The sequence below is a fragment of the Pieris rapae genome, chromosome 6, assembly GCF_905147795.1.
Source record: "Pieris rapae chromosome 6, ilPieRapa1.1, whole genome shotgun sequence".
Taxonomy (NCBI): domain Eukaryota; kingdom Metazoa; phylum Arthropoda; class Insecta; order Lepidoptera; family Pieridae; genus Pieris; species Pieris rapae.
Window position 1 is genome coordinate 199,147 of NC_059514.1, and position 144,179 is coordinate 343,325.

At 33.7% G+C, this 144,179-nt stretch overlaps 1 protein-coding gene and 1 non-coding gene across 6 annotated transcripts; one reads left to right on the forward strand and one right to left on the reverse strand.

Moving 5' to 3' along the window:
• Positions 1-18,267: 18,267 nt before the first annotated feature.
• Positions 18,268-90,876, reverse strand: LOC110999840 (brain tumor protein). Of its 5 annotated transcripts, XM_022269082.2 has the most exons (6): positions 90,719-90,876; positions 90,511-90,592; positions 61,351-61,425; positions 46,989-47,029; positions 29,735-29,789; positions 18,268-23,184 (listed from the first exon to the last, which is right to left on the reverse strand). In XM_022269082.2, the coding sequence occupies exons 5-6, from the start codon at positions 29,743-29,745 to the stop codon at positions 20,628-20,630; spliced, it is 2,568 nt and encodes an 855-aa protein (XP_022124774.1). In that variant the 5' UTR covers positions 29,746-29,789; positions 46,989-47,029; positions 61,351-61,425; positions 90,511-90,592; positions 90,719-90,876; the 3' UTR covers positions 18,268-20,627. The 5 variants fall into 5 exon arrangements, with proteins under 5 accessions (XP_022124774.1, XP_022124773.1, XP_022124776.1 ...); XM_022269081.2 differs by lacking the exon at positions 46,989-47,029; XM_022269084.2 differs by lacking the exons at positions 29,735-29,789; positions 46,989-47,029.
• Positions 90,877-100,584: 9,708 nt separating this feature from the next.
• Positions 100,585-100,656, forward strand: Trnae-cuc. Its single transcript has one exon. It is a non-coding gene; the product is annotated as a tRNA-Glu (tRNA).
• Positions 100,657-144,179: the final 43,523 nt, after the last annotated feature.

Genomic DNA, 144,179 nt, shown 5'->3' on the forward strand with positions numbered 1-144,179 from the left:
ACCAACGTATAGGTTAGGTCAATTTAATAAACAGGGCGTATAACCATCGAGCCTAGCTGGTAATTTATGATATTTAAAGTTGACAAAATACAAGCCGAGTAAGTAAAACAATTCAATTGAAGGGTTATTTATTAAAATTCTCATTTAAATTACTTTTATTGCAATATTAACGGTAATACGTACATATTTGAATATAGTTAAACATATAAGGAACTTAATATTTTACACGGTTAGTCTGTATTTCAGTTAAATAAATATAAAACGATTCGAAAAGTCGCCTCGAGCAGATCTTCCTTTGCGTGTATCTTTCCTTCAGTTTCTAATTAAAAATCTTGAAAGTCAATTAAACTTGTACCCTGACTCTACTTGCTTTCAGCTAATGAATTGTTGAAGATCAAAGTTCTATGGGCATCTAAAGTTTGAATTGGAAATTATTCTTTAACATTTTCGTATCTTATAGAGATTCCCTTGAGAAGATGATATTGATTAAACATCTTTATCGAGACTAAAGACTAACATCTTTGCAAACTTTGGCCACAAAGAACAGAAAAAAGTGTTTTGTGCTCTTAAACATTTTTGTGAACAAATTCATTAACCCGTTGTCAATAATTATGCGTAATCCAAATAAGAAAAGCTAATTATTTCAAACCTATTTTTTTAATTCTTTTGAAATGAAAAAAATAATAATTCTTATTTTTAAGGGTCTCTTAACTGCCCTTTGAAATACAATGATGTAGAGTACAATCGCTAGTCGGTGCAGTTCCGTGTGATATTGTGCGGTTTCGTCGCGTCGCATCGATCGACACCTGTAGCCTTTGTGACTGCTAGACTTCCGCCATACTCTATATTCTATGCTATATGCTCTATGGAAATATGCACGAGTTGCAATGATAGTTTTGTTTATGGTACAAGAGCTTTGCAAAAACACAAAAGGCCTTCAAACCCTCAATTCAATTGTCGATTAAATTGAAATTTTCGCGACTGTTTATGTTTGAAAACTATCGTTGTCTGTAAAATAAGTGAATGATTTGTGAATGTACGAGTCTGTTTGTAACAAATTACTAGTAAATAGTTCGTTTTGTTGCGTTAAGTGTAATAATGGGTTTAGTTTTATAATCGTTTTGATATTTGCTAAAGTATATATGTACAATATCATCAGTCTATTATTTCCTAGTATTTCTGTATTTTGTATTTTTGTTTCCTTACCTTCGATTATATTGTCTGTCGTAGATCCCTACGACTAACAATTATAGTATAATCTTCACGTAACGTCCTTCGATTTAACCACACACTTCGGCTAAAACGTCGAAATCACTGAGCTTTGGTTAATTTAGGTTGTCATCCATACAATGATACACTCTACCTAGCATAACACCAACTCTCATTAATCCTAACAATTAAATAATAAAAGGTACTTTTTAAGTTGCCGTAATTAGTTTAAACTGCGGAGCTGTGGATGTTCTTTATTCGCTTTGCTGTCCTGGCCTAATAAACTCAACATACGTACCGAACTTTCTAAGAAATTCGTCCTTTTGTTTACTAATTAGCATTGCTTGCCCGTGCTTCATGACGAAAATGCATCAATATCGGAAAATATGAAATATTTACTGGTAAAAACAAAAGACGCCAGGGGAATATATTAGACTAAACTAAATTTAATAAACGCAATTCACATAAGATCCTTTTATGTAGTTACTAACCTTAGTCTGAAATTAACTGTTTCTTTCTTTTCATTTAATGGCATCTCTTTATTACCTCAAAATATGCAGTCTCTTTTTCACGTTTCTTTTACTTGAAAGATGTATAGACTGTCGTAGTACTGTAAACTGTGTTACGTTTACTGTAAAAATGGTGTATGAACAACCATCGAACCGTTCATTGTGGCATAGCAGTATTGGTACCTTATATGTAGTACACACATGTTCTATATTATATAGCTGTAGTACTTTCTTGAAATTTACATATGCAAATAGTATAGTTTCCATTCTTCATTACTGTAAATGGTAGACAAGCTTAGCAATAAAGTCAGACGCATAAATAAAGCTCGAAGCTTCCACGCTTTCAACCTAGAATAATGAGTGTTGAACGCAATTAATGCTTTCAACTAATTACTTGTGGGAAAGAAAGGTTCAATTTGGTTTTTACGTACTGCATCACTAAACAGCCAGTCCAATGGAAGAATTTAGCAGCCAGTCTAGGATTCTACTTGACCTCAGCAGTTATCAGATCAAAGCTCAAGGCAAAACCTCAGTTTTAGGTTGTTAATAGGCTCGCAATAAGTAGTCATTAGGCTCCAGGTACTTACTTCCTTCCTTTACTTTACTTCCTCGAACCACACTTGCCTAGAAGAAAACTTGTTAAACATCATTGTAGAATATATAACCCGCTTATTTTCTTTGCAATCAGATTTTAAATTCATTTCGAAAAACAAAGGTCTTATTTTGGATTTCTTAATTTGTTAAAAAAACATCTTAAGAGATTTATCTCGTACGCTAGGTACGAAACGAATCACATTAAAATTTCAACCGCCAAGGATTTTGTAAATACATCAATTTGCGAATACGAGAATTTATGTAGAAATACAAATGTTTACTCGATTATGTGTAGATGTCGACGGCAACACGACGATTTATTTTTAACTTATGGAGATGTAGGAAACCCGTTTAAGTATACAAAAAGAAAACGATTATCTGAAATTGCGAACAATTTTTAATATAAGCAGATTCTACTTTTCAATTTGAAAAAGTAATTAATTTTATAATTAATCAACAACAATTTACAATTTATTCCTTATATTATATATTTTATTAACATTGAAATCAATAAAAGTGTGAATCAAATATTCTAACACTAAATTGTATGAGAAAATTGTACTTTATTATAATTATAATTGTATGTTTTATAAGTACTTTTGAACATTATACATGTACTAAAAAGTTTTCCTGTTAAATTTATTTAAAATCCGTCGGAAGTTAATTATATATTTAGAAATATCCTTACTATGGTACATTTTGTTTGTTAAATATGAAAGACCCATTTTAGCTCTATACATTTAAAAGTAACATATATACCTAATGATACTTAACATATATAGACCGGAACTGATATGCGGCCTATGATTTATTAACCTAGACTGTGTCTTTGTTAAGCATATTGTAATAACTATACGCCATAGGAAATTATTTGTTTAACTTAAAAACTATTACAAAGAAAAAAATCAATAAACTAATTTACGATACTTTAAAGTATTAGGTATTATAAACTACGGCTATAAAATTATTTGCTTGCAACTTGGTAACTCGAACGATGCATGCTGTGTGTATAATGTGCTGCTACTGCAGGAATATACTGTTTAATGGCCCATACAATAACGCATAGTTTTATACGCATTTTATGTAATTATTTATGTAAACACTTTAGGTTAGTGTAAGGTTTTGTCCTATGGTAAGTATAACAAACCTACATATGAATATAGTATATTAACATATAACCATAGATAATAGAAATAATAATAATACAGGTAATAGATTATCGTCATGCATTTTATTGACTGCTGCGGTTCCGTGACCAACTGTTACGAGACATGATGACCTACCTTAGCATATATATGCTATGCTATTCGTAGCAAATATATATTTCGTAGCTAATATATATTTGCTACGAAACTCGTAGCGTTCAAAAGCTAATGTGAAGGTGTGAAGTGAATAATATAGCCTCAGCTATGCAGAGAAAATGCTGCATTCTTATGGTGATTTTTTAAAATCCATGCAAACTGTCTTCTTTATAATGTTAGTATAGAATAAGGAAAAAAGCTTGCCGAAGTTGTTCATTGTTTATTATTTTGGGAAAACATTCGAATGCAGACTTAACGGATTGAATTTTATTAATTCAAGGCATTCACTTCTAAACGTGTCACATGCCAGAGTGAAGTGATTTACGACTATGCTCGTGTGCACTTATGTTGGATTGCTTACGCTTCGTATTCGAGTATTATGAATTATGATTCAAACGTTTTAAATCGCACCTAATGCTAAGAATATTTAACGTTTCTTTTGTTATAAAAAGTTCACTTGGTTTAGTACAGACTTCTTCATGTAAGTAAACACTATCTCCGCAACTACCGAATGGATTATTTTACAAGTTTCACTAATAAGCTTTTCTCGGAGCAACATTTAGGCTGTATTTCATTAAAAGTAACTAAACTTTCATTCATATTTTCATATTTAATATTAAGGATTGTGTAAAATAAAAATTAGATTCTAAGCAGAGATCGTTAATTCTCAACCGAACGGCGAATCTGGGCAATAAGAAATAAAATAATAGCAATCGGGATAAAATATAGATGTATAAAATGCTATTTATGGAGTTTTGGCGCGTGGTAGCGCTGAAATTTATCTCAAATGAAAATAATTTAATTAAATGAGGTGAATTTTTGGTTCTAAATTGTTTGTCTCGAATGAATGGGTAATGTAAAAATCTTATTTCAAAAGATTATTCTTTATCAAGTCTCAAACGGACAAACTAAATACAAAAACCTTCAAATGATTGAATAATAAGAATATGTAATTTATAACATCAAAAATGTAAAACATCATTAAGCAAACAGTAAAATAAGCAACATTTTATGTAAATTTTCAATCATTTGAAAATTACTTAACTTTCGAAGGCGTAAAGTTTATAGTGAGTTCTGTTTAAACTTCTATTGTAAGTTAAGAATAAATCGAAAATTGAATCCAAACAAGGTTTCTTCGGCGTGTACATAACAGGGATTAATTGGAACAGTTGCAATGGCTGTGCAGACATAAATTAAAAACTGGCACTTACTTAATCTTAATAGAAAGATATACTTTTTGTAGACAATCAATCAAGTCTTGATCAATAAATTCTACAAATAACAACACAGTTAATTACCGTTTTTTTTAATACTGAGATAATAATATTCAATTATGTTTTTGATATTATTTTCCAAGCAATGAACGTAGCCTACTGCTTTTTTTAACTGTGCCGATAGCACACGCTAGCTTTCAAGTTAAACCCATTTATATGCTAATGCCTAGAATAGATGCTGTTACCCCCAAGATGCAGATTTGCTAGTCAAGAGATATATATCATTTTCAATTATTAATTGTAATAACAAAAATATTTTGTAGATTTTAAGTCAATCAATTTTTTAACCAGTTCTCTAAATTCAGGATATGTATATGAATTATAGATTTCAGGTACATACCGTAAACTCTTAATTTTGCTACATTTGATACTTTGTACTTGACTGACTTATCAGTATTTATGTCAGTTTATTTACAGAAAATTCTCGAGACAGTTGATTGACAATTGACGAGCCAAATCATTAAGGGCTCATTTTTTAATTGCTAGTTACATGACGTTTGACAAATTGTCAATATGTATATTTGTTTATGTACCCAGCTGATGATAAGTAGAATACTTATACACTATGCTTCTAGTATGTATTTAATAATTTAAAAAGTAAATAGGAACTTATATCGTTTTAGAAATTTTAACATAAAGAAAGTCATTTAGACAAATTTTTAATACTTATTTGTTTGAGAATCCTTTATCTTTTCGTTCTTTGTGTTACTTTCCTTCTTCTCAAAATTGCCATTGCACCAAGGAACTGTCTAAATATGAAAACGCATTCGTAATGCAGAAGTTTGGCGGGATGCACACTACATGGGGTTTTGAGGGCCTCCCAGACAGGAGTATTGATTTTGTGTCACCCTAGTTGAGGGTTGTTATTAAATATAAATGGCGTCGAGATGGCGATGCGTTTTTACGAGGGTCCTGCTCAAATGAGTTTTTCTAAGCTTCTTGCCGGTATTAGAGTATGTTGAATGCCCTGTTCGACGATTAATACTTGCAATAACTTTTCTATCATAGCTGTGCGAGTGTCAATTTTGTCTGGTCTGGTCTCTTCAATAAGCCTAATCCTAAACCAGTACCGGGTTTACTATTTCCTGTACGCAATCTAAGAACAGAGTTTGGGAATTAATTGCTTATTGCTGAATAGTCTACGGTACGCGTAATACTTCGAAACTAATCACAGCGACCATAATAATTAATAACTATCACTATACTATCATCGTTGTTCTAACAAAGTTGAAGCGATTCTCTTCCCTATTACGAGCCCATAAAGCTTTCAATCGTCCGTAATAATTGTAAGTGGGAAATTTAACTTGGCAAAGATGTCTTTGGTCGCAATTCCCGCTGCACTTAACAAAGTTGAAGCTATTGTGAAACAGATATTAGCCATTCAATAATAGGCTTTGTTAAGTTTACATTAAAGCTGTTTTTATTTGTTTTTAACATAAATATATGACGCGACTTGGTATAAAGGTGTGTTCAGGTACACGCGAATAATATGATATATAATACGAAATGTTTTACAACATATGGAACGCCATCAAAGGCCACATACGTTGTGAGGACGTCCACACCCGTCGTTTCTCGAATGGTTTCATTGTGAATACGATCGCCAAGAGAGACACCCAGCACCGCTCTTCCACTATGTATAACCGCATCTAATTATTATTATATAAATTTAATCAAAATATGTATTCTTCGAAAATTATATAACTGATATTATATGTTCGTCGTCAAACGTATCGAGTCCACTCCAAAAATCGAGTTATAGCCTGATATGAATATTTAGTCGGTCATAAATCGATTCTGAAATAATTTGACGCAAAACATGATCGAATTTGGTTGTAACACGAATATTTTCAAACGTCTGCCAAAGTCGTTTATCTACAACTTGTATGTATTTATTATTAGTAGGTACGAAAGTCGAGCCACTGTATATTTCATATTTTCGCAACAATATCGAAAAATACTAAGTTTCCAATTAACTAAGGTGCTTTAAGATCAAACGAATATTACTCAAGCTATTAAAAACCTTTAAAGTCTATTATCTTCTTCACAGAATAAGTTCAGCAAGACATAATCAAGCTTAATTAAACCTATTTCTTGTAATATAATATTTCTGTTACAGTTATAATATGTAAATAAATTTAGAACATTTAGCAGGTTTTTAGGCTGAAATAAAATTGATGCCTGTAAAGGCAACGACATATACATACTTATTATTATTTGAGCCATTACTTTATTAAAGAACTAGAAATATTGGGTTTGCCAGTATTCGCTGAGGAAACGTCTGGCCATATTAGCATAATGCCAAAGTCCATCTGTCTAATTGCGACGTCAAGTTTATGAATATTTATGGCAGGAAGTGGAAAGATAAAATATTCCTGGTGTTCACTGTACATTGTTACTTCATATGTTTGTTTTTGCATGAACTGCTTCAGCCAAAAAAATTTGGTTACTGATCGTACACTAGAGTTAGAATGACCCGTTTAATTCTAGCAAAAAATCTTCGAGTATAAAAAATGTTGTGTTATAATATCTTAATATTATAGCATGCGAATGTATGTCATAGGTACTTATACTCTTGTGTTATAATTATGAAATCATATAATTTATTTTACGCACAGCGGTATTATTTGTTTGGGGTTTATTCAATGGGGCACCGTCCCGTTTACTGGCCATTAAATGGGAATCAATATTCCCTTGCAACAAATCTCTCTAAATGTGGGGTGAATTTACCAACTAACACCGAGATACCACCACAACATTGTAACATCGTTAGTTACAATGATGTTAAATAATGACTTCAATGTAAGTGCAATGTTGAATATTTACCCAGTTTGTATGCTAAACATTACATATAAAAATAATTTTGTACTGAAATAATTTGAAACGAGTTTCAATATTAAGACCTCTACAAGCTACTAAACAAAAGATATCACGGGTTTAAGGAATATATATATGAATAGGGTTCATATTGGTAATAGCGAATTCTCTCAATAAGCTTTGCAGAATTAATTAGTCGTTAGCGAACGGTCTTCTTTTATATAAAGAAGACATAATCACCTGGCCGTCAGACAAAGTGATTACTCCAAAGTCCAGTACAATATAGGGCATTAATAACGAGACGGCACTGATGTTTAATACATATCTATACGTTTATATTTCTTAAGATCTTTTAAACAATTGAAATATTCAAATAGGACTAAATAATTATATACAGACAGTGTATCAATAATAATTATGTAATAAATTGATGATTCGGTCATCTTTTGTAAGCCCCAAGTACTTATGCTTGTGAACTAAGGAGGTAGGTGGACTCATGTTCCGCAATTAGACTCAAATTTGGTCCGTTTTGCGTAGTGGTTGTGAACTAATTCTAAGGCGTTGCAGTTGCAGTTATTGTTGTACGAGTTATAAGAGTGCATATAAGTGTTTGTGTAGGATGAAGAGGGGTGTACGTGAGCTTAGATTATGACTGGATCGGATATGCATAAACTTTGTTTTGTTGGGATTTAATACAAGTATACAATACCAAGGGCTCTTGCCCTGGACTAGACTGGTAACTGGTTCTTACCAGTTACCAGTCTGTTGCACAGATCCCCGTTATCCAGAACGTTACACCTACTGAATGCTGTCTCCGACACTACCGACACATTTGTATGTTCGCAGAGTGAATTCACAGTAGCGATATTGTATTATGTGTTTATATTATATATATACTTTATTATATTTTATAAAATTATTCTCGACATTATCGTATTGGCATAGTCTGTAAGGATAATGTATGTATTTTTGTAAAAAATAAATAAGTCGCACGTCGTGGGTCCATTTAACCAATGCATCGAAATTAGATTGTAGCTTTGTATCTCCTTCTTGGATGTTAGGCCCAGCGGCATGTATCATCTGCATATTGGGATGATCTATGAATGCGGATTGTAATTGTGTGGTGTTTTTACTTGTTTAGAAAGAATATTTTAAAGAAGTTTTTAAAAATAACTTTGAATTTGTCCACGTTTGTATATTTCTATTATTAATTGTTGACAAGATAGTAATTGGACGATAACGATTTTCGCTACCATTTTTCTACGATAAATAAGTCAAAAAGTGTCCAGCAGTGTAATGCTGCAAAAATCAGTCCCTTGAAGTATCTTATAAATCCCTCGGCTGATTTCTGATTGAATTAGATCACCTTCAAACGGCATCCTTAATGTTTTGTACGCTTTATTTCAAATATTGATATTTATAATACATCTAGGTAGATGGAAGTCTTTCTCCTAAAATAAAGATTAATTAAAGGTATTTATATATAGATTATTACAGGGTGAACTCGATCTAAAACAAAAATAATGTTATAGAACACTGGTAATGCAGAGTTGAAAGAATTGGACTTTTCAATAGAATTAAGAAGTTGTGTCAAAATAATGAGAAAGAAGAGAAATGTTGAGTCTGACACGAGGTTTGAAAGGTTTGGGGTGAGTAACAGAGGATAGGCCTCGAATCTCCAATCTCTATGACAACGACATTATTAAGGCTCCTTAGAAACAGTAGTCTGGGCTGTTCAGTAGAAGGCACATTTTTTAATAAATGATATGGATAATATGGTGCTATTGTCTCCTTCTGTAAGCACCATCAAAAGCTTTAAAAAATATGTGAAGAGTAACAGTGTTAGGTAAAACACAGACAGAGTTCCAGTGTTGCTTAATAGTCGAGGAAGAAGAGCGTAAGCCGCAAAGAGTAATTTGCTGGCCCAAAGGTTTGCAAATAACTCACCAGAAGTCAATTCTGTGCAGGGCGTACCGTCAGTCATTTTACTCGTAAAGCCTATGGATCCGTTATACCCAGGAGTAGGCGTTGAATACGCTCCGTAATCAGAATAATAACAACACGTTCAGGTTGTAATTGGGCTTGCCGAAATTCTGCAGTCGGAAATCGCTGGAATCCTTGATGCATCATGTAAAGCATGGTACCTAGAATGTGTTGAACGTTATTAAGGACACGGATATCTTTGTTAGGGTTTCTTAAATTGTATAATGAATACGTTGTTATATTTATCATAATTAATATTTATAATTATGAACTTTATAGAACAATATCCGGTGGTTTTTACAATAAATACAAGTTTGTTATAATTCAGGTAAGTTATTAAATAGATGTTTTGTAATATTAATATATTAAATTACTAATACTTTAAATAGACAATATGATGTAGGATATTTAATGTGCTTTTGTAAATAATATTCTATTGACGAGTCCCACGATTGGTGGTTTTTTTCTTGAGTTGTGAGGCGGGAAAATGTCGGCGTGATCTCAGGCGTTGCTCGGTTAAGAGAAAAAACAACCAAAAGCGAGGTGAGCGCCCGTCGGGAGTTTTAAGATTTGGCGGGGCTTTGTTTGTTTCGGGAGCTATTAGAGATTGTCATAAAACTTGTGAATAATATACCAGTGTGCAAATATATTTTTCAAATCTACTGTTCTCTTCTTTAAAAACGTTATCCTGCATTACTGGCTGTAAGATGTCCAACATCATAAAACGTTGGTATGGACTTTAGACGTATTTAGTTCTTTTGTTTACTTACCAATATTAACGTAGCAACTTAAAACAGAATAGTTATTAACTTTGATCATCGGACGTCGAGGCAGAATACGAAATTCCACCCGTATCACCTCGACGTCCACTGTTCCACAACTGCGCGTTTTTCTAGGCAGTTTTTGTCACTTTGTGGAACCAGCTGCCGACTGAAGTATTTCCGAACCAATTCGACTTAGAGTCCTTCAAGAAAACAGCGTACCAATTCTTAAAAGGCCGGCAACGCACTCGCGAGCCCTCTGGCATTGAGAGTGTCCATGGGCGGCGGTATCACATACATTACATCAGGTGAGCCTCCTGATTCGATATATCAATGCCAAGTATTGCGATGCTGACTGTAGCTTTAAGAAGAGTGTTTTCAAAAAGAGGAGCAGCGACAGCCGAAAAGAAGCGTTTGATCCCTGGTTCCACAACTATTTTTTTTCTCTCTTAATGCTTATTACCACTTTCTCTATTGGAGGAAAACAGTGTGAGTGAACCGGAATGCCGCTAACTGAACCTATATATACCTACTTAGTTTTTACAATGTTAACAATATGAATAGGTAAAGCATTAATTGTACGTGGTAAAGCTTATATTGTATTCAGTGCTTAGTGGAGTAAACCGCTAAGCCATTAATGTGATAACCTTGTAATTCCCAAATATGTTCTAGATCTTAATTAACCATGTTTTAGTGCAGTATACGAATCTGAAACAGCCTTTGCTACAAATTTTTATTCTTATATTTTAAGATCATCAAAAAAGCTATTTAGAATATTACAAGAACAGCGTTCCAACTAGTTATGATTTCCACCTACAGTACCTATCTGCCTAATTGGTAGTTGGCTTATTAGTTCAAAAAATGACTATCGTGTGATTTGAAAAACGTTTATTTTTAAATTATACGCTATCATATTCATCATAGTTACGTTATTGAATATGACTTCGCGTATAATATAAGAAGAAAATTGTGTTTTCTTTTAAATTATTTTCTGTGATTGTTACAAGGGTGGTTAACATTTAAAGTGTGTATTGTGTTGTGAGAGCAGCAGCAGGTGATGCATATCATAGTAAAAGGTCGTGGAGATGATATTAAAAAACTCAACTGTTATCATATATTTTTTATTATTTCATATTTAGGCCAGTTCATTTTAGCATCATCTAAGCAACACTAGGAATTGTTCTGCGAAATTGTCGTGCATAAACGTAAAAATAAAACGAACATTTCAAACCAGTTTCTTTATTTCATGTTCATCATTTTAATACAACATACAAGTAAATTATCATCAGATATTATTTATCAATTCTTACAGACTAACTTAAAGTACCTGAATAACAAGTAGAGTATTGACGCGATTTCATAACCGCAGTGTCAGTCAAAAACTCGGCGACAGTAAGATTCAAGCAAATCATACATTTGTATGTTTATAAAAAAACTACTATCGTCAAAGTTTTTGAGTCAGGAGACAAATGCTGTCCAACCCACACGGAATAATTTGCGAACAATGAACCAATAACAAACATAAAAAACCCTTTCATGGAATGTTTGGAAAGTTTTGCTTCAGTTTAAATTAGAAAGTGTTCAAATTAAATAAAGATTCCAAGTAGGTAATACACACAATAAGCAATTTACATTGAATTTCTTAAACCGAAAAGATTTATAATTTTAAAATAATTAAACTACAAAACATACTGTTGAGCAAATAATTTTGTTAATTAACCAAGTTAATTGAATAAACATTATAAAAATTTAAATACAAACTCCCAAGTCGCACACAAATTTTTACTTCAACTCAGAATTGAAAATTTTAAGGAAAGCTCTATATTAACACTGTGATGTATAAAAATTAAGAAAAAATATTTTTTCTACAACTCATTACTTGTATGGGTTGACTAAGATAAGAATTAAAAGAAAAGGGTAAACGGAAAAAACATTTTCGAATTAAGTCAAAAACCCATGACTAGAAAGAAGCAATAACTTCAAGAAACAATTTTACCATTTTAACACTAAATACATGTAATTACGAAACCATTATTCGTGGAAAATAAGCGAAACTTAGTAGCTAATCTAACCAATACACTCGGATCTGACTAGCTTCATAAATATATTAAATTATAAAATAAATAGCAATAAATTAGAGTTTAACAATATCAGACTGTCAGTGAAACAAAGAGTGCGAAATATAAAAGTGGGATGGAGATAGAGTGCTTCAGAGGCGGAAACAAGTGATCGATTGTTTAAAATATAGAACCGTCGAATACAATCTAATGTAACATGAACACTAAACGACTAAGTCGTTGGCCACGATGCACCTTTAGCGGCCGATTGGGTCAACTCGCTACAGATAGCATCGTGGCAACGAAAATTACCACACGTTTAATTTAAGTCCCTACACAAATATAAATCTTAAGTATCGATTATAGCATTCAAGTTCATTATGAAAAAATATATCATTGGAAATATTTTTCAACTCTCCTTAACCTCAAACCATCGAAGAACAACTTAATGATGCACGTGACAACCGATTTTTATAACTACAAGGTTATCCCTAACAACACTTTGGCAACAAATAGTATTTCTCTTTTCCAATCAATTCTAACAGAAACGTTCATATCGTTGGAGTCAACATCACCATGGATCATACCAATCTTGTATCGATTCAATTTACCATCGTCTTTGGAATATGAAGACAGGATAGTATCGACAGAAGATAATGTACCATTTATAGCGACAAATATCAAATAGTTCCATCATCTGATAATTTAGACATTCAAACAATCATTCCATTAAGGACTTACAATTCCGTTTTGTCATTGGTCGCTATAATCAACCATGCTATATAGTTTCTACCTAAGTAACCAATGAAAACAATTATCCAGGAATTTTGTTGCATCTTTAAACTTTCATTACTGTGATCAGTCTTAAAATTGAGTCGTACGATCTAAGTTAAAATGATGAATCCTTATAGTAATCTTAAGTCATCGCTAGGCCAAACTAATACCGTACCTACCCGAGGTGTTTGCATATAAAAGTGGAAGTAATGACGGTTAGTAGGACTGGAGATATGAAGAGGTCTCGGAATAGACGAGTTCGAGCACATAACTGTTGTTCTTTCAATTTTACATCTAAGATGTTCTTTCCTCATGGTTTCAATCATACTTCTTAGGTGTCGCTTTATAACTAAGACAAATATACGAAAGATTAACTTTGAAAGGAAAAGGCTTCATCACTAGTAAGGCTCTCGGGGAAACTAATTACACCATTCTTAACGCGTACATTATTTGTTTTAGAGTAATCAACATTGAATAATTTTCATTTTATAATTACCTTAACACTAAAGAGTACAAAAAATAAAGGAAATATTACGAATATATGAAAAACAACAAGTTATCAGCGAAATTATCGCATCTCATATAAGAACAACGTTATTTCTTTCGTTACAGTAACATTAATTGTATCAACCACGCCCACGAACTCCAAACTCGCATGGACTCTCTGTACCTCCGCTCGGAGCGTCCAGAGCAGAGTGAGAAGTGCAAATCACTTGTCGACGTCTTATTTACAAGATCGTTTCCCTTCGATTTTCCTCATTGTATCAAAAATATCTGCTAAAACAGCCCTTTCCCTTAGAGAAAACTCGATAGAGTAATTTGAACAGTCTCAAAGTAACTAGTGTAGGTAACAATCATCAAGAGATGGGGATATGCATGAATTGGAATATCGAAATCAACAATTTCTTAAAGTTAGGATAGTTAAAGCGCCTACGTAGAGCCTATCGCAACGACTACTCTAAGACAGACGATTACTGACGATACACATTAGTACTCACTACAACTAATGTATGGAGATGGAATACTGGAAACACTTAATTTTCTTAAAAAGGAATAAAACATTTCTTACAATTTAAGGCCACGGCATTAAGTGGTGTCTCAGAGTTTAATACAATAAGGTTACAGAGTTACATTTAAGTTAACTTGTTACTCATCTACGGTTTGGCCTTATTTACAGAATTCAAGCTCTTATACAGTGCATTTGCAAATGCATTCGAACATGACGCAGAGGGTGCGAAGGCTTGCGTGAACCGAATGGATTCTCAGTTAGCTGGTTGGCTGGAGACTGCTCTACTAAACTGGTAAAACGTCGGTGTCAGAGTGTACAAAGCTCAAGGTGTCTTAACCACTAATCTAACATAGACAATGCGATATCTAAAAATACACACTACGACATACATCTAAGTAGGATATAATAATAATCTTCATAAGCATTGTGTCTCCTTAATCTGGCAGGATGGAATTTAAATGGTTAAAATCGATTTGTGTGTGGACATTTTAAGCATCATACGACTAATTCAAAGTATTCGACGTGCGTACCTATAGATAATATTGAATTATCTAAAAGCAATCTCTTTGGCGTCTAGCTTCGAGAAAGATTCCAAATTACCTACCCAACACCGTTCATCAATCTCTTCTAACAACGGAATTGTTCTATTTAATTTAGTGAATCAAACGACTCCACTACGTGGATGATATGTGCGTTTCATAACGTTGAAACAATTTTGCTATTAAAACTTTTTTCCTTACAAAAACGAGAAAACTGTCTTAATATTGTCTGTAAACCACACTTTACTTCACTAACCATTTCTATCCAAACACCTCCCCAACAGATTATAAATAATTTGAAACTTTGTTTGATATGTAATTAGCTTCGTATATTCCACCAGCATCATTTGGAATCTTTCCACATAAAATATTATCGTTAACTAAAATCACACACCTTACGCTTAAAAAACTACCTAACGTAAGATAAGAAATTATGGTTTCAAGTGAATCTATATTTTGTAAGTTATTTCTGTCGCTGCCATTATTGTGTTCGTGGAAAAGGCAGGTGAAAATTCTTACAAAAATATAGAATTTATAAGTGTATCTACACAAGAAGCTGTCACGAACGTTAGGAATAATAAGTAATATTTACGACGATAGTACTATGCCTTAATTCAATATTTAAGTAGAATCCGTAATATATAAAACACCTTAAGAATCCCAAAACTTGCCATAAAAATTATTATCACTGAGAAAATAAATACTATTATTTGCAAACGTTTCAACTAACATAAGCGATAGTAAAATATTTTCTTTTTTTTACAATAAAATGTATCATAAATTCAAACGTGAGTCAATCAAAACATTCAGCGTAGTAATCTTTGAGGATGGATGATTTGTGCTCGTATGTGCATAATTACCTTCACCTAAACTTACTAAACTACAATTTTGACATTTTGCGTAAAACCGGAATCGAGACCAACCCAAGCGAGGATCGTCTCGTTCCGTTTTACACATAGTCCAACACATAATTTCTCCATTTCAAACTCAACATCAGTCATTGAATGCAGTAAAATCATTGCATGTATTTATTATAAGAAAAATATTTCAAAAATTAAGTGAAACACCAACGTTCTGTGCAGAGTTCACTTAAGCGAATTAATGAAATTCAACAATGATACAACATCGCCGCATCCTATAATTACTTACAAGCGATGGTAGAAAAATATTATAATAAATTATCAAAATATCAGAAAAATTAATACAATTCCTGAGCAATTAAAAACGTCTGCGGACGTCGACGTTTGATCAAATTCTCTACTATATACATTTAATGCACACTTAGCTTCGACTCTTACATAAAAAATTGGTTCAATGTGCTTCTGTCAGTTAAGCATGAAGCAGGTATACCGGAAGTCGATTGGGCCAGTTCGGAGTTAGCAAACGAATGCACAAGCATCAATCTTATTTACAACAAATGCCGCAAAACACATAAACGTAATATCATTAAGTATTGTAAATTCAACGATGCACTACGTAATATAAAGTGATCATATCATACAATCCGACAAGCTAACATCAAATACATTATCTCTACGTTGATGAATATATTAACAGGTGAATTTATTATTGTTACATACGAAAAATTATTGAATTTCAAACAAACTCTTAAAACTATCGATATGGCTAATACCTAAGTCGAGTCTAATCCTGGCGAATTCGGGTCTCAATCAACAAACCAGAGCATTTCCTAATCACTTTTCAAATAACTTGCTTTCTAAGTAACGTCTTACTGTAATTTAAGATACCTATCGTTGAATCATAATTTTCATTATAAAAATACACACTCTCACACTATGTTATCAACTTTTAATTCATCTATCCGAAACATGCCCATCTCCTCCTCATCTCGGCACGCCTTAAAACTATACTAACCAACATATATATACATTTTTGCACACTTCCTGATTGAGGTGGATTTAATCTTGCGCAAAATCATTAAAAAATGGGGTCAATAATCAAGCTTGAAATTTCATCAATGATCATCGAAGACTAACGTCAAACTTTTACATTCTAACTGAAAGGCAATCGTATGTGCCGAATATTGTATGACTTATGTATAATTGAAGACAATAGGAATGAATAGTTTAACAAGATTTAGGTGTGAGAATTCATCGAGTGGAAAAAGCAGATGAGTGGAGCCTAGAAATATAAAAATAACATTGCTGATGTGTTAGTCTTAATTTTAGTCTTAGAGTGAGCTGAGTATAAAATTATAAACAATTTCGTAAGCCTAACTGTGCTTACTGTACTAGTAGGTGCTAGTTAGTAAAATGTTCCCTAGAGTAATTGACTTGGAAATAGTGGTTTAGGTCATAAAAACGTACGTGCTGAGAAATAATCAAAGAATCTCCGCCTGGCTTTAACGTTACACTTCACCTTAGACATTAGTCATTCGGATTCTTATTTTACCATAGCTTAACATTTCTTAATTATAGCCCGGCCTCATAAGAATGTGGTTTCGAGACCTCGAGTCTGATTTCCACCGCCTAATGCACTGAGAGGCACACACACATGGGTGAAGTCGACTTTAATTCTACGTTGCAAGCCTTTAATGTGCAGCAAAATTCTAATTGATTAAATAAACATAAAATGGTGCTCGTCTTATTGTGTATTTAAGATCTAAATTAATACTTACTAATTTCATGCCAATGTTTGTTCCCCAACACCAACTGTATCAAATGAATTCTTATAAAAATGCACACACGCACGCACACACACACAAGAACCCCAAATTATAAAACTCACTCACGGTTCCTACAACCGGTCGTTTGTGCTACGGAACCCAGCTTTTTAAGTTTATTTGAGATTGAATGAAATTTTAAGGTACAGGTGCTGGAAGCGAACTCGGCAAGATAAAAACGTGACAAATTTTATGAATTTTGGTAGTAAGGCACAGACGTTTTGTTTGGGGGATTCAATAGCACAAACCTGATAAAGTTATCACTGTGTTAGATCGACTAGCACAGTGGTAACTACGGTGGAATAAAGTGTAGCACTACTTGGGCAAAGCAAAAATAAAACACACAGTCAAACTGCAAAGAACTGGTATTATTATAAAAAAAGCAAGTATACAACAAAAATAATTCAAAACAAAACGACGTACATTAATTTAAAGAACAATTGTTTATACAAATACTTAAAAAAATATAATAATTATAACAACAAACATTGACAAAATATATTTAAAGACAAAACATGTTTCAAATTTAATCAGTCCTTAAGCTTCAGAAATGCAATTTTTAAGAATGAAAGATTTACTCTTAAATCTCTTTATGTGTTATATTATGCTAAACCACAAACTTAGTCATTTGTGAACAAAAATAATACAAACTTAAAACACGTCTCTTGAAAAACAAAACTAAATAATTACTGTAAAATCAAAAAATAATAAAAACTGGATTACATAGATAACGGGAGCAGTTGTCATAGGTTGCATAATCTTACATAGAATTTCGATATACTAAGTTATAGGTACTTAATATAAATATAATACGATGAATCATTTTTAATTAAGTAAAAGCGTATGTTTTATCAAATACCGATCGTTCGTGGGTAACGCGATGAATGAACGATCCGGACTAATCCTAAGAGCTTTTTTAAACCGATAGTTTATCGTGTGATTTGTATTCATTGTATGTGAACAAATTATTGGATCTCGTAATGATAAAAAAGTTGTCATTGATCACAAAAGAAACATTATCGGTTTAAATTTAGCAGACCAAAATGTGAGCAGTAGATTAAAAGAAATAGAATTCAAAAAGCCATCTTTAGAACGGAATAATTTACTAGGAACAGACGCTATACGTTAAATCATTGGTGATCAATCACTCCAATTTAGATTCTAAAGAATGGATCAAAAACTCTATTTCGCCTAATCTAGTGACAAAATCTGATGGAGTTAGATCGAAGCCACGTCAAATATGATTCGATTGAAAGCACCGTGGACTGCTAAATGCAGACAAATAAATTATCCCGAGAACCTTTCAGAAACTTTAATGCAAATTTGCGAACAATAATGTCTTACGTGCGAGATAAGTGAAAAAATCATAAAGCCTTTATAAGCAATTCATTGCATTATTGACCAAGTAATTTGCACAAATAGTAGTGAAAAAATTCGATAAACTTATGTATAAAATTCGGTACAAAGATATTATGGTACATATTTACAAACAACACTTAATATCACTTAATACATCACAACATGGTTGTATGGCACATGTAAAGCAGGTATTGCAGGTATACGAGCAACGGTCATAGTGGCGTGGCTTCAATCGTCTTACTCTAGAGGCTTATTCAGATCAAACATTAAGCGGCAGATCTGTTTATTGTCATAGATTCAGCAAACTACAAAAAATAAAACTAAAAAATGAAAAATCAAGCTAAAATAATTCCTCTAACACACTCAAACACGCGGTAAAGTAGTAATCTAACGATAGCATAATATTCATAAAATAAGAAAAATAAACGTTACACATGCACCGTAATCTAATAATGCTACAAAAATAAAGTTGCTTTCGTATAAAAAATATCTTACTAGAATCAACAGGTTTGTAAGACATATCAAGTAAGCTATAATACTACAGTGAGCAGCAAAATGCGTCACACCGTTAAAATCTCGAAAAATAGTTAAATCAAAAAATCTAGCGAAACGAACCTTCACTAAGTGCTCTACTAGTTACTACCGTGTTTAATTAATATAAAATACCTACTTAAGTTTTGTATAAAAACGAATAATATTATATCAACCAAATGTTACTAATTGTAATAAAAACAACGAAATTGAGGAATTTATGGATCCGTGGGCTCTCAGTGACTAGGCGGTGATGACGTCATATCTGTAGTCCTAACAGTATTCCAATGCTCAAAATCAAAAACAACCATTCTCAAATGCTTTATAATACTCCAAGTTCTTATCATCTCAAGGACTGGCGCAACTCACTTCTCGTGTGATGTCTAATCACATATAAAGATCTCCCGTTGTGTCAACTAAACTTTTGATCTATTCGTTCTTTAAGAAACGCCGCAGTCAACTTTGTCATTGATAAAACCCCTAACATCACTTTCCCTAATTTTTGTAACTACATTAAAAAGGGGGTAGTAACTAAAGGTTGTCCATTTTAGTTTAATTCCATTTAACACTTACCTAAGAATATGTAACAACTTCTTAATTAGATTCATAATTATTTTTCCATCGACACAGAATAAGTGCTAATTCAAAACAGGAAGTGCCATTGTGCCGAAGAATATCCTTAAAACTAACAACAATACCACTCGATGCTCTCTTAATTCAATAAAATCACTCGCTTAACGCCTAACAATTTTAAGTAATAATAGTTAAAATATTGGTCCAACAAATGGGCTAAATAATACAAACGCCCGTAATATTCATCCCTAATTTAACGACGTGGGATATGGAAAAATATTATTCATAGATCAAAAATGATAAGGGTCGAGAATCATACGATATTTTCGGCTCCAACCAACGGAATAATCTCTCGTACTCCACTTAGGTACTTATATAACAATGTCAATACTAAAACTAATCTCATTACAGTTTCGTTTAAAATGTAGGTACATAATGCATCGAGCCTCCCTCGACCTAGGCGTCGCCTTGGCGGAGGGCTATCGGTAAAGTGATCACATCGCCGCCGCAAACGTAGTCCTTTCTTATATTCCACTTCAAGAGTCACTTCGTAATAAAAATTGACACATATGGCCAGAATCGTTAACTTTATTTTTGGCTTTAAGTGTCGCCGGAAGTTCCCGACTGCGATGGGGTTGAGCGAGCTCGGGACGTTCACATGCCAATAGGTGGCACTTGCACGTAACGGTAAATATAGAGGCGGTAATCTTTGCTCGCGAGAACTACCGAGCCGTCGTCCATGAGAGCTACGTCGAAGCATTGAGCGTGTTTTACTTTACTTTCTAAAGCCGATACCAACTGTCCGTCTTGAGTGAATATTGTAAGGTTGAAGTTGTTGTGATTGTCGGCGATTAAGATTTCGCCGGCTGCGTTGATGCCCACGCCTATCGGGTAGTTAGTCACTCCTTCTCCTCCGATCTGGCGCAAGTAAATGCCTTCGTAGTTAAAGACTTTGACGCAATGCGCCCTGTTGTCACTTATGAATATTTCTTGTTTGTCGTTCACCACAACGCCGTTCGGAAATTCTAAATGTTTTGAGCATCCAAATTTCTGGAGTACGTTTCCTACTTGGTCAAAGATAATGACACGCATAACTTTACATTCCACGACGACGATTCGTCCTTTGTTATCCACGGTGACACCGCGGGGGTGTTGAAGAATATTGGCACCGAATTTTCGAACAAATTGACCATACTGATTGTAAATTTGTATTTGGTGCGTCGGCGATCTTTCTGTAACGATAATATCTCCAGAGGTTCGGACAACGGCTACCCTGTTAGGGTACAGAAGCTGTCCATCTCGTTTGCCACACTCGCCAAACTGAAACTTAAAGCGGCCCTCTTTGTCGAAAATCTGAATTCGGTGGTTGTTAGTATCGGCGACAATAATGTCGTTTTGAGCATTGACAGCGACTCCGCTTGGTTCTGTGAATTGGCCTTCCATCACACCGAACTCACCGAATTTACAGTGATATATCATCTTTTGCCGTTTGATCTGTGATTTTGGAGGGAATATAGCAGTGGATATTAATTTGTTTGTCAAATCTAAAATTGGATCTGAATGAGCGGCAGCAGAAAGAGAATATGGGTCCGATGTGGCGGGAGGGAACAGCGTGTCACATCCTCCATTTGACCATTTTTCGTATGGGTTTATGCCGTTTAAGTTGATGTCTCCAATGGCAGTGGAGAAAGGCCCGAGAGAGTTACCACTAGTAAAACGTTTGGAGATAATGTTCGTATCAAACGGAGATGTTGATTGGCTCGTGGGACCGAGAAGTCCATTCGAGTAGGGTCTGTCTAAAACACCATTTAATCCAGTCGGCAGGTGAATACCACCGTTAAGGCTTCCTGAGCTTCCATTTACGCTGCTGCTGCTCGAGGAAGATCCGCCATTCAACAGAGAACCGTTTGTGGGCCGAGCGATCGGTGGTTGTTTGGTGGGACCGACGTTCGCTTCAGAACTAGAGCGAACGTAACCAAAAGTGTTTCTGACGCCGACTTGTATCGCTTGATAATTCGATACAAATTCAAGTTCGCAAGCTGTTTGTACACTTTGTTCTGGGTTCGTGCTAATTAAAGATTGCAGTTTAGTATCTAAAAGTTTTCTAAACATCAATATTTCGGCGATGTTGGCGCATTTGGTCAACCTTTCGACGAAATCGCAAGTTTGATATATTTTGTCTACAGTTTCTTGAGCTTTCTGCCCTACGACAGTGAGAGCAATTTGCTTTGTCGAGAAAACACTTTCCAGTTCCTTCAGTAACTCCTGTCTACGCTCTTCTAGCATAGAGCGGTAGAATTGGAAGGTGTCGTTAATTTCATTTTGAGCTTTATGATATTGAACTTGAAGTTTACCAGCAGCATGTTCTACCGTCTTCACAACGTGTCTTATTTCCGTTGCACGTGTTTTAGCTTCATTGACTGCTTGCTGCATGAGTTCAAGTTGTTTTGGCCCCGCATCCGACAAATGTTCACAGTCGTGTAGCGCCGCGGGGTGTTCGATAATTGTACATTCTTTGCACACTGGCACAGAACAAGTGCGACAAAAGTATTTCAGAATATCATTTTTGTGTCTCGGGCAGAATGCGGTTTTATCACCGCTCGCCGAGAGCGTCGAGTTAAGAAGACCTTTATCATCTTTTAGGTCCGTGAAGGCCAGCACACGATGACCTTCAAAGCAATGCATGAATTGGTGAGCCATGACGCAATTGGGACACAGGAAGTTAGCGCAATCTACACAGCGCGCTACGGCGTCGGATTCCTTAGACTTGCAGCCGGTACAAGGTGCAGTGGGCGAATTAGTCTGACGTCCTGACGGCAGAAGATCAGCGTCCTGTTCGACGGCCGCTGCAATCACTAGATTTGTGAGGAGTCCAGGTATACCGGCTGGGGACAGGTGACTATCCACTCGGCAAGTGACGCAGGTTACTTTGTCGGGGTGGGTTTGTTCACGCTCCAGGCAACCTCTGCAGAAGGTGTGGAAGCAGTTGAGAACTTTAGGGTCAACGAATGTCTCTCGGCAAATAGCACAGGTGGTGTCTAGACCGTCGAATTCGCGAAGATCACATACGGCGGAGTCACTCGCGGGAGGCGAGGAGCCGCTCAAGGTCAGTGGTGATAAGGAGCCACGCTCCAGCGAACCTATAGAATTGGCACCGGGCAGCGACTCAAGGGACGGGGTGCGTGAGGCCATCTTCAGGACACCGGCATCCCTGAAATTACAAAAAATAACAATATCACTAAAAGAATCTCGTACAAACATAGTATATTATTAATATTTCTAATTAAAGATATTAAATGACCTGTATTTACTAAAAATACACAAGGAGAGTCAGAGGAAATAAGTAATATTTAGGAGTCGTAGCCGTGTCGCGTTAAGGAAAATGGCAATGTTTGAATTTCTCGTAAAAGATACCGTGCGGCGTAACAGATGGGGAAATGGTACATCCTCGCAAATGGGTATTCTTAAGCTATATTCGATAGATATATTGAGTGTATATTTACTGAATATTATGCGAATACATGAAATGGTTGAAAGTATTTATTTAGGAAAATTTGATTTTATGTTATATGCCTACACATAGGCACGTTTTCTATGTCCCGACATAATAAACATCACCTTTTATTAAAGTTAGTAAAGACTAACGTATTAAGAGCCAAGTTCAGTTTTCTCACAGCGTGAAGCTGTAGCATCGCCATAAATATAAGAGATTATCTTTTATATTTCAATTTTAAGATAAAGCACCTTACAGGTGGCTGCAAACTGCGGGCTGTTTAATGATAATTTATGATGAAAACTTGCCAGACTTATAAGGCATATAAAGATTAGTTAGAAAGATAGTAAATTTAATTGAATTAGATCGTCTTACAATCGCCTTAACTTTGTGAAAATATTTTGTTAATAGGTTGGACATTTACACGAAACAAAACGTTTTACTTAAAGCGATTTACTTCAACATCATAGTTTCATAATTAAGGATAATGTTGAATGAGGCATTAAAAGCGGGTTTTATGAAAACCCTGTTAATTTAAATGTTTCAATACAAAACATTTGTGCAGTTTAAGGTGCCCATGCACTTGAAAGGGAGTCCGTTGCCATGGCAACGGTGAGGGGAAACTCGTCGAATTAGGGTGAGGGTGGTTATTTCGCAAGGGGCGATATTTGCAAGGTGAATGGCCTTGCAGCATGACTAATGTGTTCTGGGGTCGAATCTTGGCGTATCGAAGCACGGCGAGAATCCAAACTTATTTCAAAGATCCTGACATGACAATTTCAAAGAATTTCGTAAAAAACTATTGATACTTCTACAACTAATGTATATAATATATTACTCTGCTATCGTAGTGAATAAATGTTTCGGTAGAGATAGATATTGAATATCTCCGCTTATATAATAAATGTCCTCCCTTCCAAGACTTTAGGAATAAGTTGGGGTTGGGAAATAAGTAAAGCCTCTCCAAATAACTGTTTAGTCCTACCAACAATAACCCTGTATAAAGCTAATAAGTCCTTGCTTAGACTACAAAATTAAGTCTTACGGAAGGTTCATGTTCACGGGCGTGTTACTCATCCCTTGCAAATGTCGTTGCGGAAGAATTAAATACCAATAAAAACTAATTATTATAACAAACGATTAACAAAACAATAAATAAAATAAAAGAACAAATATAAATATTAGGAAGCTTACATAATATAGTACCTACTGTCGACAAGGAACCAAGCGTATATCACTATATATTTACATAGGTACAAGTTGGAGCTCAATCGACTTCTATAGGGTTGTACAATCCATTTAATTTTGAATAAACCATCTCCATATTAGTATGGATAAACGATTTTTTTACTTCTTATCTGCCCGGCTTCTTATTTTACAGGATTACTTATTGAGGTAGTTATTATTTTTATTTTAAACATACTTTATGGTATTTCGTAACTTACAACGGACCGACATATTGGTTTTTGATTACTTTACAGCATTAGTGAGTTTCTAGATTATTATTAAAAGATATATACATAGATTTGTCAACCCTAGCTTGGTTAGAGGAATTTCGGCTAGGGCTGCAACCGGTCATAGATTACTGTCCCCTGTGACGTGACAGAGCGATCGGCCGCATACATAATGACTGTCCGTTTGTATGTAGCTTCCTTTACCGGTTATATATCAACGTGATATAGGGATCTCAATCTGTGCCTATAAGCTTCCGCCTTTCTGTAACTTATCCGCATTCATCCTATAATAAGTTATAAGACGGTTAGACCTTCCAACTTATGAGGTCTAACCTAAAATTTTTATCCAATTTCGTTAATTTTCTCTCATTTTGTTTACATATTTTGCCAAATCTTTACGCACTGTTTTATTTGTTATCGATCGCTGAATGAATAGCTTCATCAAATCAGATCCGCACACAAATGCCTTAAGACCATCACTATCAGTATCAAAGCGGTTCTACAGTGCAAAGAGGCCGTATGCAGAGGTTGCATAATACATCGTTGCGTAGACAAAGCTTCATGCTTGACACAGCAAAAGCTAACAGCCATTAGTGATAGAATGACAGAGACGTGCATATACGTTCAATTTACATGTCTCTAATGCTATGTTCCAGCTCGCATAGAATACATTAGGCGTAATATTTAATGGCACAGTTATTCCGAACCAATGTAACAAGTATTTTACTTATTATTGAATACACGGCATTACAAAGTAATAGTTGCCAGCTACCAATAAACTTGGTACACCTTTCCCGAAGATTTCCCGTCAACAATAGGGCGCAATTCCCAACAATTGCCAGCTCGATACGAACGCTCGGCTAAATTGGCTCACTGGCATACTATTCTGATTTACCTCCTCGAGAATAAGATACAAGATTGGACTGATTTTACGATTTGTGAAATGTTTGTGTCAAACAATGTATTTCTTATTACTGACATCTTGCCGACGCCTCTGACAATGTTTGCCGCATCTTTTAAAGGTGAAAAGTGAAAGGAGTAATAAAAAAGTACACTTCATGTGAAATTAAATAAATCACTTAAATTCTGTTCAAGCCAAATTTAAGTGAAATCCAAATACATCCGAACAAGTTCTTCTTTGTTTGGTTTCAATCAGTTGTATCCTCAAAGCTGGATTTAACAGCCAAAATCCGGCGTCTCATATTATTTATGAGGTTAATTTCAGAAGCCTCGAAGACTACCGACATTGGTCAAGCGAAGTTTTCTCCCCGAGGGAGATACACGAGCGAAATGTCTTTTAGCTCCAATGCGGAGTTGCCGCATTTCTAAATTTCAACCCTCTCCCTGGAGGGCCGGCGGAAATACAGCTTCGGAGATATCTTAAAATTGTATATGGCCACATCTTGAAATTTAAAAGGTAATTTCAGCAGCGTCTGAGGAACTAATAGGAAAGCTATAAAGTGTAAGCTTTGAGAATATATTGAGACGAGCCTGGTATCGTTAAAATAAGAACATTTAAGACCAAATTTCTCGGTCACGTTGCGTCTGATGTATGACATAAAATTACTTAATTAATGAACGACTGAGTTTTCTAATTGATAACGTACTCGCTTGTAATTAGGACGAAAACTTTGGTAACGGTTCAACACATTACTTGAAAGTTACTCACGTCACCTATTTATTAGTTACGGGAGGCCATTCCTGTGAAGTTATATCTTCGGCAATAGTACTCCGGGTTCCCATTAATTGCGATCGCTCCGAAGCAGATTACCCAGCTCCAAAAGGTTTTCCGAACTATTGTAAATCACTCGATTCGTCGCGGGAAAATGGGTCTTTACGCTGGTTTGCTTTAAGGGTCAAATTGGTATAGCCTGGACGAGTTTTAAGGGTACCATTGTGGTCATCCAATAGGCGTCAAGCAGAATTGCCATTATTACGTGTACTAATTCCCAATCATTCGTTATTTTCAAAAATAACTGGTGATAAGCTAAGATTTGGCGATAAAGGCATTGTAATGCCAAAACGTATTGTGACCACAAGTTAACTATTTTTTATTACAGATAAAATAAAAGCACAATGTTCTATAATAGAATTCATCTCATCGCACAAAGTTAAGCTGTAAATTACATATTCATACGGAGTCATCTTGGGGGAAGTTCGTTCACAAAAACCGCTGGCATTAAGATAAGACGTGTGCCATAAACGCCTTCTGTCAAAACGTGGTTGGATATGGGAACCGATGTTCTTATTTTCCTTAAGTACATACGCCAGTTTAAAAATTTATATATTAATGACACTAAAACATTACGTTGTCTTCTTGTAATAGGAATTCCCACGAAAATTAATGACACCTCCGACGGCATCGTAAGAGCTCAACCAGTTATCATAGTTAGCACTAAGAGCTTTATCATGTTTACTGAAACAGTCACACATTTTATTTTATGTGTTTAGATGTGAATGCAAAAAGTACTACGTATCAAATGACACGTTGGACACATTTGTCAGACGTGTTTCAATGATGATCCAAAACCGGGTCTTATAAGCGGTGTAATAATTAAAGTACATAACGGCTGATCAACACGCTCAAAGTATACTCTGCAGCTAACTCCCCGAAGAAATACTCCAAAAAAAATGCCTTGGATATCATCCCCGTTGATAATTAAGTTCACTCCCCTTATTTTATAATTTGATGAAAACTTCCCTCCAATCAAATGAGCTCCGGGTTTTCTATGAAAAATCTGTTACAAAAATATTCCTTTGAAGTCGCTTAATCTTTAATATTGAATGGCGAAATTTGAAACTTGTTCAATAAGTGTCGTAATGCAAATCTGCCCAAGTAAATAAATAATGTATGAAACTCAGAGTTGGGAGTTTAACATAATTCCCTGACACGGTATTAAAACTTAGTTTGGGCCATATCTTGCTGTCAAAATTAAATAAAATAAATCTCCCATCTTGCTTTTATATTATTTGATGATCCATCAAAATAGTGACACTAATTTTATTTAAATCGGAGTTACCAAATCGCGTTTTGATACGATAACATTTCTGTCGGGCTTTCCAGTCACCTATATAGACAAAAGCGCCATAAAGTTTAGCGTGACTCACGTTTCGGAAACAATTTTAATAATATAGAAAACACTATTTGTTGGTCACGTGACAAGTGTGTTTTAGCTTTGCATACAAATTGGCCGGCATCATATAACAATCAATCGTGTTTGTTTATTAAATTATTATGTTTCGATGACAATTCTTTCAATAATGACATAATGTTTAATCGTACTGCTGATTATAGCATGCTGTGAATGTACGAATAATTCTCAATGGATAAAATCATTTTAGGCAAGTACCTGATATTCTCCCTAACCGATTTGTTCGTTCGAGAATCGAATCCCATACCACCAACATGACCGCTTTGTACCATCCAGGCAGTATATAATTGGCATATGAACCAGAAAATAATATCAGATCCGATCTATAGTGACTGAAGTTTCCATTCAAAAGGTTCATATAAGGATATAATGTATATATCATATCGAAATTCGGCGGACGGTTAGTCCAACACATCCAACATCGTGGTGAATAATCAGTATTCATTACATAGAGATCGAGTCAATAGAGACCCGGATTGATAGACCCTTGGATCCTAATGCAATACACAAGATCTATTTGAACGGGTACCACTTCATGCATTTTAAAGCAAACCTATGTCATCAATCGAACGATTGAAACTGTTTACTCAGCGTGCAAAGTAGATTCAGTGTTACGAATTATTTAGGCGGTTTAATATTGCTTTCACGTTGGCAGTCACTCAATCATGCGATGTGCTTCAGACAAAAGAAATATTCTGTTTCAGATACAAGGCATGAGCTTGAGTTAAGGTTGAGTCTCTTAGCAGACATACCCACCCTTAATTAAGCCCTCCCTTGTCTTCCTCAGCGGTCTATTCGCGCTGTTAATTCGTTAACGAATCAGACAATGTCGAATTCAAAATGTTTATTATCCAATTAGTACGTATTTGCTTTGATTTACTTCGCTCTACAAACACTTTGATCTCGAATTGACTGTATAAAATTAACTAATCAATGGTAAATTTTAAAGGGACAAATAATTGGATTGATAGTATATTAATTGGGAAGACAAAATCCATTTCGGGGTAAACAGTTTCAAATTATAATAGAGCTGTAATAATTTGGTATCTTTTCTGTTTAACGTTTATTTACTATGTCATATTACTTTTATCTCGTTTTAGATATTTCAACGTGAACGTAGTTTGCGCGAAAACTTCAGTCTAAATTAAAGCGTCGCGCATTGGAACAACAATAAAGCAACTTTATTTGTCTTGATAAGCTTGAATAGATGTTATTCAGAAATGAATATTCCAAGTGGAAATAGGCTTAAAAGGGTTCTGTAACGAGGCACAGAATAAATCAGAAGATAAAGAATTATAAATTTTGTATTCCAATCCGAGAAATGTTTTCAAAGTCGCTTTAATAAATTATTTTCTATAGCGGATAATCTGAGTTGGCGTTTGTTTCTAGTTTAAATACATTTTGCAAGTTGAATATTAAATTATTAGTATAAAAGTTAACTATGGAGAGCTAAGCATGTCGGTAAACGAAGGACTTTATAATTCAAACAAGGCCAGTCATAATCGTAAAAAATAAGTGAGAATTTAAAGATAATTCATTATCTAGTATATAGGAGCGTACGACTAGCGTAATGTTAAAGTACTTTTAATTAACATGTAAGCGTTGTATGCTGTCAGGCACCTTATACCGACAGATACAGCGTCAATTGTAATTGAGACTTACTCGTAAATCATTCTTCAACATTTGGATATTGTGTTCTCCGAGTCACGATACTCACCTGAAACAAAAAAGTAATAATTATAAGTACTTGAGTGACAAGGATGGTACCTTAAGAAAGAGTTCTAAGATTTTGAGGACTATGTCACATAACTTTTGTAAAAGTAAGAACCTCTGCTGGAAAACGCCAATAACTGTCTTAAATTAAAAAAAAAAACATTCGAGGAAACTTCTTGCTCCTCCGCGTCTCTTTGGCAGGTTATCTGTAAGAGGCTAATAAAAACGCGGAACACTCGAGACTTTGAAGTACTCATTAAAGGACGGCGGGGAAAATTAATAGAGCCGAAAGAAACCAGTGTGACAATCGGGGCTGGCGACGCCAGGAAAATACGACATGTATAACGTTGTAATAAAAGTTAATGTTGTGTTATAATAACTTTCATAATTACAAATAGCTGTTTTATTTAACATAACATATTAACATTTATAAGGAATAAATATATATTACTGTCTCCACGTAAGGCGTTTACAAGGGTCACGCACAGATTGCGCTCAAAATGCAATTTATCGTGACGTAATCCATTATCACAAGATTTTGGTCGGCTTCAGTTCTACACAAAAGCCTAAACACGGGAGTCACACATCTTACGCCCAATAACCTATCTCAATCCATTTTTCAACAGATGGATTGTAATAGCCATCTGTCGATACAAGCTATGCATAGTAGATCAGAACGGTATCTGTAGATAGACTTTTGTATAAAAATTACAGTTCAACTGTGTCAATATCCTACCTTAAATTTTTTTTAATGTCGCCAAAAATGGATTGTCTTCGTAGGGTTTGGTTATTGGAATGCAGATCGGAGATCGATCGACTGTCTCGGTCCACAATCTCGGATTATTTTCTTTCTTAGATTGTGAATACAATATTGGGTTCCGGCGTTAATGACCCGCATTCACACATGATTAACTGTTTCAACCCTAATACGTGCGAGCGAGACAGTTTCCGTAACAGCCAATATCCGTTCGATCAGCTGTGCGCGGAAACAGCTGGGATCGAGCGTCGGTTATTCCTTTTTTAAAATCGACTGACATTTTTTTGGACATCGATTTCATTCGAATCGTTATTCGAATGATGTTCATCAGCTGTGTTGGTTTACACGAAATTAATTGGCGCAGCTGTATTCCGTAAATTGCCGTGGCTCTGTGGAGTATTGTTTAAACTTTTTTGTTCACGCTTAGACAATTGGTCTGCGGAACAGATGTGGACTTTTAGGTGGGCGGAATGCGCTTTGACAATATTCTACATTTGTCCTATTTTATCTGGAATAATCAATGAGATGTCACTATTAGCAGTTAGGGAAAATATTACTCCCTTATCGTAAGCATGTATATACTATATTTAACAAATGAGTGTGCATTAGTTACCACAACTGCGACATACATTATCGGGCACATTTGCATAATTCATGTTACTGCATTGTTACATGTTTAATGAACAAAAAACCTGCTGATTACCCACTACGCAATTTTACGACGTACAAGTCGCACAAGAGCGTCGTCTTTAAGTTCAACTTTATGCAAACTTTCAAAATTATTTGTGTAGTTTTGTTTATTTTTTTTAATATATTTTTTTAAATTATCATTTAGAAGCTAGTTTGATTTGAACGATTGTGTTGCTTTTTTAATTCATCTACATATTATATTTACCACTTTCAAGGCAAATAGGGGAATTATTTATTGTTTTTACACCAATTCCAAAATAGTAGCACAGTCAGTAGTAAGATTAGTCGAATAGTCATAACTCGGGTTGAACAAAAACTTAAAAGCGATATTAACAAGCTGTAAAGTTTGAATTTCGTGTAAGCATGAAACGTTTTCAATGCGGCTGTGCCATAATAGTTCTGGTATTATAGTTACTGCGGAGTTTTTGGTTCAAATAAAACTATAAAGGCCTGAACCATGTTCTATTTATTGCCTTGTATTTATATAGATTAGGACTGAGTCAAATTTTATATGTTTATGTGATGAGGAAAACTATTTGAAGAAGTTGGAAGATAGTGGCCTCGTGTTATATTATAACAAGTATAACCAATTTTTTATATTTATATCAACTCCACTACCAAACTAGAATGACGCGCACGCACGTCAATTCAACCCAAAGGTTGAATTCAATTATTAGCCAATGTAAACCGGCCAAACATTTATGCTACAGGTTTACTTTGGCATTCTTTAACTAATAATTATGAACTATGGAGGCATTAATGGCATTGTTCTAAAAACTTTCCCAATATTTCACCTTTAAAGTTTCAGTGATCACGCGACGGAAGCACGCGGTAAGTGTACTATGGATTTAAAAAAAATGTGATTCCGTCACGAAAACAGTAAGTTTCGGTAGATATTTAAATAATCAGTTCCGTTGTATTACAGAAATGGTCGTATTATGTGTGTGAAATAAAATAAAAACTGCGCCGATTTTGTTTCCAACATTTCGGGAAAACATTTAGGGATACAACGAAATTTCCGAAGGTATAATCCCTTTGTGTGACAGATGTAAAATGGATTTAAATTCAGAACGCTCCCGAACAATACTTGGCAATTTAAAATTCGTGGAAACTGGAGCTATTTATCATACCAACGAATTGAAAAGTCGTTTCTCGGACCTACAAGATCATTAGTCTGTTTTCTGTGTTAATTCGATCGGATGGATCGAATTAAACAGAACAACGGAACAGCTGCATTATCTTTACTTGCTGTCTGTAATATATGTCCAACTTATGACACATTCTTAAATTTCGAGAGACCCTTATTTAATTCTGTGAATGAATTTCTAAATTTTTCGAAGTTGTGGCGTTGTTTAAAATAGGATTAATTAACATTGTCTCAAGAAAATGCAAAACTTTCCTAACGCAAGAGATTTCTCATTGAATATTTCATTATAACTTAGCAATATATTATACGGAACAAAATATTTTAGAAGCCAAGCTATATATCCTAAACGCTGCTTTTAAACCGCATCCAACAAGAGGTATGAAATTTAAAAGGACGGTGAGGCACTTGCGAGCCTTTTGGCAATGGAATTGTGCAAGTGCAAGTATCGCTTATGATTAGGTGAGCCTTCTGCCAGTTTGCCTCCTATTACATAAATAAAACTATTCGTTAGCGAATAACTCATAACTCACAAGTAAATTACGTAGTTTCATCAACCGAAATTACAAAGTCAACTCGACAGAGTTCTAAAAATTTTACAACCTCAACTAAAAATTACTCCCGACCTGTGCCAGGGAAGCATTCCCTAGTGCCAGGCCAAAACGAACTTTATTATTAATACCGCACACGGCAGACTGAGGGGCAGGTTAATTACTAGTCGCGTATATTCCTCGTGATTACTTGGTGTTATGATACCTGTGTCGGAGCGCAATGTTGATGCACTTTGAACTTAGGTCTTGCTTTGTTTTAAGTTTCATAAAAGTACTAAGTAGTTAATAAAAAAAAATACGTTTATTTTGGAAAATAAGATCATCAAGGTATCACTTATTCCGCGTCATTAATTTTGAACCTGTAGGCATCCCTACTCATCGGCAAAGAAGACAGAGGGTGTGGACCGAGAGAAAAAGCCGGCGTAAAAACTCTCGGTACTGTTTAAAAAAAAAGCAAATCATCAAACAATACTTATTTTAAAACAAATATAGATTAATTAATTGGAATAATCATTTAAAAGATGTTAGAACTTTATAATATCAATGATGTAAGAGCACGTCTCTTCAGAGAGAAATCAATTCATTTTTTGAACAGCGCCTTGTATTTGTAACGAAAAAGATGTTAATGTTTCCTAAATGGTACATTTACCCTACATCAGCTCAGGTGGAATTGCAAGATATTAACGTCCTAGGTTTTATGGCCCTGCTCGGGGCGAAACTGTCTGTTCTAGTCAAATTAGTTTCAGTTTATTGCTTCTGTAATAGCGCAGTGACGAGAATGATGTAATGCTTCGTACTCTGAATTATTGAAGAAAATTGAGCGATCTGTCGATTCAACCTGTTTACCGATCAGTTGATCAACAAAATATTTGTACGCAAAATTGAGACAGACACAAAAATTCACCAATGAACTGAACGTAAATGACATTATGCAATAATTCATCACTCGTCGAAATGACCTTAAATATGCATTGATTCCTTAATTGCATATCTCACCGGTCAAACTGAACAATCCAGTTGATTTGATTCTCCATCAATCTCGACTAGTTTGTTTGTATTGTCTGTGACTCCGACACTATGAGGCTAAAGGTTATTCTGGAGATACGCAATTGACGATGTGACTAAATTCGACTGATTCTCAACAATAGTTTAGTTCCCATAACCTGTCAATAAAATTTATTGATGAAAGAAATTAAAAGTGAATCGAAACTGTATTAAATTTTATTTTATAAGTTTCGAAATTTGATCAAACAACTTACTATTCGTCTGACATATAAGAGAAAAAAGTTTTGAGTTTATTTCCTTTTCACAAGCTTATTAAACGCGATAGCGCCAAGCCATAAAGTACCAATACGTTTGTAAGAGAAAATAAATTTCGATATTTTAGTATCTGCACTTTTGGATTGAGTTTAACATCGATGCCGACGAGCTTCCGCCGTACGTGCTCCACATAAAGAATTTCGAGGCACTCACGCGGGTTGCGTTTTTTTAAAGGACCATTTTTTTTAATGTAAGCCCGCATGAACATGACGTATCGCTTCTAAAGGAATTCATTAACTTTTTTCTATGTTACAAATGTCTTTGTGGGCTAGAAAAAAGGCTCCGAAGTCGTGACTGTAACCGATTAATAAATAATGCATTTTCTGTACGATTGATGATGTGTTACAAGGGTCTCGTACAAATTAAGGTTTTAGCTTTTTTAAAGCATATTTTACATAACAATAGAATGAATAAACACCTTTCTATGACGATGAGCTCAACAGATATAAACAATAATTTAGTTTCACCATATATTGCCAAAGGACATATTATAAAATTATTTAGAATTACAACGAATTTAAAAGCAATAACCCTCCAGCACGTCTGAAACGTCACTGCCTTTGGATCGTTTACGTTCTGTACTTAAATGCAGGTGTTCAGCCATTTCGGATATCGCCCATGTGTGTGCTAATGGTATTGTGTTCAACTTTTCAATTTATTACTGTCGACTTTAAAGGATATTTACAAGCAATCGTTTGCATATAGTATTATGTTGACTAATGAGTTTCGGATGTTAAGTTTAAGATTACCTTTCGAATATATCAGCACGAATAAAGCACTTTTGAATTTGTCTATAAACTAGAAACATTAAAAGTTAAACCAATTGAAACTAACCGGCAGTTAAATGTTTAACGAGGGACGACGAATTGGGAAATTGAAAATCTAGTAATAATCTAAATTAAATAGTGTCCACTTAAAAAGTTTGAATAGTTGCAATAAGTGTACTGCATCAATTGGTTGTTTTTCTGATAATATATGAACCTGTTTAAATATGTATCATTTTTATGGGAACATAGGTGCTTTATAGTAATCCGAGATCGTTTTTAAACTCTCAAAAGCTCAAGCAATTTCAATTTTCCGAAAAAGTGTGAACAGGCAATTTAATTTCGCGCAAATAGGTGGATGGGTATAAACCAGGCCATTTTTCAGACTTACCCAAATAGCATTTTAGTACGTATTGCGCTTTATGCGGACATAAATTTGTGTCGGACGGTGCTTTTAAAACTACACCACTATTGCACATCGTAAAATCCGGCGAATGATACATTAACTGATTAAATCGAGCCAGGGTTGACACCGCTTTATTAATAAAACCTTCTGTTCATTGTTTCGAAATTACGCGATACAACAAGTTTTTATAGAGAGGGGCAATTAGCATATTTGTTTACTAAAGGTGCATAGCTATAGAATTTATAAGTGAAAGCAAACACGTAACCCGGGAAATAAATCCACGGGAATATTTTTATTTAAAGGAAATTTCTAAATAAAACCGACGAGAAAAATACGCTCAAATTGTTAGCGCCCCGAAGGAATACTGGGCTAGGCTGATAGGTTCTGTCCAACCTATTATTCTATTATCACAGTATAACAGTAGCGTTCATTGTAATTTAAAAATGTCATGACATTTTTTGAGAGCAAACATCGACAAAAAGAAATGCGATTTCATAATAGCATAATGATCCAACATGAATTTAAGCTAAATTGAATGAAAACCTGAGTCTTGAGGTGAATGATAACATTGCGATTTTATGTATTTAAGAATTCTCCAACCAAAGAAAACACTTAACGAGGTGAAAGATTTCAGCTTTGTGATAATTCATCAACAATCGTATAGACGTGTTCAATCAATCATCGCCGATCATCAATCAAACGTTCAACAAGTAAAAACAATGGCGCGACAACCCTAGTCGAACAAAGCGTCTGTTCTATCTGTGTAGCGTAGACGGATATTAATGTATGCTATAGTTACGCGCGTAACGAAGCGTGTAGTGGATGATTATGCATGTGTGCGTGCTAGGGCTGGCAGATGCGAGTTCGCAGGCAGCTGTTCGACCCCTGAAGCTTGGAGCATTGTCAGGCACGAGCTTGCTTTCACTGAATTATAGGTTATTATTATTATTGATATTTTTATAAGTGTAACAGTTGCAATCGCGTGTCCCCGCGGCGACATACCGGTCCTAATGAATGGTTATTGCTTGATGTGCTTTTGTTACAAATGTTCACCATACACTGCTTTAATGTATTGATACGATACGATTTTTCTTAAACATGTAAAAAATCTGATAGCAGCTTCAGTTCATTATAAAGCAGGAATTATCTTAATATTTTGAAATATCCCAGTAATTCGTTAAACCCTTAGCAAACTCCTTAGCTTGATACAACGTAGGGTAAACATATAAATTTTATTAATGCACCCACTCAGTCTTACGTCGTGTCTCCAGACCGAAATTAACTTCGGTGCCGTGTATGAGATATTACACCATTCGCGGAAGATTACCATTTATGTAACCGTATGTGGGAAACCCTTATATTAACACATAATTAATTTGTTAATAAAATATAAACGATATTTGCGTAATCTATTTTGTTACCTATTAAACAGTTTACAAAGGTTTGCAATAGCGTGTACATAGGCAGTCATATCTACCAACGAAACATAGCTCATGGCTATTGAGTATGAAGACTGAAGGGCGTCAAAGTATGGACGCTCCCCTCACTATTATGTTACAATCGATATCCGAAATGGATGGACGCTAAATCAACACGGACAACGCCATCAAATACCTCTAAATTGATTTATGACAACTACTTTTGGGAAAATATTGCAGTAAAATTGTTTACATTCGACAAATTCATAAGTTTTTTGTTTAATAAACCTACAAAAGAGATCTTATTAATTTCAATACGACATCATTTTCCACAAATTTCGTCTGAAAAAGCGTTAGTAGCAAAGTTTTAGTATATTTTATTGAATATAAATCGAGAGAGCCTAGAATCGTTCGTGTTACGTAAGCACTAAGCAGTCATAATCGAAACGGAACGTTGTTAACGTAAATGAGACGTTTTCCAAAACCAATCACCGTTTAGTAGATTCGTAACGGCTGGTAAACATGAAAATCCTTTATAAGCACCCTGTTCGACCCTAATACACCGAAGCTTCATGTATCATAATACTTATTTGCTTTGGAAATTGGTTAAATTGCGTGTTATGTTGAATTTGCAATATGATATTATCCAAATACTTTCACTAAGCCAAGCCAGTTACTGTTTTCATTTTAACAAAATTTATCCATATTTATAGGTCGATACTGATAGAATCAGCATTATAAAGATATTTCCTAGATGTGCGATACAAACATCAAAAGTAAAGTATGTATATGAAAAAAAAAACATGTTTTTCTTAACGAAAAATATCAAATATATTCTTGTTGTATTGATAACCATTCGCTTTTCAATATTTTCATATCACAATAACGTCAAATAGAAATCTTTCCTCAATCGATCTCTATACGTCAAATAAGACACTTGTTATTGAGTCGGTTTTCAGTTTGAAATGCAGATATTTCGAGCTGTTCAGATACACAATTGATTTTAAAATTGTATTATGTTATCGAACAATAATTTATATATTTTATTTTAGTAAACGGGCTATTGCTTACAAAAATAATTCATTGTCACAATGAAGATAATAGCAGTTATTAACTTTTACTAATATTATTATTGTTTTCTACTAAGTGTTAATATATTCGTTAACTAGGTGATGTGGTCTCTGGCAGAATGACCAGCGATGTGGAACATTCTGCTCCTCAGCATAATGCTGAGTTAGGGCCAATTACAACCACAGCACACACGCATTACATATTTGAGACGAACCGAATGGGAAAAGGAATAAAAGAAATATATATGTATATATATGTCTCATTATATCTTTTATTTATTTTTTTCTCTTTGATTATTGTTATTTTGTGTGTTTATATTTATGTGTGCGTGTATTTTTGTTTGTAATAAATGATAATCTGTTTTTTCGTAGAAAGCTCTTAATTGCTTCGAAGTATGACAGGGCAATAAGAGGCGTAGTACTGCGTAGGCATTGCTACGAACCGTTGCGGTGACGCTACGAGTAAGCATTACGTATTTTGGCTGTTTTATGAATATGACGTAATTTATATAAATCTAATAATCCTAATTTGATTTGTTTCCTTAAAGTTTTACTCATGCAATAGCTCTAAGCATCGTACGTGTTAGAAAAAAGCTAAAAATAGATACTTTCCAAATAAAGATCAAAATATCTAAACAAAGGTGACAATATACAATTTGTTACCACATCAACAAACAAAAGAAATTACAACGTGTACCACCTATCAATTAACCTGGGCTTAATTTGAAACGCGGCAAGAGTTAAATGGCGCGATACAAATTGTATAATTCCCTTTTACGTCCGCCATTTTGAATCACGAGCTGTCATATTTCCCGCCGTTTTTGACATTTTAAATCGCGGTTTCGGCATTAAGATTTGTCACCGTTTCTGGCTTCTAATATTAACGGTTTATACAGTGTATAAAATTATCACAATTTTTTGAACCACTACTAAGTACTAATAGAACTTGCAACCAGTCACATAGTTCAAATATACCAGTACCCTTACAGCGTTATAAGACGTATTAATTTAAATGAGCTTAGCACTGACCGGTCACCCTTCGGAAGGTTTTCGCTGAGTCAGTCATTATATCGGCCGATTACAAAATGTTTCATTTCGTTCGGGTTGTTACTCTTTCTCGTGGAACGAGTGACTCATTGTTATAAATTTGAGTTTCCCTTTTTACCTACATTTTATGGAGTCCGAATTATGGCATAATTTTCAAGACTGAAATATTAACTCTACGTGACGTCAGCCAATAAATTCATGAGGTCTTTAAAAAGAGCGCTGCAGAATATAGTTTTAGAGGTTTGCTTGGATTTAGTGGCTCTATAACTTTGAACACAATATGAATTGTATAATTAAAGCATCTTATTTTCTGTGTATATCATTAAATGTTCACTATGTGTGCATCCCATTCATTGCAGCTTAACAGAATCGTATGCAAATTGAAGCACAAAGCTGCAACCGTCCCTTATATATTGGACTAGTAAACAAAGGTATTATTAATTGCAGTTTAAGCTTCAGGGGTTGAAAAAGGATTAGTCATTCAATATCACCCCAAATGCAGCTGTGTAGATATCGATCTCTTTCACTCGTTTTTAGATTAGGCGCGTGTGAGTAAGAGGTCCGTCGGTCCACCCTTCGAAGAGAATGTACGCCACGCGCCAGAGGGACACTAATAATAATAATGAAACAGTACAATTGAACTTGGAATTAAGTAACGTTGGTCACGAGATTAATAATAATACGTCGACAAATAAAAAAGCATAGTCTTTGTGTTGCAAATGGATTGATGGGATGTATTATAGATGCAATAATAGGAACCAAATGTTAATAATAAATGCTGTTATATTTAGAGCTTTATATATTTGAAAGAGGCAAGCGTTTGTTTATTTGATTCTGCTCGTTCGTAACAAGTATAAAAGTATAGTAATGAGGTTCTATCACATATAAGTGCAGAGCAGTTGACACGTCACTAGTTCCGCTCCAAAAAGTTAAACAGCCGCGGTTTACGTCCTAATTAACAATAATAATTAATTCATAATTTAATCCGATCACAAAGCGAACACTAACATATAACAATACTCGGGGATTATGGCATTATAGTGATAAGCTCAATTATAAATGGCACTATTTACTATAAACTATGTTTTGCCATTACTTAGTTGAATAATTCGTGGCGTCACTACGGATTAGACGAGTATTCATTTAAACTTTTTATTTTTATAAAAAAAACTCACCACTAGGACTCCAGCTACAACGGCGGAAAAAAACTAAGACAAAGTTTGTATGAAACAAAACCAAAAAGCAAAAAAACATGAATCGAATATTCTTTTTTTGAAAAAAAGAACGCTTAGATAAACTATAGGGTTGCCAGTTGACAATATTTCCAAACCATAAATTTTGCCTAACGCGAGAATTTGATATAGCGATGGAAAGAAGCCCCTTAGTCATAAATAAACTACCTCAGCCCGTGAATAGAAAGGATAAAAAGATTCCGCGTATTATCGCCGACGACATTAATTTTCTGTCTACTCAAATTGTTCTCCTTGGCCGCGGCCTCAACCAAGGGGGCAGCGATTCACAATTGCTGAAGTTATTTAAATTGACTTGACCGAGCATTTTGTTTGAAAAAAATAGTCAGTTTAATAAGTTTACATGGTTTAAATTAGTCACTACCACTACTAAAAGTTAATTTTTCACTTTCACGAGTATATATTAGACTTAGGCAAATCTGATTTATATTTTTAAATACATATTCATACAACTTTGTCACTCGAAACCATCTATTTTAGTCATGTGGGATCGGAAAGACCCCATTTAGAGTGGATTTGTTACATCCCCGGCTTATGGCTCTGAACTTAAGCCTTTTTTATTGTTTCTGGTGTATTTTTCTTTTTAGTTTTAAACATCTTAAAGTTCGTTCTTTTAAGAATAGTGTAATGCGGTAAGTTTTTCGATTCACAGCTCAAATTTGGAGAACACTCTTAAACCACATAGAAATTAATTAAAACATGACATAAACCTAACCTAAAATAATAATTTGGACCCTACCGGGAACTTAGGCAATATCATTTACAAGTGCTGGAAATATTTTTAGTTTGATATAGGGTCTAAACACATACGCCTTAATATTACTTGGACGGTAGAAAAAAAATTGGAGCTGTTTTTTGTAAGCACAAATTGATGGGAATTTTCAAATGGACCTAGAATCATTAGAGGTATGAATAAAAGGAATAAGAAATCGGTGCAGTTCAATTAGCGGAAAGCGGAACCGTTTAAAGGTTAGCCGAGATAAAAACTACGGAACCTTAATTGGAGACGATTTTTTTTCTTTTCGAATTGGTTCAATTAAAAACGTACTATTTATTGTAATGTTTGTTATGTTATCCACAATAATATATGATAAAATAAAATTTGAAAGTATTGTTTTGAATATTGGCACTAAACAGCATGGGGTATTGATGTCTGGCAAAATGCCAACAAAATGGAAGTTAGATAAGTTCTTTTTCCATGACTAAATGAGTCTTCTTTGTGCCAATTCACTGAGCAACTATTAATTGTTCAGGGTTCAGACTTCTATTTAATAGTTAATAAATAATGTAACTCGTGCCGAGCGAACCTTGCTTTTGAATTTAATTCCCCTGATTGTATACAGTGTTTTCATTAAAATTTGCACGTTAAAAGTTACAATAAAGCTGGAAAAAGACCGTCAAAGCTTTCCAATAAGTTGGCAATTCCGGCCGAATTCAATTTGTTTGATAAAAAATGTGTCCCAACGCCGTGCGATTGTTTGTGAACATCGTTCGTCATTTCCTTATTTGTTTTCGTCCGACTTTATCTCTTCATTCCCTGCTTTAGGGAAGAATCGAAGATCCTGTTATTTTATGCGAATAAGAAACGTTTAAATCTAAAATTCATATAAACTATTCGTCCCGCGTAACTCGCTTTGTTCACACGTAGCTTCAATTGTCGTTTCTATTTAAAAGTGCACAATTGTACAATAGAACCTGCGACAAAACGGCATTCGCATTATGTCGCCGTGTTTAACATTTCTTTCTTAACGCTGCCTGACAAATTCTTGTTATAAAAGCGGAGAAATTCAAAGTAAATTCGAATCTCTCACACAATAAACTCCTGAATACAATGTTACTTATCTGAGGAGGTCCGTCGGCAAACAAATTGTAAGCTGTCATCGTATTTCTCGAAATATAAAATCGGAAAGCTTTGAGGAGCGATGGCGTAATTTGTCTTTGCGCGCTTTGACGGGCGCCTCTCGTTACGAGTCAAATTCATTCGAGGTCCTAAAACCGCCTCAAAACTAATTAATCACATGCGACATTAAATTCGTTTACTGAAACTCAAATTGATACGTTTTCATATAGAACAATAAAAATAATATACAGGAAACCATTCGAGTGGCAAAAACTATGCCACGGTTCGTTACAAACAACCTGACGTTTTCACAAAAATCGGGATACAACAATTTGACCACAGCACGTCGGTCGTCGAGCGGTTAAACAATAGTTTGAAACGACGTGCCTCCAACCTGTGGAGTGTGACCCACATTCGGTTCTAGATTTTATCTAATCTAGCTTTAATTTGTTCGCTAAACCGACGGAGGGTTCACCTGCGATAAAAGTGCTTTATTGGTAAAGTGGTGCGATATTGCTAAGTGATGACCAAAGCACTAAGAGGTTTTCATGTGAAATTACGTTCTATGTAACTGCTGAAATACACGTATACTTTTTAAGTGATTTAAATTACAATTGTAAAAAAGGAAGAGAGAACCATTATCACATTTTCTCGTTTAAATAAGTAAAGTGGTTCCCACGGGTCCTTTTTTTAAACCGCAAATCAATCAACTAAGATGACAAACAATGATCATAAAACGGACGATAAGGTCCTGTATTGTTTTATTAGGTAAACCTATAAATGTTCTCGTCTCGTATTGATATAGGAAAATGAAAAACAAATAAAAAACTCCCTTTCAATCCGATAATAAACAAACAAATATTTTACATCTGTGGAATAATAACTATCCGATACACATCCCATATGTAAAAACATTACGCGTAACGTCGTAAAAATGGTCGTAACCGACTACCTATTGGCATTCAATGTACCGTCCCGGCCGTTATTCGATTTGCCCTTTACCCCACCTGTGCCGCTACATGTAAAATATTAGACATTTATGGTCTAGGGAGATGGAAGAAGCGTGTCTTAATGCTCTTATAAATGATTTAAACAATAATAAAATATACGCACATCGTGTTAAAGTTCCATATGTTTCGCTGAGCATACAAGTTTACTTCAAACATTCTTTGGTCCAAGGTAGGTCAGTCGAAAGTCAAGTAAGTTGTCACTATCCCACTATTCAGTCGATACAGACTACAGATAGCAATATATAGTAGATCAACAAGCAACTGAGCCACGAGTTACTTAAACAGCTATTTTTTAATAAAAGTAGGTGAAGCCTTTTTTTACTTGTTCTCTAAACTAACCGACAGAGTTGAAAAGCAACATTACTTTAGCATATACGAATCTCCGTAACAAATACTTAAGTACCTAACATTCAAAGGTTGGTTTTAATATCTAGTTGGCCACGTGCTCCATTTACATAGGCCTAGTATTACGTAGGACCGATAGCTAATCTTAAATTGTGCGCTCAACTAGACAATATAACATTAGACGCATTAGTCACCCTGCCTAAAACTTGCCTAACTACTCGTTGCATTGTTGGGTTCTACCGATTAACTGATTAAAACGTAATGAGTAATAACCTACCTCAACATAAGGCGACTTGCATTTTCGACTTACAATTATATAATTTGAAAATATTATCGCTACGTTCATGTGAGACACGCTTTATCGAGTTGATTTTCAGAACGATAGAAACTTTGGTAACATTGAACAAGTTTGTAAGTGGGAAAGTTAGATATGAATTTTATTTCAGGGGGCAATATTGGGCGGGATACAAATTTCATTATCTCGAAAACATTGTGCTTAAAAAGAGGGAATAAAAGCAATTCAATAGAGGCTCAACATGCTTTTCCTTTATTAAATTTACTTTATACGATGGCGATCAATTTGTTACGATTCAAATTAATTTTGTATTTCTTTTAATTGAGATAAAATCAACCCGGCGTGTAAAAACCCAGTGCCTCATTTAATACTCCAAAAAGTTGGCCACTCGAGTCCCTATCGACCCCGTACCATTGACCTTAACCAAGTTCGAACAAGGACTTCGAAACTTGATCGAGATGCGGATACTTGCGAACGGTCTCACGTTGGAGCTTTTTATTTACGCATTGACGTATATGTAATTAGGATTATATCATTATAACAATTGTCGAGTTCCACTAACATAATACATGAACAACTCCATCTTTAACTAATAAGAGCAGTTAAAAATTGTACCTAGTTGAAATTCCCACAAGTGATTCTTACGATGCTCATCAATCATCATAGCTCAATGCTATGAAGCATCAGTTTAAGTCACGGTTCGAGGATCAAACTAAGTTGAGCGTGGGAAAATAAAGTTTCAATTTATCGGTAATTACACTCCCCAATCCACAATACTATGTCGCAACTATGAGAGATTAATCCGATATCTTTTAAGAATATCCAAACAAGGACACGTGCGAACCACCGAATCACACTGTATAGTTTAACCTACCAAGCTGTAATAACTTTCAAAACAATTATAAAGTAATTAAACTAACGTGTATAACACGAACTTCCTTATCTCTTCGAGATAAAAAATCTATTACAAAATGCAAATTAAAAACAAGTCATCGCGCTAACGTCGGCCCTTTTCTTCACGAGTTGAAAACGTAATTAATGTACTTCGTGAACGCACACGGCTAACCAGTGTATGTTGACCTTCCTAAATTAAAATAAACCACATTCGCGCACAACGTCGGTTTGAATATTCTCAACGAAATAAATATCGACATAAACTTACCTGCCAATGATATAATACAAACGCAACGTAATGACACAACATTTGTCCTATAGGGAAAGTAGGTTTAACGGTGTGCTATAAACATTTAGCATCAAGTATCAAGGCGTCTATTTCCCTAGAAACGTAACAGTTTATGCAATTGTATAATTGAATCAAAGTTATTACGTCATCGGTTGCGATAGCAGCGCCACCCCGGGTCAAAGTAAAGTGGTCGCTAGGAGGAAGCGGGCTGCGCTTTGCGAGGCATGATTTAAATACCGGCGGCCCTGTGTTATCTGTCATCGGCCGACGTGACTGTACACGCACATTCCCTGTCTATTAGGTATTAACTCACCTCGCTCGAAAAGCAGGCAATTTTGAAGTAATTTTTATGTTTAGTTATCTCCGACATAGATTTCGTGCGCTATATAAAACCAATCCGTAAAAATGACAATTTATTCAACGAAACGTCAAACTCAAACATAGGCCCGCCGAAGTGAATTTAGAGACGTCAAAAACATAACCTCAAATCTGACGCTCGAAAAAGGTTTTATCTAAAAATGTCCTCGAGGATTATTGCCGTCCAAGTGTTCGGTAATCCCCTAGGGCCGATGACAATCTCATTTACGATTTGACGCTTTGATTACATCGATCCTATCTAAATTTTGATTCCGCTTAAGCTAATAAGAATCGTAATGAGAGAAGCTTATGTCATCAGAGGAAAATTGAACTGATCTAAGAAATCCCGAACATAATAGAGTAAATTTAGATTAACAGCCAAATAATTTTAATAAACTCCGCTAACAAGAATTTTATTAAATTCTTTCAATAATTTATACTAATGATGGAAGTAATAAATGATTTAATTGACACGACATTTTTTCTCACTGGTGACATCTATCTTTTAGTTCTTAAACTTATGATAAGAACTTGCACTGTAGCTTAACAGATGGCAGGACCAGTTCGAAAAGTAAATAAGGATATAACAGATTAGCAACAAAGAATCGGCTGAAAATGTATAGTTAAAACAACAATTATCTAATTTAAATTAAAGTTTCATAGAATTGTAAACATAAATCGTTTAAATACAAGTTCGTTAATGTCTAAACAAGGAGAATGTCTTTCCGGGAGGAAGTTGCGATGTATTAAATTTAGCTAAAATGAATAAACTTTGCTCGGCGGTACAACTCGAGTTACGTTCAAATTGAATTTCGCGAAACAAGATAAGTTATAATCGGGTAATCGAATGTTTAATGTAAATTATGTAAGGTAACGCCTTAGTAAGAAAATCTATACGTACAAAGCTTAAACCCTCTAAAATGGGCGGCTATACTTTAAACCAATAAATCACTCTTGGCTTATAAGCAGCCGTTACAGAATTTAAAAATGTCCATATTATTGTAACGCCCATTAAAATTCATGTTAATTTATAACGACACTTCGCCCTAAACAAGGAAACTGCTAATAAATAAAGAGCCAGCCTGTCAACATGGGCTTGCCCTTGGCCAGAATAATTTAACAGCTTTTTACCACGACATCTTTACGTTTGACACTCGTTATTCGTCACTGGTTACCCGGCCACTGTGCGGCACAAGGCCGTTTATTGCTTTATAGACATACCTGTGCCTTCTATCGTGTAGACTGGGTAAGCGGTTAAATTTGTAACCACGTTAAGTTGCAAAGCTTTTAAAAATGCTTAAATTTATATCTCTAATCGGCAAGTTCTATAAATTATTTTACTCGACGAAACAAATCTTTCTGTATGAGAATAATATCGTATATAACACTTGTTAAATAATATGTGTGTCTAGACTGAGCGCCAAGTGACAAGATGAGTCAAAGACATCGATTAGCATTCGATGGAGGTCTCATAAATTATTCGCGTTTCCTGTACTGATAGTTGGAATCACTTGTTGGTGTGCGTTGGGCCTGAATAGTGTCATTTGCCGAATGTGTCTATGTAACACGTCAAACTATGTACACGCGATTATATATTTCCTGCCATTTCAAGCATTTATTACATTTCAAACCTCTGTATTTATATGTTAGAGTCGAAGGGAGAGAGATTAGTCGACTTCTTTAAATATATAAGCAGGCTGCGCGACTTGAAATTACGTATTTACGAAAATCGGTTACGTTCAATTAAAATACTTACTCGTAAAATTTGCACAAAGATGAAGTAAGTGTGATACGTACCTGCAACAAAAAATGATACATTATTTTTTATTAAATACTCTATATGTCATATTATTATTTAATGTAAATTCTTAAACGATCAGAAGCGTATTCCAGTAAAAACCGGTCTTAGGTGCCGTCTTAAGAACGTAAGAATGCCAAGTCACCCCTGAGATGGCGTTCCCACGATCAGGTGCAACAAAAGACTAGTAGATTTGAATAAACGCATAGTGCAACGGTTCTAGCTATTGTATTTTCACAGGGGTAGTGTTATGTCTTACGTATAGAAATAATAGATTTTATCCCGCGGGAATCTAAGCCCCTATGAGAATTAATTGTCAAACGTCTAACGGTTAAATTTTACGAGTTTACGACCAGTGAAACATTAAAATATATAACAAGCCGTGTTATTCTTGTTATATAAATTGTTTTATAAGAAAAATATTCCTCACAATTTTTTTTACATTAAGCAAGTTTGCGCAAATATTTTTTTCTTTGAAACCTAAAATAATTATAGTTTCAGTGTATTTTTTTTTTAAGTTCGAAAGAAAAGAATAAATCATCGAGGATTCAATAACATGTAAATCGTGTCATTATAAAATTACTAGAGAAATAAGACAATAAATATTAATTATAAGGGGAAATTCAATTGAACGTCGTTACACAGAAATGAATACCTTTATGGAGACGAATTTCCGTTAAATGGATGTAGGCAGTCATTTAGGCGGATGATTTGGTTCAAGTCATAGGCATTCGATCTATGCCAACTCGAAAAAGGATGGTTTTAGAGGTAGGTAATTGTAAAATATTAACATTGCGTTCAGTTTAGCTTCCTTTGAATATAATTACGAAACTATTTTTTTAGTTGATACAAATTTGAGAAAGCTATTTCAAATATCATTGCTCTTTCGGGCTCAGTAATCGCATCAGCTCTTGACTTATGGGCCTAAGTGGCGAGTGCCTCTCACGCGGAGAAATGAACGTAATTAATTTGATTAATCGCAAGTGCCGTCTTCGGAGGATTCCATGGTTCAAGATGAGCATCGGGGCTATTACAGTCGAAATACGGATCCAAATTAAAAAATAATTTGCGAATTGTAACTAAATCTAAAAGCTCATTCCGCTTTATGTAAACTTACAAATAAACATAACACCGGAAAAGACCACGCAATTTTCTTTGAAAATATATTATGAATTATTATAATATTACCAAGTGATTTAATAAGTACCTTTTATATTGTAAAAGTATAGTATTTAAAGCGCATTAGCACAGGGTGTTTAAATCAGTATAATGATAGACAACTAGGCCAATTCCAAGACTATTTCAGTTTATTGAAGTGATTATTATTATATATTCAATAATTCTCATTAAAATTTCCATAAATATAAAATTATGGGGATTGGAATTATTTATAAGTGATGCATAACACAACAAAGGCATTGTAAGCCGACTGATAAGATTAGAGTGTGGCGCTGCAACTACCTGTGAGATGGGTTATCTAATCTTGTAGCTCAGGTAAAGATTTCTTGGAACCACATAATTATGTCCCTTGTCAAAACATGTGGTTTCTTTGGTTTTAGCTTTCAATAAAGCAAGATGGCCGAATTGGGAGCCGATGCATCAGGCATAATTGGACAACATTCCTAACATTACTTAAATGAGGCTGTTATTACACAAAAAGTTAAGTTTAGTAAGTATGTATTCATTTTAGTTTTGAATATTAATAAACGTGAATGTATTGTTATAAATGATTAAATAGAAATGTTATAAAGTTTTATATTTTTTTTAATTAAGCTCGGAATAAATAGAAACATTTAATTTGGTGAAGATAATTTTCCTCACATACATTATCAAATCTTCGTCTTCAGAAATATTTCATAATAAAATAAACAGACCGTTTCGAGGAAAAACTAAAATATACACGTTACTCACGATTGACACAACAGATTATATGCCTCTAAATACAAACAGGAAACATTCGATACTGAAGTTAGAACTAAAGAAAGGCAATATTATAATTTATTCGTAAATACATAGTTATATTATATAATTCCAATAATTTTCAATTCAAAAAACCCGTTACATCCTGTCCGCAACATCGAACTTTCGGATAAGTCATGATGCATAGTGTATTTCTGCGTCCGATAAGATCAAGGCAATTATGATTTATAGAATTATTATTAACCGGAAATATAACCCAGGACCTCTATGTACTTATGCAATGGGCACTCAGCGGAAGCGGTAGTCGTACAAAAGTTGTCACAACGTATTAAACTACAATGACTAGTTTTGAATTATTTTAAAACAAAAACTACGCCAGAGAACCAAGATCATATTTACTCTTTACTCCCTTGACCACAACACTAACAGTGCTGACCGACATTTGCCAGTTAAAAAGTTAACCAATGTCAAATTTCGTTAAACCATTCAATAATGACAATACAATAAAAAAAGAAATAAATATCGACATAGTTAAATTATAATTACCTTGTGCACCTCGTTACATGAACCGATTCATAATAAGTAATAACTAACCTTGACCTAAAAATAGAACCTTATTTACGAAAGTGTTTCCTACTTAGCGATTTGACAAGACAAGCTACATAAGCAGCTTATTTGTTGGTACGTAATCTTTCAGTAATTTTGGCGATTAGGAAATAATGCACTTCTCACTTCATACGCAGTCGTGGATACAAATCGCACAAATGTCTAAATAAATTCATGAAAAGCAACAAAACGAATGCCTAAAAATCCCGGCATAGTTCAAAAGCTACCCACACAAAGGGCGGAGTAATAAAATCGCAACTAAAGGTAGGTACCTACAATACGCTCAAATTGAAAGGCAATTTCAGTGAAAGCCTCCTTCAAGCAAAAGGGAAGAATATATAAGGTTTTATGTCGAATAAATGTCATTTTTCCACATAGTTTCACTTGAATATATGATTTTCCAAATTGATGGTTGACTCAATGGGTTTTCCGTCGTATTAATTTAAAACGGTACTATCGACAACGCTATTTACATTTTACTGTAAAACTGTATTTAGAAAATATGTCAACAAAATAAATCAATATGTTGAAGGACTATAGGGCACTATTTAACTGATAAAAAGTATTCCAGATAAGCACGATAAAGTGAGAGGGAAGATAAAAAAATAAAATAGATATAAATTGCCGATATTCACAACGAGACACATTGAAACATATGCCTTTAATATTTAGCCGTGAATTGTTGTAGGAACAACTTCTCGCCGGATAAAAGTTCGTTAAACTTTTCAACTTACCAAAGCAATCCAAATCCGTTCATTAAAAGTAAAATAAATTATTCTCAATGCTAAAAACTATCGTCACTACACTACGAGAAAGACACTAAACTAATTTGGACAATGACTAGATATAAACTGTGAGCACATCCGTACGCGTCAACAGTCGATTCATAACTGACGGCTGAGTCGACACTCGGCGAGGGTCAAGTTTTTCGGAGAAAAAAAAATGAATGCAGGCAAAAGCGCCCATACGGACGAGATGCCTTTAACAAAAAGAACCCTAAATATTACCGGCAGCGAATGATTCTCAAATTGTTTCCGACAATTCTATAGGTAATTTTTTTTTCACATTTATTTAGTGTATATTTGCACATTTTTAATTAATAATCAATATGTTGTATGACCTGAATCATAAAACAATAGAGGGGTGTTTGTGTATAAAATTGACCTTGTAATTTTATAAGTTATCAATGTTTGTGCGTTACTTCTAAGACATTGACAGTCACATTTCAAGGTAACCGCCGCGTTCATTGTACTCAATATAATGACCCCGCTTAGAATGATTTTTATGAATATTTAAAGAAAAAACTTGTTCCTTGAAAAATCAGACAAGATCATGGCATGATGTAATGATTTGTATTGATTGATTTTCGTATCCACAATTAGTTATCGACCATATTTGATGTGAATTAAACCAATCTAGTTTTGATTTGAATCGGTTTTATTTAAATGAGAGCCGTATCTAAGGTTTATAAATAAATTCAAATGAAAAAGCTTCAATATTAAGACGAAAGGGAATGATGATCCGGACCTTTAAGAAGATTAACTTTAAAGTGCAAATCTTTTGAAAGAAAATTTACAGACTTGATCGTGGATTTCAAAGTTTTCTTTTCAATACGTATTTATTAAAATCTAAGTTCACTTTGATAAGAATATTTAGTTCTATTAAAACGATACTTAATTAAAGGTCTTAATGACTTTGTTTTTATCATATATATACATAACTTTTCTTGTAACATTTGAGTGTTTTTAAAGATAATTGAAAACTTAAAACAGCACATAAAAACCAAAAATAATAATATACAGACTCAAAAACCGACAACACGTTTGAGAGCCGTTGGGTGGCGCAGCTGCCGTGCACACATGGATCATGGTGTACGCACAGCGTATACGTGTGTGCGCGTGCAAGGGTGTTTAATGCGTGGGGTGTCCCGTTTAATGATCATTGCTATATTGATTTCACTATTATTACTATGTACTTGTTCATAGAAAAATACATTTGATTTAGTAACGGCTGGGGCGATGTTGATAATACTGTTATGGGCATTTATTATTTACCTTATATATTACCTTACATTTATTATTTAGTTATGTAAGAGTTGGCCAATTCAAAACAAATAGATAATCTTTGTTTCATTATACTATTTAGTTTCGGTTGAGAGAATAGAAAATTGAATGTTTTCACTTCCTAAATTTTTGTCATGGGGTGGCCTAATTATTATTCAACGCCAGATGTTGGCCAAATGCTCGACCATATTCAACTATGATTCTTTCATGCAGAGGCTAGGATTTCTTCGTTTCCGAAATATCTTTTAATAATTATCTATAACTGAAAGTGCCAGAGCGCATTCCATAACAAATCAAAATACTAAAAATTGAACTTACTAAGAGGACAGATGAATCAGCTCTTATTGAAAAACGTTACAACAAATGTGTAAAACTGTCGGGTTTTTAAATAGCCCTGTGAATAAACCTAAAAGAAAATAGAGCTTTCACAGCAAAAGCTTTAGAACGATAGAATAATGCACTTTTGTTTATATTTACCACTAGTTTGATTGATTCTAAAACTCACACAGGCTCAACCGTAAACAAAACTATGAAACACTAAGACGCATACACTGACAAGTGCCGCGCATGCGCGTTGAGGTAGGCGCAATCACCCATAAAGTGCATAGAATCTGCAGTAGCGACGTCATTTCTCTACGCTGAGCCCTTGTTGCTGTGCACTTATTAAATATCCCGACAAAGAGGATTGTATTTCGAGACTAAGCAAATAATTTTCAAAACTCAACATAACTGAACTCAGATAAAAAAATGGATGATGGCGAAGGTTTGTTGTTGAACTGACTTTCAGTTCAATAGTTTAATTGAGTATTGCGTTTGATCTTATACCACTGCAAAAGGTAGTAAACTGCAGGAACAATTACCTATGGAGGTAATAATATGATATTGTACCAGGGTCAACGTTCGGGTCATCGCCCCCACCATATGACGATTTTTTATGAGTTACAGTGTAAAGAGATGATTCATTCTTTAACGGTGGAGATACAATGCTCATTTTTGAATTATCCTTCATTTGTATGTAATGTTCAGTAAAATATTTAAATGTTACGGCCTCGCAATGATTTAAACACATTTAAATCATGAATATCAAAAACAAAATTCACGATATATCTGACGGCATTTATCGTTGTAAATAAACGCGAAAGAGCAAATGCAAGCTGGCGCCATCTACAATTGACTAGCGAATGTTCCGTACATAACTGAGGACTTTCTATACAGTAATACCCCGGACTTACGCGATAGGTGGGACTGAGCGCTGTCCGCGTAAGTCGAATTCGCGTAAGTCGGGGTACAAATTTGCATATAAAGACATACAAAGTATGTTTAATTGGGACTGGAGACTAAATAAAACAATAATTTAGGAAATAATTAGTATCTCATTCTAGATAATATGACAAACTATATTAATAGAGTGTATAAACGCAATCCGAAGTTAGTTTGATGTAGAAGGTTTCATAAATTGTAATTACAAAGTCGTTTTCTTCCCCCGTAGGTATATCTCCTCGTAGCATCCTAGTAATTTTTTAATTCTATGTTTTGTAACAAAAATGCGCTCTTCATTGGAGTCTATGCTTTCCAAAATTGTTAACCCTTTTTGAATCGAACTTCTTCTTCTGTCAAGTTTCCAACTGTCATTTGATCTTCAAATTGAACTGGATCCAAAGAATCATGATTATCAATTTCTTCCTCTTGTTCACGCATTGATATGAGCTCATCATTTGTGACCTCCTCATTGTGTGAATCCACAAGCTCTTAAACATCATCACTATCAGTTTACATCACTACACGTCTGTGCCTGTTGTAAACTGAACGAATAATAATGCGGGCGGGGGCCGGGGGGAGTCGGAAACAAATGCCGCCGCTTGACTTTGACTGCGCGGCGTTCAAAAAAAAACGAATAGACGAGAAAATTAAATCGCGTAACTCCGAATTCGCGTAAGTCGAGGTAGCGTAAGTCGGGGTATTACTGTACATGTGAACGGACAGTTTTTAATGACAATTTTAGTGAATAAAGCAGTCGCAGTCCAAACGGAATTAAAAAAGCATGACCTACACTGCAGCGAAATATAAATATGCCAAACATTTCGGCTTAATGAATTACATAGGTACTGTCATGGACAGTGTCATTAAAACAGTCTAAGCTTTAGAAGACGCTCATTAAAAACCTTCCTCGTTAGTTTCTCGAGAAAAGTGAAGAAAAATAAACATTTTCGTTGCTGGTGAAAAATCTTTAAAAAATGTCGAATTACGTTTGCCGTACCTGTTAATTGGGTCTTAGGACGGGAATTTTCTATTTCCATGATTTTATTTTTAATTTAATAACATTTAAATTTGGTACTGAGAGCCAATAAATATCAACGCCACCTTTAAAATTGGACCGATGCCTTCCGTCAGCGATAAAAGTTTATAAATAAGAATAAAACATCAAAACCGATTTAAAACTAATGTGAACCTTTCGGCTCAAGATGAAACGACATATCATTTTGAGTAAATCGATTTTGAAAGTATCACCATATTAATAAATGAATGTGGAACAGAATGAAGCTTTTACAACATCTGTGGTTACGATAGCTTCCTTTAAGTATGTACGTGAAAAAAGCAATAGTGTTGTACAGAATGTCGATATAATTCTTGTACAAAGGCTTTAAATGTCATCTCAATGTAAATAGCAATGCTATATCTCATTGTTTGCACAATGTGTAAAGAGCGTTCGGAGTTACTCCAAGTGACCATTTAGCATATTAACAATACAATGTAATATGTTATTAATAAACGTTAAACGAAGTTATGTATGTTTTTAATTCATATCTCAAGAGCAATGACAGATTAAAAACTAATTCGCGGTTCACTGTTTCTTTGTTTTTATTTGAGACTTTACCTAGTTTACGGTTATCTTATCGCAATGTTTAATATAGTTCAATGCGTCGGATATAAATAAAAAATGATATGAATAATGCGGATACTTCCGTTCTGATTACAGATTATTAAAATTATTTATCTGTTTAGAATATTATGTCAAAAAGAGGTGCTTTCTCCATCAACGAGAGTATAATTTAATTAAGTGATCGCACATCTCTATTTTACATAAGCAACAGTCCTTCCGTTTAGTGTTAAGTTTCGTGACGATATCGATGTCGGCTATTCGATATTATTGCATCATAAAAATCGCTAGGCCGAGGATACGGTTTTGCTCTAGATACGAGGAAGCCTTGTGTACATCCTTTCCCCCCATTCAGTACTTTTAGCTTTATTTGCGTGAATGAAATGAAGGTACATGATACATTTCTATGTTCACTAATCATTTTCTTCGGTGGGAAACAAATTTTTAATAAGTTGATGTGCGTGTATTACTTACTTTTTTTATGTAAAATATATTGTTTCATCGTTACAAAGGAAATTAATTATCCGATACATAGAACAAAGGGCCAGACAGAAGTAATGTATTACTTCCGAAAAACATACACAAGGGTTACTTATTTCAAGTGTTTAAACAGAAAACACCAATCAGAGTGTTTCGTCCCACTGAATAAATATAATATTAAATGAAAATGAAGTATAGTGGAAGGGGAACCGGTAAGATTACCGATGCTAAAAGGAATGGGTTATAAAACTATGCAGTGCTCACTAAGCAAAGCACGTCGCGTCATAACAAACTCGACGCGGGTGTGGGGTTAGGGGGGAAGGACGCAGCGGTTGCCATGACAACCGCCGTGTTTACCTCGCCGTATCGATCGGTTCCTGTTTACATGCCGGGGATTCGGATCCCGGCTTGTGCTTTATGTAACTAGCACGCTGTTCTGTTTTAATGTCTTTGTTTTATTGAATATCTTGAATCATTTTATGCAAATAAACGATTACGGGATTATTCGGTTTAAGCCCAAAGATACATAAAACAACGCGATGCTATTCCATTTGGATTACAAAAAAACATTTCTACGAAATTAACAATCACAAATAAACGAATTTTTTCACAACTAATCCAACCGGCCAAGCAATTTATATTTCCACGAAAACGGACAAAATAACCGATTTGTAACTAAATTGCTGTTTCGATTTCTGGTAAAGCATAACATAGTTGTCAATTTCCAATATTCGGTTGATGTTTTATTAACTTTAGTACAATCTAGAGGTGAGGTATACTTAAGTCAAAGAGGACATCGTCAAATGAGAATTGAGTTATTACTATAAATCCTGTATGCCTTTGATGAAAATCAACAATTTAGGCATTTGACTAATAAATTCGGACAGGGGCCAGCGCGTGATAACAAACACAGATAGGTAAGTATAACAATTGTTGCGTTTCTTTACGCGAGTCGCTTTTCCGTGCTCTGTACAATTACAATGCATCTCTTAAATCATAGAAACACGCTAATGTTGATTAGGTTCATTTGCTCCGGAGAGGCAAACCAACTGAGGTTGCATTGCACGACGAGTTATAAGTCTTCAAAAAGAGTCGTTGGTGACCAGTTAACACAATGTCATTTTAGTATAGTTATTATCCCTGTGCTGGACTAGACTAGATAAGGTAGACCTTTTGGTCCACTAAAGTCATGCGCAAAATCGCGTCTAAAAAACGGTGATTCGTGACCCGGAAATAACAGTAAAAGTATCATTAATATAAGCGATATTTCAGCCATCCTTCATTGTTACTGCGAACAAAAGACACCATGGGCTGTAATTCCACGGGCAAATGTTTGAAAGGATGATAAAATGGTCAAGTTTCAATTTAATCCCATAAATCTCCATTATGGATGTATTGCAGGAAACGTTTAATAATTTAATTAAATATTTGGTGCAAAGTTCGGTTTAGGCTCCAGTCGACTACATTATCTCTTAATTAAACTGTAGCCAAGTTTATATTGATGAAATATTATCCACCATTAAGCACTAATTATAAATGTAATTACTATTGATACTAAAGCTTGTAATCTATATTTAGTTATACGAAATGAAATGTAAAACGGGCAATTTCAATCAAATTTCATGAATGCGTGCGATTAATAAGCATTATTTTACATGAATTCGATTAAATATATATAGTTTAGATAAATATGCCATGTTATGCACCTACTATACTACATTGATCAATCTCAACTTAAGGGAATATACAAAACATACAAGATACAGAAATTTATTATTAGATACATTATGTTTTAAGTGTCGAGTTGAGTTATGGTTAGAACTAGGATATTGTTAATTTTTAATCATTTATCTTTAAACTGAAATGCTGCCTACTTGTTCACCGGATATAGACAGTATTCAACTGTTTGTGTGGGCGCACAAATTGTCCTTTCAGAAACGAATCACTCTCGAGGAAGTTCCTCCGAGGGATGAACTACCTTATACTGATAACAAAGGTCGAGCCTATCACCAACCGGCTGACCTATTTCCCGCAAACATGTTTCATACACCCACGTCACCGCCATAATGAAATTGTCACTAGTAAATGTTATTACTGCTGGGTACTAGATTGAAATGTGAAAAGCTGCCTATACACGCACCGGATTAATTGACATATTGAGCGTTTTAGCGTTTTTGATAAACCGATGTTAGTATTTTTATGTAGAGAACATAAAAATACTAACAAAAAAGTTTATTTTTAATTATCGTAAATGTGATTCTAAAACAAATGTAAAACGTGACCGTTTGTCACCGAAAAAGAGTTTACAAGATTTTTAATAACCCTTATTCTACGGTTAAGCAGGGATTTAAGAAAGGCAAAAGAAGCTCTTGTATCACCAGCCTAATTTGTATTACGGTGAGTTTGACGCATCCGGAGGGAAGTCATCTTGAATAATTTACCCAAGTCGAAGGTGAATGGATGAAATCCAAATTCCAAGGTTAAACTATTGAGTTAGAGACGGGTAAACTGAATATGGGTCTTCATCAAGAAAATTTGCATTTTCACTTTCCCTTTATGTATTTTCGCCATTCTCCTACCTCTAGATCTAGTGCGTATAGTAATAGTATAACAGTTAGTACAAGCCAATTAAATGCCAAAGCCTAGCAAATGCTCAGCTCATTAAAACTTGTGTCATTAGTAACAACTCTATAAACGAAACACGAATGTCAATGTCAAAAGTTTACGTATTCATTCGGTCATTGACGTAAGGGCGCGCAACTTATCGAGATCCTAACGACTTTAGTGATGACGTCTCCGCACTGTGTCGCAGCTAATTTGTTGAAACGGAAAATAGATTAACCGCCTAGCTACGTGACATGTGGCCGACGCGGTGAAGGCTGTTACATTTACACAATTATTACCAAACCCCGAATACTAATTGGACAATAAAGGCTTCGGAGTTTTAGCCGCCTTTCGTTTAGGTCGTGTTTCTTGTTAGTCTAATTAGAAAAGAGAAGGTCCTTTTTAATATAAATAATGTATATACAATGCGCAGAGATGAGTACATGGACGAACTTATTGATCACGTGGCGGTTCACCAGCAGATCGATGGATAAGTAAAATGACTGATCGTCTTCAATACTATGCACTGTATACGAGAGGCGTTGGACAGAAAGCGGTAGAAAAAAAATGTCTGCTACAGACATTTCCTTGGTGACCACGGCGTTCAGAGATGAGCTCCCAAGTGAAGAGAATGTTTATGAAAACGACATATGTAGTATAATATTAGCCGAAACAAAGAAATAAAACTGGGTCAGCCGTCGGAACCATTCGTGTTACATAACATAATTATTTTACGTCATCTCGTCAACTAGCTGGCTTAGTTATTAAACGTATTAACTGAACCCTAATACGAGACGTCGAAACTTTACTGCGACCACAGGTTATAATCAGTTGGGACCTTTATAATAAACGCAAGAGGGGATTTGGTATTGGCGAAATGCGACGCGTGCGCTAGCTTGTTAGTATTAATCAGGATTATTAATAATAGGGTAATATGGCCTGAATGTTAAATATAATTATAGGTGTCGCGAGTTTATTATGTAAAATAAATACTCCTCGTATATACATTTTATATAATAAATAAAGAATGTGCACATTTAGTACTTGTAGTGCATTTAAAAGTGTGACGGCTGCTGATAATTAGTGTGCTATAAAAAAAATTAGTTAAAATTATAGTTATCACTTAGGTTAAACTTATTATAAAAGAATTTTAGTATTAAAAACTACACCTGTGCTCATCAAAGTACAATATTGGCAAGCAGGGATTTCTTAACATTCCTACTGTTCCTTCTACTCTGCGAGGCCCGTAATTATACAATGTTAATTATGAATAAGTTACATATTCATTAACTTAAGGTTTAAGTTATATTGACTTGTGAATTGTATAACTCGGAAACTTATAACAGGCTTATCGCATTAGACAAACGCGTTGTTTGAATCGTTCATTTTATTCAAATAAGTTAAAATAAGTAAAGTATAGTAAAGCCTTTTTTAGATGAAAAATTGTCCACCAAATTAAATTGAATACTATTTTGGGTTCTTTGTGAATCTCTTCTCTAACCCGAAACACTTGAGGGTCACCTCACCTAAGCTCGACTCGAGAAAGCACTCGAGTGATTCTTTCAAAGGCTGTTTTCTATCAAACGCTGTCTGTTTAGTTTCAAAGACTTTGGCGGCTTAAGTGGAGCGCTTTGCTTATAATCGACTGCATCACTAGATATGACCAAAGACGGCGCAACTAATAATACTTCGTCAAAAGCGGTTTTCATATGATTTTGATTTCTGTAACAAGGTACCGTCGGAGACAAAAACATACATAAATGGAAATCATCAGTGGCGTTACAATGTTTGCTTTAGGTTTGGGCCTCAGATGTCTGAATCTGTTACGTGATCAATCAAATAGTTGTAGTCTAAGTAGGTGCCTGACGCACGTCGCGTTTTTGGGTCTAAGGCAAGTCGGTTTCGAGCGAATGTTAAATGCGCACATAGAAATATAGTCCAATGGTGCATAGCCGGCGATCGAACCTACGACCTCAGGGACGAAAGTCGTTGAAGCCTAACATTAATATTCAAAGTATTGAGTTACAGATGTTCACACGATGTCCAGTAAAACCTAACAAAAACAAAGATAAGCCGCTTACTCGATGTTAAACAGTCAAGGCTGGCTTCTTGTAACCATTAGTAGAACTACAAACTAACATTGTCCAGAATCCTATTTTAGAGTTCAAAAAAAGGAATATACACTCAAAATATTTTCGATATATTTTAGATTATATTTTTTATATGATAGGGAGGCAAACGAGCCTGCGGGACGCTCAAAAAGGACAGTTATAGACACCCATTTTTAGTGGATGCGTTGCCGGTCTTTAAGGGAGGAGTACGCTCGATTTTTGAATAGTTGGAGGTCGTATCTCTCGGGGAAGACCCCCGCCGGTAGTCGATTCCACAGTTCGCTAGTTCGCAAAAAAATGCCTTGTGAAACGGACTGTGGAAGATCAAGCCATCAAGGTGAAGGTATTAATGACGATTTACTTATATCATCACATATTTACGTTAAAAACAAAGCTATCAGATATTAGTATGGAATAAAGCCGCTGGTCGTGCGTTATATCGCACGCGTCTATTCGAACAAGAGGCTAAACTTAATTCATAATTAACATATTACGTGAATTACGTGTGCGTGATATGGCTTAGGGCTGTCACTTATCCGATTAAATCATCTGATTGTCATGACATTGAATTAGATTAGGTAATTTATAAGCTAATCTAATAACATAAGCCTTTTAGCGATGCTCCATTATACTCGACATTGTCTTGTTTTAATTTCGAGTGAGTTTAAGCAAAACTACTTAATATAGTTGATTGTGGACATTAATATGTTATTGTCATACAACTAAAAAAATTGCCTTTTCAATACCTTTATATAATAACAAGATTTACTAGTTTGTGAAGCAATCCAAGAAAGAAAAAGTTATATATTGAAATAATATGAAATGGAAATTGCAACTGGTCGGTCCGCGACCGCGGCTTCAATTAAAGTTTTTCTTCAGAAGTTTTATTGAAAATTCATCCAAGTCGATGAATTCTTTATTTAATGAAATTGGTGGCAACCCTGTTCCACTAACTATACTTATAGATGACTTTTTAATACTACATATATTAAAACAAGCTATTTTTGAACTATAAGTATATAACTATAACATTGAATATCGAATTCACATAGCCATATTTGTTACAAATTGTTCCGATATTGTATTGAATAACCATAGTAATAAAAATGATGGTGATTACATCTGTTAAGGGCAGCAAGTTCATTAAATTATTCCGAAAACCCAAATACGATTTAAACTAACAAACGCTAAAGCCACTATTGTAAATTCTCTAACTAAAGGACGCCCTTAGAATTACAGCCTTATCCCAAATATCTCCCGGCAGATCTTTAATTCTAATCAACACTGATGATTAAACGATAGGTTAAAATACCAACCGTAAACATACCCTAATACGAAACAATAAGACGCTTATTCCGACGCCCGACCGTTCTGTAATCAGGGCCTAAGTAAATATCTTCGAAAAGGGGCTTTCTGTTTGAATAATTACGAGTTCCTCAACAATGGAGGGTAGATGGAAAAGTCTTGTATGAAAAGTGATTTTATAATTATGTGCGTATAAATTTTGGTTAAATATGTTAAGAAACATTCGGATATAGAGGATTTTGTTCAATGGAGCTTTGGTAGAATGGAAAAGTCGGAAATTGAGTTTGGAACTTTTGTTTACCATGTACAATGTAAACGCATAAAATATTAAAAACATTTAAAAAGAAACTTACGTTTCGATATCGTTTGCAGCGATATCTAATTCATGGTCGGAGGCCAATACGCCTGCTTCGCTTTGTGTTATCAATCTGAAAAAAAAACAAACAAATATCGTATTAAAAGACAATTAGGTTGCATATGCGCCTTAAAAGTCGTAATAGCTGTTGTTAAACCTAGCCTTTAGTTTAATTATTGATTCTTAAAACCATTTCAGCCTTATTTAGAAGATAATTGTTGTATTGGAGTGTGAAATCGGAAGAAGGTCAAATTATGAAGACCGGCCCATTTCGGTCCACGCAAGATCATTGTGAATGGCGGTCTATAATTAAATGGTTCTTTAAATAATATAATGGAATAGGTGGTTTCGGTTATAAGGACACATATTTACTATTAACTACTATTTATACTGTGTCAAGCTTGAGTTAGGTATGTATATAATGCAGATTTTTAAATAGGTAGCATAAAAACACATCACATGGACCAGGAATTAGAAGGTAGGTAAGGAATAGTAAATATATATAGAATTGAGATTGATGAAAGCTCTCTTTACACAGGACACTGGAACAGGTGCAACAACCCAAGAAATACCACAATCACACCAACATCACCTTAATGCACGTCTCAAGTGGTTCTCAGGACTTGAGATAATTTAGGATTCTCTTTGAGAATGTTAACGCCGTCCTTTCCGGCTGCGACTGGCAACTCTCAAACGATTTCAAAGAGGACAGCTTCATAAATTATCCTTTTCACTTCCTTCATATAGTTTTGAGGAAAACGTATCATGCTATCTTTGTATGCGTAGTTAACTTATTCTTAAAAGTTCACTTAGCGTGCGTTTGGATCCGGGTGCCTTTGGCTTTACTAAATTTCAATTGTTGATAGATACACGGAGAAGGGAAACATTCAACAACAACATAATTGATACGGATACAATTCTTCCGTCAAGTTCAACTCAGTTTTGCCTATTTACAAACTAGGAGTTTAGTTTTTTTTGATACAGGAGGCAAACGGGCTCGGAGTTAAGTGGCACCACCGCTCATGGACACTCAAACTGGCCTATTAAGAATTGATACGCTCTTTTTTCGAAGGACCCTAAATAGAATTGGTTCGAAAATACTTCAGTGGCCAGCTGCTTCTACATAGTGGTGGTGCGCGGCAAAAATTACGTTTACCTTCCAAATGACGGCGAAACTAAACGTCATTCGATATGTCAACGCCCAGTATGCCGATTCAACAAAGGTTTTTAGGAGAGTACCATCGAAAAGTAAAAGGCAAAACACCCTTTTACTTTTCCTTTAGCGAAAAATCATTACAAGATAAAAATTTGGATTAATAACACGGTCTTTACCTAGGGACTGAACTAATACCAGGAATGAAGAGAATGAAATAGTAGTAATATCATAATATCAAATAAGTTATTAGAAAATAAATGAATACGGTAAATCATTTAAGCAGTGTTAAAGAGTCTACAGGGATTCAAGACTGTTACTAATTGTATTCAAAACGATCAGTGCGTAAATAAACTCGGTGTAACACTTAGGTAAAGCATTAGAACGAAGTGTAAACCTAATTTACCCTCGTAAAATAGTATTCAAGTGCCAAACATTCCATTACGTTTGTTATGCTTGAAAATGAAGATATTCTCTAGTAATTAAGCAGAAACGGACCTCAAATATCAGCACCTAATACAGAAGACAAAGCAAATATGCAAATAGAGGTCCCCTTTTAGGGACACCTGACCATTAAGCGCTTAAATCGCTTACAGCTTAATTAAAGGACGAACTCGTACAAGCTACAGCGTCAGTGTCTTCATTTAGATGCAAAACAACACCGTGTAAGGTTGACGCGATTTGATTTGTAACAAATTATAATTCGTGATTCGAATGAAACAGTTGAGGAACAAGCAAACAAAATAATAATGACATGAGGCTGATTGAGTTAGGTGGTTCTATAGAAAGAGTCTCAGAATTAAAATTCACGTTTAAGTATACTCACTAACAGCATCGATTTGCTGTCTGAGTGCATAATTCATGTCATCACCATCGGTGTACTGAGCGCGTAAACAAATGCTAACTTTATATTCTCCTTTATTTATTATTAAAACGGGACAAATCAGAATTAATGTCCTCTCAACAAAGACAAAGTTTCATCACATGTACGGATAATTAGCGAATCGATCGAACTGAACACTCGAAGTACACTTCATTAGAAACTTGTGAGGTACAAGTAAAATACAACTAGACTAATAGGTTTGAACGACTGTAACGGAGTTGGCCTGCCAGCGGCTAATGAGTTCAAATGGCGAGGAAACTGTTTGCCTCCACGCTTCTTCCAGACGCCTGTTTCAAAATGATATAACAGTAATAGGACATGAACAATCATTCATAAAATGTTGTAATGTTGTTAAAGCCACGAAGCCTCGAGAAAGAGAAAAAAATAGAGATGGAAACGTTGCTTTATTAAGTTTTGAAAGCCGTCGAAAATTATCCAAAATCCTTAAAGGAAACGTCACTTCCTATAAATAAAGCACAACGACACAATAAAACGTAATGTCTTTTAATTAATTAATTAATATTTTAAAAGCGTCACCCCTAGCGGCGGGCGCCCTATGGTTTTGCGATGGCGCTCAATTAAATTTAAACCTTAGCATCATTTCATTACAGATCAAAATACGTAAAAGCGGGATTATTGTAAGCTCAAATGTAAGAGGATATTCTTTAATTGAATGCTAAATTACATGTTGCTATGTGAAATCTTCATGGAATATTTACGTAGACGATGTTTCGTAGGCTTTGAATGTTTTGATATTTCCCATACAATTTACACTAGTTCTACTACTACTACTAGTAGAGTCTTGTGACGTCGTATTAACAAATTCCCTAATATTAAATGATGTTAAGCGTATATAATATATCCGCACTATGTAAAGGTATGTGTTAAAGAACCTTTGCCAAATTTAACTGTTCAACTTTGATTTCTACTTACTTTTCTTGATGACCATTTTTTAGTGACTGATAATTTGCAATGTAAATGCAATTCATTTATTGTATAAAATCATTCACGTCAAGATAAAACATGTTTCATTTGAACATTAAATTAATGAGTGTATGTTAATTTTAAATATCAATAACAACCGAGGTAATGATAACACAATATCGAATTTAATTTGTGCTTTTACTACGTTACATTATTATTTCCACATTAATATGGAAAGAAAATATTTTGCAAGAGCATTTTATTATTTTTTCTGAGAAATGTTTATCTTTATCTATCTTTCTATATATAATAGGTAATTTTCTTGTCCCACAATATTATGAATTTCCGATAAATATTCTACATTCTTATTACTGGGGATGTCATCATGTTAGCCTTGTATGTGATGAGTGGTTGCCTGTAAGACCTCCTTTTCATTTCATTATGTCAATTGTATAACGTTTCTGCAACGAAGTGTTAAATAATATAAATGAAACTCCCGAGGTTCCAACGCAAGGATGCACCTGGAGCTTTTCTGTGAGCTTGGTGAGCGAAAAGTTTGTAAGGAAGCCGGCAAGTCCATACTGAGAAAGCAAATTTAAGGCTAACGAAATCAATAAGACAGATGTTTAAATGTGTTGACCGCATATGAAAAAGAGTAAAGCTTTAAGTATTTCTACAAAAAAGGCTACTCATAATATTAATTGCCTCTCAAGGGAATAAGGGGACCCAGCGATCTATAAGTAAATCTCGTTGAATTTAGATTGTTTAATTAACAAACACGTGCGCGTCAAAAGCCTATCAAATTTGGTCTTAAATATGGAGGGACGTATTCAATAGCGGTCATAGTTTTGTGTAGATTCAGTCTGGTCTACTGAAATTGTCTATGATATGTATAGGCGTAGAAGTATCATTTGTCTTAACTAATCAGTTAAAAAGCTAGTATATATCTTTGTAAAGAGAAGAGAGGGCCCTAGAAAAAGTGGACAGAACATAAAGAAGCGTTAACGAATGGACAAAGCAAGCCATGGATAGAGAAATTTGGATAAAGCTGAAGGAAGATACGATATCGAGTAACAGAAAGAAAAGAGAAAAAAATGAATGTATATAACAAACATTCATATAGCTTAATACAAATTATTCAGCTACATACAGAGTATAATGTACAAGTCTCAATAGAGCAGAAAGTAGTGTCAATAAGTACGCAAAAACACGACATACGGGCAAGTGCTTTACTGAAATGATACGGGTATTAAAATACATGCAATATTTAACTTTGATGTACCGAAATAAGGTTCAAAGTTCTTCGCTAAGCAATTCGAAGGGTTAGACAATGACTTAATAGATGGCGTTGTGATCAACTGGAATTAATACAAGGGGTGCAATCGAGTGTGACATTAAACGATTTATTTGAAACTGTCTTATTATTGTATACTTCTTATTTATTACGTATATAACGAAATGTATCGTTACAATAATGGATCCTTTAAAATTAACACGTTAGGTAGGTTTATTATGAGCTAATGACAAACATAACAAACATTCATATAGCTTAACTTTAGGTAGTCCGATAATCAGATGTTTTCCTCACCAATATTTTTAGTAATTTTACTATCATTATAAATATTGAGGATCATTTTTATTAATAGCACGATAAAACATGTATAGTTCATTTCGTTTTAAACCATCGAAACATTATTATTAGGTGCAATTAAAAATCAATTTGCGCCCAAGTCGACCAAATAAGCGTTATTTTATTTCCCGAGTTAATGGGCCTTTATGAAGTTCAAAACTTTCTATTTTTGTTATTACTTTTTCTACAAAAAGCTTTTTGTTTTTAGATAGTGTCGAAATATATCCGTGATACGTTAAAGTCTAGAATTTAGGGTACGCAATAGATTGAGAAGGCGCAGTAAAAAGTAAAATTTAAGGTAGAATGGGAAAACGGCCAGGTTTATATGAATGTAGGCATTAATAATTCATTTGCAATCCCCAAGTCTGTGGTGAACCTAAAGTGTATTGGTAGGGTGACCATTGCTTGAAAAACAACAAAAATATATACATTAGATTTATGCATTGTTTCACTGTTCGAACAGTATTTCGACAGTATTTCTAGTCAATGTATTCAGATATTTCATTTTTGTTACAACATATTTAAATAAAAAAATAATGAAAATGTAACGAGGTGAAAAGCACAAACGTTTATTCATCAATACCAGAAAGTTGTATCCAAAAGCGTGTTTTGTCATTTGTTCTCTGGACCACTTTCTAAAAAAATATAAAAATGGCACAAGATACTAAAATCTTGGTCACCTCTTCACAAGCCAAACCATCTCATTCTCTCGCTCTTAAATAAAATTCCCGACCGCCTCTCCCAATTGAAGGAGCTATCTTGCGAAGGAAAACTTTTTCGTTTCGAATGGAAATTAATTATTCGGTAAACCGTTAAATACTTTGCTCCGTGAGAGGTATTTTATGGACGAAAATGTGCTTTAAACGCATTCATTAACTTCGCTGCCGATATAAAGTCATGTCGTGTCAAATTCCTAAATTGTTAACGCACTGAGCACAGCGACACAAGAAAACGTTTAATAATAACATAGACAAGTAATAATCGTTTCCAGTGCCGTTTCACATCGGTGTCATCTGCGAGTTATTTCCAGACAAAAATAATTCAAAATGTTAGAGCAAAAAGTAGCACGTTTCGACATCATATTTCCTTCGAATATGAGAAAAAAGCTCCCATTTCTCGGGTCAATGTTGGGGCGCTCATATTTCACTGTGTCGTGTCGAAGTTTCTATAGAGATATTTCTATATTTGGCATATTTTTTCAACATTTAGTATATTAACGTTATCTACAGGCCTTTTAGCTTCTGGACCCATCCTTCAACTTTGGGGTTTTTAGATGTGAGATGGAAAATAAATACTGTTGTACTGGATTGAAGCTTTAGTTTGGGCAATCGTTAGCTAAATATACCTATGCAATTGAGTCTCTAATATATGCGTGTACTTGTTCAATCCGTCACACACATCAACCTAAATCACTTTAAAATACGCCCAGTGACAAACAAACATTAAACAAAATGTCGGAAAATTTCCCACTGACGCATACTGATTTTCATTGTTTCATAATTAACACCAAAGCCTTCATAAGGTTTACGGCACCACAGCCCTAATCAAAAGCTTTATCCGTAAAACCGTAAAAGATTTCGCATAAAATTTGTGTTCATAACGAGCGAATTTTTTAATTTGACAAAGTTTCACGCCGAATTCAAATAGCTTTGTTGGTTTACACCTACATTCTAAATGTACTATTTTATAACTAAAGCATATATCCAGCTTTCAAATAAAGACTTTATAAACGTGATATATTTTACCTCTTTTGTACATAGGATTGGAATAAGCAAACAATTCGTACAAATATAATACTCTCTTCGCTATTAAATTGTTTTTTCTTTATGGGATTAAGAGCGAAGGAAGGCTCATCCTTATAATTCTAGGTAAAATAATAAATAAACATTATTATTAAGAAACATTCATAATCTTAAAATAAGGCATAAAGGAAACACTATTTATGTAAAGATGTTCAAATAAACAATTCGTCGCAAAAAATCCTTACAAGTCTACCATTTTGAGAATAAGCCTAAAACGTTCATAACAATCGGGAGCATGTCATCAAAGAAGAAAAGGAGCCTCGTTCAAGCTGTTATTGTCCTCACTGCCCCGTCATACGGTGTATATTAGCCTGCATGTATTTTGTTTATGTTGGTGTACAGTGCGGTGGTTACCCCACGTGGCAGCACACACGGTCGCTCCAGAAATATACAACATAAACATTGCAATGTGTTCACAAGCATATGAACACTTGGCCGACTCATATCTAGAGGAACAGGGACGAACTTTCTTACAGAAATCAGGGAAGCCTTGCTTCTGAACTGAGTTTCCGATTTTCCCTCTTTTCAATGGCACGGTTTAATTCCTACATTTATGAGATGTAATTTTTATTTCAGTTCTTCGTCTTAATGAGACGAACTATTAATAATTGAGAATATCGGGAAAATAATGTGATATACAAGCGAGATACGGACATATGTAAGGAAATGTGAGGCCCTACAAAAATAGTTCGGGCCTAAATCACTTCCGTTCTAATAATTGCGCGGCGTCTGCGCAAGATACGTTCAAATCTTTTTTTGTCGTGAACTTCAATGGAGAACTTTGGCTTCACTGTCCATCCGTTTACGTTCGATAGATCATAAATTTAATATTAATTCGTGTTCACAAAAACAAACCGATTTCTGTTTGATGTTTGAGTTTAAGACGTGCGTGTTACGGTTCACGTACACCAACCATTACAACTATTAAATTGAGAAATGATTCATTTATTTAGATAGATTGCGAAGTATTTGTGGTTTTTCTTGGAAATGTGTTTGATAAAGTTAATTACTTTATTCTTGCCGAGAATATTGGTTTAAGCATCTATGCACATAGAAAACATGTCTCAAAATATAGTATGACTAATTTCAGAATACAATTTTGAGTTTTATCCAAATCGATTTAACCTTGGTCTACACTTTGCTGAACTACACTGGAGATTTTCTGGAGAATGATTTAGCCAAGAACTATTTGACGTCGGAATGTTTAAAGTCGGTTTCGTAAGGCACAGAAGAACGCATTTACTTTATTCGTTTTTATAATATAGTAGTACAATAAAATATAAAAAAAAAACTATTACTTGTGGAATTAATTTAAATATTTGGTTTAATTCCGTTTCGTATAAAATATGTTGTACAGAAGTATAAGGGCTCGCACAGGTGATTAGGGTTGAACCTGCGTCAACGTCAGACGCACCTATGAATGAGGGTACTTCTGTTAATAAGATTCTATATGTGATTAGTGGACCAAATTAAACGGATTTTATTTATTGCCGTCTAGTTAAGGGATAAAGCGATCCGCTTGTACCTCCGTCCGTTTGGCCATCTGAGATAGAACTCTTAATCCAAATATTGATAAAAGTGTGCCAATAACCAATCGACCGAAGCTTAATAGACATCTGTCGATACAAGCTATCCATGGTATCTCGGATATGTGGATAGACCTCTTTTTTATATAAAAAATATTTAGAAATTTTTATTGTTTGTGGAGTGAAATTCCTCAAAAATATCTCAATTGGTGGGAACACATGTTGAAAGCATGCTCTAGGATGCTTGACGACAAAATTCATATTACAAGAAATACAAGCGATAATGGCATGTGATTTCACAACTACTTATATATAGGAGTTTTGGGAAGACAGGGTTGTAAGATGTTTTTATTTACTAATAGTAGAATAATTTGTTAGTAGTTTGAGTTAGTATGTGTGTTATTATAAGTTTTATTGTTTGGCTTTTCCTTGAAAATGAATAAACGCACAGCTATCTTAGTTCTCGCCATGGGTAGGCGATGCATTAAAAAAACTATCAAGACCTTTGTTGCGATGGTCAGTGCTCGAAACAAAACAAAACGAAGTGTAACAGGTCTCAAACCAGTCGAGCGAGGTACCCCGGTCTGCCTTAAGGCTCTATTTCGAATGCCACTGCAAAAATAACCTTTTCTAGAAGATATAAAGTTGATTTCGACATGGGCTGCAATAGATGTTTTTATAACCCGATATAAAACGGAGGCTATGATTTAAGAACATTTCGATTTCTTTAGGAATTTCGGCCGGTCACGTGTCATATTGGGAGACGGATTTCTTGGAAGAGTTTTTGTTCGTCTGCGGACTACAGAGACATCGCATGTTTCCGTTCACATTAGATTATGTATCCTTGAGAAATCTATTGCACCATCATTAGTGAATATAGTGATATATCGTTTTGTGAATCCAATTATTTTGCTTAGCAATAAGATAATGTTTTTTCTTTAAACCAGTATAGATTAAAATTGTAAAGATTTTTACAAATTTCAGTCAGGCTGATAACAGGCGGTGAAATATTTCTTTGCAATTATTCAATTGGACTACTAACGCGAAGTAAAGTATTTAATCAAAATCAAGAACAGTCCTTCGATGATCTAAATAATGAGGGGTTTCGAGAATGACACGGTTATTATTATTAGAATTTGACAAATGATCCTATTGTAGTCTTTCACGGCTAAAGCCGGCACAACATTGAAAAATGCATCCAATTTTGTAACGCATTTCAAGAGCTATATTTATATAAGTGAGACCACAGCGAACATTCAAGGACATAAAAATAACCAGAAAACATATGGGATACAAAAAGAAATGCGACGACGGCGACCAGTTTACCGAGAGCCGTGTCAGGAAGGACGTTCTTTATTTCAATTTAGGGATCGAGAAAACGAGATGGGTCTTCTTCGGCCGGTCGGCATAACCAGTTGAGAGAACTCGCATGTTCCTTTAATGAGTCCTTTGGCGTAAGGGTCAATATACAATGGTGGTACAGTCACCCCGAGGAAAGGTCTCGTGGTCAGTGACCATGTCTCAGAATAGCGCATACGTACCTGCGCGGGCGCAGCCTGCCTTTGACGCTATACATCATCGCATTTAGGTTTTACTTGGTTTTGTTGTGTCAAGACAAAGTTACACTTCATGTGATTTAATTCAAGAGAAAAGTTTTGAGTCAAGTACATTTCCTTTCTGTTTTTAAAACACGTGATAAGTATTTATAAAACAGTAAGTTGGAACATATAATATTTTACTAAATTTTGTAACAAATTTATTATACTATGTGAAAGTTAACCAGGAGTTTATCGTACATTTATCGTGTTTTATAAATTGTGCGTAAAAGCCCTTGAAGCACAACAAGTATGTCACGTATGAATTAATTACAGTTTATCTACGTAATTGTAAAAATCTTCCGCATACAAACTCCGCACATGGGAATGCTGCCAGCGAGAACCTCTTCTAATATTAAAATGACAACACAAAGAAAATCGTGAATAGAAACATCAGCTAAGGCATTGTCCCCGCATAGATATGAAGGTAAGTATTACGTTCTTGGTGTAAGGGCTGGCTGTAAATCAAAGATTTCTAGTTATATAACATATCGAACTTAAACATTACCAGATTCTCATCACAAACAAGCTTATGATCGCCTTAAACTTATCCGAGATCAGAAGTAAGCCTCTTATGTTAAGAACGAAGAATATGTAAAATCTTTATGCTTCAGTTTGAAACTTCGAAAGAGTTATAGTTTTATACTTGATTAAGATGTTGAAAATAGTCGATATTTCAGTTTCCATAAGGCGGCGTTGCAGGAGTTTTTACAGCCAACGAGCACTTCTGACACCTATGCGTTATTGATACCCTTCAATATGGCGAGCCGGTTCGAAATAGCCATACCATGTACTTGTAAATAGAAGCACGATCCCTCTGACAATAGAGGATTTATGACCAAATGAAATTAACCTTAAGATGTCGCTACAAGATTTATGTTGAGGAAATAGGGTGTTTTTGAACGTTTAATTTGGTCCCGTGGCGTTGAAACTAAATCAAAGTATTCGTGAAACTGAAAATTCGATTGAAACTGGAAATTATTTAGTTAAAAGTTGATATGATGATGATTAGTCTTAGGTGGTCTATTTCATATGATAAAACTATTACTGAATGGATGTGTTGAATTTATCAAGAGTTTTTTTGTCCGTCGAAACTCAAAGTGTCTTTAGTAAGTAAAAATCAAAGCCAATTACGCTTATAGCCAGGTAAAGTACGATTTGTTTTTTTTTTCAGTATATTGTAGGAAGGCTTTGAGGCGGAAACGCAATGAGCCAATAATAATTCGCTTCCGATCGGCTAGCTCCTGGATAATAAATCTCAATAAGCACTGAATTTTAATGGAGTTTAATATTAACTGCCGAGGTTCAACTCGCGTTCCGCAATACTCCTAACCCTTTATACATGTAGAGTTTTAATATAGATTTTTTATTTTCTGACTTATTATCGATATTATGTAATTAACACACAACATATAATAATTTAACACCGGACTTGAGTCATTAAACATTCAATCTATGTAAATACATAAATCCCAAATTTCGACATTTGCATGCGCATGGGCACGAAGCGGATGCGGCTATTCTCTTAGCGTTTCCACGAATTGTTGCGGTTTCCGACGCCCTTGTATTGTTCGGTAACCTAATACTTTTCGTTAAAGGTTATTTGATTTTCCTTGGAGACTCTCTCCCTAAACCGTTTGTTCGAATAAAATTATCGCGAATGTATTTATTGTCGGGGCTCAGGCATTGCGGTCAGACTACAGGGCAAAGCCATCATTGCATAGTTTAATAAAACCCCACCCGCCCTAGGTGAGGTTAGATTTACTTCTACATACAAACTACACTGTGTCACGTCATGCTGTACTACGTGCGACTAGAATTTCATTACGTTCTTCCTTTGTTATATAAAACAAATCTTAGTTTATAAGCATCCCTCAAGTTTACAGCCAGTCCCGAAAGGCGAAAATTGAATAAAATGGTTCCCAAAAACTTTGGCGGTAAATATAGCCCTTAGCAGTCATTTAATACGGGTTATTTGACATAATTTCAAGTCCATTGTAATCTTGAATAGCCTCTGATTTTGGGTTAGATGACGGGCGGCGCGACGCATTTTTTTAATATTTTTGAACCTGACAGAGGTACAAAACGGTGGTTATTAATCAAAATACGCACTGAAATATACCCCTTTGTTTACTCTGTATTGTTTCAAAATAGCTACATCATTGAGAGGGTTTATAAAGTTAAAAGAATATTTTAAAAGTTTATGATGAGTTTCGAGTTTGTTCTCAGTTAAGTAGATTATAACTTTTTATAGGCATCTTTATCTTAGATCGTACGACTTTTTAAGTCTATACATTATGTAGATGCTTTTTATATCTACAATTTTATTAACGTCAATAACCTTGACGCAATGACTTATGATTCACTTATGCATGTATTTAAAGTTTCTTTTTTAATATATATATTTTTATTTTTGTACACTATAAACAGACCATTTATGTAAATAATAAATAAATGAAAAGTGTATAGGAGTCTTCCGTGTAGTACAGCAAAGCAATGCGGTAGATAAAAACCAGTAAAATATTCCACATTCCGCGTAATACATAACATATGTCATCAGCATAATATATGATATTGAAATCGGAGTAACTTGACACACTATGAGCTTCCATAGAATTTTGCAACGTGAGAATATTCGTACATAAAGAAATACTATACGTTTATTTTAATGTGAATATATCTTAACAATTCACATACCTACTACTAAGACTAGACTTTGTACAACATTCTCCCAGAAACTTTTTTACTTAAACGAACACTAAGAATATACGTTTAAGTTCAGAGAGAAAGAGAGATGTATATATGTAATAAATAGAGACAGATTCAGTATGATTCTCGGATTGAAAGTTCATAAAAATCCAGCAATCCTATCAAAGCAAAGTCGCGTTCACTATGTCCATTAGAAGTATGTATTTGTAATTATAGTAAGTAATAAAACGCGGAAGTAAGAGAGCACCTTGATAAGCGGACACGTGATTCATGACATTATATTTGTAATATGCGTTATTGCAAACATGCTTTAAGGTCGTGCTTTGTTCCAGGAATTACAACACAGTATAAGAAATGGAGTTAACCTCAATAACACTATTGACATATGCTTACGTTTATTTTATCCTAAGCAATGGTAAGTAGGAATTGATCAAATTTGGCAAGTGTTGCCTGTTTTTTTTTAAATATATACAAGAATAATTCTTCAACTTGCCGCATCAGTTCAGCATCGTGTGATTAATATACAGCAAGTTATTTTTAAGGTGCTATAAGCCCCAAATCTTAAAAAATAAATCGGGGCTGCTACTCACTGAAATTATGTATTAGCACACGACAAACGCAGCATTACCTGAAACAAAAATCAATTTATGAAACATTTATCATTATTTTAGGAATGGTTCGTGTCTTTGATTCGGTTTATTATTCGCTAATTAAATTACAAGTTTGTAAATATTTAATGTCCGATGAAACGTTTTTAACCTTAACCATACTTAAGAATTATAAAACACCTATATTTAGTACAATGAATGCAACACATGTATTTACATTGCAGGCATCTAATTGACTTATATATACATAAGGAAATGGAAAATTACACAGTACATACAATTAGCAGTCCTTATCATTAGATAAACCGGTAGTTAATTTAAATCACGAAACCAAAGGGACAACTCCCACCTAATTGGCGATAACAATAAATCTCCAATTAAACTTTAAACGACAGTTAATTCAGTGTAAGGTTACAACTTGTACACACAGGGTCACAGGTTGAGTTTACCGTTTAAGATAAAGAAAGCTATTTTCTGAATATTAGGTGTTTGTAAGTGATATTTCTCTATGTTTGTATATTTAAGAAATGTAATGAACTACCAAATAAGTTATTACTTATTTGGTAGTAACAAGTAAAATCACGCCCACACAAACCTTTACCATTTTGGCCTATATATGCATATTTACTAAAGATGTTTCAACAAATTAACTAATACTGATTGCGTGAATCTAAAGCTACTCCTTAAGTCATATTCCCATATCGAATTAAGCTCCACCTCGAGCCATGAGCACGAAACAAAACATCCCAACAACGCAAACAAACTACCAACAGAAAATCCTCTAAAGCACCTCCGAAGTAACCCGTCGTTATGTAAACGTGACCGTGGAGCATGTAACTAGCGTCCTAAACACACATCCTTTAGTTAAAGTCCGGTTAAACTGCGGTTAATCCCGCGGTGACACTTGACGTTTCAAACGACCACCTATGTACGAGTGATTATGTTATCTCAAACAGGTTGATTGTAAAATCATTGTTACCTATTGAATTACAATATAAACTTTGAAACCACAATACCAAGACTGCTTCAATATAACCATAACTCAAATAGGTATAACGCGTTTGGTTAGCGAAGATAATAAAACTTGCCCAATAAGTAAGCAAAATGTCTCTTGTCAGCACTACTATAATCACATAATATCTACGTTTGAGTCAAACAATTAGGTCAGGAGTCGTATTGCTTCCTCACAATCCAACAGATGGCAACAGCACGAAGTAGATGGCTTAACACTAAGCTTGTATGATGTACAAAGGTATTTCAGAAAGTGAAATGTGAAAAATCTATCATCAATCTTCAAATATAGACAACAGATCTTGTATCGCAAAATGTATGCTAATAAGAAAGAAAGATCAGTTCCAAAATTATGTTATAACAACGTCGAAGGGACTAGGTACTCATATTTGGTCGTAAAACACCGATGATGTTGTTATGAAGAACCTAATACGTAGAATTTAGCCAGGATCTTTGATTTTGCTCTAAACAACCGCTATGTTGTTCTAATCAATGTCGTCGTAAACGATTTTGACTGTATATGTCTAATATGTTCCACACTTTGTGTGTATGAAATTTAAATTTTGTGTCCATTATATACTCACACAAATGTATTTATTACGTTAAGCCTATTGTTGCTGCTATTCAAGATTATATTTTGGACTGTATTTCTAGAAGTCACAAAAATTAGAAGCAACAAAAGTATTATCCCCAGCAGATGGTACTAACGCTCCTAATCCGTGTTGACATACGGGTTAAGGCAACGACACACAGGGACCTAATAAAATCTAGACCTAATGAATATTAATTTAATTGTGAAAAAGGTTAATTATAGAATAAATGTTGCTTAGGGAGATATTTCTGTAAGCTTCACAAAATAAGTCTCACAGACATCTGTTATTAGGTCGTAAATCTGTTCAGAAATTAACGACAGTTAGGTTCTGAGTGTTAGTAAAATTAGCATTTAAGTCGTAATTTTAATTATTTTGATTTTATTTTTATATTTCTTTCTTTTGATCATATAATTTTGTAAGTACCTTTAACGCAATTTATTCACGTATTATACGACGTGTAATATCAAAAATATTTTATGTCGATATCATGTTACTGACACACTTTAACATTATTTGTATTGCATTGAAGATGCACGTGTCGTAGTACGTTCAAAATATAAGAGGACATCAGATATAAACAAAAAATCAATATTAGTAGACCAATGTAAGCTCGTCTGAAAGCAGAAAAATAATGTTAAGGAAAATTGTGTGTTACTAAACCTAAATACACAACAATAAGACTAAAGAATACAACAGGCAGGCTTAGCGAGTAGGCACAAAGCCGCGGATTATTTCGGACATTTTTACCCGTATTTATTGAGATTTATTACCACGTTCTTTCGTTCACTGGATCTGTACAAATTCTTAGGCAAATTAGGAGTTTTCTTCGTAATAGGATATCCTGCTTTGTGAAAAATGCTGCGGTCAACGGGATAGGCGTATATATATATGTATTTGTGTGTTTCCGTTAAAAGAAAAAATAACATTTTTATTATTCTGGTAATTAAAAATACCATTATTAGCAATTTATTTTCCTTCCCCATAGTTTCACCATTAAATTACAATTATATGCCACTTCCGTTTCCGCATCAGTCATGTACATTAATTATTAGTAACGAAATGATTAATTGCGAACCCCGGATATACCTATTGTTTTGCATATGTCTGTTAAAGCTTTAATCGAATTACATGTAAAGTATTTTTTTTCTGTTTATTATATATAATGAAATATGGATGTGTAAATTAAAGTAAACTGCAACAAAAAACATAAGGAACATCACACTTTTTGACATTTGGTATGACATATAGTTTCATTTAACATTGAATTCAGGCAAATCGCATATGTATGGGAGCATTGGGGATTTGAACAAGACCTCACTGCAACGGTGCTCGAACTACTGGACCAATATTATAGCAGTAGTAGCAAATAACTATTTAACCGACATAAACGTGAAATTCGCCTAATATTGAGTACGCCAACCCACACGAAACTTTTAATTCAATTATAATATTAGGCATGTACGATCGTGACATATCGATAACAAACTAATATTCCATCGATGCAAACTGTTAATCCGAGAGTTCAATTACTAGACTTGCTACCTCCACATTTAGTATAGGGAATGATAACAGCCCACCCCATGTATTGCGAAAGTGAATTTATTTGATAAACTAAGCATCTATATCATATTTGTTGCGTACAGAAAGCACAACTTGATAATAAATATTATAAGCAAGTATTGAAAGTGAGGTTTATGAATGGCGTCGCTTCGCATCTTCCGGCAATATTTAATTTTAAAACAATTAGCTTTCAGCCCAAACATGACCCACACGGTCCATATGCTATAACAATAATAGGGATGTACAAACAATAGCCCTACTTATCGATACAGGTTTTGACGAATCGAGCCTTAATTTTAGCATAACAAAAGCAGAGGGTCGGAAGCCATTGTTTAAGCCAGACGTTATTTAAATATTCCGACGGGTCTGACGGCAGACTGGCTCGCGATTTTTTCTCTTTTATGCGAAATCTGACGCTCGCAGTCCTTGACGTATTGAAACTCTAATGGACCGTTTTAAACTAGAGCTTGAATTTTCGAAGCTAATATTTAGTGTAAGCGATAGCGTGAATCAAGAGACACTTGATAGTAATCGTTGCTTGTTAACAGATATCAAAGGGAACTTCTCTCGCCAAGAATATTAGTTTCACTTTGTTTTATAAAGTCGCAAGGCGGACAAGGTAATAACGATAATAGCCATTATCAAAACCAGATTGCTCAGTATTACTGAAAGGCAATCGTGTACGTAATAAATTCAGTATCTAACGTATTGAGTAAGCGATTTTGAAATGTACGTAGTGCAAAAATCATTATCGCACGTATCACAATTTTGCTTTCATATTTCATCGATTAGCATTACAACACTATCGGACAAAGGTCGGCTATTGTTCCGGTTGTATTCATGTTATATTTTGACGGAGATTCGTCACGTGTGCTCACGTGTTAAGATTTCCTCGAATGCCTTTGTTTTAAAATTGCATCGATCGTTATAATAATAAGCCGTTACTTGACGACACTCTTGATATGGATTATGTAACGCTGTACCATTATTGTTGCATAATAGTAACTATCTATAAAATTAACTAACCAAGAAATTCAGACGTCTCGATATTTGTTAATGCCAAATGGCTGATAGTTTGGGTTATACGATCTGAAGGTACGTACGTACAGTAAAACAACATAGGTCATACGTTCATTGTATTTAAAACTAAATAAAGATGGAACTGCTCATGAACTGTCGTGAATCAGCAATCATCGCTTCATCCGCTCCATAACTCAAACTAATTCCAATAAAAATGACATCAGACACTTGGAAATACTACCTTATGAGCAGTTATTTTCCGCGCAGTATTTTCTAAACATTTTAACAAAGGGTTTTTTAAAAGAAAGGTACAGACCCGTTATTAGCAAGTAAATAACAAGAGTAAAATATAACATTTTATTGATATGGAAAATCAGTGTTCGAAAGGTGAACGCTCCCGTTGACAAGATATTGAAACATTTAAAATTGAAATGTATGTTTTGAAGGAGGCTCCTTACATCTCATAACGCGATGAAAACATTCAAGCAATATAAAGAAGCACATTTCAACATGAAAGGAATGTATTCACGTAAACATTGTGGTATTTCGATCTCAGAAACTTATTACAAGTTAGTCTCGACTAAACGGAAACCATAATAAAATATGTGGGCTTGTAAACTTCGGAGGACTCGTTCAATTTGTTTTAACAACGAAAATAGCCGGAGCTCGGTCTTTCCGTCCCGTAGTTCATTTGTGGGGTTAAGGGCGAACGAGAACGAGTGTATTTATCATCGTTTCTTTACGCGGTGTGACCTCTGAACATTCTTATAGATGTACCTCGTGCATAATTTAATAAAGTACCTAATAAAGTTTCTTCCTTATTGTTTTTCAGGTTAAGGCACAAATTCGCCCTGAGTGATCGGCAGTTATAGGTGGTTGAAAATGGATTCAAACCTAAACAAATTGAACATCGTGTAAAACAAAATATCGTATACTAACGTGCACCTGTGCTACCAAGATTTCTGAGAATATATCAGATGCATTTTCAAACATATGCTTCCCTGAATACATCTTCTACACGTGTTAAAGCCATTTTGGTGTACACAACATGATTGTCGTACAAACGCAAGTTGTATTGAAGTTATACATGACTTACTAAAACGAATATTAATATTTAATTTTAGACATAAATTACTCCAATTAAAACCATTTTAATATGAGCCCTCTGAATTTCATAATAAACCTAACTCGAATAAACGAATGAACGAACCTAATCGCGAAGAATAGTTCAAAAAACCTCTTGGCTGATAATCGATTCTTAATACAATGGAAATTTAGAATTTTCGTGAAATCGTCCCTCGAGCCGACTGTTCTAAGATTTGTTTTATTTTTCTCATTGGGAAGATAAAGTCTTTTCCTTTGTTTGTATTGGTCAAGTGCTTTTATTATTTATTTACGGCTGCAAAGCCATAGATACCTTTAATAACGACGCCAATAATACATCCTAATACAAGTTAGATATTTATTTATTTCATAGTTAATTAAATGAGATTTTAGACGATGTATTTCCTATCTGACTGATACCTAAAGGTTAAATTAATCCTGAATCTCAATCGTTAATACAACCGTGTGAGTGACACCGGCAGGTGTAGCCTAGACTTTCAGAAATCTTACAAGTTCATAAAAAGGCTAATGTCCGGCCGACAGCTGTCGTTCGTCCTTACGTGTTAATTGAGTCGTTTCGAAAGTCCGTAACCGACTTGGAAGGTCAATCCACAATATTTTAAAATTTAATCAGGTCACCTTAAATTTTTTGAATTAAAACTCGTGCTACAAGTGCAATAGATATTTTCCCACGATAAAGTAACATAAATGTAATAGGCTCATAAACTAACGAATACGTTACTGATACTTTAGTATGGCTTATTTCAAGAAAAAGTGTTTTTCTTCTTTCTAGAAATAATTGTACTTCTTGAAATAATACACAAATAAACATTGACATTCACATAAATGACATTTACCAACACTTCCATTTCGATTATGAACACAAATAAATCACAGTAAATAACTTATGTTTATTCAAAATATTGCGCATACAATTAGCACCATATTGACGAAACATATGACAAACTCGACAAACATCACCCAATTCAAAAGACAATTATGTTTTCCGGGTCAATGACCGAGCTCGGCATCGCGAAACAATTTTAAAGCCACTGAGACCACTTTACTCTACCCATAGACAACATTGTTTTAACCTTGATTTATCAGATCGCGCGTCTCACATAATCCATAATCAATACGAAAAATGCATAAGCCATGTACATTATCACATAATTTACCTAACACGTAACTAAACAAACTGTAGTACTGCATCGACAATCTTCAGAAATTAGAAGTTAAAGATTACAACAGACCTAAAATGTTATAAAGGGTATTAATTATCGTCTGGCAACCGTAAGGTCACTTTAACACTAACCTAGACCAAGCGAAGGTCAAGTTCTGAGAAACATAAACCTAGATCGTTGCCGAGTAGTGCATGCATTGGAGTAATTCCACTAAATGTGTTATAACATGTTTTATGTTTTGATTCTTAATAACAGTTATATAGGCTTCTTAGACTTTAATTTCGATTCTAATTATATGGCATGAAGACATTATCGACTAGAAGGCGGCTTCTTTATTATCAAACGAATTCTTAAGCCATGAAAATTCAAATAAGTTTAATTTATTTAATTAATATTAGTAATAAATTTACTAAATAATCTTTTAGATACATATATTTTACAATCATTAAGTTCTGGAGACATTGTCTTATCGTGAATGGGAATAATTCAATCCCTTATTAGAATGTTTTGTCTGAACTCTAAAGAAACTTCTGTTTTGCAATGCGGTCAACCCACGCACTTGTGAATTGCATATAATGCAAGTTGAAAAATAAATCTTCAGTGTCGACTCGTTTTTTTAAATATTAATGAAGAGTACATGTATATTACACGAGACGGAACGTATTAAATGTTAATTCATGTAAATTGTAATTTTAACATTAATTACTATATTGGGGGCAGTTAATTTATCTGACAGATGTTCAATTTGTGTTTTACGAATACGTTCAAGTCGCCATCGTGAAAAGATGCACATCTGCGATTTTAATAACGGTCAAGTATAATATTTATTCTATTGGATGTGTACATAAATATTACATTATATAGACTCAACGGTCGTAGATTGGGCGCTGCAACTTATTTATGGGGCATAGCCCTTTCAGCCCCAAATCTCTATCTCTGCGGTTATTTAATGAAAGCTAAGCCTTTGGTGTGTGGAAAACGTCGAATATTGGTTTTTGCCTTCTTTTACAGTACAAGCAATGTTGAGGTCATACAATAAAAATTCATTGTCAAATTTGCTCATGCGGGGTTCTAACCCGGGATAAGAATCGCATGCTTAACCACGCGGCTAGCATCCTTGTGTTTGCAAGCAAAGTCTCATACTACTACATTTATAATAACTAAAACTAATGGAATAATTACATACGAGATTAATGAAGATTACAGCTACCAAATGTCTTATCTTAAAACATCGTAATTAAACTTAGATATTTGTGTATTAATTTAAAGTGAATTCACACGTCCTTAGGCTTGAAACACACTCGTTAAATTAGAGGACTTTGATTTGTTCGGTACTGAATACCTCTCATAGTAAAAATTTAATAACATCGGCTATAAATAAAATACTAGGAATCTAAGTAGTTCCTACGCGTATTGCATATGCGTGTAGGCAGGCATAAAAGTAAATATAAATCTAAGTTATAGATATGCATTTCTTGTTTAGGTTAAAAGGCCGAAAGCATACTAAGTTCATGGCTATAGAGACCTATAGAGTTAAAACAAACTTTAGGCATATACCTAACGTGTAAAGGCAACAAATCAGGTTGTGCCCGGTGCACCACAACACAATTCCCTTACCGCAAAGCTGAAATGTGGTATCGGGGGATTGATTTATTTAACATATCTACGAAATATTTGCATTCTAATCGAAATTCCCATTTAATATTAGCTATGTTTACTATTCATACATTCATATTAACATTGATATGAAGATTATCCGTACACAATAATTAACTCAATGATAAGGACAGTCAATTCTTTGAATTTATTTATAATTATTATTTTACTTAGGGAAGTTAAGTGAATGAATAAGTGACCTTAAAAAAGTGAGATAAAGAGTTTCAATATTAATAATTTTATCAAACCACACGTTAGTAGCAGAAACGGAAAAAGATATTTTTATCTGGTATTCGAAGCTCGGACCACCTAAACAGTAAGTGAATCTGCTCACTCACCCTCCCGATAAAACCTGATCCAACCACAATGACTCACCCTTTTCGGATGTTTTATGTTGCCCCAGGTATCGAGGAATTTGAATAAAAAATAAGCAGGTATAAGACAAGCCGAAGTCGCGCCTCTGAGGGACGATTCAACAAACCTTCTTGTATATCGGAATAAATTGACAGTTCCTTCAAAGAAACCCTGTCAAAATGTGAAAATGTGTTTTAGCTTATCTTTTTACATTTGTTTATTATATTTATACAAGTTATAACTTGAATTTGAGATTACTACCTAAATATTCAATATAACCATATAAGGTGATTTAAAGATTCCTAGAACTCATATAAACGTTAATTTATCACATCATAAACTTGACCATTCTAGAACTTTACAGCAATCGTGGTCAACAAGAAACCTATATCCTACTCCTACTCTTTACATATTCATATGTTATCCCAATCCCCGTCAAACAAGTCATTTTAAATAATAATATGAGTAGTTTAATGCAGTACCTACTGTCTTTTGTTTACTAAAATAAATATGCAAAAGGCTTGCTAATGACAGCACGTTGTAATTTCAAGCATGGCCGACTTATCATGGTTTCCGAGGGTCAACGGCTTACCCGACTGCGTAAAAATGTTTAAGAGTATTGACCTGCTCAGGAATATCTGAAATTGATTTGACAACTTTAATTAAGACTGGTTATGTAGCAGGGGTCAATAATACGGATCTCATGATATAAGACTGCGTCCCGAATCCAGATCTTGTTCTGTCAAATTTGTGTGAGAGTAACCAAATATAGGTCTAGGCCGGGACAGAATCTGTCTATCCCGTTACAATTTAAAAAACTGTTGGTCAAATCTCAATCATAAAGCGCAAATTCCATCTATATCTCTATCCATATGCTTGTTGTTGATGTGCGAAGGTAAGAAAGTAACTTGACCCCTCGGAAGGAATTAATATGTTACAGATGATAAAACCATAAGAAATAAAACACTGTCATACAGATAAATTTATCGTAATCTTCGGTTCTCAGCTACTCTGTGTACAGTGGGTATACACAAAGAACGATGGACAAAGAGAATGCGTATAGAGTCGACGCATCGACGAAGGCGTGACGCCTCCCGTATTGGCCTTCTACCGTGCCTTAGATTTCAATAGTCTCAATCTCTAAGTGTTACTGACTCACGCTTCTATGAAGACGTGTAATCAAAACCTCCTAATGTCCGACGCAATCGGACCCCATCGCTCACAATACACGAAAGTCACATAAAAATATTTAATAACGCCTCTTTACACCCGTGATAAAACATTGGCATCCTAAATTGAGACATTTTATTATTAGAAATACGATTTTGACAGTCGTAAACGAGCGCCGATCCAGTTATTATATCGAGTTTACGAGTAGAAATACGCGGCACAGAATATAAAGAGGAAAATATATTTCTGTATTACGTCTAGAATAAAGATTGTAAAATTGTTCGCATTACAAGACCGCAATGAACAACGAACCGATGCGCGCTCTTCCGCTTTCCGTGTTTAAATAAAGCCAATGTCATTGCCGCTCTCCTAGCGAAGTTGTCGCATACTGTTCACACATCAGAGTTCAAAGCTTAGACTTGGTATTTTTAAATGTCTTAGAGCAGGTGGGCGCGTCGTTCGACTCCAGCGTCACCGCAGAAGGCTCAACCTATACTGGCCAGCATTGGCGTCTGAGTCACGTTTTTTCATCTGTGACGCAGTTTTTCCTGTCGCCCGCTGCGTATGACCGTGACATTTGGTGTCTGACCGATTGTACGGCCTTCGCCGGCGGTCATCAACTCCGCGCGTGAGTCGGTACCATACTTTATGGCGAGTTTTCTCTGGCCGCGCTAGATCTGGCGTCTCGCTTGCTCTCGTGCAAACGAGCGAGGAGATAAAGAACGCTCGTTACTATTACATGTTTTTCGTGCTCAGCTAGACAGGTAAATGCATTGTACCCACCTATTGTGATGTTAATATTTGAACAGAGTCGGTTCTGCGATTTAAATAACGAACGACGCGAGTTCAAGTGAGTACATAATATAGTCGCGGAAATATGTGTATACCTCGACAATCGGCAGAATAACTTCTGTAAGCGGCGCGTTAACCCACGAGGAAATCACGTAATCTCAACTTTATATTCACCAATTACTTTATTGCTCAACACTGACATCCTGTTTTTAATAGTTTCGAGTTTGGATCCAACAAAATAGTGGTTTCCGTTCCGACATAAATCACCGAAGCTTTCTCGTTTCGTATCAATCAAAGACTTACATTTCGAGGTTTCTTAATGGCTTGTCTAAACACGACCACACATCTCGGGCGAAGCCATTAGAAGTGTGAACTTCTGCTGTTAAGTTTGAAGTTAGAACATTATGGCTGCTGCAAGTGCATCGGATATTGCTTATGTTGTAATAAAGCTTTTAGTTAACCGGTCAAAGGCAGCTTTTACACCGTTTCTACCGCTTTGAGCTAGGCTAAGACAACGATAAAGTTCGCACGAGGAGTATGTGCGTCGCTATTTCATTCTCTTCCATAAATTAATAAGCCGCGACCTTTAGGTTTAAAATTGGTAGGCAGCGTGGCAGGAGACATTTCACAAGTGTCGCGGACTAGCAGAACTGTCGACGAGGAAGTAGGTCTGTATCACCAAGGTTAGTAGTGAAGGTAGTTCGCATAGTTAAGAAATACCTCTCATTGCTATGCGCCGTTTGATCGAGCACACTAGCATTGTTACGTCGTTATCGCTATGTTGTAATTTAACATACTTTTAGCCGATTACGCTGTAGCTTATAAAGGGTAATTTTCACAGAAATTTTGAATTTTCGCATAAGCCTGGAGGCTTAAACTATTTTGAATTGATATATTTTATCAACTAATGAGGCGAATTCGAACACTATGTGTCCGAACTTAGTACTTCCATAGTTTAGATAATCCATAGCTTAAACACTGCAAATTTAACTGATATTTATAATTAGTAACATATTTCTACTAATCGTATTGAGGTCGCCAATGCTGAGGTCGACCTTGCGTGTTCACAATAGATATTATTTTTATTTAATTACTTCGCATATCGTATATTTCAAACATGCCCTAAAACATATGTAATTGATATAAAATATTGAATTAAGGTCAAATAAAGAAACAGTGTACGATTTTCCATATAAAGCGGCTTTCAACAGTAAATCTATATATTTTATGCCACCTCCGCTTAATAATGTTTATACGAGCAATGTTTTCTGATTATCCCGACTCTTGCCAAGCAAAAAAATTATTCTTGGCAACATTCATGTACACGCGCTCGTGGAAAATAAAAACAGACGCCCATCTAAGTACTATATGAATTTTAAATAGAAACATGTTAATGGCGGATTATATTGTAAACATAGCATTGTATTTGCTCAACGGCATGAATATTTTGAACAACCTACGTTTGAGCGATCAACGTCAAAGGAAATAGTAATACACATATTACAATTAGAAATCCTAGAATTTGGGCGGAAAATAGAGATTTTAAAGTTAGAGAAAGCATTGACATAGTATAGTCAACGGTCCAAGCAACACTGGTCTAGTGTTTGTCAAGTCATCAGCCGTATCTTTGTTCGAAGGTAGATTCAGGCTCGTTACTGATTTAGTGTTTGAGTCATTGAACGAAGTTAGTCATACATAGAATGCTTTGTTTTGTCGCTTTCGGTCGTAGTTGATTCATTATTGCGAGTTTCAAACTTGCTGGTCAAGAACGAATATCTATTTCTTGCGTACCAACAATACACTGTTCGCATTAAAAAAAGATATAGACTATATCGCCACACGGGATAATTCGAAATACAGCAGAATCTTGAATTTATTAATGACTATTTCGTAAAATAAAGACAGACAAGCGGGTCACCCCAACGCACCATAATTGAATGATTGCAGTAATTACCCCAGACCCTTCGCTGAATGTCTGAGGATGTGGTTTAGCCGCAACTCATGGGAAATGGTTATAGGAACTCCGCATGATGGCTAATTACTATGGCTTACGTAATGTCATACTTTACGCCATTTTGTGTCCAGTATTACCGGTGTTCAGTGTTCTTATTACATAAAGCAAAATGGTTTTAAATTTCAGGTAAAGATTCAAGTCCACTCTTAATAAAATATAATATCAAAACTCCTTTCAAACATAGTACATATGCCATACATAACCTAATACTTTTTCAGTAAAATCTTCGATCAGCAACATTTAAAAACAGCAAAAGGAAACCCATTAGCATGAACATTCTCGACAGCTAAAAAGATAAAATATGAAAATAAACGCATTAAAATCTCGTACCGAAAATGTCACAATGAATCATTGTGGAAGGTCAGTAACACCGATCTGGCAGCCGGCCGAGAGCGATCCGGAGTCGAACTCCCGTCCCCTGCCACGGTCAATCAAAATGCCACTTAACCTTTTAACCTTAAGAGTCCAATTTACAATGGCATTAGTAGCTGCGTATCATTTGATAAGTAATAGAGCGTTATCACAAAAATGCGCTCGTAATTGTGCAGTAGTTTGGCGACCTATTTAAAAGAATTACCAAAAGAAAGAAAAAACATTGCACTAAAAGAAAGACGCAATAAACAATTAATAATTTTATTCTAACTGGTCGTTTGAACCGACCGGGTTTTATTGCACTTTCGAGATGCTTCGATTTGACAACGAAAGGTCAGCTTTTTAAATAATATTTTTAGCTAATAAAATATATAAAAGTTACTAGATTTGAATCGTATTCCATTAAAAATACTTGATAGGTTTGGAAAACCGCGAGCTGAGCTTTTTGTTTGTGGAGTTTCTTTTGATCGAGAATTCTATGGCAGTGAGTGTATCGGATATTTTCAACAGACCAGCTTTTTGTAAAATCCAACGCAATCGTATTTCAATGTACCTTTTGAATGGTTAAAAACAGTATCCTAAAAAGAAAATTCTGGAGCACTTCCATTCGGCGAGATCCGAAGGCTCGAAATTCTAATTCTTAAGGATTTTACGGATTTTTTCCTTTAAAAATCGCGTAATTATTTTCATATCCATACATATCTTACTGAAATTGAAAGATAGTATAATCGATACATGATATGACATGATAGTACAAAGAGAAAAGATTTCTCTTTTTGCTTAAAATAGATGAAACCCGCAATATTTTTTTAAGATTTCTATTATTTTATGCGTTAGAAGGTGATAATTAATGAAGGGCAAGGGAGTAATCTTTGTGACAACCATTAACTATGCAATACTTACCGTGACTACTACTAATACATTATTTATATCAAGATATTATTTTGCTCATTCAATCGTTATATACTTAAGTATATAAGACATGAGAGATATATAATATACATTAACCCGTTTTGGCTCTTCCCATTTCCAATTTTTTTAAGTCAGCCTACTAAACAATATTTTGATGTATCGGCAGGAGGAGGTAAACAGAAGGCAAATACGATTTGGTGAACAATCTTAGACATCCACTCTATTTATGACACTAACTGCATCTATGTATTTTTACAATCGTTTCTACTTTAAAGCAAACAAAACCTAAAAATAACGATTCCATGAATACATCAATTCCATACAAGAGCAAGCGGGACGGAAATAAACATCGTGATCTTCCAAAAATATTTCTCGTCCCTTTCCCTCTCAACTGGAGAAAGTGAAACAAGAATAGATTTCCGTGAATAGTTTTGTGTTGAATACCAAAGTACCTGGCGTAAAATTGAAGTAACTACAACACTAACCAACAATTATTTATTAATACCCGGTTGGTTAAACTGTCTTTTAGCTAAACAACTCCTCAACGCCAGACAAATTTTCATAATTAACATGCTATAAGTAACTAATTCCGCTGAAAGCGTTTATGAGTAAGAATTTGGATATTTTAAAATAAGTAAAGATTATTTTAACGTTTATTCGCGTTTGTTACGGTTGTAGGATGCGTATGAAACAAAAACTCTTTTCACCTAAGTGCTATTATAGCGTAACGCGTGGGAAACATAAAAATTACATATTCCGATTTCCTTTTGTGTTAAAAGGCGTGGCCGTTTTTTATAAATTGTTGAACCAAGACGGTTTCCTTTATAGATTAGGATGAGTTAATTATAAACATTAAAACTTAAAAACTGTATTCTTTAAATGTAAACATACATTCATCTGGTTGTTTTGTACAATTTATAAACATAATGAAAAAAAAAACAAAATTTTGAACATAAAATATGCACACAATTGAACTACATACTGTTTTTAGATTAGAGTAGACAGTTAAGATTTATTATGTAACAAAACACTATATGTATATATCACTGCTTGAATTAATTTAAAAGTCCAATTCCTTTGCTTTTATTGGTGTAATATTACATATTATATATATTTCTGAACTAAACCCAGAAAGTATTAAAATTCTGTTGATTTTATGCTAAATAATATGAAAGGAAATCAACTTACAATTGTTAGCAGTGAAATTGAGTAATTATTGCATCGAAATAGATTATAACCATTGTTATCACTTAAGTAACTTTAACAAGATATAATAATATTTAATTAAAGTTATACATCATTTTTGGGTTTGTTTCTTAGAATACATGAAAGGGATTCTGAGATAAACTAATAATTCACTTTATTAAGTAAAGTAAGCAAATAGTTACAGATTTTCAAATTATAAATTTCTGCAGCTGAATACAATGTTAAATACATATGTATGTATTATAAAAAATCTTGTTTTGCTTTTTAAGTTTCATTTTAAATTATTATTTTATACAGAATAAAGAACTACTCTGATTCATTATACATTTAATAATACTATCCGTGAATCTTAATATAACTTTCTAAATAATAGTTGACTTGTATGATACAATATCAGTCATAAAAATCAGGTAATGTTTTGCTTTTGGTTTGCATCAAAAGTTTTTCTTTTTTGTATACTAGCCAAACCAAATGATTCCAAATAAAAGACAATGTGATAGTTTGAAGTACAATGCTTATAATCAATAAACAAACCTTACTTTTAAGTTGTATACATATAAATTGTATGTTCATGTACATGGACAAAATATTGAAGCCTTTTGTTATTTAAAACTACTAGTTTTAGATTATTTTTAAAACCCTAGATAGTAATAACAATAACAAATAGAAAATAATTAATGCAGCACGTCAATTCGTATAGTTAAACAACTCAGCAATTTGTGATTATCTTGCACAATACCATTCGATTTGTTAATTTTCGTCTGTCAAAGCAAAATTATTCATGTCATTGTCTGTAGGTATAGAAATTGCAAGCGTGGCTACGCTTACGTGAGCGGCCGCAGGCTGTTTCATAATAATTCGTAACATATAAGACCTACTTTTGAGCTCGAGATTAGAATGACAAGCTCAACAGGTAATCTTTTTTCTTAAAATCTGAACAGAATGAAGAACAAGGACCCTCAATGTCATAAGTCAACGTGCTAACAGGAAAATAAAATTATATTTTGAAGATATAATATGTAAATTTACGTATAGTTTCTAATATGAATTCTATTAGCATTTATGCAATACTTAAACTTGACATTTATAGACAATTCAAAGATAATCCAATCAATCTTAGTTGCACGCTTCTAAATTTATAATCGCCATCCATAAACCGGCTTACGTAAGTCTACAAGTAATAATACGGCAAGTTTTGCGAAAAACATTACCTACAATAAATCTAAATGGAGGTCGCTGACCTAAAATGGAAAAATACGCACATTTATTCACATCGTTATAACATATAAATATGACAAAATCTCGACAAAAAATTAAATATCAAATATTAGTCATCTGTTTAAACGTGGCGACCGTTAAGACATTTGAAAAAATACATACCTGTTTCTCGATTGTTACAAGTTCACCTTTTCATAAACTATGCCTTTGTTTCAATAACGGCTCCCGAAACCGTTCAGTTTATCTGGAAATAGAAACGTATTTTATTAATGCGGCGTCTTGAACACAAACTACGTTTTTGGACCTACGCAACGAATCCAGTGGTTGTAATGTAAATTGTAAACGCCTTGTGCACAAAAGAGATACGCACCAATATAAAATACACCTTTACAGAAGTTTTTGTTCACAATGCACTGTAGAATAGCCGGTCGTTCCGGAGTAACTAGTTTATCACTCCGATTGTATCGCACTAAACAAATACGAGACGGCCAGCAACAGCGACGTTCGGCACGAGACTGAGCGACACTAGCGCCCCTTGGGCCTCAGCCGTGAGCCGCCCCACGTTTTGTTAGTGTGCGCGGCTTGTACATGTGAGGGTGCGCCCTGCGCCCCGACAACCGTTTATTTATTTTCGTACACAGAATGAATACTCCAGAGAGTGCATTCGTCGGGTCGAATTAAAAACTTGAAAGAGGTTTAGGTAGGGAAATATTCAGCGGACGTGTATCACAAGGATGCGAGCCGAGCGCCTCTTTATAAACGGCCGTGAACTGGCAGCGTCAACCGCGGTCATTGCCACGGGCACTGGTATAAAAATACGTCACTGAATCTTACGTTCCATCATTTTACCTTACATATTAAACCTAGTTTAAGCTATGATAACATCATAATGTCGGCTTTTGTTACCACGTCTTAGGAAAAAAGCTATTCCAAATTCAGTTAAAGATGAAGCCTGCTACTGCGCTGATTATTGCGTTATGCCATGATGTTAAAACATAATAAAAACAAATGTATTTTTATATACCACCTTTTAATCTGACAGATTATATTCGTACACATTCAGACATATTCGTTAGAGGATGTGACATTTATTCTACGTGACGTTGCGATTCGCCGTAACTATTATTTTTTTAAATATTTCAAAAGCAAATAAAAAGTTTTATTTATTGCCAATATATCAAGGACGACACGTTTTAAATGTTTTTTATATCAAAGTGGATAATTTGTTTTTATTTTTATTCGATGCCTTATGAATGTCAAAAATCTATGGTAGGAACAGACTATTACGTGTTGGCAATGTCAACAACTACAGACTGTTAAGAGAGACTAACTCTGTTAGATGTAATAACAAATTACGAAATAGAGTATAGACATTATAATAATACTGTTTCCGTCCATGACAGTTTTTCCAGGTCTAGGCGTATTGTAAATAATAAACGATACTTATTGTTTTGTCGAATTTAATACAGCATTAATTATGTTAAATCGAACACCAGACAGCATTGTAAAGTAAATAATAATAAGAAATATTGTTTTTGTATATCCATCAGCGCTGCTAATTGGGATTCGAGAATGAAAATTACTATAAATAAACGACCTATACTAAATATATTTCACCGCGTCGTTTGAAGCCGATGATTTAAGAGCAAGTTTATCAACATGTATTTTCTTTCTTTTCTTAGTGTATTGATTTTTAGAGGCAAAACATATCGTAATTTATATCGTTTTGTACGAAGAGCAAAATTGACATATCCACAATTAATATAATTGAGATTGAAAATCAAATTCATGATTTCCAATCATAATCAAATTATTTTGTTTTGTTATAAAAATATAAGTAGGTATGTCTTAAATTTATATTATATTGAAATAAAAATCACCTAATGTTCGGTCTCATGGTTCAATCTTTGGAGTGGATGAATTCGGACTAAAATTGTCACCTTCAAAGCATCGGGATAAGCTGGCAATCAATATTTAGTTCCAACCATCTTTAAAGAGGATTACACCGAATGCCTAAACCTTATCTCGCCGATAATAATTGTAAGAGCTCAATCCTGGGGGGACTCAAGCGATATTTTTTACTTTTTTATCTAAATTGTTTATTTTTCATTCTTGAGAGATTTCAGATTTTCAGTTTAGATAAACAACATTCTTATTAGTCCTAAAAGTACCAAAGCCAGTGATGTCGTCGACACACCCTTTTATTATATACATCAGAGAAGAAAAATAATATTTTTAGATCTAAAAAATTTATATTTATATATTTTTTATATTCATTAATGGATAATAATTTGAATGAATTCTTTAGACTTATGACTCAGTACAACTAGAAAATAAACTTCGGTACCATACTACCATCACAACCTCAATTGTCCAACGCAGAATCATCCTAGGCAGAGTTCGAATGCCTCGGTATTTACCTACAAAGTGTTGAGGTGTGGTGAGTGTTGCCCAGTTGAGGCGAATGTAGTTATGTGCATCAGCTGTTTAATTGATAATTATTTTACAAGCAGGACCCTTTGTTCCTAAATCATTGAATGTATCTGCCACCTAGGAGTTGAGAATTACAATAAAGACTAACTTCTAAGACGTGAAAAATGAATGAATATACAATTCTCTTTCAGGTTAAACACAAAAGGTGTCTGCCCCGACACTGGAGTAGACAGGACTTCACTTCACGTATTCCGGAGAGTACATTTATCATAAACACACTCTTATTTAAAGCACTTACTTCCCGTTAAAGAAGCTTTTATGTTCCCGAACGTTAAAATCAAATTGTCTCCGCTACCCTTTTGTAGAATCCCGAATTTTCCTAACGCGTTGATGACTACCTCTACGAACGCCTAGCAACGAACCCTTTGTCCCAGCTTCGAACAAAAAACGACTTTAATTGAATACAATAGGGTGAGTTCTTCCGTGAACGAGACACAAAAAGGTGTAGTGGTACTTATGAGGAAATGGGCCTTATGGCGTGGCAATAAGGGTGGTTGAAAGGCCTGGATAGGGGTTAATCCAGACGGCTAGACGGCCAGACTGGGGGATTTTGAACTTGCCTATACATGTAGGAAGTGCAGCGCAGGGTGACAGATGAACGGTGCAATTTAAATCAGTCTGCAGCCGAAATTGTTTTAAGCAGTTTGTTTTTAAAAAGTTTGTTGGTTTTAATTAATTATTGTCTTCGTGTTTGTTTTATGCAATATTTGTATGTAGAGTTCAAATCTATTTCAAGATATTAGGTAACTAATAGCCTAATTACTTTTTTATCGAATTATCTCTACAGTCGTTCTGCGACGTTCGTATATTTGAGTTTGTAGGAACGTTAGTAAACCAAAATGAAATTTAATATTTTTATTGCAGTACGGTTTTATTGTTTAAAGTAAAACAAACAATTTACTACTGGAAAGCATCCGATTATATTTAACACACTGTGGATTACGTCATTGGAAGCGGTCGCAACTCGAAAATTGTATCTATACACGCTAATGAACGATAAAGATTTTAAACTTTAGATACTTCTGTGATTTGACACGACTTGACTGAGAGTGAGAGAGAGAGAGAACGGGCTGAGAAGCCTTTTCATAAGAAATATAAGGTACTACTTACTGTTTCTTTTTTTACGTTCATAAGTGTACATTGTGTTACCTACATGAATAAATGATTTTTGATTTTGTACTCTTATTCTGTCTTCTGTCATTCAATTCCATTTATTAATCTTATAAAATCTAATCAAATAATAACCCTCTAAACCAAATTAACTATTTAAGTGAATTATAATATCAATAATCGAATCAAAGCAAACTCCTTAGCAAAACTTTTTCAGGTGGCTGTACTTGTAAAGGTCCGTCCTTCAAAGATCTCCCTAAATCCACAGGTCAACCACCAAGGGAGCATAAATCGTAGAGAACTCAAGGGCCATAAATACACCTACCCCAGAATAAAGATTTACTACTGATCTATTTTGTTTTTTGTTAAAAGGTATATATAATGTGTTGTTAAACAAAACATACAAATAATGGCCTTATTTTTTATCTAAATGAATAAAAACGAATCGCAAAATATGTTTCAAGCGCAAAATTCGAACACGGCTGGATCAGTTCGAGTATATTTTTTATTTGCTGCTGAGATCTGAGAAAGGTATAAAACATAAATTTGCTGGGGCAGCTGATTAAGTAGAAATGCTATCTGTTTTGAAGACTTCCTATTTGAGTGAAGAATTTACGTAACTTTCTTTATCTTTATCGACAGTGGAACCTTTTATAGTCTAAGAATAGAATACAAGAGTGCAAATGTTGACTATTAAGCTCAAACTAATAAATAAACATCGGTGAATCAGCAGAAATACAAAAAAGCATTCTACGCATTCATATCGAGCAGACATCGAACCTGTGACCTTGCATACCGATCCCGTATTAACATTATCTGGACTACAGCTGTAGTGTAAGAGCACATTTCACTTGTCATAGAATATAATATCTTTCTAAAACGTATTTACGTATTTATTCATCTCGGATATAATGTTACTTAATACTTATTAATTAATGCATCAAACAAAAATGATTTGTCTTATAGGTCATCATATATATATATATAAATTTATAGTTTTAGATTTCATCTTCTTTAATATACATGTTTTTCATAAACTATTTATGTTTGTAATTCATTCAATATTTATTTAAAATAATTTTATGTAAAAGGTAAAAATGGAGTGATGTCTGTGATTTTCTGTAGAACGGAGTTGGTTTAGCGTATCTTGGCCTAATAATAATATAATTTTTCCATTTGTAATAAGCTTAGCGCAATGAATCTTCGAATGCATTCGTTAACGAACTAATTTGTTACCGACGCCCAAATTACGGTGTCACCTAATAAAATATGTTAAATACGTAAGACAAATGATAGATAATTCGTTAAAGTCATTTTTTAAAAGGTTTCTGAGCTATTACGTTGAAGTAGTTATCGGCTGATGACTGCGAGAAGCAGCTTATTATATTTTAAAATCTATTTCATATATGAGAATGTATCATTTAGCTAACCCTTTTTTTACGCGGCTTAAGCCATAGAATGTTGTTATGGAAAAAGTTATTAAAGGATAGATTTAATTATCTTTTATTTGCTTTCTTAAGCTTAAAATTTTTACAAAACATATTCGGAATATATTTAGCATTTTTGCATTGAAAATAATTGCACGTTTCGACTTTTCAAGTGCAAACACTTCGTAACACTACTTAATTACTTGGCAGACCGTATGTTAATGATAAATATTTTTATAGACACCTCATCTTAGCAAAGCCTAACGATTTCCACAAACAATTCCATACGTGAATAAAATAATATGAAGACTTGTGAAATGTGCAATATCCTCTAAATAAAACTTGGTTAATACCGAAAGCTGCAATTTGCAAACACATTTCCATTTCAAATGAGGGCAAATAATTGGACGAGCGACGTCGCGTGATGAAATGGGGTTCCGTTGCGTTGAGGTTTGTTACTTTGTTTGAAATTTGCTTTTATTAATTCCACTTCAAGGAGGAAATACTCATTGTAAGCTCACATTAAGAGCGACCACTTTAAGCAAAATTTAAAGACCGACGTCCTCAACTGGGTACGACATACATATTTCGGCGTTTCATTTAAAATTTTTTATCAATTACAGAAATAAAGAAATTCAGCTATGACCCACGGCAATTTGTACATGTTTGGCCCGATCAGCTGTTTTTGGTGACTTGGTGACATAGCACTAATGTTGTGAAGTCAAATTTTACACACATCTTAAATACAATATTTCAAACTTCATAGGAAAATCAATTTTTTAATAATCTGAAATGTTCTCGAATCCGCCTGTCGGGAAACATTCGATCTTCTTCGTCGTCGCTGTTCATGATATCGGCACGATAAGTTACTTTCTTATTATCATATTTTAAATCTTACTTATCCATAGAAAATACCATCCTTATCACCTCCAGGTTTGTCCTTCCACAACTAAGGGATTTTTGGCAGTTTTTACCACATACTGAAGTATTTTCGCATCCGCGTCGCTATGTGGAATCAGTTGGCCACTGAAGTATTTTCGAACCAATTCGACTTAGGGTCCTTTAAGAAAAGAGCAAACTATTTCTTAAAAGGCTGGCAACGCACTTCTGGCACTTTGAGGCTGGGCGTCGGTATCACTAAACATCAGATGAGGCTTCTGTCCGTTTGCCTTCTATTACATGAAAAAAAGAAAAAAATAAAGATAACATTACATTTAACTGTCTGAATTCAGTTTCAGTAAAAAAAAATTCACTTACCAGAGCTATAATTAATAGAAAAGTTACAAACTTCTACATTTACTAAACAATTTTAGCTTCAAAATTATGTGTTTCATTAATTCTATAGAGGGTTTATTTACAGACTTTTAACGAAGTAAGCATTTAATTAACCATTTGTAGATTAATTTATAAAGTTTATTTTTGGGCAAGAAACGACTTATTACAGCACTATAAAGTTTGTAGTTATTGTTTCAAACGTAGATTCGAAACACAACTAGATATGTTCCAAGCAACTAGATGCAACGGAATATAACCTAAATAGTCTATCTACAAAGTCAAGAGGAATATCAAGTGATTCATATTGTTTCTAGTGTTACTTCCAAGTGTCTCTCTGTATGGCGTATAATATAACCGTCGAACATCTGTCGAGCTCTGTTTACATCACTGTTAACTTAAGCTAGTGATGATATAAGTTATCGATGCTATTGCAAGAAATTTATAACAAGCAGATAACATTGGCTATTTTTTTATAAAGGCTTCCTACAACTGGAAATTTACAATATTTTGTATGTAGTTGTAGCATTCTAATGGTGTAAGAATTTTTTAAATTGTTCCAATAGTTTTTAACTTAATTCGTTACAAGCATATTAAAATACAAATCGTTCGTCATCATAATATCAATAGAATAATTAGAATAGAAATATGGATAAGGTACATTTACAATTTATAGTTTAATAATATATTACTCGAAAAACAATAAAATTATAGAGAATAATTATGTAATACATATTTATAAGTTTAGCTTTGATAATTTATACGAAGTGATATTATAAATATATTAAATGTAATTCAGTTTAAGTCAATATTATCGAATAATATTTCTAATTTAATTAAATCAGGTAAACTGCATTAGCGATGTTTTCACACGCTCCCCGGTCAGATTTAATTAAATCGATACAAAATTTATATCATCGATAAATTGAGTTGAACCCACTACGCTATAAGCGAGCATTGTACCCGCATAAAATTCGTTTTACCGCCCAGTGCGTTTAATAAAAACTTTATCTACAATTTTATAGATTTTTTACTGTATTTAGTTTAGTATGTACTCATAAGTATTCTACTTACAATGGAACTAATTTGTTTATTTATAAAACACTTTGGTATGTTATGCGTAAATTATAATTCTTAATGAAATAATCCAAGTCAAACTTTATTATCCTTTCCATTTGTTGTCAGGTGTTCTACAATTACGTAGTATCGTAAGATAATATATTAAGAAACGTCTATGGCCCAATTATAAAATATTTATTGAGTCAATAACCATATTATAACCGATTTCATTTCAGAATATTGGCTCAGCAGAAATTTTCAACCGCACTTCTACAATTATTAACTACTTTTTATTTCTATGGCTCTTAATATGGAATTCAGATTATATACAAAATTTATACAATCAAAAATAAATCAACTTATGTATACAAACATCTGTGTGTAATGGTTTTTACGACTATTCATTAAATTATGCAGTTTAATAACCTACAAATAAAATATTCTAAAGCTCACGAGAACAAATTTATTTCGTTCAAACAAAATAATAGTTTACGTCACGTATCCAGAACAAACATCCGTCGCTTTTACGTTAAAAAATCTAAAAAAAATGGATCGTTCGAATTTCAGAAACAAAAGTAACGTCCGACTCGGGCGCGTTCCGGACGACCGCGTGTCCACACCAACTTGTTCGTCCAACTATGAATTTTAGTACAGTGGTTGCTTCAATGTTGACACAACACTTGAGATCCATTTGAATATAGAACTGTTATATATCTTCAGGCAATAGTCTTGTAATCGTTAAAATATATCAATCCCTTGTCTTGCCTGCCTTATAACATCTAGATTAACGCTCAAGAAACTCGTCTTTATTTAAATTGAAGAGTGATTTAGGGTTTTACTAGTTAGTAATGTTATAAGAAGTCTATAAGGCAATAGAGGTTTAATGTTATATAACACTTATTACTTCAAGTAGGTTAAAAGCGAATCATTGGTGTATGTCATATAAGCGTCTGTCTGGTCAAATTAATTAAATATATTAGGACATGGTAGTATTTGCTCAAGCAATAGGTATCGTCTTCTATATACATCCATCAAAAACTTAGTTATAATATTTTCCGTAAAGTTGATTGAAGACGACTGCGAGGAAGTTCTCGACAACAATGTCATCATCCAACTCCAATATTTTAGTAAATCTCAAGTAATATGAGTCATTCAGCTCTTGGTCTATAAACAATGTGAACTTTTCATATGAATAATTTCGTACGTGATCGTAGTGGACACGGGCTCTACGTTGGCTTCAACAAACACGAATTTTAGTGTTAAATAGGACGCGTATCTTCATGGCGTTGCCCAAATTATGTTATGTTCTATAATTATTGATCAAAGGCCTCATTACTGCTAAAAGAAGTATATAGAGCAATTATTTTTCCAAAGACTACATATTTGTCTGTTTTTTGTACGTCAGGTCATTGTAATATTAAGTACATGTTGCTCAGCTCTTAAATCAAAACTTAAGAGAAACATAGTAGCGCACTTGCCCACAAAAAAATATATTTGTTTTAGCAGAAAATTTGTCTGTAAGACCCAAATCTTCATGCATGGAAGATGTTAAAGCTGACGGCAAGGATTTCCTGTTAAAATAAATCCCTTCTCATTAATTTGGACAGTCATCTATGTTTCCGCGTGATCAGGCGCAGTTAATGTAGAAATTTTAATGACAAATGGCTATAAAATTAGGGTTCCATAGCGGGTAGGGGTCACGCGCCGCTGACTCTAATATTAATGTGAGGGAAGTTTTAGATTGTAATTACCGGTAGACATAACGTAGACATGAATCTTTTATTTTACAAGTTTTAGTATTTGATTTACCCCGAAACTTTAACTTAAGGTCATGGAAATTAATTTCTATTTTAGTTATTGACTTCGAATGCGAAGTGTATTTTTATAATAATAATAATAATAATAAGCCTTTTTATTTCCTGTTTTACAATACTTGATAGTTTTTATATTACAATAGGTAACTTAAAAAAAATAATTTGATTTTGATTAGGTTAGCTTAGATTATGTAAGTAATATCTATTATATTCTTTATTCATAAATTAACGGGAACAACGGTTTGGGTAAAGGCCTCTTCCAAAGATGCCCATTTTTGTCGGTTCTTTGCTATGGAGTGGAGCACCTTCCCAGCGGTCTAATGGTCTCTCCTTCCGCCTCTTGCCTGGTGGTAATTTCCGTGAGGTAACTCTATAAGACAGTTAATCTTCTCCTGCAGGTTTGCTCTAAGGTAATTAAAAAAACGACATTCAACTCTTATGTATTCACGTCGAAAAGATAAGCGTTTGTTTAAATTACCATCAAGGAAAATAAAATTTCTCCAACATGATTTATCAAAATAGATTCAGTCGAACTATTGGATTTAAATGTATGAATTATTATTTCCTTGTTTCAGTTTTATAAATGGCTTGTCCATAAAAATATAATGGTCAACCATTTTAAAGGGTCCAACCAAGGTCAATGTTAACACAATAATATACTACATAGTTGATGCCCGCAACGTCGTCTCCGTGAAGTACAAAACGTACCTCTTGTTCTACAGAATGTCATAAAGATAGATTAATACATCAAGATGTGAGTTAATATGATTGTTTGACAAATATACGCGCCTTTATAGCGTATGGTTTAGAAAAACTTATGGCTATCAATTAATTTTAGTTTTGGAATAAAACCGAATCCAAGTACCTACACTTACCCTGAAACTCATTACTTATTCCAACTTGGACCTCGTCATCATCGTGATCGACGTTATGTCGGTATATTGTCAATTATCGACATAATCATAGTAAACTTGAATCATTAAATAAATAATTTTAAGTAAAATATAAACGAAATGATAATGTGCTATTAACATATAATTTATTTAAAGTTTCTTAGAGTATCCGATATGGTCTAGTGGCTAGGATACCTGGCTCTCACCCAGGAGGCTCGGGTTCGATTCCCGGTATCGGAAATGTCTTTTTACATTGTGCTGTAATACCTAATATTAAGTACTAGCAGACTCGGCCAAGCGTTGCTGTGGCTAAGGTTTTTGTTATATTACATAGTAGTAAATTAATCAAGGGAAACCGTAGGAGAACTTATGTGAAACGTTGGTACCACGACACGGACCTAAACTAAACTACCTTTAACTTAGCGCCATCTGTTAGAATTGTATCAAATAATAAACAAATGTTAATGTTATCGTAATTTTAGTAAGGATGCCTATTTTTTTTGAAAATGAAATATAGCCTATGTCACTCAGGAATGATGTAGCTTTCCAACAGTGAAAGAATTTTTCAAATCTGCCAAGTAGTTTCGGAGCCTATTCAATTCATACAAACAAACAAAAAATCAAACCTTTCCTCTTTATAATATTAGTATAGATTTATTATTGTTATGATTAGTTCATTTGTTTAAAGTTATTTTGACTCAATGTTAAAGTCTATATTAACAGGTCCATTTCCATAGTAGAATGTCTATATTAACGACAATGACTCTGAAAATATTTTTTCCCTCCATCAATAATTTTCTATTTCTAATACATATAATACGTATATTCGTATATTATATGTTAGCTGTGTTAAATTGTAATCAATTTCTAAAATGGGTCTGGAAACTCAGCGCTCTTGAAAGGTCTTTAGTATCTACATGCTTGCTTAGAACCTAGATCCCTTGAATTAATAATAAGTCACCAAAACCTCTAGACAAGATGGACTCTCTTAAATGGAATATAGCATTTGGTCGTCAGACTGAATAAATTTAATGTAATAGAACCTGAATACATTTTAACACATCTTAGGTCTTTCAATTTAAATTACTTTAATTTTATCTTGAAAGTTAAGCATTTCTACTTGTTTCTCATGATATTTAATAATTAAATTACTAAAATTGTCCTCATACAAGAGATTTCAATTTATTTTATAGACAAATCCTTTGATCGCTTAAAACTGTAATTTATTTGAAATGTTGTATATCAATTAAATTAATATTAAGAAGTAAATGTTTTACATAGTTTCAAGGTCTTTATACTATCGATATGATGTTAAAAAAATATTTTGATACACTAAATTCTGAGTAAAACAAATTGCTTACTTCACTAGCATTTGTGTCAATTACTATTCATTGCACATTTCACAGACCAAGTAACGACAGCTCGTAACAAAAAAAGGAAAAAACCTCCCGCCAATTTTCCAAGCACAGATAATAAAGAGGGACGACATTCGCGCGAATATGAAGAGGTATTCATGCAAAGAGTTCCGTTATTTTTTTAATTTCATCCTCTTTGTTCGTAGGCCTGTGCGAGATGATAACGATATCTTTTTATTAGATTTTATGATTGAGAAATATGCTTTATTTTCGGATCGCTCAAATTCACTGAAATACATTTATGACAGAAGCGACAATATTTTACACAATTTTTAGTTAATCTTTATTACTTTATTATTTAAATAAGGTCACGGCCTAGTTCAGTTTTCCGTATTGAGGACAAAAACTAAATTTCTGTGATTCATATAACATTTTATGAATTGTAGTCCTTGCAATCTGTTATATATAGACATTAAAGATACACATGTTTAGTTCAACACAAAACTTTGCAGTTTTAAATAAACTGTAACCCTGGAAGTGTGTACAATTATTCATGTATGTTTTCTGAGGACGTGTCTTTAACGAATGCATACACACTTGTGTATTTGAATGACTATGTAATTTAAAACCTTAGATTGATAGACTCGACAGCTTCCAGCCTTTATTGTATAAACGTAACAATAATATAAACGTCTTACGATTATGAATAAAACATAGTTTTCCCCTGCGTCTTTATTACCGACAGATTAACAAATAATTGAAATCAAACTGAACCTGATCCCCGTGTAATGAGTGTGTGCTTGTTTTAATTAAATTAACAACATCGGCATCGCTATCCAGTTTCGTATTAATTAACTAACGTAAACATTACGCATTTTGCTTCAATTTTTGTTAAATTAATATTCCTAATAAATTTAAAATCGGAATGAAAGTATCAACTTTTGATTTTCATATAACAGTTGCATGTAAGGATCGGCGCAGCAGCCTGCGACTCTCATTTCGTAGGTAGGTTCGATCCCCGGCTGTGAACCAAAGGAGTTCCTTTCTATGTGCGCATTTTCGCTCGAACGGAGTCGACGGCGTGGGTCAGGTACGTCAGGTTGATGAAGTACTGCCTAGTAGATTGACAAATCATCATGAAAAGATACAGAAATCTGAGTCCCAGACCTAAAAAGGTTGTAGCACAACATTTTATGCAAGAAACGGGAATTGTCTCTCTAAAAGACTCGTGTTAGTTTCAACGGATTACATAGGAATGCACATTTTATTTGAAAAGACTGCATTATACGCAAATACGCTGGGAGCGACCTCAAGGGATTCCGGGATCCACGAGACTATGTTATGTTAGAGAGACATTGTTATGTAAGAGTTATTGTCAGTCAGAATTAGTTGGAAAATATAAGTAAAGGATTGTCTTATCAATCTTTACTTATTTTTAATTATTTAATGCTCATAAGAAATGTATTAGAGCAATTTGTGGAACAAACTGTATTGATAGTTGCGTATCTCTATTTAAGAAACTCAAAAATTTATCTCATCCATGTATTTGTATTTTAGAAATATCCTTATTCGTGCACAGAAATATACATATTTTTAAGTCGAATGTAGAAGTCGAAGTAAGAAGTAGACATGGGGAGAAATTGGCTGTGCCAAAAATGAATTTAGAACTGTTTCGGAAAAACACCTTTTGTATGGCAATTAAAGTTTACAATTAAAATTACCGAAAGAATTAAAACATCTTCCGACTAGAGTCTTTAAAAAGCGACTTAGTGCATTACTTTTGGAAAAAATGTATTATTCAATAAATGATTATATTGCATGAGATATTGTAATTCATACAAATTTAATAAAGTAACGAATAATGGAAAATGTAAATTAAGATAAATTTGCGCGCCATTGTGTGTGGCAAAATATGCGAACGACTTACGATTGTACCACCTTAACATTTTTATACCATATTATTGCAATAAATAAATAATAATAATAATTATTATATTCCTTTATATGTCTCTGAAGGCAGTTTTAAGAGGTTATTTTTGCGCGAAGAATGTCTGATATATATGTGTAATTAATACTATAACATAAATTGATATGGAAATTATTGTATTGTATAAATAATTAATTCTAATGATTGATGCTTAGCAATTAGGCGAAACCGCAGCCTTCCCCTATTAGGGTATTCACAAAGGGCGTACAATTTCAGTGGTGAAACCAGATATAACGCAAAATGCCTGAAACATTCTAATACGGAAACTGGTTTAGAATAAGATTTAAGTCCAGCTTTGAGGCGGTCCAGCTTATACTTTGCACAAAATTGAAATAATTGCGCCTACCTTGGTAACTCAGTGGTGCATTTGTTGAAATATTTTTTGTTGTAACACGACCTGATAAATTTTTGGATGGACCATAACAGGAGTACTCTGCAAAATCAGTCTCTTAAAACTAAACAAATGTATGTATAATTAAAAAAAAACTCAGCATACTAAACCTACGAAAGTTACAATCAAAAAGTATTTAGACCAAAGTCGCAAAGCACGCCGAAAACGAAAAGTTTGAACATAGGGTTGCTACTGTGCGAAAAAAAGGTTTTAGTTTTTTCGTTTATTGTTTTTAATTTAGAGCATAGTTTTATTAACACAAATTTCCGTTGTGTGGTTTTTGAATATTATGAATATTCCAATTTGTATTTAAGAAAAGCCCAATTTAGTCAGAACTAAATGCGTCTGTAAAGGCTTGGACAAGCACTAACTTAACCGCAAATAATTTCTTATTCTTTTAATAGTGGCAACCCTAGTAAAACACAGATACCTGAAACTGTAAACGGCGACAATTTTATTCATTTACAGAGTTTCAACTATTTAATTGCGCTGCTGTGTGTGCTGTTTAACTCTGTGTATTTCTATATTCATTTATATGTAACCTTCATTTAACAGAAAATCTGTAAAAAAAAAAACAATTCCATTAAAACATGATTTTTAAATAAAGTTATTAAATTTTTATTGCTTTTTTATATTTAATTTACACGATACATCAAAAGATATTAGATGAAGCCAAATTTAGCAAAAATGTAACGGAGTTGAGCGGAGGAGTGAATAGCAAAATGTTAAGTGAATGTTAGCGGCACATAGTTCGTTCAGGATTCCTGTTAATTTTTTTCACTCAACTTGTAAAATAAAGCGACGGCTGACTTAATGAGTTCTTGCTAGGTTGTATTCATTTTAGGATTAAACAGGACTCTTGATTGCTTTCGTTAATGTTTATTGGTATAATTTTTGGTGCAATAATTTAGTTATTTTGACACAGACAATTGAAACCCGAGTCGGTCCTTGTTTGCTAATAACATAATAAGTTAGTTGCGATATACCCATTCTACGTCTCAGATTTTTGTTTCAAAGTATATTTTATAATTTGTAGGTAGCCATAGTAGATGACAAATCTTTCATGTTTTACAACGGGATTCTCTATATGCTGATGATTCGCTAAAGAGGTAGTTTGCTAAATTCAATTTTCTTAAATAAAATGTCATATGTTGTGAGTACAAAGAAGGAATGCCCACCCTACCCAGCTATCGCCCCAAAGAACTTCCATGTTTTCCAAATAAGACTAAGGATGAACTTAACTGAAACTCAGTGCGCTTTGACGTTAAATTTTATTTCGTGATGCACAGTTTTCTTATAAAAAATGAGTCAAACGGTAAATTTTAAAGCGCGCTGATGTAGAAAGGAGCTTTTTGATGTCATTCCGGTATGAGCTGAGCTTTTACGAATGTGTTAAATCAAAATTGAGTGCATAACTAAGTTATTATTTTCTACGATGTTATTTAAGTAACTTTTTAGATATGTTCCTTCAAACATATAAATACAGTATATCCACATCGAGGCCAGCCAAGCACAACCTATCTTTTTTTGAAGAGTTTCGTCGTTTTTGTGGTCTAAAGAATATCGGGTTTTATAATTAAAATAACTTTGGTTGTAATAAACCATTCTAAGATGTATCTGATTCACCGAACGAAAAAGAGACTTTGCATAGCTGGGTTTCAAGGCATAAACCCAGGATCGATAGTCACACGCTTAACCAGTAAGCCAACAACTCTCCGATATAATTTAAATACAAAATAAAGTAAATTTCCGCCGTTAAATATTAAATTTGCGTATCAGCTGTAACTGAAACTGAATTCCGGTCGGATTTAAATGTGAAATTCAGAAGCTCCGTTTGTTGTGTCCAAAACGATATATTAAATTTAGTATTTGAATTTTAAAAATGTATGACATATTTCTGTTTTAAAAAATAAATATTTGGCAGTTGTGTATTCTATTCTGGGTGTAAGAGTAATGAATGTAACCTTTCCGATCTAACCTACCTTCTTAATGAATAGGTATCAGATAATTGTTCGTCAAATGAGTTGAGTTTTAAAATTTATGATCCTTTAAATTTTCTTCCATCAACTTCAATAATGTAAATTTATAACATAAAATTTATGTTTAACTACATCTATATATTAAATAAACTTAGAAAATTCTTAGGATAATATTTAATTCAAACAAGAAAACGGCTAATTTTTTGTGCTTTACAGCAAAGCAAGCTATGAAATAATTGTAGCAAAATGTTAATTTTGTAATTTTTTTGAACTCAGAAAATACACAAACAACACATATGTGTATGTATACAAAGCGAAAGTGTCCTTTTACATATATTCTGATCTTGTATTGGTTACATTGTACAGATTTTAATTCATGGATCCATTTGAGCACATTAAACATATCCCATCTCTGTTTTCTAATATAGATTCAACCCTAACATTAAGCTAATATCACCTGTCGCAAAGTGTAGCAACAGCAATATTTCACTCAAAAGTTTGTGATCGAGTTAATTAGTTTAAAACTATACCTATGCTAAGAATTTTAATTACAAGGCTGTTTATCTTAACCGAAGATCAACATAAATAAAAAATTGTTCAACAATTTCCCATAATTTTACCGTAAAACATTTTTATGTATTTGAACATCTAACACGACGTTGACAAGAAAATAAATAATCGAATACTAATAATCCAGTAATTATTAGCATTCGATTATTTATTTAGAGTGTGACTATTTTTTATATATTCACAATATAACTCATGGACCTCTCAAAATATGGTAAACTTATGTTGATGTAATTTTATTTACATAAGTATCGACGGAATATATGGTTTTTAATATAATTATTACTGCGAAAAATATATTGAATACAATTTTTTTATGAATTTGGTTGATGTTATCAAACAAAATAAGCTGCGTATAATATAAATAGCTAATAATAATTTTTCTCATAATATGGTTATTTAAGAGTAATTCTTTTTTAATTTTCTATAACATATGTTTTATTTCCGTGTAATTAATATTAATTACAAACAGTAATGCGGTATAAAGTGATGCGACCCATTGGACAATCTAAAATGTATTACATTAATAAACCCCATGTTCAATAATGAATCCTATATATTTTTCGACTCAACTGAGGTTGTTGGCCATGCATGAGCTGTAAATTACTAAAAGCTCGAGTCGTAATCTAATCTTTAAGTTCGGTGAAAACTCCTCAACCTAGTGAACTCATGAAATAATTAAGTACACCTCGTAGCAATACCGTGAGAAGCCAAAAGCTAAAATTTGGTAGCAAAAAACTTGAATAGGTTTTTAATGTAGTAGTATTAAAATAAAAATGCAACGCACTAATCTTATCATCGATTTGTTATCCGTCGACATAATGAAGTCATGGTGACCATTGCTGAAAAGTGTCGAGTTGTGTGAATAATGAAATATATTCGTGTGCGTACAGAAATACGTCAATAAAGGCATTTCAGAGCCAGAGGCTGAATTTCGTAACTATTCGTAGGAAACTCGAATTATTTAAATCTTGAAAATCTCTTAACCCATTTTATTGGTTGTTATTGGAAAAAATTATTTAGAGCGCGGCTGATTTCATATAGTATTAAATATGCTGATTAAATTTAAAAGCCTACGCTGTTAATATTTAACTATATTTATATTTTTTATTATTCTAGTGGCCTGAGCCAAAGTATAGATATGTAATTGTTATCGCATTCGTGGAATTATTGTTTAATACATTTGTACGTATTCCTATTTGGCCTTGACAAAACTTTTCGGAATCACTTTATAACATTGTAAGCAATGGCTATTAGACAACTCGGTTAACCAAACGAATTGATGCTCAGATTGGGTGTGACATTGAATAACTGAAGTATTTTGATTGAAAACAGATCGGGAGGCCAAGGTGAACGAGAGTGAACTACTTTACCAATCTCACCGAGCCGCCTTTGTCAATATTATGTTAATAAACAACTTTGAACTAGGATAAGGAAATTTGCGTTGAAATGGGTGTATGCATGGGGTGCGTATACTGTATAGCTCACAAAAGACTTGAATATTAAAGCTCACTCCATATCCCTATGTTATACGGTTTACGGGTATATAAAGAAACGTTTTGTGAATTTATTTTTTAGGAAAAAAAATATATTTATTTACTCACATCAAAGCTGTGTGGAATTGGTGATTTTTTTATATGTAAAACTATCTGATATATATATACGAAATCGAAACGTTTTTTGTAAATAGATAAGGTAAAAAAGATCATTTATAATATTTTAATTCAAAGTGAAAATATACGTTACAACGTAATTTTCCGTCGAAGCTTTTCTAAATATATTGCTACAGAAAGCGTAGAGCTACCGTAGACAGTTCGTAGAGGTAGACACAACCCACAGCAAGCTTCTTCGAATTTGTTAATGTACTTACAACGTTTCGTTACTCAGATATCAAATGATTTACTTTAGTTCTTATAAGAAGATATGAAAGTAATAAGAAAATATTTCTAAAGAACACGTTTATAACGCCTCGCTGTTTGTAATTAATTTTATTTCTTATACCTACATCGTAATTCTTTTAAAAGAAACGTCAACATAGTAATATTTAAGCAATTGATATAATATTTTGAAGTATTTTGACGGAGTTACAACAAACATTTGTAACAACAATTGAAACGTTTTCAACTTGTGTTTATATTCTCATATACGAAATAGTTATCGTTGGCCGATTAATGCATAGTTTGTCAAAGCGAGAAAAACAATAACATTAGCGCACAATGGACCAAAATAAACACAAACAATGTATTCCGATGCGCATCGGTTTGGAAACTGATACGAGAAATGCTTCATATATTTTTACTCGTCGCACAAAAGACCTTTTTAATTCAGTTTGAAAATGTTAATTGAGCAAGAGTTAAAAAGGATGTGAAGAGTTTGTCGTGTGTATTGCACATTAGTATAATGAGAGTACAGGCTGCGTCTTTGGAGATTAGATTTATAACAGTAACATAAAATATTGTCTATACGTATATCTACCCAAGATCCGCTCGTTACTCGCAGAAACCGCATTACATACTTAATTTTACACTCAATCTAAATAAATTACTAAACACAAATTGATGTAACCATGGATTCAATTATGAAAAAGAAAAATGCTATCAGAAACTCTATAATTGCAAAATATTGTAGTTGTTCTTTTCACTAAACATTTATTATATTCTAAATAAATAAGTGGCTTATTAAGTATATTTTTTGATAATTGGGCAGTCTGTAAGTGACAAAATTAAGAAATAAGACAAGTTATTCAAACTTCTGGTTTAAATTTAAATAAATATGAATAAAACCGCGTTTATATAATGCCTTCTTGGTAACTGAAAATTCTAATTTTAATTTTATCTACAACGAAGTTATAGGGGCGAAAATTGCCCGAACTACTTCGAGAAAAGGAAGTGGAAGAAAGTTTTCTTTTTTGCCGTGAAGTTAATACGTGTCATAAGTAGATCTCTACTGGATCCCGAAGATCCTGGTTCATCCTGGATCTGGCTTTGTATTTAAAAACATTGTCGAATGCATCGGTAGTGCTGTTAAAACACCTACTGGACGTAATTATTACAAAAAATTGAGTTGCAAATAGTTGATCGATTACTTAATAACAAAATTATGACGTGAATTATGTATCGACGTACTTCACTTTGATGTATTAGTATGCAACTGCTAAATAAATTGTTGACGATGTATGTCTATACTCATATTAATCTGTATGATCATTATTTGGATTCTTAGATAAAAGTAAGTTGACTGATAAAATATTTTAAGTTTACAGCCGTATTCAGAGCCATTAAAAGTTACCGATTACCACAAAACCAAGAGGTTCATTAGATTTTCTTCCTTTTTTTTATAGAACTGGGCGGGAGGCTCACCTGATGTTAAGTGATACCGCCGCTCATGGACACTCTCAATGCCGGGAGGCTCGCGAGTGCGTTGCCGGCCTTTTAAGAATTGGTATTCCTGAACTCACCTAAATGGGGATTAGAATTTTCATAGATGACGTTCTTTGTCTATGTATCAGGTGCTTCTTACTAATAGCGAAAATGCTAATATAGATGTGAATCGAGTTTCATTTTATAATAAATCTCATTAGACGGCCATAAACAAATAATAATTACTTCGCCACAAGTCATATCAGCGCGAACGTTCGCAAATTAATAGGATATAATGGTAATAATTCATAATTTGTACAGCCCTAGCGGACGGAAATTAAATAATTCATTTTACTTGCTTAAATGCAAAATGTACTGAAAATTTCGTAACTGCACAACAATGGTTTTAATATAGAAACAATATACCTCACATACGATATAAGTCGGTAAATGTTATGCTTATAATTTAAATTGGATATTGTTAAAAACGAATATGGTTTAAGTTAGGGTTGTCGAATTTGATATTTCGATGTTCTTTCTGTTGATCTGATGTTATGATCATTTTAAATTAACATTTTTTCAAACTAAATAAATCGTCTTTTATAAAATTATGATAATTTTTACTCAGCGTACTAACGAAGTGGTGGGAAGATTAAAGATTAAACAGTGTTTAAAATGTTAAATAGATGCATGAAATATGTAATTTTTATCTAAGTACCTTTATGTTCTTTATAAATGGTTTTATGAGTGATTTAAGGAGTAATTTATTTTATTCATACCTAAGTGATCTTTGATAAACATTTTATTTTTAATACTATCGTTAAAAAACCCTATTTGCTCGAAAGGCATAGCTTGCGTAGCAATAAAAACGTGTCGACAACCCTATAATAAATAAAGCTTGATGGCGTTCATGAAATTTCAATAAAATATTATAATTGCGGTGATATTAATGATGCGCAGTTTGTTTTTCCTCATATGAATGGTTAAAATTATTTTACAAAATTTTAATAATATAACTTTAAATACAGATATTTATTTCTAATTCTCAAATATACAATATTTTTGACCAACATGAAAATACTAATAATATTAAAAATTAATAAATAGATAACAAAAAAAAAAAATTTTCAATCGTTTAACGCTGAAAGAATTATCTAGCTGTAAGAGATATTTATGTACCGAGATACAAGCTCTGGGATCACCACTACTAAATCTTTATTAACTTAAAATTAAAATTGTATCATATTTAAGATCCCCTCGAAACCTCATCCTTTAAAAAACATAGTATTCCTTCAATGGAAACTATTCGTATTTACAACAAACTCCCAAGTCCCAGTCTTGTCATTAAATGAATTTAAGGCGTAAATTGAACGTAAATTAATTTCTAAAGCTTTCTATAAAATTGATTATTTAATATATCCTAAAGTTGGTCAAGTTCAAAAGGTTCAAATAATTATTAATCTGGCGATATTATTTATAATTTCAAATAATCACTTTACATGTTTTACCTTGATCGTCTACGTGTTAGTTAACATTCAAATATTTTGTAAGTAAAAATAAGTAATTAATGACATGTTCTTGTGACTAAAAGAGCATTGGTTCTTGGTTCTTAGTTAAAGTGTTTCTAATATTCTATCTTATCTAAATCTAAACTAATAAACTATGTTTTTTAAACAAAGAAGTGTTTTTTATATAATTTTCTCAAATTGTTATTTTTTAAATTAATTTGATACACACGCCGAGGCCCTAACATACGATTAACCGTTTGCAGATTAAGTGACCCGAGAATAATATATTAACTACTTAAACAACTTGATAACTGAGTTTCTGTGTGAAATAAATGGATACATTATTACATACTTTTCCATACTACCTACTTCAGCAGTAATTCCCATTAATGCAAGCCTTTAATTATGAAAAAAGATATTTCAAATGAGAAAGATTTAATGCCGTAATCACTACAAATCTCTATTTAAGATAGACTTTAATTAACGATATATAAACTTTATTCCACCGGCCATTCTTCGGAGCATATGGAGCGTGGAGTATATTGTAAAGCAGTCGCCTAATATTACCGCCGCACCGATCTTGCTTATTACATAATACCGGGTGCGATATAGAACTGGATGTGACAGCGTATTGTTTTGACAGTCCTTTCAGCGTGTTATGAGTCTATATACTATTTTGCCGTGGAAGGTGTAAATGTTCCGATCCGTTAAATACGAATAAATTTCTGTTAGCAATTTTGAAGTGTACATAATCGGGTCCATGTAACTTCTCTCAAACTTCAGTCGGTAGCTCATGTTTCTCAAGGAAATATCTGGAGCGAACAATCTATTTCCTCCGCTTTCTCTGCATCTCCTCCCTTATGACAGTGTGTAGCTTTGAGGCCGATAAGTCTTTCACTGTATCCTTCCATCTGGTTGGTGAATGGCCGCGTGATCTTTTACTTTTACGTTTTGTGTTACGTTATTTAAAAATCTAAGGCGCTTGTGTCACGGAAACTTCTGCCTTATCTTGTTTCTGTGTGTGCGCTGTACCGATATAATTAGTATGCAGCATCAAATATAAGGCACCCCTCGGGAGGGTGTAAGGCTAATAGATTTTATGCCCGGTTCACGTAACTAATTTTAGTGTGGTTTCCACAATATTTCTCGCTAAGTTTACCTTGGATATTTTGCTATTAGGTTAAAAGTATGTTGAAGCCATTAAATGAATAAACGGAACACGTCTGCAGCGTATCACCCGCATCTTTGAATATCGTGAGCGATTTCTGAGTTGATGATGACATAGAGCTATAAAATGTATGGGATTACATAAATGTAAAATTATGGGATGGAAAGAAGCATGCAGAATATCGGGAAGTCCGTTATAATGAATAATTACCGTCAATCACATAAGAAACCATACGAAAATTGAAGACGTCACAACGAGGATACGAAGATTGAAATGGAAATGGGCTGGTCATATAATAAGAGGTATAGAAAAGTGGAACAAAAAGATCTTGTATAAGTACCCAAGAAATAAGAGAAGAAAACGAGGTAGACGAAATAAAAACCCTAACTGGGAAAATATGGACTAGGAAAGCTCAGAACAGAGCAGATAGGAAAGAAACGGAGGAGGCCTTTGCCAGAGTTGGGCAAACAGATTGTTACAAACAGGTTGTCGGTGTCTCCGACCCAATAGAGACAATATTTTAAGGTTAAAATTTATGTAAAATTTATGTCTGAAGAAAGGTTTATATTATTATTTTTATTAAAATAATGGGAATAGTTGGAAAATGAATTGTTTATTTATGGAATGGTCCAAAATAAGACCTTAGGTTAAATAATCACTAAAGCAGGTCATTGAGTATCTTAAAATCCAAAAAATGACCTGCTGCATTGTTTTAGAAACTCTATTGTTATGTTAAGCTCCGTCACGACGCATCTCATGAAAATTAAATTTTTTCCATTTACTTCATGAATAATAACGCCGCTTTTAAATTAAATTCCCAATTTATAGTATAAGTGAGGAGAACCTGCACATAAACCAACATAAAAATGTGACTTCAGTGAGGACAGAAAATCATATTACTCTTTTTACAGTTAAATATACCTCTTATTTTAAAAAAAGTTGTATCAACACCTCCCAGTTTACTGAAATGTTCATAAAACTTTTAAAACGAAATAATTACTTCATTCGTTTGTCATTTCAGCTTTAGTTAGTCGGTGTCGAGACCAGAGCTTTTTGTTTAAGCCACAGTTTAACTTAAGCAGCTTGTTAATAATTAAGAATGGATATTTTAATAAAAAATACGATTTAGGCTGATTTTGAATGAATATTTATAGACTACATTTATTTTGCTGATAACATTTTGATCGCAAACGATTCCTTAATATTTAGGTTTTGAATTGTGGTCTAAAATAAATGATCATTATTTCTATTTAGATTAGGGGTACTTCATTGTACTGATTTCTTTTGTCAAGTGTTTGTATACACACATTTAGTATGCCCCCCTCTTTATTAAAAAAATATTGATATCATTTCATTATGTTAACCATTAAAATTCGAGTCGGATCGGGGAACGAATATTTCTTGAACATAAATATGAAGATTTTTAAGCAGATCTCCCACTTGTATAGGACATAGACCTAGAACTGTTTCTTTCCGTGCTTGTACATACAATATAATCAAAAACGATCTAAGCTAACTACATATTCCGGTCTGTGTACTGCGATTCGGGCCGCGGGATTAGCGACTCTATTAACACCGCTCACTCACTTAGCCGGTCGCATCCCGGCATAATCCCCAAGTTCACACGTACCAATTCCTCTTGGATTATGCTCCTTTATATTTTGTTACCATAATATATGGATTTATTCAATGAATTTATTGATTGGATAATTTTATAAAGAAAGTTCAGAAAAGGTTCATTTCGACATTTAAGGCGCTCCTTTATTTTGGGGATCAATACTTTGGGGTGCGGAGTTTTAGCTTAAAGTTTTTTTTAAATATTTACTTTCTAAATAATAGTTTTGTATAGCGCTAATTTATTGTTAGAATGAAAACTTACTTTCTTACCATTATTTTTCGCACAGTAACGATCCTAAAATAGATAAAAAGTCTAGACGTTGTGGTTTATGACATTTTCCTTTGAATTATTGTTATGTAGAGGGAGGGTAAAATTTTCTGAGTTTCTTGCCCGTTCATCTCAGAACAAGGACTCCTGGTAGTTTTCCGAACGGATGGTGTAGTTTTGCTTTTTCGCGAATTTTGTAAACGTTTTTGACATTCATAAGCATGCCCTAAGACGCATCTAAATTGAATAAATTAATTTTGATTTTGATAATGTTAGATTAATGTTCGTCTATCTCGGACAGGTTTTGCTTTATCATAGATACAACATTTTGCAGCTTATAATGATAGACAAAAAAAGGCAATAGACGTAAGAGGAAGGCACGCGAAGGACCTTTTTAGACTAATGCAAAATACTCGATAATTCAAGATAATTCACATCTAGCAGTAAAGCGGCAGCAGAAGAAGAAAAATTCATTCATTTAATTCACTAGCTTTATAGGATTAAGTTTTGTATTTAAATATCTTTAGTCACAAAACCTTACTCAAAGTGAATAGTCTTTAACGGTGCATGGCCTGGCACGATCTTTTACTATCAGACCTGCCTATAGCTATAAAATACCCATGATCAATAAAAAGCTTGTAGGCAGAATTCAAAGCTGACATAAGCAGCGACTATTTCATACATACGAGAATAACACGGAGGCAACAAAAGGTTTACTATTTGTTTACAAAACGAACGCTCAAATAAAAAAAAAACATTTGTGCAATTCACACATGGTAGAAGTGGTAGAAGGTTTGTAAGTTTAATATAAATCTTTAATTTGACAAAAACTAAAACAACGAAAGTTTGAAATTCGATCAAAAAAAAAGCGGCAGTAAAGAGAGGCTGTATAATGCCTCCTATCTCATTTTCTCCCACGTTAAATCTTATGAATTGATGTTTCTGTCTCTCTTTCCCGCTGCATCCGGTTTGAAATCACGACGATTCGAAAGAAGTTTATCTATCTCATTTTCTCCCACGTTAAATCATATGAATAAATGTCTCTGTCTCTTTTTACTGTCGCTTTTCCGTTGCATCCGCCTTGAAATCACAACGATTCTAAAGAAGTTTCACTTCAAAAAATCACTTATAAAGCTGTTTACTACTACCCTTAATCAACGTCTTCATAAATGTCAAACAAGTGTATCAAATTAAATTAACTCAAAAAGTAGCCCGAAGCATCTAACATTGTTCAGTGACTCGGAGACTTATTTCCCTTTCCGTACAAAGGAATTAGCTTTGTTTCTTTGTCCATACAAAGTTCTGCGAAATGTTCTTTTAAAAGAAATTGACACCCAAAAGTAAGGCTCTTTGCCAAGTGAACTTTGTGATATCGACTTGTTTGACCTTAAAGCTGTCTTACACCGTACATAACTGCCAAATATGTGTATGTATGTATCCTGGAATCGAATCGAAGGGTATTTAGCTTCGTCGTACGATGCCTGAGTCTGCAATCCCGCGATTATTGTAGCCTGTTAGTAAACATAAATGCTTTTTGCAAATCTATATGAGATTTATAATAAAAGGAAACCAACCACAATATATATGTAGATAAAACTCTTTCCGATCCTGTTGGTGTATGTTATTATGTTAATTTCGTATAAACTATTTGTGCAACGGCTAAATCCTCTTAGTGGCGTATACTTTATAATTCCTTGCGTCCCGCCCGGATGAAACTGGTTTACACCGCGTGTAACCGGATTTTTCTGGTTATATGCACAAGAATTTGACTCGGGCTAATTATGTTATTCTTACATAGTGGTTGCAAAATATGGGGGCTATATATTATAAGCTTACAAAATTAATGAGTTTTTTTTATAATAATAAAGTGAGATAAAAATTTCTTTGAGATTTGTTAACGTCTAGTATACTTACTCGTAGTCGTACCTTGAATCCAACAAAAAAAATGTTTCTAGTACATTATTACTTTTTAAACGGATTGGTGAAAGTCAGTTAAAATATTATGGTAATCTGTATCCGTGACGAAATATGAAAGATAACCTTTACAATGTTTCAAATTACGCAAATTCTTGATAGTATTCCCCGATGATGCCACTGCGTCGACTTTGATTAAAGGCCAAATATATACATAAGATATACTAGATAAGATCAAATTTTTAGAGCGAATATTTATTAAAGCGTTAAATGATGTATGAGAAAGATGTATCTAGATGAATCCTTACGTATTTTAATTTGATTAATGATTTTATGATTGAAAATGATATAAAAGATTGTTCCCAGCTTAAGACGTAACAATTAACAATATATATATATATATATGCAACATTTTTACAAGAGAACATAAAATATATTTAATGAAATGTAGTAAAAATATTCTGTTAAAAGAGTCGTTAATTTGTCTACTCCGTAGCTAATTAAGACGATATTAAAAGCGGATACCTCCAGGCGATGGAACCGCAAAATAATTACGGAAAAAGCAAACAGCCTCTCAATATAATCCGAAAAACATCCAAAATAAGGAAAAGCGGATTTTCGCTAAGCGCGTCTCGAAACATTAAATTTTCCGCGAATCAAGGGGCATTTGATCAATTTCTCGTAATATTTGTCGAGACCTCTCGTCTCGCTATTTGTTACTTGGAGCGGATTGGCCGAACAATAAACGAAATATTGGACACTTCACTCTGAGTGCTTTCTCTTTAATTGCTTTCCTGATAACGTTTGGTGTTTTTAATCTCGGCTTTTGAGGATTTTAGCCATTTACAATCAATACCATCGGAGTTCTACGTTCACGTTTAATATTTAATTAAGATAATCCTTCATGAACCAGGCTAAGAAATAGCTATGCGGATTTGATAATTTTTATAAACATTATTAATTATGCAATAAAGTAAAAAATAACTACACTTAATCGTTCAGTTCAGGCAATTAAACTCTACCTTTAACGCTCACAACTTCAGTAAAACAAATTAATTAAACACGATATTAGATGCTCAACAACACTTAACCTGATTTTTAAAATAATTATATTATAGGTTAAAGTAACAAAGAGGTGCTTTCATAAAAATTGCAAAATGTAATCGATTCGATCGGATCGATTGTTATCGAGTTGGAGTAAATTGCAATCTAATTATTAATGTTTCTTATTGATTTTAATGAGAGTTCTCCAAGAGCTCTCGCGATTTCAGATTAAAAAAAACGATATTATAAAGAGAGAATATATAGAATTATTTGATTTTGATCTTGGCGTTTTATGTTTATCCTAAATAAAAAAATCTAGATTGAATAGGGTGCGACCTTCCAAAATGCTTACAAGTACCACAAGGCATTCATCAACCAAACGTTAATCTCTCAGACGCAATTTATTTCATTTCTCCTCATAATTAGCAAGTCAAGTCTTTGTTGGTTCAAAAGTGAAGTGAAAACTTAGCTTTTATGAAAGTTAGGCCGCGAATACCTGTAAAACACTAACCTTTTTAATTTAAACGCGATGAAACTGGTCTTATATAACGTACCTGAAACAAAATGAAAAACGTTTACATAATTTTTAGATTAAAAAAGTCTATTCAAGAAGGTTTCTTTTGAATTCGCGCTACCATCACACCCGAGTGTAAAGTTTTTGTAATTAATCTGAACACAACTAAGCCTTACACTTTACTTTAGGACTAGGCTATTTTGCTAAACAATGAATAGGTATTTATCACCATTGTCATTTATACTAAGTATTAGGTGGTTTGAATATATTTTTTTTATATTCAGAAAGTATCATGTTATATATCAAACACCTTTTTTTGACTACAGTCTTATATATCTTTCTTACGGTATTCTCAAACGTTATGTATCAGTTGTCATGTAAACAAGATCTTAACATTTCATGTCAATTTGACTTGCCGTTGTCAGCAAACAATTTTTTTGTTCAGAAGCGCTGTATAATTTTTAAAATATAGAATTGATATTGACTATTATTCGAAGCCATTAAATGGTTCCGCTGACCTCATCTAATTATATATCTGATTACGAATGTTAAGATTTTCTATGCAAATAGAATTGTGGTTTAATTAAATTAATTTCCTATTGAGGTTAAGGTTTTTGTCTCATATTTTTGTTTCGTCAATTTAACGTCCAGAATCCAGATCAAAAACCATACTATTTTCGGTATAGGTGAAACATTCTGCGCCATTCGAATATAATTGTTTACTCAAATTCTTCCTCTCTAAGAACAGTCGGTACAATTGTATATTTTTTTATTTTCTGTCTTACTCAGACATCAAACTAGTGCGGTGCAGTCTTGGAATGGAAATCTACAGAAAAAATGCCCATTTACGAGATGCAGAAATAAAATTCATTTGTTTCCGCTCAGATGGATGACAAGCTGGTGGCATATTGTACGAGGTAAATCAGCGAACACGAGTTGCTACATCACGGTGTAATTGAGGTGCATTTTTAATGTTTCAGCCGTTACGAAATTGTTACCGTCGAATTAATGTCTCAATTTGTCAACCTTTGTTTCCATTTTACATTTACACTGACTCGGGTCTGAAGGTTTGGTCTAGACGAAAAAAGTATTGCGTTATGTAGCTGAATGCCCTTTAGGCATAAGTCGTAAAAATTTACAAATTAAATATTGCTAAACCAGTACTAGCATTTCTTAAACTAACTTATTTTTAATAATGATTTTATACTTGAATACCACATTAGAAAATACACTGCAACGAACTAAGATGCGTCTCTTAATTTACTCTATTGATGTTTCAATTTACTTATTAACAAGCTTTCGTCATAAAGAATATTTATGAATACTAATACGAATTAAATTAAATTAATGATTTTATTCAGGAATAGCTATCAATATTTAGTTAATTTAATTTATTTAAATTAGTAAATGTACCTTTATATCCGAGAATAAAATGTAGAATAATTAAGATTTGTAATTTGTCGGAAAAAAATCGTGATATTTTAATTTAAAATACTTATATTATACTGGATGTTTGTTCCAATGTGGGTGTGACACCGAATATATTGATATGTAATATGATGTGTATAATGAATATATACACACACTACTCGTTTCTATTCTGGAAGCGTCTCTTCAACACCTGCGACATGTAAGTACATGGATTAACGTTTTGTATTCAGAGTCAGAACTGCGGTTTTAACTTGACATCGAGAAAGTCCCTTCTCTTTGCATGCCAACTTTAATGTTTTTTTAGCTAGGAGTGTAAAATAAAACTCGCGGAAAACGATGTTCTTTTAACGCACAAAACAAAGTATACAATCATTATGTCCACCTCATAAATTTCACTGGAACCTTGATAACATTTCAACGTCTTAATTACGGACAAACTGGTAAAAGTATTAATGTGATCACAAACTATTAGAGACAGTTGGAAATGATATATTTGTTGGTTTTTGTCCTACAAAAACTTAAAAAATCATTTATTCACGTAGGTAACATAATGTACACTTATAAACGTCAAAAAATAAATATACATTGAATGCTTCTAATTTTACATTTACTGCCAGTTCTCATGGCGGTAAAACGGAAGAGAAGGACTAGTAATAAACTCTCCGCCACTCTTTTAAAAAACCAAGTAAGGCTTTTGCATGCGTTCAGAATTATTAGTGCTACCGTGGCTAATATAGCAACGCGTATACACACTAAAGCCTGTAAGTCATTCATTTGATCATGCCGTCTGCGGCTATAATTAAGGCGCTACCACAAATTTAAAATTTTTGAAATTTGGGTAGGTAATGCGTGCACTATTTCACGTTGTGTTGGCTAAATAATAAATATAGTTAAAAAAGGGAAATAATACTGACGCATAAAACACATCAAGACTTTAAGAAACACTTAATGGTTATTAAAAAAACTTACCATGTCTAAACGTTAGTAGTCGTGAAACTGTCTAAATTACTCTGTGCTCGGGGCACGGCTACAAGAATTCTCCACGTCAAAATAATAAGGTGGCGATGAGCGAAGAAAAACAAACAACCAGCGAAAAATAATTACATTTCCCACAAAAGTTGGGAAAAATTTCCCACAGAATTGCAAATAAGCCTGTTTTCTTTTGACTCTAATTACACTATAGTTAACTGTTTGACATATTAAGTGGAATAATTAAGAATTGTAATTTGTCGGAAATATTTTTACGCAAATACATTCGTGAAATGCATAAAAAGCATCTCTCTCTCTCTCTCTCTCACTCATTTAAAATAATTATTATAGGTCACTATGGTGTGAATTCTGACAGTCAGTGGATCACAACTTTCAGATCGCTAAGGATCGAAAGCACACGAAACGTAAAGCTAAGCTAAACGCTAACACCGTTTTAGCTCTGGGCCTCAGATTTCTGTATCTGTTTCATAATTATTTGTCACTTTAATAGGTAAGTAGGTGATCAGCCTCCTGTGCCTGATACAAGCCGTCGACTTTTTGTGTCTAAGCCGGTTTCCTCACGATGTTTGTCTTAACCATCATTATCTACCTGGTGCACAGCCAGGGAGCTCCGACCTCAGATACCAGCTGCTGCTGCTGACAACTCAAGTGAAGTATTTACTAAAATAAATCCTCGTTTAATCTCATTAAATTAGTATTATTAGAAAGTAATACTCAGTTAGTTGTTTAAATTATAGTGAAATAAACAGGAAAATGTCAATGTTCGTAATATGGTTTTAAAAGTGTAAGGAATAATGTTACCTCAAGTAAATATATATATCATATACCTTATATTCAATATGTGTCGCAAAATCCCAGCTTGTTGGTTCATTATGAAGTAAATCCGTGCGTTTTGTCAACAACACGTGCGAAATACGTGGGCTTAGGGTAGTAAGCTATACAGGATGATTTTATTAGTACTTAGTCTGAATTATTTGTCACGAAATTACTTTGATTTGAGTAAATGTACATTTAGAATCTATAATGTTCTTTAATTTACGTTAAGTGTACTTTATGGTTTAACAAACTTTGACAATAGATGTTATTTTTTTATATGTGTTTATGGGAGCGAAGTCAAAGGTTTGGGTGTGTGCAGTCAGTACTTATTTACAGTACTATTTGTATCGTAGAGGAAGGAATGTAGTCATAAAAATAGCAAAATACAACTCCATTGTCTTAAATTAACTGACCCAGAACATGGAGCACATTTTTGCGTTTGTTTCAGAAAAAAAAAGATTTCTCCGTAATCGAACCTTGAACCAGGGACCGTACACGCCACTGCAAAATACTTCGTAATAGAATATATATATGTGTGTGTGTGTGTCTATAATGGAAAATAGGTTTTTTTAAAGTTGGGTTATCGATACTGATATATACACGCAGTGTATAAGACTGTTATTTCTTTAAATAAACGCTTGTTAATATATAAGACGTTACCCGAAAGAAGCACCTAATCCAGGTAGCGTATTTTATAATGAATCATGTTGATCAACTTAACGTCCGCTTTTGCAAAGTAATTGCTAAAACAACTGGCTTCTAAACACACATAATTAATGTTAGAGCCATGAGGTCTGCGACGTATCAGATAAGCTGAAGCGAATCTCCATTATTTTTATAACAGGCCACACTATGTGGGACAAGCTGCTGGTCGAGGTAGCACTAAAAGAATATTTATTTGGGTTTTTCAAACAAAAAAGCCAACCACACACTTCTTAAAACATCTAAATAAAAAAATAAATCATCCATTCGTTCGGAAGTGAGTCGAGAAATGACACACTTTTCTACACTCAATTCATGGCTCCACAGGGGTAGGTGTACACGATGTGAACTCGTTAATGACGTCGTAATATGTAAAGCCGTGTTCTTAAGTGTATCTTTCCGAAGTTAATAACGTATTAGATACTCTGGATAATCTTAAGAGATTCCATCCGGAATGTAGATTAATATACTTTATTTTCATAGAGAAAGATTTACGAGGCTTTCTGCTTATTCGAGTTATTCACATATTAAGGCATCTTTAACATTAAAAAATGGTATGAAGAAAGACAATATTATAATTTAATATTAATTTAATTTAATTTTATAATTTATAATTTAATTGTTTATTTCGGAAAACAAGGTTCCATAGCAATGTTAGTATATTATATTAGTATGAAATTAATTAGCTTTTATAATAATCGACATGTATATAACAAATAACTAACGTAACCAATCATGAAATACCCAGGTATAATCAATTATGGCAAAGTTAGCATTCATTGCACATTACTTAGGTCCAAATCGCATGGCTTTAGTAAACTCGGTTATTCATAGTAAAACTTTTGGGTCGATTACTGTATTCAATATTAAAGCCCTGCTCTGTTAATAAATTTAACTTGAGATTACGTGGCACACTTTGGTTATTGCCAGTGTTTATATAACATGAAACTTACACTATTTATATTATAATGTCTGTTGCTTTTGCTATATAGCCCCAAATAAGGGGGTTTCAAAACTATTCTTCCAACCTTACATATACCGCAGATTGAGAATTCAAATTCGAGGCAGTCAGATGAGGGTAAAAAACCAATTAGAACCTTTAATTAGCCTTTCGCTCACTCCAATGAGGTTCCGTCCTGCCCTTCAGGCGATTGATCACCCAGCACCGGCCTAGGCAGAGGTCCGAGTCTCGCATGAGACGCCCTCACGTTAATAATGGGTAAACGCCTATTTCCGGCAGAGTTACTCTCGCCAAGCCATATCAGCCCAAGCTGAGTTGTCCTTCAGGACAACAGCGAGATTCCGTAAAATAAAAAATCTAATTAGAACATACGGTAATTTTTATAAGGTTTTAATCTCAATATTCAGTAACTGTAAAACTAAAACTGTAACTGTCAAATTAAATATTCTTCATACGACCACTATTTTTACCTACACTGTGCATGTGCGTAGTTGTAGTTTGTTGCATAAATTATTATTCTTCTTGTGATATGTGTCTGAAACACACCTAAACAATTTTGCCCCGTTATGGGCTAAACTATTGTTTAAAACTGTACGAAAGGTCCAGAAGAATGTGGGAAAGCAAAGCAAATATTCATAAGTATTAGTGTATTTGTAGTTACCATGGCCTATTTTATTACAAAATTAACCTATTTCCAAAGTACATAGTACAAAAATACTAAATTTTATAAACAGATATAAAGCAGAGTAAATGAAACTCCAATAAACCTATTTGCATTTAAAACCGGCTTTTAAATATTTAATTCGAGTGTAATTCATATTTACCTCAATGTGTATATAAACTGTTGAAGGAGTAATTTTAAGGGTTAAAAGCGAGATAATCAACTTTATCATACATTTTTTATTTGCAACCTTCTTCTCAAGTGCATTTTATAAAACTATTCTTGTTATGAGAAACAGATTTTTGAGAATGGAAGCTATTTGAGTAAACCATCAATTAATTTAAAAATTACCTGTCATCCATCCATCCAATCTTGCATACCATTATTATCATTAAAATATTAACTGTATGACTGTATTTTGAAAAATTAGGCCTTTAAGTTTATCAGGAACTCCAGTGATAGTAAAACCTTGTATAAGTGTTCCTGCCTGGTTTTCCTTAGTAAAAAAAACACCGATATATAAGATTTTAAATGTCCCTAAGCATCTTCAGGACAACTAATTTAACTTTTGTATAAGCCTATATATACAGTGGATATAGAAAAGTTTACAACCTTAAACCGTAAGTAAATTTAAGACCCAGTGTCTAGAAATTCTTAATATATTAAAATATGTTACAAAGTATAACACATAAAAAAGAAGAGAGACAAGCAACTTCGATTTTCCCTTTGGAGTAGAGATTCTAGGACCGTGGGGTGAAGTGCAAAAAGTTGGCGCCCCCTCGCTCAGCGAGGAAATGCTGCTAGCGTTAAAGGTAAAAAAAATATACAAATATAAATAATTTGATGTCTACACATAAATAATGTAATCGCCATTTGGATTATATAAACACTCCTTAACCCACATTTGTATTAAAATCTGTGCAAACAGCAACAACTTTTCGACATTTCAGACCTCGGGCTTTCACGAAATCTCGTTTGAACCACTTTCGCTGGGTGACCCTATATTGACCTTGGCGGTTTTTCTTATGTATTACCCTAAATGCTTCGATGTATTACTTTTTTTTAAATAATATTGATCGATTTGTTTTAAATAACATTCGCGATAATCAAGATGTGTAAGTAAATTTTGCCACACTTAATTCATATTTTTTTGTTGCATTCAACAATATTAACCTTAAAACAAGAATATCAACGTTGTTATTAAAAGTGTTTGTCTCAGTATTTTCCTGGACACGTTTCGCGTAAAGGAAAAATGTGAAAATAAAGGAGAAACGCCCGACACGGCTGTCTTTTATTGCAACTAAAGGTTGGCTCATTAGTTTTTATGTCACCTCGCCCCTAATTATGAAGTTTGGGGAATTCATGTCAGGTTTTAAAAGTTAGCTCAGGGATTCAAGGTAAATGATGACTCGTGACAGTTTTTCATGATGCACGAGTTTTCTTGTTTGGGAGAGCGAAGTTGAGAGTCTCTACCTAACATCTAATATTACAAAGTATAACTTTAATTATTGCGGAATAATATACGTTCGTTTGACCTGAAGACTCAGTCACTCAAGTAAACAACGGAGCCAGTAAATAGAAATATGATTATGCGTTGCAAAAGCTGACAATACAATTACTACAATGTATCAGAGTAACAATAGCCTCAATATGTTAAATTCAGACTACACTATCTCGTTTTATCTGCATACAAATTAGTACAAAACTGACGTTTAATATATCCGAATGATAAACGGAGTTTGTTCACCCGTAGTAGCGAAATAAACTACGAAATTTGTTCTGACGTAATTTTTAACCCAGATATCGCAGGCTGAACTAAAACATAAAGGCTGCACTGGAACACTCACCCCAGGCGTCCAGCTAAATGAATTGGAGTGTCAGGCAATCGTATCTGGAATACCGATTTGTTATCAACCCGGTTGGTCCAGGTATAGCCAGAATGCCCTACGGCGAGGTTAAAATATTCCCTTTTGCCGCCCTTTTGACAATATCGTCAAAACGGCAAAATTAATCTGGGTTCGCTGCGCTAGCGCAGTAAGTATGTAACATCGTTCCATAAAATAGGTGGATTCAATATGGGTTATATTCTACTCATTTCTATTACTCGTCATCTCGCTATGTCAGTTTGTAATAGTCTAATTAAAAAAACGTACTTATACATTTCAATAAAGCAGTATTGTTATTTTAGTTTAAAGCTTAGCGTGCATGAATAAGGTCGTCTTATCACACCATTGAACAAAAGACTAATTTAACATTCGACAAATGTATTCGACAAAATGTCGTTTAAAATTCACGTCTAAGTATCCCTAATCTGTTTTTCATACGTCGTTTACGCGCTAACTTGCAGATATCGCATAATCGTTTAGGTAATGGCTCGTAAAACGCTTTTCGATATTAAATCGAATAACCGAATCGATTAAGATTTCGACGATTAAAATTTACGAGAGCTTTTGAGATAGGCACGGGTGTCGGGCGTTAAGATTCAATTGGTTTGTCAATAGCCACTGCGAAGCTAGGTTAATGCAATCCGGGCAAGTAAATAATTTATCGTAAGTGTCTATAGGAAATATTCGCTTACATAAATTAAAGAGGCTCTTTTTTAACAATGTTCAAATTAGTATAAATAAAAGTCAAAGTGAAAGAAATTTCTCATGATAAAATTATTTTATCTATGCGTATAAGGGCCACGGAATATTATGTTATAACTAAGATTATTAGCCTAATATTGTATTATTAGTTACTATCTATACCTGATTGTATATTTAAAATGTGTCTTAATTGTTACGTCGTTTAAACGACTAGTATTTAAATAATCGAGTCAATTTCAAGTCTCGAAAACGCATTAAATGTAGAATAAACCCCAAAAGACTTTCTAAAACGTGGTCTAAACAATTGGATGATTGTCACGAATAAACCGTATGTAGCAATACCATAGTATCTAGTGATTGGCATAAAAATTAAGGAGTAGGTGGTAATTAATGTTTTAGTCAAGTAAATAGAATTACAGCAAACAAAGTTTCGCATTTTACATTGCTTCGTTAAAAACACAGCTATAATATAAACAACTGAAAATTAATGTGACCAGTTGCCAAAAATGTAAAATGCGAAGGTGAAGCAAAACTCACGTTTATTACAATCTAAAAATAGCGCTTTATTTCGATTTCAAGTGGACTCTCAAGAAATTGCTCTATGACCAAATATCACGTTTAACCTGTAGGCAAAATTCCCGCATTGAAATCATATTCCATTTGTGAGGTATGGGCAGGTCAGCCATTTTGGAGATTTTAATACCTAGTCTTATTGCAAAGCGAGTTTATTGCATTAGGTTGTAAATATTGGAAGGTAGGAAACGGCTTTTAACTATCTGAGATTTTAAATAAACGAAGTGAGCTAACATACCTAGTTTTCTGTTACTACAGTTTTTAATTTATAATATTATTTTTAATGATTCGCGTGAATACACATACATACAACACTTTTCCATTGACTTTAAATATACATAATTGTTTCTTTTCACTGAATTAATAATTTCAACTGTTATGAAAATATAATCTAAATATTTCTTTTAATTACACGCAGTTATTAAAGAACCTTCCTTACGAAGGTTGATTTGCCTATATATTTATAACTATGATTATATTTTCTCGACAATACGGGAGTATTCGCGGACAGCTCCATTGTAACGATATCAATTAACCTGACAGATGCGGGTGCCTGTCTTTGTCGCGTTGTGAAGTTTATAATTATATAAGTGTATTTTATAATAAACACCCGTATTTGTTTTTAAATATTAATGAAGTTAACATGTGACTTGGTGATCTAAGAAAGAAACCGTTTTGTTTTTGTTTAGACTTTTTGGATATTGGCTGCTGGTTAGGGTAATATGGGATGCAAAGCAAAAAGAACGAGTATAATTAACGACATATACCTGAGTTTATTTTTTTAAGATAGATATTTGTAAACACAAAAATAATATCCAAACGATAGCTGTGAATTACGTATAAACCAATTTCTTCAGAAGCCTTTAAATTAATTTCACGTGCAGGAAAAAAGTACTCCCTAGCCTCAAGTTTAACTTAATATTAATCACGCAGGGCCTTTTGGACCCCATGTCTTCACAAATCAAAAGAAACAGGGAAGTGACAAGCATACAGATAGGCCCATGGGTCACTCCAGTTATGTTATACTAAAGTTATGACGTACGAGTGTTTTTGAAGCCTCCAAGGATATATAGCTGACATAAAAACCTTTTATTTTGAACTCTAATATAAGTGTCTTCTTGTAAATCAATAGTCAAAATTTATTTTTTTCATATAGTGAGTGGTATCGTTGGTAACACAATGTACACTTATGAACGTCAATAAAAAATATAATCATTAAATGTTTCTAATTTAACATTTACTGCCAATTCTCAAATTAATCTTGAACTGGCAATAATCTCTCCACCACTTTTTTTATCGCAAGTTTTTTGTTTTACACAACGTTTGTAAGGAGCTGCAACCATTACTATGGAGTAATGAGTATGAGTTCCACATAGCATCTTAAGTAATAATTAATAATAAAATAAATTAAAAACAAAGATTTGTCCTCTATCAGCAGGGGGCATGGTGAAATAGAAGCACGCACTTACATCCTCGTGGGAACAACACGAATTTAAGCACGAACAGCACAAGTAGCACCCGTTCTCGAGTATGACATCCAGCCATGGGCCTCCTCACCATATTTCAGGGAGAGAGACAACCCGACGCATGGACGCCGCCACAAGCAATGCCATTGTAACAGTCTGAGGTTGTTGATTTTGATCATTATTGATACTTGATATTGCGCTTGACTTACTTGACTAGACTTGGACACAATTTAGTAAATATTTTACAATAAAATATGAAATAGAAGACAAATATTGATTTTGTGACATACATATGTTATTTAATCAACATACACATTATATGTATGAAAAACATATTATTAATATGTTGAAAGCCCTCGAGATTATAACATATTGTAGTTCAATAGTTATAACAACACATGCAAACATTTTAATTAAATTTAACCAATTTCAGTGTGAGAGTTTAGCCATTTTGAATAAATAAAAATAATTGAATTTGTTTAGAAACTTTGAACATAGAATTTACGGATCGTTACATTGATTTTTTGTTTAAAGGCAAAAACCTCTTGTGTTGCTGACCCCATCAAGGTCGGTGCCATTCTACGTGGTGCGTTGAACTAAAGTAATAATGGGATAATTAATATGGGTTGGTACACAACCGGGTCAATGACCCTCGCGACATTTGCGGAAAATTACGTATATTTTATGTTGGTTTTTATTTCCTTTTGGATTTCGCAATCAAGCAAGTTAACAAGTTTTAAATGTATATTCTAAAGTATATATACAGCATGTCTCAACGTACGATATTTGAAGATCATTTTAATTATAAATATTATTTTAAAAATGCCTTATTATGCTAAATACTTAGAATGTTGTCAGTAGGGATATATTGAAAACTTTTTAAATGTGTTATATCTTGTGTAAACAATCTATATAATCTATCAAGCAATTATATTTAAAATACAGAGTACACCTTTTCATTGGCAATATATATATATGACTTAGCTTAGACTTATCTTCTTTCAAGTATTAAAATATATTTAAAGTGAAATTTAATTTAGCACACTTAGAATAGGGTCCTAAGTCTCGTTGCATGTTTGTAGCGCGTATGGATTAGATAGCGAAATTAAGTATACCTAGGTACGATAGTTTTATTCAGAGTCATTAAGCTAAGTAGCACTTAAAGTGGCGTGCTGAGGTAAGTGCACTTACCGGCAGACCTGATTCACTAGTTCTAAACTCAACAGATATACTGTTATTGTTTGGATATTAGACCGTTTAAATGTTTGTTATCGAGAAAATCGTGAATAAATAAGTGTAAATACGGTCTATCCTCTATAAAATCTGCCAAAGCACTCACTAGTCAACTGGAATGGTGAATCTCTTCTTTTTCTTCTTCTTTCTCTTCTGTCTTTCTTTTTTTTGACGTTCATAACTGAACATTGAGTTACCTAAATGAATAAATGAATTTGAATGGGCGGCAGTTTTTCATTAACCTTGTAATTACCTAATTGTTGAGAAGGATTACCACTCGCTACTAGTGTTAGTAAATTAAAAGAAAAAAATAGAAAAAAACCCAATCTCTAAGACGAACCTTAAATTTCTGCATCTGTATCGTGATAATTTGCGTTTATTTTTCTAATAGGCGAGTAGCGAGTTGGTCAACCTTCTATGCCTTGGCACACACGCCGTATAACTTTTTGGGTCTAATTTGTAGTTATACCTAATAAATTTAGAACAACATTAATGAGAAACTGATTGTAAAAGGGAGATATTGACATGATTTAAAGAGGCCTCTTATAGATTTGAAGCTTTCACGAAATTGAGTTAATTCAGAAGTCCAGATAACAGTTTGAATAAAATTGGTTCTTAATGTTTACAAATTACTTGTTTTGTCAGTTTGATGCTTATGCCAGTAAGCCGTAAAATATAAACCGTTTGCCCCTTAGAGCAGAGTGACCTTGTTTGTGGCCTTGTGTAGAGTAACGATCGGAGTTTTTGTTATATTTTTTGTTAACTTAACGCTCGCTGATTGCTTAGATAGATGAAATGATAAAAATTACTTTAAAGTCGTGATTTGAAGCACTAACCGACAAAAAACCTGTCTTTGTTTCTTTAAAACTATAATACTTGCATGTTGTTAAGCGGTTTCTCGTTTTAGTTGAAATAAAGATTAAGGCTTTAAAATAACTCAGTTTAGGACACTACGAACATATCAGATTTACTGAGTTTATTGTAATCGAAAGAGACACTTAAAAAGCAATTAATACTGAAACAGAAGAAGCTTTTATTCTCACTTACCTTAGATTCATCAAGAGACTAAATGAATGAAAATAAATGTAATAATGAAGTAATATAAGAAACTCACCATTATTCAAATATTTTAGATATGTCCAATAATTGAGAACACTAATAACAGATCATTGCGATTTAAGTAATCCAACAGCTCATTATACAAATCAATTCGCAATTAGATACGCTTCAGTAATCTAATACATTATTAGTATTATGTATTGTTTGCGGAATGAGCAATTGTTGCGGTCCGGCTTCTGATCGGTCAATCTGCAGATTCCATCATTAATTGTTTACCTAGTTCAATTATTGGCTTAAAGGTACCGTGTTAATAAGGTAATTGAAACTTTCAACAGGTTTATTATAGTTAAATTTTTGTTACAGAGTTTAACCGTAGTTAAACTGAATAAGATTTATCATACTCAAACATACAAATTATAATTATTATACTATAATATAAGTTATACGAAATATTCGACGTCAATAGTCAACATTAATTGTCTACCATAGGTAACTTCTTTCAGTTACTTTCTGTGCGGCTTGATCCCTTGGCGTTGCAGGGTTCAGAGGAGTTGCTCGGTCTAATACCTGCAAGTTTCATAATCGGACGTCAAGGCAAACTACAAAATACCATCAGTATCACAACTGAGCGTTTATTAGGACACCACTACTATGTGAAACCAGCTCCCCACTTAGAGTCCTTCAAGAAATGAGCGTACTAATGCTTAAAAGGCCGGCAACGCACTAGCGAGCCTTCTGGTAATGTGAGTGTTCATGGGCGGTGTCTATATTAAACTAAAAAAATTACTTATACAACGAGATTTACCTTAAATTTATCTTGTTCCTACTTTCATTTTTGAATTATCTAGCCATAACCTGTTTTATGCATCAAATGTTTATACGTTGCAAATAATATTCTGTTTATATTGATGTCATATGGCAGGCGTAAAGTGGGCTATGAAAGTGAAAGGTTGTGTAATGAGTAGGACTGGTTGGGCCGGTTTGTGACGTGGGCCTTATTTCCGCGCCCGAGTGACACGTGGGCTGTAAACAGGCTTTGGATATTACGCACTCCTTACAGGCTTTACTGGCTTTATGCTATCAAACTGTGACACTATTATACATTACATTATTCCCCACTGACATATCTGATACTACTGCGTGATATATACTGCAATGTTTTATTATTCTATAAGAATAGACATCATTTGGATAAATTCTGAGTTTAAAGAGCAAAGGGTCTCGACAGAGACAATATAACGGATGCATCGAAGGGAAACTTGAAGTCCAGAGATTTTACTACTTTTCTTTATATAATATAATAAACTTTGTTCTAATTGCGATATACTAGTTACTAATTAAGTGGTAACTCATGTTTTGTCCTAATAAAATGGTAATAAACGACCTTATAAACAGAGATTTGGCTACTAGAGTTTAAATATGAATTATTTTAATTGTTACAATCAAAACGAAGCCATTAAAGGACCGAGAGTAATCACTATAATTAGTAGGTTACAGCTAGTACCAAGATTCTGACCAAGTCCATAGAATACCGAACGCGTCTAATTAATTTCAAGTATTTCTCACACACCGTTCAACTACTTGACATGCTTTTGACACGTTCCGAGTTCGAATTAATTTCCGTCCCGAGCGTGTTCCATTAGGGGCTAAGAAGTTCCAATTGGACTATTCGCAGAGCAAAGTTCACGAGGTTTCCTGTTCTGCAAATGTCTGATACGAGTATTTCCGGTTCTTTCCTAATTATTCTCTTCTTAAATCTCTGTAACGAAGATTTAACAATGTAAATTTTGCCATATTGTACCTTACTTCTCATTTTAATCTTACATATCGTTTTAATTTCATAAGGCCAGGGAAACAATTGGCAGATATATTTTATGAAACATATCATCTCTTAAAGCTCTCTCTTGGAAGTGACAATTTGTTACATCAAAAATATATAGATTTTCAATGCTTTTTTTGACTGTTTAGATTTAAAATTTAATGTTAACTTTTAATGTTATTGGTAATAAACAGCTTCTTTGTTATCTAAGATTAATGTGTAGTAAGTATTGTAGTGGAAATATGATAATTCCACGAAGTATCACATAAATAACACCTTCGATCATAATGAAAGACAGTGATTCATATGTAAACGACGTGATTTACATATATCTCTTTAGGTATAGCGTAATCGAAATGTATCAAGCCTATCTGAAGCAGCGGAACGGTAAATAAACATATTAACCTTAAGTGGAAGTGCGGTGGATTTTCTTTTGACACAAGGCATAAGCGGCTGCGACATCAAGTTTTTATATATATCAAAAATAACAATGAAAGAATAAATAAAAAATGTGAGCATAAACAATTTAGTTGGCTGTCTATATCTATGACCCCTTGATTTTCTGACATTTTACTTTATGACCTATCAATTAAGTAGGTGGTTGGTGATATTTGTCGATTTTTAATAAAACACGATTTCTGAATCAGCAGTATATTAAGACAGTTAAGATAGACCAAACGATATTCTACGACTTGAACAACATGGTTTGTCTCGCTGCAAAAAGCTGTTTCATAATTTAAGATTTTAATAAATGAAAAATAGTAAACCAATTAGTACAACATCAGTAGTTCTTGGCACATGAGCAGGCCGATCGTGACCAAGAGTCCTAACCGCTTTCGCTCAAGGCCTAACACCATCAATTTGAGCAGCTTACCCGCGCACGCTTCCTGAATCTTTAATTTTATTGAATTCCAATCGATTCTTCGGCCTCCACCAGATGGTAGGTCGCGAACTTTATACTTCTGATTATTTTTCTCTTCGTATTTGTGTTGATTGATTAAATCGCGACTTAGTTTTAATCGAGTTCCGCCTTGTTTGTTTGCGATAGGTTCCAAGAACTTTGCTTTTTGCGTGGGTGCGTTGTTTAGATTTTGCCGATGAGGATCAAAATAACATCTTAAACCCATTAAGGAAACGGACAATTATGAAAAGGCAACTCACAGTCAAAATGCTTAGTTGTGTACTGCGTTTACATGTTTTTAAACAACGAAACCAGTCGTCAAAAAGTAGGTTAACTTGTAGCTAAGTAGACGAGGAGCGCATTATTCTTGTCGGATTAAAAATATAAAAATCTGTATAAAAGTATGAATCTATATTTAGCTTATGAATAAATAGGTTAAAAAGTTTTAATAAAAGCATAGTGTCTTCTGGGGAAAATGTTCCGTTTAAATATTAGCGTTGCACTCGCGCCGCATAAAGGAATCTCCTAGAGCAAGCATCTCTTAAAATATTGAAGTATCGGATGTGCCCTCACTTGCAGCGGAAGCGGAAGCGATTTAGATACGAGTACCGAGCGAGTGTTGCTGAAAATTCCGTTGGGATTTTAAAGTTTACATTTTATTAATACGCGTTTATAAGTCATGCTGTTTTGTTAGTGAAAATATATTACGGGTGATTTAAACATATGGATTGAAAGGATAAGGATAGATACATTGAAAATTTAACTACAACACTGAGATCTTGGAAAATAAGATATCGTTTTTTTTCCGCATAGGCTTCTGAAACATGTCGTTTTTCCTGGATAAATTATTTCACCATATCATCAACATAGAAAAGCCCAGTGGTGCAGAGCCGCAATTCGATGAAACAACCTGTGGGTTGAGACACAATCTAAATTATTAGGCTAACACTCTCTTTTGTGAATATAATAAATAATAAAGTTTGTTAACAATGTAAACCCCAATATTATTTTAACTAAACTTTTAAGTTTAATCGAAATTTGAGTAAATTCGTTATGACAACAGTAGCACCCAACCCCTATCATTAAAAGCCCAGCGCTGCAGCTTATTGCGTTTTTGCTGATCAAATTAAGGAATATTGTTTTCGTGCAATTTCGGCGTCCGTTAAGAAATATGGCTTGATAAAGGCCGCGTAATACGTTCAACTGCGCACTGAAATGCGCTTGTAAAAGCAATATTCCTTTAAAGCCCCCCAGTAAGCTATTGAGATCCTTTTCACTTAGAATTGAAATCTTCACAATTTTAACTTGGTAATAAACTTTATTCGTTAGAAGAAATGAAAGAGTTATGTTTTACCAAGGAATTTATTAGCTTAGCCGCAATATTAAAAAAATGTGTTTAGATATGGCGTTTATACTTACTATTATATATAATACGGAAATTAAAACTAAGATTTTTGTTATATTGGCCAGGTATTGACTTATACCTTTACCCACAAATTAATTTCTACCGTTCCTAGACCTTTAATAAAAGCGGTAAACTCATTACACGAACAAGTTTCGGACAACAGAATTCGTCTCGGAAATTCGAACAATCTATGCACACGTCCAGTCCCAATTTCCTAGTGGAATGTCGAAATTCCGTAATCAGACGGTAACAAGTTGGTAACAAATGGCTCAGGCAGAAACCGTTAATAATGGAACTTTTGCTCCGAGTACTAGTCTTATTATATGAGCTGGAAAGTATCGTTGGGTTTACAATATTCACATCCTTCATTAAGATACCAGTTAACGTTTGCGGTTAAAATCGCATGTGCAAAATCAAAATCATTTACTCATTTGGGTAATATAATGTACACTTATGAACGTCAAAAAAGAAATCTTGATTCTAATTGTATATTTTCTGCCAGTTCTCAAATGGTACATGTAAACCAATAAGACCATCAATAAAATAACTAATCCCTAATATGCCGGCAACAGACTTCCAAAAGGCTCGTAAGTATATACATGGGCCACCACTTCTACAACAAAATTATTATTTGCCTTTTTCTGAAACTGCAAATGATTTCGTAATCCTTGCTTCACTAAGATCACTGAGCAGTGATGGCCTAAACGCACTTTATATAAAAGTGAAGAAAAACATCGTGAGGAACACGGCTTGTCTTACTCCCAACAGTCGAAGGCGTGTGTCAGGCACATGCGGTTGATCACCTACTTGCCTATTAGATTGACGAATGATCATGAAACAGATAGGGAAATCTGAGCCTAAATTGGTTGTTACGCCAATGATTTATTTTAGCTTCACTTAGAAGAACATGGAGAAGGTCAAAATCAGTTGAGAGGAGGTTCTACAACAGAATCTTTCTTATTTCCTCTATTTTTTTCGTTTTCTGTTGTCCTCACAATCAATATGATATACACAATTTAAGCCTATATAGTACTATAAATCGCAAATAGCTATTTAATAGTTTATCCTATTCTGTATCTAAATAAACAATTTCACATTGTTTAATAAAGCTCCAGTTATAGTAGATAGTATTTTGATTAATTACAGGCTTACTTTTAGTCTTTAATTAAGAGGCATCGATCACTTAATAAAGTGTTAAATCTCCAGGGATCTGCCAAATCTGAGAAATCAGAACTGAAAAAAGTTTCTTGTCTTCAATCGCTTACTAATTGAGTTATGAATTTCTATTCATAGTCTATTAAACTATCTCTATTTCACACAAATACAGATAGTTTAATAGACAACAAAAGTATATGTTTAGACGTAATAATTAATCCACAATCTCTGTTTTTTTTAAATCTGAGATTGTGGATTAATTATTGGGTAGATTGTCAGAACGTGAGAGTCGACCGATCTACTATCTGCATCCTAACAACCAAACCCTACGAAGAGAATCCATTTTTGGCGACGGATAGAATGCTGTTTCTACGCTATTTACACTCATATTTGATAATCAATATAAAACAAATAAAGTAAATATAACCGTACAAGTAATATTAAAATACTACTACTTGTATATGTTTAAAACATATCAAATAGCGTTTTAATTATTTTAAAAACTTATGTAAGTTTAAATCTTAAGTTAGAAATTGGCACAGTTGAACTATGATTTTCATACAAACGTCCACATACACCAATCCGACCTACAATGGAACGACAGATGGCTATTACAATCTGTGGATTGGTTATTGGCACACTTTTATCAATTTTAGAATTAAGATGTCTATCTCAGATGGCAAAAAATGGATTGAGATATGATATTGGGTTTGGGCGTAAGTCCCTAAATTAGACTTGGCTGGTTTCAAATATTATGCGGTCAGGTTAACCAGCTTTTTAGGACAGATAGTTTAGAAATAGTATTGATAGCTCATCGTACATTGGCCGTTTGTCAAAGTTGTAACAGACTGCAGGTAACTTGCAACTAATTGAGACCGGGCCAACTTGCTACTCTACAAGCCATTTGACAAGTTACTAACAATACTATTTGCCAAGTTCGAGCACTTAGTACAGGAATTTGGAAGTTTCGTAATTTAAGTGTACAGAGGAAATTGATGTGATTAAAAAGGACAAGAAAGCTGTGTTTTTTTTTGAAATTAAAATCTAAAACCTCAAGAAAATTCCCTTTTTAGGCACTGATTATACTAACTATTTTCAAAACTATGGTAAAATAGTAAAAGTATGGTTCTGTTATTCTAGTCTAAAAAGTTTGATGAAGTATATCTGACTATACTAATATTATAAAGAGGAAAAATTTGTGTTTTTATTGTTTTCCCATAAGATCTACTGCACCGAAAAATTCTGCCACCATTAGGACGCTGTAGCTTGCTGCTTGCTGCTTATTGCCTATATATATTGCTATTAAGCGGTTTGTCTAAGAGTTAAACGTTTTGTAGCGTTGTACAATTTTGATGTTGAGTATCGAAAATGTTTACAATCTTAAGAATGGTCCGTTGGGTGCGCCCAATTTTCATTATTGAAGGCAATACCGCTCATTTAAACGAGAGATAGTTAAAAATGGTAAACAGATCCACGTATAACACTGTTTATTATAAAAGTCTAGACAAACTTTCGACTTTCAACTTTCAACTCGTGTACGAGTTTTTATTAGTATATTTCAATTTAAGTTCCTAAAAAGAACACTCTGTTGACTTTAGTTGTAGCTCTGAGTTCAATCTATAATGACAAATCCCTATTAAATGGCAGCTACTAATCTGTAATACAAATTTGCTTAATGTCTAATCGTGAATCATTACACCTGCAGTTAGCTCCAGCTAATTCCGCAAATCTAATAACATATATAAAAACGAATAGACTTAATATATGGATAGTTTTCATTTCAAAATTACTATTCTGGCTGCTTCCCAGTACCCAGTTTTAAGCTGCCCCCGCTCTGCAACCATTAATAATTTAACTAATAAAGCGTGTAATCCCGGTCAAGTATGCCAGATCTTGAAGGAAAGGTTCAAGGACAATTTCAAAGTTTTTGCTAGCTCTAAGTGACTAATTCCAAACAACGATTTTCAACCTTCAACCCTACTTTATACAATAGTAATAGCTCACGTATAAAACAACTCGCGCAAAGAAAACATAAAGGAAATGTATATTGGTATAAATCAGGCCACAACTCAAGATTAAACTGGCATTTATGATCTTACCAGACTATTAACCTATTCGTCGCCGCATTAATTAACTAAACGCATTCATGCGTCGAATCGTATACGCACTATGATATAAGACTAGTTATATCAATCCGCACATAGATATACAATTGCCAGTATTGAACCGTAATCACAAAGTGATTTATAGTACAACAATAAATGTAGTTATTGCCCTTCGCAATAAGTATTAAATATATTTAAAAAAAATACCTCAGACAAGTATTCTTATAACAATCGTACATTTAATATTTACATTTTAACTCGATTAATGAATTTATATAATATTAACCAGTAAAACTTTTAAACTTCTTAGTAAAGCTGTATAGGAATTTTATTTAAAATCTAAATTTAAATACTCGATACTTCTCGGTTGTGGTATTTACATTTCGATATTCGAATGCTGCAAAAAACTGCAATATAATCGATTAGGGAGCGATAAAAGTGGAATCAAACTCACATTTCCGATAACGCGAAGTTGGTTCCAGGTAATGGGCCGGAATAGCGTTTGGATCTCAGCCAACTTCACTCTGTTCCCTGAATACCGGATGAGGTTTCGTAAACGTTAGCAAACTGGCGTTAGCTGCTGTTAGTTTTTATATGAAACTGAGCAATACCTGTATCCGAGACACAGAGATATGTCTCTAGAGTTGATGTTAGTTTTATTTTAAGCCTTTTTTTTTATTTTAACATGAAAGAAAGTAATTTAAATATCACCACTGTAAAGAAATGCATATTTTTTTGTTATATTAGGTATATTATTTGGCATGTATTCTGTATTTCATACACAATTTAACTAAATTTTATCGAGTTACAGTAGGCTAATAGATAATGTTTTAGATATAGAAAACAGTAGTTATAGTATACTTTACAGGTTATTCATAGTGATAATGTAACTAATAAAGTACTCATTTACCATTTTAAAACATAAAATATTTTCGGCTACTTTTACTAAATTATTAGAAAATAAACATTCAACAATTGCCATAATAAATAAAAGGTTGTCAAAATAAAATATTATCATATTATATTACAGGTACGTACCGGCACAAAATTTCTCTGTTTCATTTCAAAAGAATTCCATACTCTAACAAAAGGGAATTGAATTATATTTTAAGTTATCGGATCCCAGTAACGAAGCGGTGCACACTAAATTGAATAAGCGCCATTTCTACCGCACTATTGGGTTTTCTTTAACATTTTATCTAAAACAACTTCTTGGCTTTCTTACTATGTTTTTATTATTCTGCTATAGGATAGCTTCTTAAAATAACTTTGGGCCTTTCTGACTTTCTGATGGGTGAAACACACAAACACAAAATAATTCTTTTGTTTTATGTGTAATTTTGCTAATACAAAAAATCAACCACTCTGTATCTGTTTCATGATCATTTGTCAATCTAATGGGTGATCAGCCCCTGTGCCTGACACACGCCATCGACTTTTTGGGTCTAAGTCATATCGGTTTCCTTACGATGACTTCATTCACTGTGATCGAATCGTACATACGCACCTAGAAAATCCACTGGTGCATAGTTGGGGTGAACTTACCACTTCAGGGATGAGAACCGCACACTCACCAGGACACTAATAATAATTAACTAAAGAAATTCCTTGGTAACGTGATCTTTAATCGAATATCGTTTATCTGATATTGCGCAAATAATATAAGACAGTGTAGAAGTATTTTAAAGAATAAACAACTATTGATCAAAAGTCATGACATCTTGACTTTATCTTTCCTAATAGTTTCGTCCCATTAAAAGTTGTTCCACTACCCTGTCTCGAAGCTTTCTTTTATCTTTAACTTTTCTTTGTCTTTCGGTTATTTTCATTGTAAGGAAACAGTTTAGAGTCAAAATTAATTTATTATAGACATCTCCATTCTATAAGCCTAATGGGTGAATTACTGAACAGGTTTTAATAAACCTGTTCAGTAATTCACCCATCACCCATCACTCAGTGGTAACGACTCGGCGTTGGTGGGTTCGAACTAGGAAATATTAATATACTCGGGGTTTATCCTACGTAAAAAAAACACTGACACAGGCATATCAACTCAAACTCAAAATATCTTTATTCATATAGGTAAACAAATACACTTATGTACGTCAAAAAAATTAAATTAATTGTAAATTTACATTTACTACCAGTTCGCAAGTAAAGGGCGTAGAGCGGGCAAGAAGAACTGGCAAGAAACTTTCCGCCACAAATACAAATTGTTTGAACTGGAGCAAATCAATCCCAAGAATTAGGATCATTTAAATATTCAACACATGTATAAATAGCCGTACTGATTAATTTACTTTTATCCAGGGCTTTCAATTTATTTAGTTTATTCTCTAACTTTGCTTGGAAGTTTGTTTTAAAAATGAATTCAATTTTCATAAAAGGAGTGGTTTATCTTCTGGAGCCTGGTAGGTCGTAATGTAATTGTATTGTAATTGGGGCTTTTATTTTTCATATTTACATGTTTATATAAGTATTGTGGGCTACATAAATTTATGATACCATTGAAGATAATCCAATACCATTGCATCCAATATAGTTTAAAGATACAGGATTCATATTTAACGTCAAGTCTCGTTTTGTAAGTAAACGTAAAAACTCATTTCCAATTTCAAAAAAGTTTTTCACTTATCTCCAATAAACTATTTTATGTAAAATAGTGTAGCAATCAAGAGGATTAGGTTGTAATTGAAAAGCAAACAATTAAACCTAGCTTAAGCCCGCGCCTAGCCTAGCTAAGGCCCGGCTCCACGATGTCAATTTAGGACGGATTACCATAATTTATCTATACTTAAATTATAAATGCAAAGGTTATTTTAACAATATTACTAAATATTTTATCAGATTTTATGTCACGTAAGTACGGGTGGCGTTTTCAGAATTGTATTTTAATTAGCTATTGAACTTTTTATCCCTGTCACAAGCGTCGCATACACCTAAACTAAATCAATTGGCAAAACATTATTTAACTAATTAAAGTTTACAGTACTTTTCTAAGAAATACTATGTTCTGTAGAATTTGCGGACATACAGAATTATTAGTTAGGTATGGTATTTACAGTGAAATGCTCTTAAATACTACAATTATTTCATATGGATTTTACCCTTTGTTCTTTTTAATAACATTCAATTGTTTGCGAGCAATTAAAATTCGTACAACGCCGTAATAAAATTGGTGTCCATTGTAGGGCCAATTAATGCTATCATGTCAGTCTGCACGTCTGTTTGGGCATCCAACATGTCCAATACAGTTCTCAAAATCAATACCAACATTAATAACTTTAATGAGAATGCGGCGCTAATTAAAATAATGTAATGACATTTAAGCGTTGCGTTTAATATGGCTCTATTTGAAAGTGAACATTGTTTTGTTATATATTACCTTCGAACGGCGGGATATATATTTTTAAAGTTTATATAGCATTCAGCTTTTGACTGGTAAAACATTTATGTTTATAGGTATAAATTGAAAAGTGTGAATTCTCGTTATTTCGCAAACGCTTTGTCAGATTATGTAATTAATTTCCTCATAAAAAAGTTTATGTTAATCTAATATCGTTATTCGATTCAAAAAATTGATATCAAATTGATGTCAATTGAGACAAATGTTAAAATAAGTAACATGGCAATATAATCGGAAACAAACTCAAAACCATTCAAGATAATACGATTGATTAAATCTTAAGTAAATACCCAGTCGTATCAAGCTTTATTTGAAGACGCATTTTACGAAGCAAAAGTTAACGATTTATTATTTTATAATTAAAAGCACAGCCGTAAGAAGAAACATCTTCTCATAAAAAACAAGTTGTGGCTTCAAGCTGATCGTAAACCACACTTCCAGCTTAAGAAACTGAATCACAAAGGCAAAGATCGAAGTAATCCTATCTCCATACATGTTTGTCTTATGTATATGTATCGTATTGTTAGTGAAGACGGTGAAGACCCTTTTCAGTATCTGAAGGGTCGCATAGAATAAGGACGTGTTATTTTAGGGCAATTCGTAAGCGGCCTTGGTAAAGCCTTAACCAGACATATCATTTACATTCTATAAATGTAAGACCCTGTAGATAGCCATTGTAAATATTTTATAGATTGATAGATATTACTTATCATCAGAAGTAACCTTTAACATATTCCGAATGAAAGTTGTACGAATTAGGCGGTGGCGTACTCCCGTTTATAAGTTAGTTATGGAACAAATAATGGTCTGCGCATGCGATTGGTCACTGAAACAATTTGTGTAGTTTAATTAATATGTGTAAATTTTAAAAGTATATTTTAATTAATAATTTACATAACTAAGTTTACGTAATATTTAGGATAACATAAAGTCCCCCTTAACGGTAATTAATGACTAAAATAGAAACCTATTTCCCCTTAAAGATATATTAACTTAATTCTATGGAAATGACGCGTTAAATATGTCGGTCGGTCAAAAATATATCTATTCAAGAAAATATATTTCTAGGGTAATTATTATTTGCCCTTTCCCTTTCACAAAGCATTCCGGAAATCTCTTATGAAGGTATAATTTGTCCCGGTTTCAATAAAAGCTACCTTCAAAACTGTTAAGAATCCGTAATCGCACGAGCGACGACCGCCGGTAGCCGTGGAATGACAAGTAATTTAATCCGAAAACCGTCAGAGGATTTTTCCTGTTCGAGACCCTTTTGTTCCAATGCTTTCTTGAAAGCTTTATTGGTCGAGCTTTTGAGCAGGCTACTAATTGCGCGATTTTGTTTTGCAGGAACTAGTCATACAACGAGTTAACCTAGAAGTTTCTCTGTTCGTTGAATAATGACACGATGTTTAAAAGAAATAAAAAAAACATGGTAATTCTAGCTATTTCAAATAATAAAATAAACTTCTGAGCTGCAGACAAGTACACTCCTGCGTAGGCTCCTGAAACTACTCAATCCTAAATACTAAATTGTATCTTATATTATCCAAAGAAACTTACAACACAGGAAGAAGGACGAGTGTTAATAAAATAGAGGGAATTAAATCGCTATGCTTATCAATCAGTACCCGCTTTTCTAAGAGGCCCACGCGGTAGGTGTCGGGTTGGATCAATTGTGTTAAGCGCGTGAATTGTCCCCCAAGAATTCTATTAAAGCTATCTTTGAGATTAGATATTGTTACTCAAGAGAAATTTCGCCTTCATAATGTTATTTTCTCTTTGAATATTATATTTTGACACGTTATTTCAGTGTAAAGGATACAGATTTTCTAAGCTTATTAATATGGAAAGAACATAAATAATCACATAAAAGATTGATTTGTGTTTTAATTTATTAATTGAGTATCAATTATTTAATAAGACAAAGCAAGATCGTAATAAAAGTCATTTTGAATTTTACCACCAATACGTAAAAATATGTTTTTTTATTTATCACCCCCAAGAATTACAAGTACTTTTAAACACTAAAACTTTTATATTTTACACATCTCTATACTAGTGTAGTATCGTATGGCGATAAATTCCATCAATACCTATCGAGCCGCACATATCTCGCACGCCGAAGGGTAACTGAATTACATAATAATCGTATATAAGCTTTATAGTGCTGCAGTAATCCGTTCGAATGTTATATAGTATATGGTACTGCATTATAACAATAGTTCACGTGCTCTGGTATCATTAATATTGTTTGGATAATACGTTTTCTTGTACCTATATTGTACATACGGAAGTATAAAGGGTGTATGTTAATAGATGAGACTGGGAATTAATATTTTTTAAAGGTATTATATGCATTGTATGCGTAACGTTAAACGTAACGTAAAATTAATATATAATAGATAGTTCAATAATTTATAGATATAATTATATATAAAAAATTCGATTGCGACTTTAAAGTAATGAAATATGTTTAATCCGTTTATTATATATATTATTATAATCAATATCTATTATTAACTTCAATTTAAAACATAACAAAATATGAGGCAATCCTAGTTTGTCTGAATTATTTTGACTACATCTAAAGGAACTTTTTTATTATGTTCGTCTGCGTGTACTCTGTTATCTATGATGATAACATTTTAGTAACTTTTCCGGCCGAAATATCGTTTGGCCGCGGTCCGAAAGCAATATGTATGAGGTCACGTACATAAAACAAAATGACATCACATCTAGGATATACATATTTCATAACTATTCTGATCGTAAAAAAAAATTAAAAAAGCAAGCATTCCTGACGGATTCAGAACCACATTAA

What these genes read in the sequence shown, in the direction of transcription:
- LOC110999840 (XM_022269080.2), bottom strand. Translation starts at nt 50,313, where the DNA reads ATGAACGGATTTGGATTGCTTTG. An exon ending in AACGGATTTGGATTGCTTTG is followed by an intron (nt 23,185 to 50,290) that starts GTAAGTTGAAAA and finishes TTGTAATTTCAG; the next exon opens with GGATGCCGGTGTCCTGAAGA.